General features: G+C 40.3%; 1 protein-coding gene across 1 annotated transcript; it reads left to right on the top strand.

The window, feature by feature from the left end:
- Positions 1-229: 229 nt before the first annotated feature.
- Positions 230-103779, top strand: LOC149209027 (uncharacterized). Its single transcript, XM_089394192.1, has 3 exons — positions 230-790; positions 24743-24832; positions 103386-103779. Exons 1-3 carry the CDS (start codon positions 410-412, stop codon positions 103398-103400), a joined length of 486 nt encoding a protein of 161 aa, XP_089250318.1. The 5' UTR covers positions 230-409; the 3' UTR covers positions 103401-103779.
- Positions 103780-121896: the final 18117 nt, after the last annotated feature.

The following is a 121896-nucleotide window of genomic DNA, read 5'->3' as shown; positions in this document are numbered from 1 at the left end:
TTAAATAAACCTAAACACTACTTATCTTTTAAAAAACTACCATAAACCCATTTTAACCCTAAATTAAAAAAATTACACTTAAATTTTTCCCACCCTTCTGTAATTTTCTGCAGATTATACCCTTTATCCTTTGACTTCTCGTCGTAGTCATTTCATCGTCCAGAAATGTCTTCCATTTTGGACCGCCCAATAAACTTGAAATAGATAGAGTATTGACATCTCCAACGTGTAGACCTGCAGCCATAGTATTACATCTATGGGTAATCTACTTATCTTCGACAAACTTTGGTTTGTCTATTTTGCAGATAAGATTTTTTGTTTTTTTACGAAGCATGATCCATAACAGCTGCAAATATCTTATATCCCACTGGCTAGCCGATTGAGCTGTGTGTTCAAACTCGATAGGCAAATGGAGCTACTGCAATCTATCAAGCCTCAAGCACCATTTTCATTTCAAAACTGCCCAAAATGGCGCGCCAGCCAGTCAAGGCAAATTCCATTTCCAGGCCTCCTCGGACTTTGTTCCTTAACGAGAAGAGTAGTTGGGACTCATTCAATGGATCCCAGAAAGTCCATGGGCATCCGCACCAATAAACATTTGCACACTGCAGGAGCAACTCTAGCATGTATTCTTCTAGAAGGGAACCTCTTGTTGCAGAATGCTTATGCAGAAGAGTCAGCATTGAATGAGTCATTGCAGGCTGCTTCTAGGCAACCGCAATGGCTTGTACCTGCCGTTCTGTCCTTCCCTGTTATCTCTTATGCCATATTCACCGTTTACAGGGATAAGGTGAGTTTTTATTGCTCTCTCTGGTTATCACATGGATTTCTTTACTTGGGTGTGCTTTTCTTTATCCTAGGACTTTGCTAGCTGATAATGTGTGTGGATATATATGTTTGTACACCTTCACTTGCCCCCATGCCCCTCCCATCCCCAACCAGGGGTGAAGGCGTGCATTAAGAGTCGCAACTTCATCTCGCACACAAAATTTGCACGTCTTCAACCTACCCGGGTTGAAGGTGTGCTACATAATATGTAGAGTTGCACACCTCCACGCTCCACTGCTTATACACAAATTTAGATGCCTTCAACGTAGGGATAGGGTGAAGGGGAAAGAGTGATTTACACCACGTCTCTCTCTAAAATCATAATTGAAACTCGACTTTAATCAGAGACTTGATCAACGATGTTGGTTTCTAGGATCCAAATATCAGTAAAAAAATTTCCTGAAAAAAGTTTTGGAGAGTAATCACAATTTCTTTTTATTTAATTCAAATGAACAGTTTTGTTTCAGAGCACACGGTTGCCTTCTGAATTCTGTGCTGATGCTCTTTTACCTCTCGAAGTTTGTTCTTAGACTTTGTATGCCTCTCAAAAGATTGAAGTCCTGCCAAACTGGTAAATAATAGGACCTGGGTTATGTCCTATTACTTGAATGGATTCACTGGTAACTGAGGTATCACGTAGCAAGGAGGAAATGCTTTCATTTTGCTTGCCAGCAAATTAAGAATTGGGTTTATACTCTAAATTTTTTATTTTCTTCAGTTGCTATGTGAAATCCGTAGTTAAACAATTATTCTGCTTGCAATGAAGGTCCATCGGCGCCATGGGTGGATAAGTTTGTCTGAATTGATTGCTTCTATGCCTAGCCGAGACAGTGTAGCTCATGTGTTCAGAAAGTGGTACTCTGACCCATATATCCATGGTTGAAGTCCATTAAGGCAGGCTATGATAGAACAGCCCTGTACTGCAAGTCATCCAATTGGCATGTTTTTTGACAACGCTGAAAAGTAATAGCTGCTAGCGGGACGGATGAATCATGAGATTATTGGTATAAGAAAATGGGGAGGAATATTGTGCTTAATCGAAGTGGGCTTTGAGGCATGGTATTACACAGTCTGCAGAGTTCGATTCTAGAAGGCTTGCATACTATTTAGGTTGTGGTATGCTGATTTTGAGAGGAGCTATCACAGTTAATTTCAGGTGGAGTTTCTATACATCTGTCCTCTGAGAAAGTAGCACTTGCTAGGTATGTGTCCTCTGATCTATAAAATAGGCACCACTGTTGAGTCAATGTATCCAGTAAATTGGAAAAAAGGTCATCAACACCTGGCAGCATTGTGATGGTCTGGAAATTGACTTCTTGTGTGACATATATTTTTTGGGTTTGGTTTGATTGCTTTGGTCGATTATTTTGACTTGAGCTTTCATGCACGAGGCAACCCTGTATAAGGTGCAGAGGATTGTTAGCCATGATGCTATCCTTCGATATTGTAGCCAATAGTGATGGAAACTCTCAAATTTCAATAGTAATTGGAATGCAAGTAGCTCATCCTGGGTTGTAGATTTTGATAGTTTTTGTGATGAAATATTGCTACAGGATTTACATTATTCAAGAATCTAGATAGTTAATGTGGATCTGCTTCTCTCCTATTTTGCTTCAGGGCATTTTCAGTCATAATCATTGTCGCAGATGGGGATTTGTATTTCATTGAAATGGTTAGCTAGTCCTAACTGTCAACATATTTTGATTTTGTTTCTGATGGATTTTAAATCATTGACAGAAGATTGGTAATGGTCCCATGTGTGGAGAACACTGACCTCTATCCCTTTGGGGTGCTTGAGATTTGTCTATCCTTTTTGTCCACAAATCACCTTGCAAAAAAGCAGAAGATTGCATTCTTTGACAACTATACTAAGCTTTGCCTTGGACTTGCAGGCAAGATGATCTTATATAGGGATCAACAAGTGCTTGATATCATTGAAGGCAGTATGGATCTGTTAACTGGCTAGTTCCACTAAACTTGTTATAACCTAAGTCACATGGTCTGGGTTTGAGTTTGGGTTTGGTAATGATTAGATTTGCTTCAAATTTGAATTTTTCGATGAGGTTTGGATGAATTTCACCATCAGGTTCATATAAGGTTTGAAATTCAGCAAACTTAAAAACAATTGTGAGGTACTCTGAGGTTCATCAAACCTCATGACCATTGATTGAGTCCGCAGCACAACATGAAATTGAGTAACTATAAAATTTTAAAATGAAATAGAACATAAAATAGTAACAATATCAACATCAATAAACATAAAAAAAATGTTATGATGGACATAGAAACTGCGAGGAAAGATTACAAGCTTAAGCTATGACATGAGGTTACGAGCTTGTGCTGCAGACTCAATCAATGGTCATGAGGTTTGACAAACCTCAGTGTACCTCACAATTGTTTTTAAGTTCGCTGAATTTCAAACCTCAAGGATGAAGTTTGGCAAACCTTGTAACATAGGTTATAACAACTCTTTAAGGAGCTTATGGTTATTTATGTTATAATTTTCGTATTCCAATTACAAGTTCTGATTTAGCACACCCCAGAGTAAGAGTTAATAGCCTTTTGTTTTGTTGGAATTATCATAGAGATTCACACCTATAATTCTGGTAGTCTCTATTTGTTTCGGCTGATGGTGAAAAGATGAAAACACTTCACTGGTATCCATGTTTGTTTCGAGGTATTTTAGAAATTTAGAGTGTGCAAAGCACTTTCTGCCAGCTTTTGTTGCACAGAGATATGGTTTTTGTGTTGAAAACAGTCAGTGCAGCTGAGCTAAAGCCTAATGTTCAAAGTATATGGAGATTGCCAGCTTTTTAATATACAGCTAGCGTTGATTAGGCCTTAAGAAAAAGGTAGTATAGATCACTATGTTACCTGGGCTGTCCAAAGCTAGTACTACTGTTTATTAACTATGGCCTGTATAGCTCTGGAGCCTGTACTAGTTACTGCCATTAAACATCTCTATGCAGTTTCTTATATGCAGAAGGGTCATACAGATGAGCTTTGCAAGCTTTCTGCCAATGAGCTCAAGGGAATGGTTTATTGTCAATTTTGTTGGTTGATTCGAGAAGGTCGAGGGCCCTTTTGCATGTATGTGATGCAATAGACGTATGATCTATACAACCCTTGTTAAAAGAGTTTTTTAAACCTTTGAGACATCTCGATGACTCTTAAAACTTAGTAGTCTTGATATGGACGCACTGCAATGAGAGACAACGAGACAACTTGTTTTCTTTATTTAAGTTTCAGGCAAGTAACAATCAGTTTTTTGTATCAATAACTATAAAAATTCACAACCTCATGAACCCAACAGATTGGAGTCCAAGGAACCAATATTGGATACTATTCAATTCAGAAATGCAGGTAGGCCTTGTAAAGTACAATTGACTATCTCAATGCTCACTAGTCATAGCAGAAGTTTAGCCTTCATGAACTGTTTACCAGCTGCAGATTTGTCCTCTTCTTTTCGCACGTGTGACTGTTTCTAGCCCTAGAAACAATCCTCTTCTTCCTTGGCTTTATCTTTTCTTCCTTCATTTGTAAGGGTCTCCCCTTCGCTTGAGAGGAAGGCCTTGCAGACCTTAAATTCTAGCCCAAACAGTGATAATACTTGAACTGAAGTGTTGCTGCTGTTAGGGTCACAGAGAGGCCTCCTTCCTTCGCACGTGTGGCTGTGTTTGATTCTAAAAACAGTCTTCTAAACTTCGATCTTGACTTCCCCTTCTTTGCTGCACTAGAGGTTCCCTTTCTTGTCACTTTATCACCCTTTTACTTACTTTTGTTCTGCGCTGATTTCAGAGATGAATTACGCTATCTTGGAGGGTGAAATGACTGTTATATATAGGAGTCTGCTCCTTCTTTTAGGCCGACTTGAGGCCGACTAGATGACTTGAGGCTGACTTGACTTTTATGTGTCAGATTTCTTCCTTTTAGGATGTCGTTGCTGGGAGGAGGCTTGTGACTTTGCTTGGAGGACTTCTTATGACTCTAATACATATTCATACAAGGTGTAACATGCCCTTAAGGTCTTCAACCTTTTCTTTTGACTATTGACTCACCTATAGCACTTTAACTAGTGCTAGACCTATTTCAATGAGCAAGAAACTCATTGAGATATATTATAAAAATAATATTTCTTTTCTTGAATACAAATATCAAAAGTACATTTATGAAGACCAAACCTAGTTACCTTTCCTTCAACACTCCCTCTTAACTAGGGAGGTATTCATACAACATTGCAAGGTGTTTGGCTATTATCAATCTTGAAGAATTCACATAAGAGAAACTGTATTAGCAATCCATATGTTATAGCATCATATCCATCAGCTTTGTCATAGTGCAAGGCCTTGACTAACAACTCCATCTCTTTACGAGACCATGAGCTACAATGCTAGCGAGACCAATGATTTATAGACACCTTCATCATTGTCTCTCAAGGCACATACCCACCCAAGTGTTCTCCGTGTATGACCTTCTAGGACTATTCTTATCTTGGGTTCCCAACCCTCAAAGAATATTGGTCCTCTTGACTTCTCTTGTCTAGAGTATTGGATGCCAGATGATTACCCAATCCTCCCATTCTTTCTTCCCAAGTGAAGACAAGAATGTAGTTTCTATCTTGTGTCTACATTTCCATTCATGGTCTTCATTTAGACTTACAGTTGTTAGTCCTGGTCTAGTGCATGACCCATGAAATGGAAAACACAATTGTCACTCCTTTGTAATCAGGGGTGATCCAAAACTCCCTTTTGATCATGGACTTGTCAGAGCTCCCTCTTAACTGGGGACTCTTTCCTTCATCTACAGCTTCTTTTTCGTGGGTCCTTCAGCTGCTTGATCTCCTTTCTTTCTTGATGTCATGAAGTCTTTGTTCAAACTTCTTCTAGGTGGGGCACCATCCATCGATCACTTTCCTCCCTGGTTTGTCATGTCATTGCTTCCTTCGAGGAAAGTGGCTTTCATGTCATACATCAGGTTTCTTGTCATCTTGGCTACTCCTTTGTCATCTTGTCCATGCTTCGGAATATTCTTCTCATGGATGATTCTTTGTAACTTTTACTTGCTTGTTTACATGCTTCGACCTAGTAGCCCATCATGACTTCATCCTGATATTGCTTCAACATTGCCTTTTGTTGGATGGTTTCTTCATCACGACATCTTCATAGGGTGGAATCAGTTATCTGCATCTTTTATATCTCCAAGGCCTTCATAGGTGTCAAGGGTCCTTTCTTCCTTTATCAGAGTTGTCCTGCCTTCTTTCGGGAGATATCTTCAAAGCATTTTGTCAGATAGTGATTCTTGGTGATCATGGTGTTCTTCACATGCTTGATCTCTTTCTTTATTTGCTTCTTCTCAGATGGATAGGTCAACCATCTAATGCTTCTTGTGAGAGCATTCCTTCATTGCTTGCTTTCTAGACTTGTCAGCATTTCTTCTTGCTTCTTAGTCAACAATCTTATGCTCCTTAAGTGAGCATATTCTTTTACTGACCTTCATTGCATTGTGGTACATACCTTCGGGCATGTTCTTGGTGAAAGAGATTCTTTCATGCTTGATCATGTTATACTCAATAATATACAGATGATAACATGACTAAACTTTGATGCATACATACCTCATCTTTATTCTTCTTTGATCTTCCTTTGGTGTGGCCCTTCTTGCTTCATCTTAGCTTGCTTGCATATCATCCTTTTCTTGAATCCCACAAATGGGATTCCCAATGAGACATCTGCCTTGGTTCATGAACCTTCTTTTGAAGATTCCATCATAGGATCTTAAAGATCCTTGCCTTGCAAATGTTTCCTTTCTTTTGATGATAGAGGTCTTCTAAGATTCTTAATCATGATCAATTTTTCCTTTCAGCGTGTATGAGGTCCTATACTAGGTATACTTCTTCTACATGAATATCTTGAGCTATATCTACCATGCTCCTATATTCTAGAAGATATTTCTACTTATGCATTTTTGTTCTTATCATAAATGCTACATCTTCATGAGTATCTAGAATTCTATGTACATCATGCTTCTAGATTCTAGAGGATGTTTCTAGCCATGCAATATTAATCTTATTCCTGCATGCTCCTATATTACTCAAAACTTTGAAAGAAGTCTAGAAGTAAAGAGATTGACCTAGTCATAGTAGAGATGCGAAGGATCTTCCTTCTTTTTCTTCTTTCCTTCTTCTTTCACCTCTTGAGTCAAGTGAGCTTCTTCCCTCTTTCTTTTGTTGTTGTTGTCCTTCTTAAGCTTAGGACAATTCCTTTTGTAGTATCCATATTCTTGGCATCCAAAACATTGGATTTTGGACATGTCTTTGTTGCTTGTTCTTCGAGGACCAAACTTGCCAAATTTGCCCTTTCTTTTGGCCATGGTAGCAAATGCTTGCTCCTTTGATCCCACATCTTCCTTTGCCTTAAGTATGGTTTCCTCTGTCTTGCATAGAGACCACATTTCACTGAGAGTGGTTGCTTCCTTCTTATCATATATGCTTGATGTGAAGTTTCCCCACTCCTCAAGTAGAGCATTGAGTACTACAATTGTCATCTCTCTGTTAGACATGACTTCCCCAAGCTCTTGAAGTTGATCTCTCATTTCAGAGATTTTCATGAAGTAGGGAGCTATTCCTTCCTTTGTTATCTTCATCTCGTATAATTCATTTCTCAAAGATATTACTTCTCTGATGGTGGATACCGAGAATAGTTCTACTAGCTTATCATAAATTTCTTTTGATGTCTCAAACTTGGAGACATAAGGAATGAGAGAGTCTTTGATTGATTCTATCAAAATCCTTTGAGCTCTTGTCTCATCCTTATTGTACTTGGCTAAGGCTTGAGTTTGTTCCTTAGCAGGGATAGTGATATTCCCTTTGACATGCTCTAGGAGTTCATTATCCTTGAGTAGTAGATCCGTCCTCTTCTTCCATGCAAGAAAGTTATTGGTACCTACCAATTTATTGCTTTCCTTGCAAAAAGACATTGATGTATATTCATAAGGGGACATGTACTTACTTGATAGATTTTGACATGTAATGGATTTGCTTCCTCCTTGAAGGCTTGATGGCTTGTCTTCCCTGGATCTTGATGTTCTTCAAGTTGCCTTTTCCAAGTGGACTTGCTTGGTGATGATGTTTTCTTGAAGACTTGTAGCTTGATGTAGGACCTGCTTCAATCTGCTCTTTTTTGTAGGTGCCTTTATGTAAGGTTCTTCTTCTAGCTTTGTAGACCTCCTTGATGAATGATGGATTGTATACCCTTCTGTCCTTGAAGTGATTGAGACTTCTAGGCTTTATGCTTTAACTTTGTAGATGCTTCTCCTTGATGAGTGTTCTTGAATTGCCATTTCCTTGATGTGACATCTTAGCTCCGATGCTATGTTGAAAAATCTAGGGCAAAGTAGTGTAGTGTGATTTTTCGTTACTTGATAACAATTTGTGGAGTCTTTTTACTTTTCTTGTTAGCTTATTCCACTTCTTCTTATTAGTGAATATATGTGTACTTCATCAAACTGCTACCAAAACACAAAAACAAGAACACAAGATATTGGCTCTCTGCTAGGGCCAAAACCTCTCTTCTCTTGAGAGGAAAACCCTTTAGTGAATTTCTCATATTGAAGCTTCTATTGATCAATGCCAAACCCTAGACCTCTGACTTAGAATATCCTCCAAGCATAAGTCAAGTCCTCTCCTCCTTTCTGCACTTTGTTCCCTGGCACATAGGCTTCCTCCTTCCGGCACTTTGTCCCCTGACACTTAGTCCTCCTTCTTTGTACTGCTGTTCTGTTGCCCTAGTTTTCTTATGTGTGGAAGGTACCCTTAGTGAATTAGGGTCCTTCCACCTTTGTTAGAGAGACATGCTTCTTTACTAGGCTTGGGAGTCCTTGTAGGCTTGAATTTCCTACCCAAACAATGATGAGTCATGGACTGTTTACCAACTGCAAATTTGTCCTCTTCTTTTCGCACATGTGACTGTTTCTAGCCCTAGAAACAGTCCTCTTCTTCCTCGCTTTATCTTTTCTTCCTTCGTTTGTAAGGGTCTATCCTTCGCTTTAGGGGGAGGCCTTGTAGACCTTAAATTCTAGCCCAAACAGTGATAATACTTGAACTGAAGTGTTGTTGTTGTTAGGGCCGCAGAGAGGCCTCCTTCCTTCACACGTGTCGCTGTGTTTGATTCTAAAAACAATCTTCTAAACTTCGATCTTGACTTCCCCTTCTTTGCTGCACTAGAGGTTCCCTTTCTTGTCACTTTATCACACTTTTACTTACTTTTGTTCTGCGCTGATTTCAGAGATGCATTGCGCTATCTTGGAGGGTGAGTGAAACGACTCTTATATATAGAAGTCTGCTCCTTTTTAGGTCGACTTGACTTTTTATGCTTCAGATTTCTTCCTTTTAGGATGTTGCTGGGAGGAGGCTTGTGACTTTGCTTGGAGGACTTCTTATGACTCTACATATTCATACGAGGTGTAACATGCCCTTAAGGTCTTCAAACTTTTCTTTTGACTATTGACTCACCTATAGCACTTTAACTAGTGCTAGACCTATTTCACTGAGCAAGAAACTCATTGACATATCTAATAAAAATAATATTTCTTTTCTTGAATAAGTACAAATATCAAAAGGACATTTATAAAGACTGAACCTAGTTACCTTTCCTTCAACACACAAGGAGGGCTTCCTTTTGTTGGCAGCTGGGAGTAGGGGTACATACCCATGGCGCAACCCAGACAGATTCAATTTGATTCAGGGAGGGATCAATTTCCGATCTGTGCAATTCCATACACCACGAGAGGGCTTTCATGGTTGTAAAATTGGCAGAGGGGCGAGTCTTTCTGAAGATCGCTTTGTTCCTTGTTAGCGAAATTTGCCAGTAGACATACTTGGGAAGAGCAGACCAAATTTCTTTGAAGATGCTTTTGGCTTGAAGGGAGCCCAAATAGCATTTGGGCCAAGAACTGAAGAAAAGCAGGAGGTCAAATGGCCATGAAGTCCTGCAGTAAAGAGGGCCTAGAACCACCGACCAAACTTCCTTAGCCACCTGACAATGGAGAAAGAGATGGGGAATGGACTCTTCCAAATTTTCACAAAGCAAGCATCTGGAAGGTCCAATATGACCCCGTTTTTGAAGGTTCTCTATTGTGAGAATTTTTTTATGAGATAACATCCAACAATTTTTTTTTCCTTTGGGATAGCATTTGGTTTCTAGATTTTATTCTAGATGGAGGATTTAGGTGGTACCTGGGATTTAAAGAGCAGGTGAGAATATCCTTCTTTAACAGTGTAGCTGGCATTTTTCCATCCCCACTTATCTGCGACTGTGAGAGCTATGGGGGCACAACCTCTTAGTTTATTAATAAGTTTTTCTCTTTGTGGGAGTAGGGCCTCCAGGATGTTATCAATCTTCCACCCCTTCCACCCTCCTTGCTGATCCCATTCTGAGATCTAACCCAAATTTTCCACCCCTCCTTGCCTCATGAAGATTCTTAGAGCATCTAGGGAAAGATCTGAGCCCAAGGGATGGAGGCCTAGAATTGAGTCTGTGAAAATGTTGATGGAGGCTCCATTCCCTGAGACTTTGCTTATATTTTTCTTATGATGTCCGAAGAGGAATTAATCAATTTCCAGATGGGGAAGCCCAAAACTGTGTCCTCTCTCCCCTCCCAGTCGTTTTGCTGATTTAAATACTTTGCCCTAATCACCTGAGTCCACCATTGATTCGGCTTCGTGATCATGGTCCAATGTAGCTTTGCTCCCATTGCCATGTTTTCTATCCTCGGGTCCCTTATTCCCAATCCACCATGTTGTTTCGGAGCTCTGACCATTTTCCAATTTACCAAATGGTATTTTTTGGTTTCTGTTCTCCCTCCCTCCCACAGAAATTTCCTTATATACATCCCCATTTGGTGTAATACGAACTTGGGGGCTTGCAGGGCTGAAAACTGATACAAAGGGATAGCCGACAGGACAAACTTCACCAGGGTTGCTCTACCTGCATGGTTAAGCCATATCCCTCCCCAATTTACTATTTTTGTTTTCATTTTATCCTGAACTTTTTGCCAGGCATATGGAGCAGCTCGTCTTAGGAATATAGGTACCCCTAAATAATTAAAGTCTTTCCAATCTCTTACTACTCTGAACCCCAGGATTTCTTCAATTTTCTTCTCTTTCTGGATGGAGATATTCCAGTTGTAGATGTGGCTCTTGTTGTCATTGATGGCCCCCCCAAAGCACTGAGGAATCTATCTAAGTTTGTTTTGAAGCACCGGACAATTATAGTCGAGGCTCCTCCCATCAAAATTGTGTCGTCCGCGAACTGTCCATGATTTATACTTCTAATTCCTTCTTTGTACCTGATTCCCGGAAGATTGAGAGAAGCTCTTTCGTGCTCCAGTTTCCTACTTAGGGCATCCACCATAATGATGTATAAAAAGGGGGAGAGGGGGCAACCTTGACGTAGACCCCTGGAAGCTTTGAAGAAGCCCGCCACCCGACCATTGACTAACGGAGCAATCCAAGGGGAAGATATACACAGGTTGATCCATCTGATAAATATATCATCCAACCCCATTTTCTTGAGGACTTTTATCAGGAATCCATGCCTAACTCTATCGAAAGCATTTGCCATGTCTAGCTTTATGATCATCCCTTCATCGCCCCTGCGCCAACTCGAATCGAGAGCCTCTTGGATTAGGATAATATTGTCAAAGATTTGCCTGCCTAGGAAATCCCCCCTGGTTAGCGGAGATCAAAGAAGGCAAAAGAGGTTTGAGCCTTAAGGCCAACAACTTCGAGAAAATTTTATAGGAGACATTGCATAGGGATATTGGACGGAATCTAGAGAAGGAAGAAGGGTTCAATTCTTTGGGGATCAATGATAAGAAGGAAGTGTTTATGCTGCCCCCCATGACAAATCGCTTGAATGAGTAACCCACCATTTTGCAATGATCCTTCTTTATTATCTCCCATAAAAATTGATAGAAGCTTGCCGAGAATCCATCTGGGCCAAGAGCCTTATCAGGGGGAAGGAGAAGATTGCCCTTTGATTTCATCGACTGAAGGAGGAGATACCAAAGTTTTATTCATTTCCTCTAACACCATCTCTAGGATACTTTCCAAAAGGAATTCCTCGCTATCTAGATCCCTTGTAGGGTTGCTTGTATATAGATTTTCATAGTGTTCTACGGTTGATCTCTTACTTTCTTTGAAATTCTTGATGGTTTTCCCACCATAATTTATCTGTGCTATGTTGTTTTTTGATTCCCTAAACTTGGCTTGTTTATGAAAATTTTTGGGTTCCTATCCCCAGCCTTCAGCCAATTATTTCTTGATTTCAATCTCCAATACTCCTCTTCCCTCCTAAGGTTTGCGTGGAGGGCCTTGAAAGTCTCCGCTTCTTTTTGGAAGTTTGATACGCTTACCAGGGTTGTTTCCATTTGTCCCTAAATTGAAGCTATGTTTTGTTCCATCTCCTTGATGTTGCCTTGCAGGCTTGCCTGCCAGATTTGTTTTCCTTGAGATACTTTTTAGTGTCTCCTTTCAACTTGCGAATCTTGGACTCCCAAATAGTTACTGGGCTTCCCTCAATCCACCCTGACCAAGAGAGGGCAACAACCTCCAAGAAATCAGGGATATCAAGCCACAGGGGAGAAAAGCGAAAGGGGATAGGACCCAGATCCAAGGGTTGAGAGATCATTAGACTGATCGACTGATGGTCAGAACCAGACCACGATAGAATAGAGGATTTAAGGCAGAAATTTAGGATAAGGAGGTTGTCAGAGGCAAGAAAGCGGTCTAGCCAGGCTGCGATATGGCTCACACTTGCCCTTTTATTGGTCCAAGTATACAAAAATTTTTGGGGCTTGACATCAAAGAGGTTCAAAGTTAATATGAGATCTTCCATATGCTCCTAGAGGGCATCTCGAACAATGGAGCCACCCCTTTTTTCATGGCTTCCCATTGTTGTATTGAAATCTCCTCCCAGAATACACTTTTGACCATACTCTATACCTTTTAGCTCCATCAGGGATTTCCAACATTCTTGCTTTTCTCGAAAATGAGTGGGCATGTAGACATTGATCACTGTGAAGGATTGATGCATCTCTATTATATTAAAAGAAGTTGCAATCCAATGAGTAGTTTTTAAAGAACTTACCAATTACAGTTTCGTAGGGTTCCACATCATACAAAGTCCTCTTGATGCCCCTCTTGAACTGACTGTTTCTAGGTTGCTACGACTCCAAATCTTGTTTTGGATTGAGTGAAGGGTCTGCTCATCCAACTTGGTCTCATGTAGTAGGGTGACATCTGGTCTTTCCTTTTGGATTAGGGATTTCACTTCCATTATTCTTTTTACTGATCCTAGTCCCCTACAATTCCAAGAGATTATATTCATTAATCACTTTTTTGTATTTCCCACCCCCTTACTTGGGCCCATATTATTTCCTTTCCCCCCCCTCCTTTGTTCCCTGCTCCTGCTAGTTGACGAGGGATAGTGTGTTGGACTCCCAACTCTTTGTCTTTTTCAGTTTTTTCCCTCCTTATTTCCTTGTTTGTTTTTCTTCCTGCTTTTTTACCTTTTCTTTTTGTTTTCTTTGTCCTTGTACTTTCTGGTCTTTCATCTGCAGAACTCTACGGTGCAGATGTCCCTGGACCTTCCTTTGATGTAAGGAATCCATCATCGTCCTCATCCTCTTCCGAGGATTCTTCTGAGCTACTAGCGGTGTCCGGGCTAGAGCTCACTACCTTATGGATTTTTGGGGCTTAAACCAGGGTGGCAAGGACCTCCTAAGAGGAGGAAGGAGGGGGGAATGGAACTTTCGGCTCTTGGAGCAGAGCCCAAAACAGCAAAATGATTCTCTGACACCAGACCGGAATCACCCACCATTGGCGAGCCCGAGGGAAGGGGTTGAGCAGGGCCAACATCCTTGGTGTCTGGAATGGAGCTTGGGGTACCCTCATTGAGCGAATGCTTCCTTCTTTTAACTTGCTGCCAATGGTCTTTAGGATCCCCTAATTGCTTCTCTAAGACTTCCAAGCTTTTTGGGCAACATTTAGCAAAGTGCCCATACTCATGGCACAATTTACATTTAAAAGGCAGTTGGTCATAGTCTACTTCCTGCACATGCGTCCAACTATCCATTCAGAGATTGACAGCTGCGGGAAGGCCTCTCTCTAAGTCCACCTCACAGATCCTAGCACAAAAGAATAGGCCATGTTTTGGCTCCCAGCAGTCAATGTACTTCCCCAGGGAATTCCCTATGAGCTTGAAAGTCGCGTCATTCCAGCAGTGCAACGGGAGGTAAGGCAACTTCACCTAGACAGGAACCGAGGATGGAACATCGCATTCCGGATTGAAGCTAGGACTCCAACAATCCAGATACAACCCCTGGGCTCCCATAAAGTATGGTCCACTCCTGAACACCAAATCTCTATCCAACCTATTCTCAAAGTAAAAATTATAAAAACCTTTGCCACAAAAGGAGATTACCTCTCCTTTAATAAGAGGCTTCTAGTTCTTCTCGATCCAGGCTTTAACTGTCCTAGGGGGTGGCCATAGGCCCATAGATTGGCCAATCAAACCCCAGTCTGTAAGCTGCAGGGTGCGAGAGCAGGCCTGAGGGGTGCATATCTCTATCTTGGGAATCTCCTCTGCTCTCTTCACAAACTTTGACTCGCCCTGCTTACTGAACTTAGGAGCTGACGCAACCAAAATGTTGAAGGCCACAAGTTCTGCGAGCACAAACGTCGCTTGGGCAAGCTTCGCCATTGAGGAGACCAACCCAACCCGGTAGGAGTAGGAACAAGCCTCGTGAAGACCGCAACAAGCATTCAGAGCCCACACAGAGATATCAGAACTTCCCACCCAATGAACAAGACGAGAATCGAGCCAGAGGGGCCGAGACCCGAGCAGGAGGTGCGCTGAGGACCCTCAAAAGGAGCCCGAGCGACTGACTGCGAAGCAAGTGCTACGCACCACAGCTAGGTCAACCTTGTTCCGCTTCACTCATACATGCATTCACTTAATTAGATATTTACCATTGTTATGCAAATGATTAGATGATTGTAAACAAAACAGTGAGGAAGTGAGGGTTAGATGGAGCAAACCGACATGCCTCTAGACCTAGAAGATGATTATGGAAATTGCCCAAAACTTATCCCAATGAAGTGACCACTTGCAACCACCAATGTTAGCTTGAAACTTTCTGCAAACACCAAGTGTTAGAACTAAAAATCCAGTGATAACCCAATGAATGACTGAATGAGGTAAAAGAGGGTAGATGAGGGCTACGAGAGGGGGCGCTAAGCCTAGAAAGGCTAGCAGCTAAGGGTGAAAGCAGGGCAACAAGGCCAAAAAGGCCTATGGCTAAGGCAGTGAAGGCCTTAAGGCCTATGTTAGGGCTAAAGGAGGCCCTTAGGGCTCGTGACAGGGTAACAGGAGGCCTTAAGGCCTGCCACAAGGGAAAAGAATGTAGCCGAGAAGGAAGGAGGGAGGCCAAGAGGTTTGCGACCAAGGAAGAGGAGGGTTGAGAGGCCTTAAAGGCCTACGGTATAGGTGAGCAAGGAAGAATGAGGGCAACAGATGAGGCTAAGGCCTTGGGCTAGCATATGGCTAGGGCTTGGCTGCCCTAGAAGGCTGACGACAGGGGTAAAATAAGTTGCGACAAGGCTTGGAGGGCCTATCTAGGCCAGCTTCTCACCAAGAGCAGAAGAGGAGGCTGCAGCTAGGGCTAAGAAAGCAAATGTTTGGCCTAGAAGGCCTAAAAAATTTTCGGACCATTGCAAAAAATTCAGATTATGAATAAGATCTCCAAAATCGCCAAAAATTACCAAAAAAATGCCACAAAGGGCTAGCGGCTTCCTTCTTTGCCTTGATGTTGATCTTGGAGGAGAAGTAGAGGGTGGATCTTGCCTTCCTAGGCCTAGATCGACCTCTAAAACCCCCAACGATTTTCTTCAAGGCTAGAAACCCTTGAACTCTTCCAAAATTTCAGGTTTTCCTTGAGGAATCACTTGCACAAATGAAAACAAATTTTTCCAAAACCCCAAATATATACAAAATTTAAAATTAACCCTAAACCCCAATTGCTGCAAAACAAGGGTTAGAAAAATAATTTACAAAAAGTTATCTTACAAAATTATATATACAAAATATTTAAAAATATACAATCCTTATTAAATAAATATTTTTTGAGAATAATATTTTTTGAATAAATAATGACAATGGATCAATGTGTTTTCGAAAGTTAGATATATTGGCCACAACCTTTAGCAAAGTAAGAATACCATATAAATTTCCTGGAGCCCAAATAAGGTTGGCCCGTGCCCATAGTCTATGATCTTGGAACCCAAGGGCTCGTGTACTTGCAGATCTCTATAGTCTTTCTAAAAAAAATCGTAAGATCATTTAATGAATCAGATCACCTAAGATAAATCCAAAATTTACCAATAGAATGTTCCTATCATTGACAAATGAAATAACAATTTATATAGCACCGAAGCACAATATAGGATTAACACATAACTAACACGTACCACAGATCAATGAGACAAGGACACCATGAACTGAACCCCAAAATCTTTTATTATGATATCAAACGTTCCAAGCAGAGCAATGGCTCAATGCCAGCATTACAAATTCACGTTGTCCAGAATCATTCTCATCATGACTTGAGAAGCAAATGGTTTCTAATTTATAGAAAAATCCTTCAATTGGAAAATAATGGCTAGTTGGTTTGATCCCCGTCAACATAATCTTGACTGTTGATAATTGCTTGATGATCTTTTAATCTCCATCGTCGAAAACATTTATTTTGAGGAAATTTCGAATTTCTCATAAAACCCATTTTTTATTAATCCAAAAATTAATTTTTTGGATTAATTTCCTCAAAATTTTGACTTTGACTTAACCACCAAGGTCCAAGGGCTTAATTTTTCTTAAAAAGTCCAATTTTGCCTTGGTGGGGGACCTCCAAAAATTAACTTCTTATTGACCCACAATTTTTTTGGTCATTTTCCACTTGGAGAAAAATAATTTCTCTAAAATTATTTTTTGACTCAAAATTAATTAAATTTCTGGTTTAGGATTTTTTTTTTGGTCAAGTAAGAGTGGAGCCTTCAATTAACCGAAAAAAAAGATTACATATGGTACACGTCTTTACAAGTGTAAAGACCAACAAAAGACAGACCCGTTGATGATTAACAAACAACAGGGTCAAAAAGACCCACAACCTTACACACAAAAACAAAATTAGTCCCCTGGTCATTATTCCTAAGTGTTTCGACTATTGATCTCTCCCCAGTTCTTATCGCTCAATCTCCACTGTCGACCTAACCTTCAATCGGATGGTTGATATTCTCTTCGATCAATAGAGTTGCACGGTGATCTTGCACCGTAGATCAAAACCCATTTGATCCGATGATCCACAATGATATCACATCGGAAAACTTGCACTACACTTACCCGCTTCACGGAGCCGATATAGATTATAAACCCTTGGTCTATAAAACTTTGGGTTCGCTCTTAGACTTAACCTCTGACCATTTTAAAACTTGATATCCATTCGATAACGAAGGCCATCAAGTCTTGCACTGTAGATCAAAACCCATTTGATCCGACGGTCCTCAATGATATCGCATTGGAAAACTTGCGTGACACTTACCTGCTTCACGGAGCCAATATAGATTATAAACCCTTGGTCTATAAAACTTCGGGTCCGCTCTTAGACTTAACCTTTGACCATTTTAAAACCCGATATCCATTCGATAATGAAGGCCATCAAATCCTATGGCCTGGGACCCTTCAACTAGCACGCTATTTACCAAATACTCAACCCCCGTAGTTAGCTATGTCGTAAGCATTGACTTTGGGATCGACGGTTAGGATTTTACTGCGGCACTTCAACCAGGCTCAAGGACTTCCGCTCTCTCCTCCTTCCTCTTGTCTTCCTCCAGTTCATTATTCATGGTCTGGAAGTATGCCATGTCTTTGGCTGCCTGTCGTTGACAATCATCACGCAGTTTACCAGAGGGTATAGAATCCCAGTTGTACCGAATATAGCTTTCCTTACATAGCACTCCTTCATTCACCAGATGATCAGCTAACATATTGGCTTTTCTTCGCACATGAACGAAGCTGACGGTTCTCAGGGTTTGCAAGTGGGAATGAATACGCTGAAAGACCTGCGAGAGCCTCCAATGTTTCGACACTTTTCCAGGTGTCGTTCCATTACACATTTTCTTGGCCGCATTAATGACCAATTCAGAGTCAGCTTCAATGATGGCATTGTGTAAATTTGACTCCATCAGGATTTCCAGGCACTGCTCTAAGGCCATGAGCTCCGCCATGTTATTAGTGGCAGTCCCCAAATGACTGTGAAAGATATCCTTTATGCGCCCCTGCTCATCTCTTATGACACTGCCAAATCCAACCATCCCTGGGTTGCCCTTAGAGGCCCCGTCTATATTGATTTTCAAAAAACCATGAGGAGGCTGCCAGATATCTTTACCAGCAGTTGTTTTGCTCACACCCTTGACAGTGCCTTGGGGAACCAGAGAATGGAGACCCAACTATAGCAGTATGTGAGCATCCTGGGGCGAAGGAGGGTCCTCAGGAATTTTCCACATAAGGGCTCCTACTGTATCTTTGAGCTGTCGTAAAATTTGGACAATGATGTTCTGGGTCGAGCCTGTTTTGTTCTTGAAAATCCTGCCATTGCGTTCTTTCTAGACATCCCAGATAATAAAGCCTGGAACCAGAGTCCAAGCCTTGTTAATGATTTCATTACCTGAGAAGTCTTTCCTCCAATTCTTCAAAGTGTTGGTGATGCTGAGTCTGTCCCTGTTAGTTTGCCTGAAGACTGAGGTTGCCCAATCCCACAAGGTAGAGGTGAAGGGGCAGAGGTTTAGTAAATGTCCCATTGTCTCCTCCTGTAAGCCACATAGATGGCATTTGGATGGGCCAACAAAGCCCCTTTTCAGAAGATTTTCCTAGGTAAGAATTTTCTTTTGGTGAACCAACCATATAAACAACTTGATTTTCATCCATTGCGAGTTCTGCCAAAGGTCATTCCAAACCTGATCAGGGTTTGGATAATCAAAACCTAGGGCCATGCGTTTAGTTTCTTTGAGGTTGAAGGTGCCTTTGGTGTTTCGACCCCATCTCAATTGGTCAGACGAGGATGACACCAAAATCTTCCTTTGCTCCAAGTCAAGAGCAAGAGAATCCGCCTGGGCCTTCAAAGGACTCTCTTCACTATAACCAAGATCCTTCCACATTCTCCATTTACCATTGTTCCTTACCTGATCCCAGAAGTCACTTACCATAAGTAAACCTTTGTTGTCAGTGTCATTTTTGAGAGCGGTTAGTTCTTCCCTAAACAAATTTGGTTCCTGCTGCCAGTTATCCTCCCAAAACCGTGCAAGGTTCCCAGCTTGGATCTCCCAGAAACTATGCTTCTGGATAATGGCTCTATTCTCCCAAGCAAGGTTCCAAATGTGGGAGCCCTTGATGAGCCTTGACATTCGGATATGATCCCTCTCCTGCCAATTATTTGCATATTTCTGCTTCCAAATCTTGGCCCAAGGGGTGGCCGATTCCTTGAGCCACCTCCACCAAAGTTTGGCTCCTGAAACTCTGCTAAGGATTTCAGGGTCATGAAGCCCCAAACCACCATGGGCCTTAGGTTTGCAGAGCTTGTCCCAAGCTACCAAAGCCCACTTCTTTTTCTCTTCCCCTTTGCCCCAAAGAAAATCTCGTTGAATACTCCTGATTTGTTGCATAACTCCTTTAGGAGCAGGAAGAGCTGAAAACATGAAAATGGGTATAGCCTACAGGACAACCTTTGTAAGCACAAGACGCCCCGCCAAATTCAAAGACCTGCAGGTCCATTTCCTGACTTTGTCCTGAAGTTTATTAGTTACTAGCTCCCACACTCCCTTGCTCAGAGGTTTGTCAATAAGAGGCATTCCAAGGTACTTGGAAGGTAACTGATCCCTTTGAAACCCAAGAATTCTGGTGAGGTTCCTTTGAATAGCAATGTCAATGTTAAAAAAGAACACCTTTGATTTGTCAAGGCTTACCTTTGTACCAACAGCCAATGCAAAGTCGTTCATGATTTCTTTGAAAGCTCTGGCTTCCTTGACCGTAGGAATGCCCTGCAGCATTGTGTCATCAACAAATTGTTGATGAGTAGAAGCAACACCATCCGGAGTAAGTTTCAGACCCTGGATTCTTCCTTCAGAATTTGCCAGTTTGATCGCTCTGCCTAGCCCTTCCATCATGAGAACAAAGAGGAAGGGGGAGAGCGGATCCCCTTTTCTGAGACCCCTAGAAGGCATAAAGGTTCTAGAGGAGAGCCGTTCAGTAGAATGGAGAAGCTGACTGTGGATACAAGGGCCATAACCCATCTTATCCAATTGTGGTCGAAGCCATAAGCTCTTAGCACTGCCCTGATGTAAGACCAGCTTAGCTTATCATATGCTTTTGCTAGGTCAAGTTGCATGATCATACCAGCTTGCTTATTGCTCTTAAGAGAGTGTACCACCTCGTGAGCTTGTATGATGTTGTTGAGAATTTGTCTTCCTTCCACAAATCCAGTTTGCTCCTCTGAGACGAGAGCAGGAAGAAGAGGCTTGATTCTGTTAGCAATCACTTTGGAAATAATTTTGTACACCACATTACATAAGGCTATGGGTTTGAATCTGTCCGGTGTCATAGCTTTTTCCTGCTTTGGAATCAAAGCTATGAAAGAGGCATTAAGAGCTTTCAAAACAATATTGGATCTTCTAGAGTCTTCCACAACATCAAGGATATCTTGTTTGACTGTTTTCCAGCAAGCTTTGAAGAAGTCCACATTGAAGCCATCAGAGCCAAGAGCTTTCCCATTTTGCATCTCATTGATAACTTCACTAACCTCCTCTTCAGACACTGGCTTGTTAAGGTTGTGGTTGTCTTCCTTGGTTACAAGCTTAGGAATGAACTTGGTGAATTTGTTAATGAACCGAGATCTGTCGACGAGAGTAGGACAGATTCCATTTCTTTGTGAGAGACGAGCTCTTTCCCTTGAGAGTCTTTAAGTTTTGAAATTTTGTTATGAGATCTGTGATCCAAGGTTGATCTATGAAAAAACTTCGTGTTTCTTTCTCCTTCTCTAATCCACTGCACGCTCGATTTCTGTCTCTAGAAAATCTCCTCTTGCATGCATCGATCGCCCCATTCGTTCTGAAGAGAGTCAGCCTGAATTTTCCGTTCCTCGGTAAGACCTTCTGAGATGATGATCTGATTAATCTCTTGGAGTTTTTTCTCAACTTCTCTTTTGGCTTTAAAAATATTACCAAACTCTTTTTTGTTCTAATCTTTAAGCCTAGATTTGATGTGTTTAAGTCTCTGCTGCAACATGAACATTTTAGTGCCTTGAACGGGCATATCTTCTGCCCACCATTTGTCAATATTGCTGGTGAAGTTAGGGTGAGAGAGCCAAACATTTTCAAACCTAAAAGGTCTGTTCCTCGGTGTACCCATGAAAGTAGCTTCAAGCTGGACAGGCCAGTGGTCCGAGCCTCTGAAGGGAAGGATTAAAGCTGACATATCAAGGCCTTTGAGAAAGAGGTCCTCTGAGATTATGAATCTATCTAGTTTAGAGGCGACTTGAGAAGCCCCTCCCCTCTTATTATTCCAAGTAAAAGTGCCATTTACTGTTTCAGTGTCCACTAGCCCCATGTTATTCATGAAGTTCTGGAAGGCAATGGAGTCTCTGCCTAGTTTTTGGTACCGCCTTTTTTCTCTGTAAGAGATCTGATCATATTGAAATCCCCAGCCAAAATCCAGGGCATATCAGGATATCTCTCTCTCAGCTTCTCAAGGGAGGTGAGAAGCTTAAGTTTGTCTTCTAGTTTTTGAGGACCGTAGACGTTAGTGATCATGTAGATCTCCTTATCACCCAAAGGTTGAATCACCAGCGATAGATAGTTCCTAGAAGCTTCAGCATCCAAGATTCCAAGTTTTTGAGGATCCCATAGAGTAAGAATCCCACCCGCCGAGTTATCCGCTTTAACCTCTAGATACTCATACTTGATTAACCATTTGCTGTGTATCTCTCTGATCTTGTCCATTGAATATTTTGTTTCCTGAATAAAAACCATATCTGATTTTTCTTCTTTCATTCTACTGCTAAGAGTTCTTTGTTTCCTTTTACTTCCTAGACCCCTAATGTTCCAGGTTGTAAGCTTCATTAAGAAAGGTTTGTAAAGGAGTAACTGGTAAGATCCCTCATCTTACCTGAGTTAATCATAAGTTTCCCACATTCAGTCAGCAACTCATTCTGTGTTTTTCTTCCTCTTTTCCTACCCGGGTTCTTGGAAGAATGCATTGGTGTATCCTCCATCGTTTTCACTCCCATATTCTCCTGGCTATCATGGTTTCTTTTGACTCCAGAACACTTCGTTTGTGATCTCCAGAGGAAGAGCTGTTGAACCCTGTCAAACTCCTCTTTTGGCAGAGAGTCTACCCCTTTGGTGATTCCCTGCTCCAGAAACTTTTCTAGATCTAAATTCTCCCTCTCTAGAATCTCCTGCAGTTCATGGTCTTCCATTCCAGCCTCACTTGGGGTCATCTCGTGGTCCCTATTGAGCTCCATAATGCTCGGCATATCATCCTTTTGTTTGCTTTTTTCTGGTATATCCTCCATATTAGTATCCCTTTCCTTCTCAGTGGGAATATTCTCCGATTCCTGGTTTGTCCCGTTGTTTTCGACTTCTTCTTCTAAGATCTTGAAACTATTGTGACTCGGTTGTCCGTCTTCATTAATTTTCTTTTGGTACCGCTTGCCTCCTTTCCCTTTGTCCCCAACCTTAGTAAAACCTTCGGGATCCTTGCCCGTAGTGGCTTTCGTATTTCTCTCCAGCTTATTCAATGTGCAGTCCTTGTATAGGTGCCCGTGTTCATGGCACTAACGGCACCTAAATGGGACGTGTTCATAGTCCACCGCCTGCACCCATTCCTCATTATACACTTCTAAAATGGTTGCATCCGTAAGTGCCCCAGATAAGTCCATTTCCACATATCTGGGCGAAGGAAGTGTATTTGCCTCTTAGAGTAGCATCTGCGATATTTATAAAATGCCCTAGCTTGTTGTTGATAGCCTCTAGAGACTCCGACAGCCAATAATCTAAAGGAAGGGAATAAAGTCTTATCCATACTGGCACCGAGGTGAAAGTTTCTCGTTCTGGGACAAAGTTCATTACCCATGGTCTCATATAAAGGCCTGCAGAAGCGTAAAAATAGGGTCCTCCCTCGAACACTCTGTCTTTATCCTCTAAGCTTGTGAACACCATCGTGAAGAAGCCCTTGGACCCAAGGTGAAGGTCAATTTCTCCCTTTGGTTTCCAGTGGTTCCTTATCCATGCTTGCAAAGCCTTCTTCGTTGGTCAAATCCCCATAAATTTACAGATAACAACATATTTTGACATGTGATCTCTGTGTACCTGCAATGCTGGGTCACTTAAAATGACTTGACGAATAGTGGTCGACTTGGTTTTATAGACCCCTGATGTACTCATAGGAGCAACTTTCGAACTGCTAATCTCTATCCTCTTCTCCTTACTAGCTTCCTCATGATTCTCTTCTGTCCTTGAGGTATGATAGTTTATGATTTTTCTGTATTCTTAGCCTTTGTTCCCACCTCCGTTGGTTTCTTGAAGCGATGCGATCCAACTCGCTTGCTTTTGTCCGCAACCACTTGATTATAGGAGGGCGCTGATCTCCCTCCTCCGCGCCTCGCCATGGTCACCAACGACAAAACCCTAAAGCAAAACCCTGATATGCTTCAGTCTCTCTGAATGATAACTGTTATTCGGCTTAAGATTTTATTTTATTTTAGCCAGAAAAATTAATTAATTGATACAAGAGGGGATTTATTATTTTCCCACCCTCAAATATTTTAGCCATGGTGTCTAAGTATGAGGGACCATGCACTAAAATATATTTTACATCGAGATATCACAAATTCAACCCTCAAAGGGGGAATACACTTTTACATATAGACTCTCAAAATAATTATCCAATTTTATGACACAGTCTGATCTGGTAGACCAAGAGATCTTTAATAATTTTTTTTAACCAAATAGCTTAAATTATTCCCAAACCACTGTAATAAAGACTCAATATAACACTAGGACTCACCTAAGACCTTGTCAATGAATTCCACCTTAGCTTTGGGGTTTAAATTGGAGGAAAAACTTTGTTGATTATCCATGTTTAGAAACACACATAATGCGCTAGGGTTAAAAAACTTCCTAGGATGGAACTCGTCACCAAAAGCAAAAGCTTACCTAGGTGTTGTTACATAATTTAATGGTCATACTAGCATCATTTACATTACAATTTGCAGAAATTGGGTTTACAATGACGTAACATGTGGCTGGCTGATGATTTGGAGCTTTGAAAAATTTTGTACATTGCTTTCTTGGGCTTGTGACAAAATGAGTGCAACAATAATCAATGCACATTTGTAATAACACACCCTTGCTTTTCCACGCTGAAAATTGTGAAATGTCAATACATTGTATTACCATTTGAATTTTAACCAGGAAAAGCCTTACAACCCTTACTTTTCCAAGCTGAATATTGTGAAATGTCAGTACAGTGTGTTACCATTTGAATTTTAAGCAGAAAAAAACCTTATTTAGTTTCTTCTTCGCTGAAAATGATCATTTTCAGTCATTGTAAACGTTAAGATGTCATGACATATTTTCTTTACAATCTTTATTGGGACTTGTTGAAAGTTTAATATTTGTCAAATTTTCAGGATAAAATATACTTAAAACTACACTAAAACTGTGAAGTGGTCCAATTTATAATCCAATAGAATTTGTCATCCACTAATCTTAACATACCCTGTTTATTCATGAGGTTGTTTGTTGCAGGTTAATCCCAGTGCAAATGTCTCAGACTGGATGCTTGGTCTAGCTGCCATGGTGATTGTGGCAAACATTGTCACGATTGTTACTTTAGGGGTAAGAATTCCGACTTTTTCTTGAATGTGCTAAAGTGATCAGAAATATAGCAATGAATGTAAAGGTAGCACATGCAACATCTGATTTCTTTTTTTATCGGAGTAGAAAATATCTTGTCTTTGAGGAATTCTATCCTGCACTTTCATAAGGGATATTAATATGATGGGTACCCACTGTTTGTCTCCTAGGATATTAAAATGTAATGTAAGTGAACCTCAAAGTGCAACACAAATACAGCATTATAAAGAGATCTGGAAAGTATATACTAAAAGAAATGGACCGTAAAATCTGAAATAATCTCATCAAAATGTCGAAAAGTTAAAGAAAATTTGAAGCTAGAGGTCCATACTGTCATAAAAGAGATTAAATTCAAACTTACAGGCTCACCTCATAGTGGTATTCATGTAGAGCCAATGAAAAATATAAAAATGTAATAGCTTTCAGCAAAATCATGACTATACTGTTAGTATAGTTCAAACCCATGTTGCACAAAGCGGGGACGAAGCAGGTGCATTTTTGAGAAGTGAAGTGTTGGAAGCATCATTTTCCAAAAATCCTAGGAAGTGAAGCGTCTATATATATATATTGTGTTTGTATTAAAAAAATACATCTAGAATGCCAAATTAGTTGCAAATAACATGAAAGCATGCATATTTATATATAAATCGAGATAGAAATGACTTCCATAGTACATTAATGATTAATTATTCGAGCATCAACCATCTAGAATCTAGATTCTATCAATTATAAACAAGCATACAAATTAAGTCATATAATAGAAAGTAGACTATTAACATATGGAATGAAATAGGTTATCTAGCAATTGTCAACAGTAACATGATCAAATAGTTATGTTTGCTGGAAATATTAAGAGGGGGGTGGATTAATGTTTCCCTTATTTTTCACAATTGGTTAGTTTATCCTTTTAAACATTCAAAGTAATTGTTAGGATATTCCGACACATAGGATATAGTTAAGTTCAACTTGGTCTAGTATAGAGTTAGGTTAGAGTTAGGTAAAGTGTGTTTCTTTACCGTTGTACATTTTGTAACTTACAATCCGACGGTCACGATATGTAGTGATCCGACGGTTCACTCTCACCTCGGTATTACCGACACTTGATCCGTGGCTTGACACCCGATTGGTCCATGAGTTCTATTTAAAGCGCATGGAGGGTCATTGTTCGGGTAATCCGTGCATGAGAGAAGCTTATGTAAATTTTCATTCTTTGATTAATAAATTGTCTGTACCCACGTTGGGACAGGCCGTGGACTGTTTCCCTCCTTGCACTCTGAGGGTTTTAACCACGTCAAAAATACTGGTGTATTGATTTGAGATCTGGTTGTGAGCGGTGTCCTCTTGGTATTCTTTCTGAGGAACTTACCCTGTAAATTCCTACATGGTATCGGAGCTATTTGAGGGCCGCGTCCGTTGGTGATCCAAATCTGAAGCCGGTAGAACTGCATGCGGCTGTCGTTTCCTAGATCTGTTGTTTCTGACTGCTTTCGGGCCGAGAGGACTGCTCTGTTGCGTTCAGAGCATCTATTTCAGTGAGGAACCCCTTTCGTTTCACGCGAAAAGGTTTCCGGTAGCCCTAGCTGCGTCATTTTTCAGATCGGGAGGTATACAGTGTTTTTTTTTGCAGTTTACTGTCATTTTCTCTCTGCTTATTTCGGTTTCGGTTTATTTAGCCTTTTTTTTTCCGGATCTATACCTTTCATTTCTGCGTATGCTCTTTGCCCTGCGACTCTGTGCGATCTGGGCAAATCAGAAACAGAAAGAAAGGATTTTTCTCATGCGTATGCTCTTTTCCCTGCACCTTAGTGTGATCTCGGAAAATCAGAAACATTGAGAAAAATATTTAGTTTTTCGGCTAAAAGCTAACTTTGAGATTTTTTTTAAAATTTCTAGTTTTTTGGCTAAAGCTAACTTCGAGCCGTAAGGTTCGTTTTTCTTTGGATATTCGTGTTGGGTTTTGTGTTTTGTGTTTTGTAGGGGAAAAGAGTCTTCCCAAGGCAAGCACGCAAATCGAGGCCCCCCCCCCCCCCCCCCTCTCTCTCTCTCTCTCTCTCTCTCTCTCTCTCAAATATTTTGTATAGATCAATTGGTTCAAAGACCTTTTAAGAGAGTAGAGGTCTTGGGTTCAAGTCTCCATTTTGTGGGGGCGGATTTTTTCATTCCCGCACATTCGCGCACTTTGCCGGCAACGTCAACAATTTTTTTTCAAAAAGCCATAACTTCTTCATCCGGAAGCCTTTTTCAGAGCCGTTTTTTTTAAAACCGCCTATTTTTTCGAGATCTATCCATTGGACCACTTACTTTCAACATCTTCAGCTTCAGTTGTTTTTCAAAAAATGGAAAGTCCATGCCAAGTCATTCTTGACAGCACTAACTACTTCCAATGGGTAGCCTACATGGGAGATTTACTTAGAAGTAAAGGTCTCTTCAGAATAGCCACAGACCAAGAGAAGAAACCCAAAGATGAAGACAAAGCCGAAAAATGGGAAAATCGACAAGATCAAGCACGTGGTTTGATAGGAATGTCTGTTTCTCCTGATCTTAGATTCCACATTGCAGAAATTGAAACTCCTCATGAAGCATTAGAAAAACTTGCTAAAGTTTTTGGGATTAAAAATGAAATTAGAGCCCATCAACTTGAGAATGAGTTGCTTACTTTGGATCCTAATAATTTTTCTTGCATTGAAGATTTCTTGTCCAAATTCAAGACCCTTAGATATCTCTTGGAAGGTGTTAAAGTTAAGAAAGAAGATGGTAACCTTATTTATTCCATCCTTACTAAGTTGGGACCAGCCTACTCTGTATTTGTTTCCACTTTCCATTCTACCAGGGAAGCTTTCATTTGTCAAGGCAAAGACTACAAGCCCCCTTCCTTTGACTCCTTTTGTGATTCCTTAATAAGAGAACAAGAAAAACTCTTACACCTTGGTCTTCTTAATCTTGGAAACTCTTCCTCGAAAGCGTTAGCCGCCCAGCAGCAACCAAATTCAAAGAATCCTAAGAAGTCTTATCCTCAAAGGAATGGTCCTAAACCAACTCAGCCTCAAGATGAAAGATCATTTCAGCAATATGACAAGACCAATAAAAACAAATGGAAGAAGACTGACAGACATTGTAACTTTTGTAATCGAGATGGCCACTTAGAATCTAAATGCTTTAAGAAGATGGAAGCCTTGGAAGCCGCAATGAAGAAACATAACATCCATCTGGAGCCTACTTCAACTTCAACTTCCGGAACGACATTTTCTGCATGTCATCGTCAATCATCTCAGTCTGGTTATGCATTAAATGTATCTTCTTCTTCTTCTCATTCTCATGAGTGGCTCATTGATTCTGGAGCCTCTTGTCACATGGCCAAAAACCAAGCCATGTTTTCTTCTTTAAATGATTGTAACACCAAAAATATATATGTTGGTGATGATAGATCTCTTAATGTTGTAGGGACTGGAACTGTTCATCTAGACAATGGTCAGTTCAATGATGTATTATGTGTTCCAAACTTATCCTGCAACCTTCTATCTGTCTATCAGATAACTCATTCAGGTGAAGGTAAAATTGTTGAATTTTCACCTCATGATGTTGTAATCAAGGATCTAAAAGATCCTAAACAGATTCTAGCTACTGGTCTTGCTGATGATTCCAAAAGGTTGTATAAGTTTCACAACTTTGGGTCATCCCATCTTCCCTCAGTATTTGTTGCTCATAATGATGAAGTGAGCAAACTTTGGCATGAGCGGTATGGTCACTTAAACTATCGCTCCCTTCAGCATCTATGTAAAGAAAACATGGTGACAGGTCTTCCTATGGTATCTTGCAAAGATGGTGTTTGTTCCGGATGTGTACTCGGAAAACATCATCGGGACAGTTTTGACAAACGTGCCTCTTGGCACGCCTCAGCCCCTTTACAGCTTGTGCACAGTGATTTATGTGGTCCTCTTCCTGTTGCTTCATTCTCTGGCTGCAAGTACTTCTTAACTTTCATTGATGATTTCTCCAGACGCACTTGGGTATACTTCTTAAAACTCAAGAGCGAAGTATTTACCACCTTTTTGGCCTTCAAAGCATTCGTTGAAAAACAATCTGGACATCAAATTCTTAAGCTAAGAACTGATAATGGTGGAGAATATGTTAAAAATGCATTCATCAACTTTTGCACCGAAAATGGAATTCAAATGCAACATACTGTTCCATACACTCCACAACAAAATGGTGTAGCTGAAAGGAAAAATCGCACCTTAAAGGAAATGGCTAATTGTATGCTGCAATCTAAAGGACTCAGTCTTAGTTTTTGGGCCGAAGCAATTAATTGTGCAAATTATATAATCAATCGCACTCCTACTAAGGTTCTAGAGAATATCACTCCAGAAGAAGCCTGGAGTTCCATTAAACCAGATGTAAGTCACTTTCGTGTGTTTGGAAGTGAAGCATGGGCCCATATTCCAGATGAAAAGCATAAAGCCTTAGAACCTAAGAGTGAGAAATGTACTTTTGTTGGATATTCTGAAGATGTAAAAGGCTATAGACTTATTCCATTTAAGTCCAAAAATGTTATCATTAGAAGAGATGTAAAATTTGATGAAAATAAATCGGCCTGCGAGCCTAGTCCGGCGGATGTGCCACCTCTTCCTATCTCTTCTATCTTTGAAAACATTTCTTCTTCTGATGATGAAAGCGAGGATGATAATCCTTCCCCACCTTCTCAGGATCCTCAACTTCCAAGATGGGTCCGTGCTACTCGGGATGCAGCAGGTGATCTTGCCGGTGATCCTACAGATCAGCGACGTACACGTTCTCAGTTTGAAAGAGCCTCTTCTTTACTGGCTCAAGCTCCAGTAAATCATGATCCTGACACTTTTGCAGAAGCTTCAGGCCATCCACATTGGGAAACAGCTATGAATGAAGAATATCATTCATTGATGACAAATGATACATGGGATCTTGTTCCTCTACCAAAGGGACGCAAACTTGTTAGATGCAAATGGGTTTACAGAACCAAGTATGGACCAGATGGGAAAGTTGATAAACATAAAGCTCGTCTAGTTGCTAAGGGCTTTTCACAGGTTGAAGGCATTGACTACACTGAAACCTTCTCTCCAGTTGCCAAAATGAACTCTATCCGCCTTGTTCTTTCCCTTGCTGCCTCTTTAAAATGGGAAGTCCATCAAATGGATGTTAAATCTGCCTTCTTGCATGGTGACTTGCAGGAAGAAATCTATATGGAACAACCCATTGGCTTCATACAAACAGACTCCAGCCTCGTTTGTCGACTTAAGAAATCCCTTTATGGCCTCAAGCAAGCTCCTCGAGCTTGGTATGCCAAAATGGATAGCTTTCTTTTAGAATCTGGCTTTTCTAGGTGTCATTCTGACAATACTGTCTACACCAAGAAAGTGGGCAACTCTCTCATCATCCTTGTTCTTTATGTTGATGATCTTATTCTTACTGGTAGTGATCCCAACCTTATAAACCATGTGAAGTCCAGCCTTAAAAAGAAATTTGAAATGACAGACTTAGGACACTTACACTATTTTCTCGGTCTTCAAGTCTTGCAATCCCAAGAGGGTATTTTCCTTTCCCAGTCCAAGTATGCTTGTGATATTCTTCGTCATTTTCACATGGAAGACTGTAAGCCAGCCACTTCTCCCTTTCAGTCTGGAGTCAAACTTTCAGTCTCTTGTACTTCTCCTGAAGTTGATGCTACCTTATACCGTCAACTTGTCGGAAAACTCTTGTATTTAACCCATACTCGTCCTGATCTTTCCTTTGCTGTTGGCCTTGTTGCTCGTTTTATGCAAAACCCCCGTGAAAGTCATTGGAAAGCAGCTAAAAGAATACTTCGTTATGTTCGAGGTACAGTACAGTTTGGGATTCATTACAGTGCCAAAGCAGCTCCTCTGTTAGTTGGTTTCACTGATTCTGATTGGGCTGGTGACCTTGATGATCGGAAGTCTACTGCCGGTTATGTCTTCACTCTTGGTTCAGGACCTATTACATGGGCTTGTAAGAAACAGGCTGCCATTTCTCTTTCATCAGCAGAAGCAGAGTATCGTGGTGCCGTGGAAGCTAGTAAGGAAGCCTTGTGGCTTCGTCAGATCCTATCAGAGTTTGGCTTTGAGCAGCAGCATCCAACCACACTTTGGTGTGATAATCAAAGTGCCATTCAGCTATGCAAAGATCCAGTCCAGCATCAGCGCAGCAAACACATTGAACTACACATGCACTTCATCAGAAAGCTCATTCATGACCATGTTCTTGAAGTGCAATATTGTCCAACAGATGATCAGGTTGCAGACATCTTCACAAAGGCTCTCACAGAGGCGAAGTTCACTAAACTTCGATATATGCTTGGAGTTCAGGAAGTTGTCACTAAGGGGGGATAGGCTCTAGTGCCTCCTTCCTTCTCCTATTGTGTCATATTTGTAAATCCTTCAATCCTATCCCAAGTTGTTCTTAAGGGGGGATGTTAGGATATTCCGACACATAGGATATAGTTAAGTTCAACTTGGTCTAGTATAGAGTTAGGTTAGAGTTAGGTAAAGTGTGTTTCTTTACCGTTGTACATTTTGTAACTTACAATCCGACGGTCACGATATGTAGTGATCCGACGGTTCACTCTCACCTCGGTATTACCGACACTTGATCCGTGGCTTGACACCCGATTGGTCCATGAGTTCTATTTAAAGCGCATGGAGGGTCATTGTTCGGGTAATCCGTGCATGAGAGAAGCTTATGTAAATTTTCATTCTTTGATTAATAAATTGTCTGTACCCACGTTGGGACAGGCCGTGGACTGTTTCCCTTCTTGCACTCTGAGGGTTTTAACCACGTCAAAAATACTGGTGTATTGATTTGAGATCTGGTTGTGAGCGGTGTCCTCTTGGTATTCTTTCTGAGGAACTTACCCTGTAAATTCCTACAGTAATAAAAGAAACAAGAAACATGATCACATCAATACAGAGGATATGTTTCTCAACAAGCTTTGGTTATGTCTGATTTACATACAAATTTACCAGTTGAACTAGAAGGAAGTACAAGACTCCCCAAGGGGTTTTACTAGCAAGACAGGAAGGAAGCAAATGCTCCCTGAATAAGTTTGGGCTCCTACTAGGGATAATGGCCCAACTACAATCTACTCCTCATCAAGTTGTAGCCTCTACTGCAGCACTCCACTGCCACTCCTACTACTGCACTACCATTGCCCACTTCTGCTGCCTCTGTTGCCATTGCTATCACTCCTTTGCCACTCCTCCTGCACTTTACTGCTTCCACTCTTACTGCTCTCACTTTGTAGTTTGTACAGCTCTACCTGCTGCCACAACTATTGGTCTTCAACTCAACACTTTGTTGTACATTGACTCAGTGATTCAGCTTCAACACTCTACTCAAATGGCCACGTTGTCATTGTCATAATATCACTGCCATGCATCACACTATTTGTTGAATTTCCACGATCTTGGGTCTAGGATAGAATCTTAAAATCTTTGACGCTACCAAACCAAGAATCTCAACAGAACTACTTTGCACAATAGAATATAAACAACAGTAAATCACACATGCACAGAATATAGACAATTTTTTACAATTTTCAACCCAACTTCGTTATATTAAACAACATATAATACAATAGTCTAGGGCTCTCATACCAGGGATAATGGCCCTCATACATCCACTAGTACAAGATACAAAACTGGGACTTGGTGTTAGTCCATTGACAACCAATTTGTCCTCAACAAGATACTCTGACCATCTGGTTGATGTAGTCGACTCTCTCAACTCTCCTCGGTCGTACCCTATACCTGTCCAGTCTTTTCGCTCCCGATTTGTATCTCTTGCCTCTATCAATGTTCCATTTCCATTTGGTCACTAAATCTCGGCTGTCAATCTGCTCTCTAGTTGTGCCTTAGTCCATCGAGGCCACAACACATCAAGACTCCTGTCGAGTTGTTCACAGCGCCACTTGTGAACAACTCTCAATCTGCCCACTGCTGCTCCTTAACTATTCAGGGACTTCAACTCACTATGGTCTTCCTGCGCTGCTTCGATGAAGATCAACATAGGGCATGGAGGGCTGCCACCTATCACTGCAACATGTCCATGTCCCACAATGAACACGGGCTAGGAGGACTGCCCATCATCTGCTGTAGAGTCCTTTACACACAAGTCTCGGGCTTCACAAACTGCGCCTAGTTGATCAGACCCTTGAGCTCAACCACTTCCACTCTAGCAATCACTTTTGTCCATCAAAGTATTGCACTCCAACTTGGACACTATCACGCGTCCTCTAGTAGACCATAAGTGCGCAATCCACGTTCACACTTGGTCCACTCTCATGCTATCTTCCAATAATCCATGAGTGACCAAGTCCACGCTGTAGCATCTGCACCTAGTTAGGGCATCCTCACACCTAGGAGACCCTTACACACGGCTTCCCACAAACTTCTCCAACTCTGCCCTTTGCTCTGGCACAAATCTAGGCTCCAAACTTCACTGTGAAACTGCCCATTGGTTAGGGCTTCTAACATGCCATGTCAGCCCTACCTCCTTGGCTTCCACAGGCTGCAACAACTCTGTCCACACTAGGACACCTACATCACTCCATAGCGGGATCTGCTCCTAGTTTGAGTTCCTTCATGCCCAAGGCAACTCCAACAAATGGCTCCCAACAAACTGCAATGTAGACTGATCCAAAACTGATCCTAAACTAGGATCCAACACACAACTCTAGCTCACTGTTTGAGGTCCTCTTGACTGCTGCAATCCTGGGTCTGGTTAGGGCACAATACACAGTCCTAACAACCCTCATAAAAACCATGCAACAGTCCTTCTCTTGCTGCGGATTCCCCTCTTCTTCAAGCCTGCTGCCTACGCTGCCTGTCCCATTATTCCAGCACCTAAGAACAAGCCTTACAACCCTCTGTCTTGCCCAGAACAGGCCTGCGATAGCTCTAGGGCTTGCGGCTTACCCTAGACAGGGATCTCCACCCTCAAACAGCCCAGAAGTTACCCTTGGAGTTGCGACTGCCTTTGTATGAGGCTCTCCTTCTATCCGCTGGTTGATAAGACTTCTTCCAACCCACTGTACTGCCTTACATCCCTTACATCAAGCAGAGACTAGGCTTTGGCCTTCCCCAAGACTGTTATACAGGTCTGCGGACTTGTTTCATGAGATCTGCCCATACAAAAGTCTTCCAAAACAACCCCAATACAACCTTATCTCACCCAGACCTCCTGCAAGGTAAACACGCATCCAAAACAGTCATGAAGAGGCTCAAAACAAGGCCTTCTCCTCCTTCGCTTGGCTGCTCCTACCTGTGGTCAAACGAAGATCTAAACCTCCTCAATCGAGCTCCTTTTCAGTTCTTCAAGTCATGCGTTGCACTCAAAGGATGATCAAAAGAGCTCCACAACACCTCCTATATATACACATAAAGGAGGGCTTCTTCCAATGTCACAATAGGGCTTGAACAACTGCCAAAAGCCTAAATAACCTTAGGCTGACCTTGACACTTCATGTGCAAAACCCAATCATAACTTCAAAAATTCATATCTCCATTTCTACAACTCGGAATCGGATGATTCTTGTTGCGTTAGAATCGTCTCGCCGAGAGCTATCATCCTCATCCATCACATGTCGAAATGTGCTCATGGTTTTGGCCCAAATCCCGATGGGTGCAAAACCCCAAGTTTGGGTTCCAAACCCACAAGCCTACTTGTGGCTCTTTTCCCTCCAATCCTTGGACCCTATGGCTTGGTGTACCTCCCACGCTACACAAAAATCAACATTGTCAAATAGAGATACTGCAATACATCAATACATAAAGTTCACTGCCATCAATATTCCTTAAGGTCACTGTCATAGAATGCTGCCATACATCAAAGTGTCTCCACCATACTAAGATCTTTTTCATAGTCAAAGATCAGAGACATAGTTAAGGGTCACTGTCATATCATGTTATCACTGTCGTCAAGAGTTCTATAATTGTTATAGATGCACTGTCACAACATCACTGCTATACAACAAGGTCACTGCAATGTCAAGGTTGTCAAATCAACATATAGGTCACTGTTACATATCAGGAGCATTGTCGTATTCATTGAGGTTACTGCCATCAAGTTAGCTGTCATATATGCTTGTAAAACAAGATCATTGTTATAAACACGTCATACAATCTTACTCTTCACAAGTTTGTTGCGGTGCCTCTGTCAAGTCATGTTGTATGACAAGTTTACTGTTAGAACAAGGTCACTATTGTGCAACAAGATTACTGTCATAACATAAGGTCACTTTCTCAATCATCATACATCAACATACTCTCATATTCAGTTTATCTTCTTCAGCTCTTCTGGCTAGTAATTCTCAGACCAACATGCTTTGGCTTCTGTCTTCTGCAATGTCAGCGTATACAAGGCTTATGGCATCCATATACTTGAACTATCAAACATTCTGCTGTAAATCCTAAATTGCTTAGTCATATGCTCTACCATCCTGTAGGCACAGTCAACCATAAAGGGAATACAGGTATATCCTCTGCTACAACAGTCTCATCTGGCAACAGTTACAAGTATGACGCTGTCTATTCTCCACCATTGTTTTTGCTGCTCAACACTCATGGTCTCACATGATCATACTTCTTGATCAACGACAACTTTACACCACGATCCATTTCTGTCATCCGCATTGTCAAAACACTAGCCTTATTTCATGCGCGCTGGTGATAGATCCCTGTCATCTGGATTCTGAGCCTTCAAAGCTCATGCTCTACTATGTCATTGCTTCGATTCGGTTATAAGCTTCCACATCAGATTATATCAATGGCTGAAAGTGTTGATTTGGGGTAGCATCGGATGTGCTCTAGCCACGAAATTTGGTGGAGAGGTTGGGACACATGAGATCTCCAATACCCAGAAAGGGTTTGGGCAGATTCTAAACAGATCAGGAGATATTAAAATAATTAATATTTTTAATGGAGTCCCTAAGTCTAAACTCAGGGAAAATAAAATATTAATGTGTATTAATATGAATCTGTGTTCGAATGGTCCAAAAAACATGGGTCAAGCCAGATCTAATCTTAGCTGTTGATTAAGGACTTAATCTCGGCCGTTGATATGTCAACAGAAAAAGTATAAGAGGAGGCTTGAGGGGCACTTGGAGAACACACTAAGGGAGACCAATTAGTTCAATTTCTAGAGCGGGGTTTGCTGAGAAATTGGACCAGTGGTTTGGAGCGCAGTCAGGAGGCAGCAATTACTAAACAAAGAGATAGGAGATTAGCACAGAAGAGGCAGACGCAGAGCCAGAGGAAGCCAGGCAAAGGCAGCAGAGACTGCACAGAGCCAGAAGGGCTTGCGTCATCCACGCAGAGGCTGCAGGAGTGACGCAGAAGCCTAGAGAGGCTGCATAGAGCCTCAGTAGGCTGACGCAGAGGGGTTCAGGCTATAGCAGAGGTGAGTAGGGCCTACGCTGGGTTTAGAAAAGTGCTGGAAGTTTGTCTATCTGTGGGTAAGGCAGTTTGGCACCCTGTTGTAAAAGAAAATTGCTGAATAATAAAATCCTCCCTTGTTGCACCGGTTTTCTCACATTGGGTTTTTTCGGGGACATTAGTCCAAAATAATTGTGTCAATGTCTACATATGTTTGTTTCTGTATTATAGTGTGATCTCTGCAACAATATTTATTTTAATGTTTGTTGAAGTAATTTCATGAATAACTTATGATGAAATAAGTAGGAAAAGTAAATCAGTGGTTGCAGTGATAGGATTTTCACATGGCATTAGGGGAAGTAATCAGAGACAAAGGGAAAATCAGTGATGGGTCGAGACGACTATGCAGAAGCATCCATCTCAGGGGACTCACACAGATTTTTAGAAGATTGCACAAGAGAGAGAGATTTCGATTTCTCTATGTCGGCTTCCAGGTTGGAAGAAGTGGCGTGCATGACTAGTGTTGCATCATCAGAAGTATGGTATATAGACAATGGAGTCTCGTGGCATATGACAGGAATCAGGGAGTGTTTCTCAAAATATCGAGAAGAGAAGATGAACTTTCAGATCACCATGGGGAACAAGGCAAAGTGTATTCCAGTAGGAAAGGGTACCATAGTTTTTTAGACAGAATCGGGAGAGCGGTTCCGTGCCACAAATGTGCTGCATGTGCCAGGATTGGGGATGACTTTACTTTTCGTGTCACAACTACAAGGCAAGGGCTATGACGTCTACTTCATCAAGGAAAAGGTATACGTCAAACACCCGAGCTGGAAAAAGAAAGTGCAGATTGGATCAGAAGTAATTGGTTGCACAGATTACAACTAGAATTTCCAATGGCACTAATAAGCAGTCATGGGGACAAAGACTTGAATGAACTATGGCGCAGAAGGATGGGTCACTTGCACCATGGAGCTTTGAGAATTCTCAGGAGCACTGTAACAGGAGTTCCGGATCTGAGTACAGAACGAGATGATGTATGCAGGGGATGCGCTCTAGGAAAGTATGCCAAGGCGGCATTTCCTAGGAGCAACCACATGGCCAAGAGTGTACTAGGATTGATACACTTAGATATCTGCGGACCTATATCCGTGAAAACTTTCAGCGGTGTTGAATATTTCCTTACCTTCATTGATGACCACTCGAGGAAAACTGGGATCTATTTTCTGAAAACTAAGGATGAGGTTTTCTGTCGATTCAAAGAGTTCAAGGCTCTAGTGGAGAATCTGACATGTAAGAAAATAAAAGTCTTGCGCTCAGATAATGGTGGAAAATATGTCGATAAGGACTTCACTGATTATTGCGCTAAGGAGGGCATCAGAAGAGAGTGGACAACTCCCTACAATCCAGAGCAGAATGGGGTGGCAGAAAGGAAAAACAAGACTATTGTAGAAGCAGCTAGGGCCATGTTGTATGATCAGGATATGCCAAAATTCTTGTGGGTAGAAGCATGCAACACAGCTATCTACGTTCAAAACAGGACTCCTCATCGGGCATTGGGCAAGATTACTCCAGAAAGTCTTCACTGGGAAGACACCTGAAGTCAGTGATTTCAGGATAATTGGGAGTTTGGCATATTGTCGCATACTCGAAGAAAAGAGGAAGAAGCTGGATGAGACTGCAGAAAGGGGCATCTGGCAGGATATAGCGAGAACGCTAAGGCATACAGGATCTATCTTCCAGGGAACGGGAAGGTAGTAGTACGACGAGATGTAAAGTTCATGGAGGATAGAGCTTTCAGAAGATCTTGCGAAATGCCTTCCAAGGAGCAGTCGAAAGAGGATCCGTTGGTCATGCCTCTTCAACCAACGGAAGTGAAGAATCCTTCCTCAGATCAGGAAGATTCTCAGGATGAGGAAGAGGAGCGAACAGAAGCACCTGTTGGCAGAGGAAGAACCAGCAGGGAACTTCGTCAGATTCTGCGTGATGCAGAGAACTTCATTGGAGAGCCAAGGAACAGTAAAAGGGAGCGAAAATAGCCAGACAAGTATGAGGCGTTAGTAGCTCAGGATGGAGAGCCTGCCAGCTTCAAGAAGGCAGCTCAGCATCAGGTCTGGCTAGATGCGATGGTGGAGGAGTATAACTCCATAATGGTAAACAATGTTTGGGAGGTGGTTTCAAGGCCTCAAGACAGATCTGTGGTAGGTTCAAGATGGATCTATAAGATCAAATATGCTGCGGACAACAGTATTGAAAAATACAAGGCCAGGTTTGTGGCTAAGGGGTATGCTCAAAAACAAGGGATTGACTATGAGGAAACCTTCACCCCAGTAGTCAGGTATACATCTATTAGGACCATGATATCTCTTGCAGCCCGGATGGGATGGGAGATACATCAAATGGATATCAAGACGACATTTCTGAACGGGGTAATAGAAGAAGAAGTATACATTGAACAACCAGAGGGCTTTGAAACTCATGAGAAGAAGTCTCATGTATGTAGACTGAAGAAAGCCTTGTATGGGTTGAAGTAGGCACCAAGAGCGTGGTATGGTCGAATAGATGGCTACTTGCAGAAGATGGGGTTTGTCAAGAGTGACGCGGATCCGAATCTCTACTATCTGGTCGTAGAGAGCGAGCCACTTATCTTAGTATTATATGTGGATGATCTCTTCCTGATAGGATCATCCAGACTCATTGAAGACTGCAAGAAGAATCTAGCCAGAGAGTTCGATATGAAGGATCTGGGATGAATGCATTATTTCCTAGGGTTGGAAGTTTGGCAGTAGAAAGGAGAAATCTTCCTTGGGCAAGGAAGGTATGCTACATAATTCCTGAAAAGGTTTGGGATGGGAGATTGTAGACTTATGGCTATGGCAATGATCACCAACTAGAAGAAGATTGATGCATCAGAAGACAAGGATGTCAATCCCTCCCTATACCGACAGCTCATAGGGTCCCTGATGTATCTAGTCAATACTAGGCCAGATATTTGCTACGCTGTCAACACCCTCAGTCAGTTCATGGTGGAACCAAAGAGGGCTCACTGGGTAGCAGCCAAGCACGTTCTCAGGTATTTATAGGGAACAATTGATTATGGGCTCTTGTACAACAAGGGGAAGGATATCAGGTTGAGTGGATTTACTGATGCAGATTGGGCAGGAAGTTCAGTGGATCGGAAAAGTACCTCTGGGTACTATTTCAACATTGGATCAGGAATAACCTCCTGGTGCAGTAGGAAACAGAAGTTCGTGGCTCTGAGCTCGTTTGAGGCAGAATATATGGCAGCAAGCACAACTTCGTGTGAGGCCATATGGCTTAGAAAACTGTTGGTAAACCTATTCAGAAGAAATATGGAGGTGACCAGGATCATGTGTGATAATCAGAGTTGCATCAAACTCTCTGAGAATCCAGTATTTCATGATAGGTCAAAGCATATTGATATCCAGTGTCACTTTGTCAGAGATTGTGTCCAACGAGGAGCTGTACAGTTGAGCTACACTCCTACAGGGGAACAAGTGGCAGATATCCTCACCAAGGCCCTTGGAAAGTCAAAATTTGACTACTTTAGGGAAAAGATGGGGATGGTAAAGAACCCCTTTCAGAAGTAGTGTGTTAGCAGCACGAATGAAGAGGGAGTTGCAGTGCAGATGCAGTGTTGGGAGAAAGGACCAACAACAACATAGATGCAGAGGGAGTTGCAGTGCAGATGCAGTGTTGGGAGAAAGGACCAACAACAGCACAGATGCAGAGGAAGTTGCAGTGCGGATGCAGTGTTGGGAGAAAGGACCAACAACAACACAGATGCAGAGGGAGCTATCGTACAGATGCAGCAGTGGCAGTAGCAGAGTCATGGGCAACAGTACAGGAGGCAACAGTGCAGAGGATGTTGGGCAGGAAGGTGTAGCATCAGCACAGGCACCGATGTTGGATGTTTAGAGTAATACTCAGTGAGGAGTATTGCTAGAGCATAGTTCTCGCTAAGAGGGAGTGTTGATTTGGGGTAGCATCGGATGTGCTCTAGCCACGAAATTTGGTGGAGAGGTTGGGACGTATGAGATCTCCAATACCCAAAAAGGGTTTGGGCAAATTCTAAACAGATCAGGAGATATAAAATAATTAATATTTTTAGTGGAGTCCTTAAGTCTAAACTTAGGGAAAATAAAATATTAATGTGTATTAATATGAATCTGTGTTAGAATGGTCCAAAAGACATGGATCAAGCCAGATCTAATCTTAGCCGTTGATTAAGGACTTAATCTCGACCATTAAGATGTCAACAGAAAAAGTATCAGAGGAGGCTTGAGGGGCACTTGGAGAACACATTGAGGGAGACCGGTCAGTTCAATTTCTGGAGTGGGGTTTGCTGAAAAATTGAACCAGTGGTCTGGAGAGCAGTTAGGAGGCAGCAAGTACGGAACAGAGAGACGGGAGATCAACGTAGAAGAGGCAGACACAGAGCCAGAGGAAGCCCGGAAGAGGCAGCAGAGACTGCGCAGAGCCAGAAGGGCCTGCGTCATCCACGTAGGGGCTGCAGGAGTGATGCAAAAGCCCAGAGAGGCTGCGCAGAGACTTAGTAGGCTGATGCAGAGGGTTTCAGGCTGTAGCAGAGGTGAGTAGGGCCTACACTGGGTTTAGAAAAGTGCTGGAAGTTTGTCTATCTGTGGGTAAGCCAGTTTAACACCCTGTTGTACAAGAAAATTGCCGAATAATAAAATCCTCCCTTGCCGCATCGCTTTTCCCACATTGGGTTTTTCCGCGGACATTATTCCAAAATAACTGTGTCAATGTGTGCATATGTTTGTTTCTGTATTACGGTGTGATATCTGTAGCAATATTTATTTTAATGTTTGTTGAAGTAATTTCATGAATAACTTATGGTGAAATAAGTAGGAAAAGCAAATCAGTTGCTGCAGTGATAGAATTTTCACAGAAAGTCATCTTTGTTGCGTACTACCTTTGGACTGGCTAGCACTCAGAAGTCGTGCTCAGAGTCTCAATAAGAAATACGTTACAAAGATCACTATTGAGAATATCGAAGCTACTGTAGGGTCTTAGTAAATTCACTGCAATGAAGTTAATGTCACCACAAAAACATAGCGAAGTCTTCTGCAATGTAAAGCAAAGCCACTTCAATGTGTCATACAGAGATGCAAGCTCACATAGATGCCATTGGAAAGGTCAAGCCACAAGAAAAGAAAGAGGTCAAAGATATAACATGTTCCACAAGAAAAACAAACTTCTCCGAATCATAGAGGCAACACATGCTACAAGATAAAATTCAACGAGTCTTTGAGCAAGTGTAGCGAGGTTCATAAAACACAAATGGCAGTTACAAACTTCCAACACAGCCTCAATGTTCAGTACTTCATTGTTTGAACTGTGTGGTGCAATATTGAGGATGGAAATGCACATAAAGACATAAACTCAAATTTAGAGCCCCCAGCAAAAACCTCCAAGACGACATGACAAATTCATGAGGTTATTAAACAAATGTTATGAATCCTAGGAGAAAGGCTGTAAGCATAAATAGGATACTGAGATCCATTCCTTCAGAACCTGCAAAAGAAAACCAACGAAACTCTTTGTGCCCAGAAACTTTGATCAAACATAACAACGAACCCAAAAAGGCCTCTCGAGTGATCTTCATTGCCCCACAAGAACGAACACTCACTGAGCTAGAGATGTGCGTTTAGTTGATACCTTAGAGATGAAATAAGATCCCTTTATATAGTTTGAGAAGACATTGTTTGAGGCTGGCCGACTCAAGTTTGGGAGGGAAGTTTGAATTTGAAAATTCAAAATTTTCCTCTTATTTTGGACCACTAACATTTAGTTCAAAAATAAAAATTGGTGCCAAAACGATTAGGGTCCATATGAAATTTCTCTTTAATAGATAAATAGTGTTCCACGGGGATGTGCTTCCTCGCTCCCCCCATGCTCTTGGGATGATGAAACTACTGGGAAACATTTCTGCACATCCCCTTTTTTGGGAAACTCGGGGAAACTTCGGGGGACGTTGTTTTGGTGACAAAACACGTCTCTCTTGTGTAGGCGCCCCCCAATTTTTTCGCTATTATCAATTAAAAACATAAAAATTAAAAAAAATTACGATTTTAAATATAAAAAAGTAATAAAGAAGACAAAAACAAAAACTAAACGATAAATTAAAACATTAAAACATTTCTCATTAACCCTACAATTTTACCTTGCCACCCGACATTTTCCTTCTGCTGCCGCTCGACATTTTACCTTGTCGCCTGAGATTTTCCTGCTGCCGCTGCTTGACATTTTCCATTTGCAATTTGCTGCGATTCAAATTTACCATCTATTGGGGGCCTGAGACATTTGGAGTTGCGATTTTCATTTTGTGACTTGGAGCCACTAGATTGGAGCCGCGATCTATCATTTGGAGGTTGGAGCTGCGATTTATCATTTAACATTTTGTGACTTGGAGCCATTGTCATATGATGAATTTACTTTTTGATGTGCATTGCGTAATTACAATTGTTAAATAATGAATTTAATTTAGATGTATCTTGCATAATATTAATGCCCATTGCCAAATGATGAATTTAGATGGAACATTGCATAATGTCAAATGATGGATTCGATTTAGTAATTTACTTTCAGATTTACATCTATGAAACCAGATTCGTCCCCTAGGCCCTACGTGTCCTGAATCTGGCGAATCAGACACGATTCGTGTCCGAAAATCGGGACACGTCGTGTCCGAAAATCGGGACACGTCGTGTCCGATCGGGACACATTCGAATCCGGAATGTGTCCCGATTTTCAGACGCGAATCTGAAAATCAGGAACCTGCGCGACGTTATAAAGGCGTATTTCCCCATTCTATTTTCACATTCAATTGTTTAGTTTGCTGTGGGATGTCTTTCCTATTGATATGGGTTTGGAGAACAGTGTTGAGTTGGCATTGGCCAACTTGGATCTCAATAATCCAGTGCTAGAGTCTGTCACATTTGATGATGGTGATACTGTAGAGGGGTTATCCTCCACACCAGTAGATGCAGAGATGACTTTGGATACAGGGGAGGAGGATGCAGCAGAGGAGAGCAGTGGTGACCATGATGATGAGAACAGTGATGCTGATTTTGATGATGACTATGAGGATTAATGACTCATGAGTCATGAGCTACCTACTACCTTGAGGCTTGTATACTCGTAGTTGTTTTGTATTTGCTATTTCTATTTTCCATTGGCATTGCACTACCTATGTAACATATTTTGATTTTGATGATTTAATGAGAAAACTACAATATCTTTATCTTACTATCTTGTCTTTCTCCTTTTGGATCATTGATGAATTGAATATGTATTATGATTTATCATTTATGTCACAATTGTATTTCTATGCATAATGTTACTTTGAAAAACTTACATCTAGATGAAGATCTATGTTTGAAATATATATATATATATATATATATTAGTAAAATAATATATAACGTATCTGAACGTGTCCTGTTCTGGGGGGTCAATGTGTTTGTATCTGACACTCGAATCCCCGTATCCGTCGAATCCCGAATCCCTGTGTCGGGGGATAACAATAACGATAATAATGGGACAAATGCCACTATTACCACTTTTGAATTTCCAATAAGTGATATAAAGGGAGAAGCCCCCATGAAAAATATCCCTCTATCAGCCCTTTCGTCTTTCCAGGGATTGACTGTAGAAGATCCTGATACTTTTTTGTTTGAGTTTGATGTTCTGTGTAAGAGTTATGATTACACTTTAGACACTCAGAAGCTAAAACTATTTCCTCCTACTTTGAAAGGAGCAACATTAAGATGGTTTATGGGACTAGGTTCTGCCACTATCCAAACATGGGGAGATATGAAGACTACGTTTTTGGCAAAATACCAGGACTATTGCCGAACCAGAGATCTAAGAGAGGAGATATTCAGAATGACACAAAAGGAAGAAGAGAACTTGGAAGATTATGTAGAACGGTTCCATTATAACCTACAAAGGTCCAAACATAGCGATCTGGATCTAGAGATTTTGAAAATAATATTCATCCGAGGAATGAGAGATGACTGCCTTGACATGTTGAACCTGTTAGGAAAAGGAGATATATCTCAGGAGCCATATGATGAGATAATAAAACTTTGCTTAAGGTGTTTGCGAGGATTGTCACGAGGAAGAAGCATGGCACGGGATGCCTCTGTTAAAATACATAAATCTGCGAATGGAGGTGTGACCAGAGCTGAGATTGGAAACCTATTTGAAAATCTCAAGACCGATCTTCTCAGTACCTTATCTGCCCAATTGACGACAGCACAAGTGAAAAAGGCACAGGATGAAGCTGATAAAGCCTTGGCTGTGTTCTGCCCAAAATGTAAAGAGAAACATTCCTTGAAGGAATGTAGAGTCAACAACATCAACTTGTGCAATATTTGTGACCTAGAGCATTCTACAGGCTATTGTCCAGAGCTCCCAAGACTGAAGGCAACACTCAAAGAATCAAGTGAGGAGGTTCAGTCTTCTTACTTTATTGGGTCCAGGAAGCCTTGGCAACCACGACCACCAGGTATGTCTCAAGATTTTTCTTTCAATCCATGGAATAATGTATATAATGCTCAACAATTTCCATGGCAGTATCCTACTCCTCTAGCTCAATTTCCTTCACCATGGAACCAATGGTCTCCTTCTCCACCTTTTCAGTATCCTCCATCTCAGTCATATTCTTGGCCCCAGAATTGGAGGGAAAACTCTTTAGGCCTGGTCCCTCCTGTGTTATCGACACAACAACAATTGCAACTTCTGCATATTCTTGGCCCCAGAATTGGAGGGAAAACTCTTTAAGCCTGGTCCCTCCTGTGTTATCGACGCAACAACAATTGCAACTTTCGCCTCTCTCATCATCTGCTACTACTCCTCCCATACGTCCCCAATTACCTATACAGTCTAACCCTAACCCAAATAATAAGGCAACTCAGAATATAGAAGCCCCCACTTCTTTCCAGACTTACTACATTACCCCTGTTGGATGCAATGAGATCCACCTTCGATCAGGAAAAGTAGTAAACTCAAAAACCTCCCCTGTCATTACTGAAGAGGAATGTGAATCACCTAGGGATGATCTTGTGGATTTTGACGAAACTGCTACACCTGTAACAACTGATTCAAATAATGCTGACACATTTGTAACAACCAATCCAACTGTTATAGTAACCAAGGATCCTCCATATCTGCAAAGACTAGCTGAAACTAGGATGATTCCATAGCCCGAATCTGATTTTCTCAAGGAGTTAAAAAATCTACACATAAGGATTCCCTTGCTACAAGCCATTAAGGATGTTCCCATCTATGCGAAAACAGTAAGAGACCTATGTGTTAAGAAACCTGGAAGGAAGCCCAAAGATCCTGTTACCATCCATGTGATGGGAAAATTGTCGGAACTAATGATTGGTCAACCTCTTTTGGCCAAATACAATGACCCAGGGAATCCTACAATCACTGTTTATATTGATGGGAAGCCCATTCCGAACACATTAATTGATTTAGGGGCAACAATCAATGTAATGACTAAAGAAATCTTCACCACTTTAGGACTGCACGGGCTGAGACAAACACCTACAGTGCTAGAACTAGCAGATAGGTCGCGTGTTAAACCTGAAGGAGTGGTAGAGGGCGTAGTCATCACAGTGGACTCCTGGAGGTATCCAACAGACTTCCTTATTTTGCAAACCAAATCAAATATGGGGGGACATCCCCTGATATTGGGAAGGCCTTGGTTGGCCACTGCAGACGCAGTTATAGGTTGTAGGTCGGGCTTCATGACGATTTCAGATGGACAAGCCACAAAGAACCCCAACCTTTATCCTCCTGCAAAACCAAGTAAGGATTTGGAAAATCCCTTATGGGATGAATTTGAACGTGAATCAGATCATTCTAAGCCACTCCTCACTCTTAGCAAAGCTCAATATTTTAAGAATGAAACCAAGGATGATATTATCAATGGCTTTATCAACAATTCCCTTCTTGTTACTTCTATTGATGATTTAGGGGTAGAAGATACCATGGAAGACTTGAGTCTAGAACATATGAAAACTGCCCCTAATCTCAAGAGCATCCTAGTTGAAATAGAGCCAGGCAAAAGTTTAAATATTAATCCTAATCTGACTCCTGAATAGAATAGGATGCTGTTACAGTTGTTACAGAGACATAAAAAGGCATTTGCATGGGATTACACAGACATGAAAGGCATTCACCCTAACTTGTGTACCCACCACATCTACTTGAAAGAAGATTGCAATCCAGTTAGGTAGCCACAATGACGCATGAACCCAACACTTAAAGAAATAGTAAAAGAAGAATTGCAAAAGCTTCTAAATGCCAACTTCATTTATCCCATTTCCAACAACCAATGGGTATCTCCACTTGTTATTGTTCCTAAAAAGAATGGCAAATGGAGGATCTGTGTAGATTATAGAGAACTTAACAAAGCCACTCAAAAGGACCATTTCCCTTTGCCATTTATAGATCAGGTCCTTGACACCTTATTTGGAAAAAAATTCTTTTCATTTCTAGATGGGTTTAGTGGTTATAATCAGATACAAATTGCCCCAAAGGATCAGGATAAAACCACCTTTACTTGCCCTTGGGGGACTTTTGCATACAAAGTTCTCCCTTTTGGACTCTGTAATGCGCTAGCAACCTTCCAGAGGGCAATATTGGGAATATTTGCAGATTTGCTAAATGATTGTTTAGAAGTATTCATGGATGACTTTACACCTTATGGTGATGATTTTGAACCAGCATTAGCCAATCTCGAAAAAGTGCTAGAGCGATGTGAGCAAACTAATGTTGCTTTAAGCACTGAAAAATGTCACATGATGATGAATGAAGGAATTGTGCTTGGGCATTATATTTCTGTTGCAGGAATAAAAGTAGACCCTGCTAAGATAGAAGTAATTCTGAAAATTCCAACTCCCAAAACACAGAAGGAGGTACGTAGTTTTTTGGGACATGCAAGGTATTACAGGAGGTTTATAGAAATTTTTTCAAAGATTGCATCTCCATTATTTTCTCTGCTTACTAAAGATATGGAATTTGTTTGGATAGGGAAATGTGAATGTGCCTTTACAGAGTTAAAGCTGTGTATCAACAACCCTGGTTTTGCGAGGACCAAACTGGGATTTGCCGTTTCACATAGCAACAGATGCATTTGACACTGTTATGGGAGCTGTACTAGAAGACAATAAGCCATATGCCATCTACTACATCAACGAGAATCTGACTCCAACAGAGTTAAATTATACAATTACAAAAAAAGAGTTTCTTGCAGTAGTGCATGCCATTAATAAATTTAGGCACTACATTACAGGTTATCAAGTATTTGTGCACACTGACCACTCTGCCATTCGTTTCTTAATGAATAAACTTGTTACTAATGGTAGGGTTACACGTTGGTTGCTGCTGTTACAAGAATTTGATATAACAATCTTAGATAAACCTGGAAAAGATAATGTAGTGGCTGATTTTCTTTCTAGGCTAACTGTCAATAGTGATTGCATGCCCATTGAGGATTCTTTTCCAGATGAATATCTTTTTGCTATTTCAACTCACTCACTGTGGTATGTAGACATAGCTAACTACCTTGTTGCAGGGAGATTTCCACAACATTTGCCCTCAAAAGAAAAGAAGAGGATTGTTCAACAGAGTGCAAGATACTCTTGGGTAGAGGGATACCTCTACTACACAGGGCTAGATCATCAGATCAAGCGTTGTGTGAGAGAGGATGAGATTTTTGACATCCTCAAAGCCTGCCATGAAGAACCTTGTGGAGGACACTTTGCTGACAAAAGGACAGGGGTGGGCCTTAGATTTTGTAGGACCAATTAATCCTTCATCTCAGCAGAAGTCCTACATTCTAGTCTGTACAGACTATGTCACAAAATGGGTTGAAGCAAAGGCACTAACCAGGGCAACTGAACAGGCCATTTTAGATTTCTTATTTGAAGACATTTTTGTTCGCTTTGGGGTACCTAGAGAAATAGTGACAGATGGGGGACCATAGTTCACATCTCATTTGATCCAGAGGTTAGTTGAGAAATTCAAGATCTGTCACAAAATTACTTCACCATATCATCCTCAGGAAAATGGTCAAGTGGAGAGCACTAATAAGGTTATAGAAGGAATTCTCACTAAGATTGTAGCCAGCCACCGAAGGAACTGGGCTGACAAACTTCTAAAATCACTATGGGCATATAGAACTACATGGAGGAATACTAATGAATTTTCACCATACGAATTGGTGTATGGTAGAAACCCATTATTTTCCATCGAGTTCAAAATAAAAACACTTAGAACAACATTGTAGGTGAACTTGGATTTGACTACAGCTCAGAAACAACGGTTGAACCAGTTAAATGAACTAGATGAGAAGAGATTGGCTGCCATCTAGCAAACAGACATCATCCAGCGACAGAGGGCTAAGTGGCATGACAAGTTTATAAAAAAGGTGTTTCAAAAAGTTGATTGGGCTCTACTGTATGATTCACGATTTGAAGACTTCAAGGGGAAGCTCTGCACTAGGTGGCTAGGTCCTTATGAGGTAGATATAGTCTTTGACAATGGGACTGTGAGATTAGTTACCATAGACAGTGCCAAAGTGCCATTGCTTACCAATGGGCATCGTCTTCGGTTATATCATAAACCAACCTCAAATGATTCATTTGTTAACATTGTCTCAGGATCTGATCTCCAAGTTATGAGAGTAGGGGAAAATTCTCCATGCTGTCAAATTCTTAAATTTCAATAAGTGTAGCAGCTACAAACCAAATTTTTGTTGGCAGCTGATAAAAAAATAATAAAAAAGAAAAAAAATTAAAAAAATATATAAATAAGAAAAAAAAGGTAAATAAATAAATTTGCCTGTGAAAACCTCTTGTGGGGCGCAAGTAGATAATCGTGCCAGCCGAAAACCACTTTGTGGCGGCTGATACACATTTTCCTTTTAATAAGTTCTGTAACAACATGACATTTATGATATATAACAACATGCTTTTTACAAGCCCGTTTTTTATTTTATTGTATTATTTTGAGAATTCTTTTGTAGGCACAAAATTGTAATGCCCTCAAAGGAATACACTGTTGTAATAAAGTACTGCTGCAAACATTATTCAACCATCATGGAGAAATTCTTTTGATGTTACATCTGTAACAGCTGGTCTGATGAAGATAGCTATCACGTGAACCCAGTTGCAACCGTCCACTTTAATAATCACCATCACCAGCACTCCACTGCTTACATCAATCAAATCACCTGCCGATAAGTCATTTGAAAAAAGAATATTGTTTCTTTCTTTATTTAGCAATTATGGCAGTTAATACGTCATTTCGTTTTGACGACCGAGGATGGCCTTTGCATTTAAGTTGGGGGGGTGACAAATCATTTTGTGATCCATGACATAACTCGGTTTAAAGTGACAATACCCATTAATCATTACCACCCTGCATGATTGATTACCTCATTAATTCTAACTGTATCCAAGTCAGATTTTTACACCTTTTGAATTAATGATGAAATGATAACCCGCATTGCACAACTTTCCAACTTGATATCCTTTCCTATCACCCTGATATCCGCCCCGACGTAGCTCTGCACCCTCATTGCACAAACTTTTCAGGAATTGTGACGGTAAGCAGGCGAAATTTCATAGTGATTGTGAAGGGTCCATAACAGTGAAGGATGGGGGGAGCGGTAGTAAGGCATGAACCAGATTCCACAGAGGCTTTGGAGAAATGCTCGGAAGCATACGAAATCTTCAAAGAAGTAGGGTGGCATTCAAAAAAACTTTTGTTGGTATTGGGACTGCAGAATTGGAAGCAATTGGCACTTTCCCTGAAAAAGGGAATGATTTCTGTGGAAGAACATCAGAAGGTTATTAAGGATTAGTGGGTTGAGGAATTGATGACATAAAAGTTGATAAAGTGGGAAAGGAGGAAAGCTGGGATGGAGAAGAAAAAAAAGAGACAGTAACTACAACAAGAGGTCAAGAGGCTGATTGAAGAGAGGTAAAATGTATGAGTTAGCCCTAAACCTTTTGGGTTGCAGGTCGCCATCTCCATCCTACCTGATCTTCTTGTGGGAAAATTTTTATTTTTTCCAATTGAAATCTATTTATGAGAACAGACCCTATGAGAGAAATTCCACTAAAACTTTTCTAGAGGTATTTCGCTCATGCGATTTCGATGAGCAGAGTTTGTTATGCGAACTCTTTTTACATAATATATTTGTTGAGCATTCTAGTTTACAGATGGCTGTAAATATCGCCCCCTATGTTGGAGATTTGCAGCTACGGGCTTTCATATCTTTTATGAGAAATCAAATTGATTGGAACCTTGCCACAAAATCATCTACTATGAATGAAGAAAAGGCAACCTTGATGGTAAGATCAAAACCTGGTATGGTCACTACTATGAGACGGGAATTCAAGAAGTTTCTTAGTAACCTTGGCATGATAGAACAACTGTCCCTCTACAGGAGAAGGATTGTTGGGTTTTGTTTTAATATTCATGAACAATTGAAAAGTAGAGCATTGGTTGGGAGCCTAAAACAATGGGAAGCTTGCAGTGACACATTACAAGCAGGGGATCCCTTTGGATACCCCAATTTCGTGATTGTTGTTACTCAAGTCCTTGAATATGTACAAATTGTCAAAATGATGGGAGCTTTCTGGATGGGGCTCAAATTCAAGTTTCCTTTGATTTGGCTCCCGATTGAGAAATACTAGCCTCACTTTCACCTGAACAAATATGATGAATGTTCCTGGACAACTCAACTTGTGTCTACCCAGGGGTACAGGAAAGACGATGAAGACACTGCTGGTGCCTATGATTTCACAAGACTGCATCAACAACATGCCAGTGTCACAATAGCCGAGGACCCTGAAGATTCCGAAGAGACTGCATGAGGACATGCAGTGGCTTCAGTTGGGGGGAGATGTTGGGTGCAATATTTAAGGATATTTCAGGCATCCTTTCCCCCATTTTTAGCCATTTTCCCTCCTTTGAACCTATAATCTCCCTAGTACAATGTCGCTCCCTTTGATAAAAAAGCAATCTTTTCTTTGATGTATTATTATGCTATTTTATGCTAAGTATTGAATGAAACGATGCTTTCTTTGGGATGATTAACTAGGGTATCTCTGGAAGAGTTCTTCGGAATATTTTTCTTTCATGTATTGCCATAGCTATTGATAGCCATGGATGAACCACTGTTGTTATTCCTTGTTGTTACACGGTTCGAGTTGCTGTTACACCATGAAGCTATTGTTACACTGCGAATTGTCAAAACTGTAGCTTTTATTTTCAAAGACAACTATCAAGGGCCGTATAAATTAATTCCACGTGGACAGTTAAGAAGATTTGAGTAGTTATAATTTTGTCTAAACAAGAGTGGTGTAACCACAACAAATCTTTATTGAAACAACTTGTAACAATTTATATCTTTTTATTATCTCTGTTAGCTTAATCAACATGAGAATCACAAATTCTCATGACTGATTCGTTTTCCTAATTTTGGGACTGAAAAGACTTTATAAAAAAAAATTTAGTCTGATGTGAAGGGGACGAACAGAACAGAGACAATATTGACATTTTGATCTTGTACTCTTCAACTATTTTGAATATAAGCATATCTGGTGATGTTATTACAATTTCTGTGTTGAATTTTTAACTAAGTTTTCGTTTTCTTCCTGCACCCTGCTAGGGAGGAAGGGCCCTCCTCTTTAGTAGGGATCGCAGTGTTGTTAGGATATTTATTTCTTTCATGTGTTAAGTGTGGATTTCTTATTATCATTGTACATGTTCATTGTGGATAGATACACTTCTGCTTCCAGATTTATTGTGTGTTGTTACATAGATTAATCAATTCCATGTTATTTAATTCATGTTATATATTTAGCTGATAGTGTATGGCACGCCTATCTTTATTCTGAAGTTTTTATGAAGTGTGGATTCCTTCCTTGCCGAGTGTGTTTCATTTCTGTAGTGTGCTTTTTAATTCCTGCAAGTTTGTATTTCCATTCTGCAAGAGTATTTTAATTTCTGCAAGCATGTTCAACGACATCTTTTCTTCTCTGTGTTACATGGTAACATGTATCAGAACAGATAGTGCAGACACCTTTGAAATAAAAAGACTTACCCTGGTTGATAATTAATTATTGTGGAAGTGATAAAACTGACCAGACAATATGTTTGAGTTGTTTTCTAGACAAACCTTATAGGACATCAATTCCAATAGAACTTCTATCATGCTTTGTCTTGTGAGGTCTTCTCCATAGCCCTTGAGCATGTGAGCAAGTCTTTCCTAAACAAGAAAAATATGAAAAGAAATGTTATTAGCATCTAGTACAAACACATCTAGAGAGGAGAATGAAACCAAATATAAAAAGATAATACAAGGAGTAAGATACTTATCTTTGGAAAAATGGCGAGGGCTCCCTCTTAATCCAATCTTGAGGGATACCTATAACTTTATCAAAACAATTCAAAAATATTTTCCAAAGCATGTTAAACCTACAAGTACTAGAAATCAAAACATAAAGGAAAATAATTCAAAACTTGGAGTAGAGGGACTTAGTAGTATAAGTAATTTATTTTTGATTCTTTGGTCTTGTTCTTCTTTGGAGGTCCTTCTTCGACAACATTTGTTTGATCCCTGTTTCTCTTTTTATTCCTCAGATTGTCAGGACAATCATTTCTATAGTGACCCACCTTTTGACAATTGTAGCATTCTATCTTGGATAGGTCTATCTTCCTTTGAAGGTTCCTTTCTTCTTGTGATGAGTGGAATAGGCATTTGAAATTTTCTCCTCTTCATTCTCTTTGTTACTTACTAATGAAATTTTGACTTCTTCTTGACTACATGCATTCCATAATTGTTCGAATGTAGGAGTTTCCTTCCAACTGTTGAGTCCTGATGAAAAGGCAATCGAAGATGTTGGTAACCCTAGAAGCGCTGTGATTACAAGCTCCTTTTCAGGTACTATCTCATCTATTGTTTGGAGTTCATCTCTGATTCTAGCTATCCTTCCAAAGAAGGATGCCACAATGTCTTCTTTTGTCATCTTTATAGTTCTTAGTTCATTCTTAAGACTTGCAATTTGACCAAGATTCTTGATTATGAATAATTTGGATAAGGCCTCATACATCTCTTGAGCGAAATCTATGTTGGATATATATGGGATGAGGTTATCCTTTATTCCATCGACCATTAGGGTCATGGCCAATATCTTTGTTTCTTTGAACTTTGTCTTTTTTGCATCACTTGATTCATTTGTAGGATTTTTTACTTTTCCTTTGACTAGATTCAAGACTTTATTCTTCTCGAGGATGTGATTTATCCTCTTTTTCCATGCCCTATAATTGGATGCTTCTTCTAACTTGTTTTCTCCCTTCATTGAGTTAGAAATTGTTCTTGAATATAGTAGGGTTGACTTCTTAAATGATCCCTTTTGATGACCCTTATTCAACTTCTTGAGATTTCCTTATTCTCCTTTCAATAGATCTTTAGGTTGCCTTTTTCCTTCTTCTTCACCTTAGCTCTGATTCCATGTTGGAAAATTAGAAAGGCGGAAATATTTTCTTTATATTGATAATTACTTGTGATATTCTTATGTTCTTCTTTTATCTTAGTTCATCAAGCGATTACAAAAACCATAACACGAAGATCAAAGACATCAGATGTAGGCGGACATTCAGGGAAAAACCCCTATCTAAGGGAAAACCCAGTCAACAACTCTTCCTTTAATAGTTTCTTGAGATGATCTAAGACTTCTTATCCTAGACATAGACTTCCTCCAATCACCAAGTCAGGCCTTCTCTTCTTCTGCAGATAATGTCTTTCTAGCAACAACTTTGACCTAGAACTTCAACATTGCTATAACAAAACTTTCACCTGGAAGAAACAAAAACTTCAACCTTGATGCAGCAACAACTTTGACCCAAAAACTTCGACCTAATAGTAGTAGCAACTTCGACCCAAAAACTTTGACCTAATAGCAACAACAACTTTGACCTAGAAACTTCGACCTAGTAGCAGCAACAGAACTTCAACCTAGAAGCAACATTTCGACCTTCCAACAAATAGCCTAGTAAATTCACATGTGTGAGAGGGATGACCCAGAAAACTTCGATCTAGCAATCCTTCTCCTTCCCCGGCAATTTCGTACACTTCTGCTTTTTCTGCTTGTATATCGAACTTGTGAGTGATTCCCAAATATATCGAACTGCACTTCTATTAAAATTGGAAACTAGGGCCAAATTCCACCTTGGGACAAGTCGTTTGATGGAGATGATGATTGCATTGGATTCCTCTTTTTGAGAGGTCCAAGATTGATATAAAGATCATCTCATTTGGACAAGCAAAAGTGTGATTTTGAATTTATTCCCACACATGTGCAATTTGTTCAGGCCGGCCTCAACTAAATGTAGGCTCAGGAAGCCCAATGGATGTGTCTCTTCACCCACAACAAATCATATAAACAAAAGAGACCTCACAACTCATTTGGACATCCATCACTCACACATTCTTCTCTCTCTTCATCAGATTGGTTCGTACAACTTGGGAAGCCTCTCTGTCTCTCTCACACATGCGGCTAGGAGAACGAAATTTCTGGGCTAAATCACAAAACCAAAATTGCAGAATTTTAGATAGTTTGACCAACGTTGACCAAGGTTGTTTTAACCAATTTTGACTGTGGTATTGAGGGCAAAATTTCGATTTCCTTGGGCCGCATTGATTGGCATTGAAATCGAAGTTTTCTAGGTAGTTTGACTTGCGTTGACCACATGCCTATTTGACCGCAGGTTGACTGAGCTTAACTAGAGTTTCTGTGACTATTTTGGGTTGACTTTGACCATTGTTGGAGGCCGAGTTTGACTGCCTTTGACCGAGTTTCAAAGGAGGTATTTGAATGTTATTTTAATCAGTGTTGACTTGCTGGTTAAGCCTGAAGTTTGACTGCAGAATTTGACAGGGCTGATTTGACTTTGTATTGGGCTAGTCAATTTGACTTTTGTATTTTCTCTCTGTTGAACTATTGAATAAAATAAGAAGAATTGATGAAAGGGTTTTCCCCACATTGGAGTTTTTCCCTGGCATCTGCTAAATCTGGGGTCCTCTTGTCTGGGCTTGTCTTATGCAATTTTGTTTTGTGTTCTATCTACATTTACTATCAATGTGATTAATGGTTACTGTGATTGCTACTGGAAATAATTGGAAACTATTATTGGGATGCTAAAGGAACATTGAAGTAAATTGTGCTAAGCATAGAACATACCATTGTGATATAAAATTAAAATGGTATCAGAGCTCAGGTGAAGACAAAGCCCAAGCAAGAGTGAGAAAAGCAATCACTGAGGAAAGTTGTTGGACAAGAATTTTGAGCTAGCTTCAATGACGACTACATCATACTTCAAATCTGAGGACAAGCTCAAGGAAAAATCCGATTATTATGCATGGAAGATGTCTCTGGATTTGACTTTGGAAGAGAATGATGCTATGGAATATGTAAAAGGAAGAGTGGTGGAGCCTCTTTCAAATGCCTTCACTGCTACAAAAACAAAGTATAAGAAAGGTGAGGTCAAAGCTAAGAAAATTATTGTAGATTCTTTTCACAAGCCTTTGGTTGCCTATATTTCTGATTTGGAAACATCTAAAGAGATGTATGACAAGCTGGTTGCAGTGTTCAAAGTAAACAATGCAAATCAAGTCCTCTTTCTCAAGAACAAGTTGAAAGACATCAAAATGGATAGAGGAGAGTCCCATCAATCCTACTTCATGAGGATTACTGAAATCAAGAATGATCTTCTATCTATTAGAGAAGTTGTTGTTGACAGGGAGCTCACTCTTATTGCACTTGGAGGTCTTACAAGAGAATGGGATGTGTTTAACACCACCATCTTCAACAATGAAAGGATTCTGGGTTTTGATGAATTATTGGCTAGATGCACTCAAGAAGAAAGAAGGATGATGGAAAGAGATAAGCCATCAAATGGAAATAATCCTACAGCTTTTTCTGCTCATGCTCAAAGGAAGAACAATGTTGGTCCAAAAAGACAAGGTCAAGGATTTAAGTCGGGATTCAAAGAAGGAAGCAAATGAAGATGCTTCGATTGCAACAGGTTTGGTCACTATGCGAGAGAGTGTCCTCACAAAAAGGATACCCCAAGGGATGATGACAACAACAACCTCAACAATTACAAAGGCAATGGCAATCAAAGGAACAACAAGTTCAACAACAAAAGAAAGAGGAATTCTCCCCTTGTTCGATATGGAAATGGTCATCCTCCCAAAAGGTGGAGACACTCCAGGTATGAGGAAACTAATGTTGTAGATAAGCAAAAAGAATTTTATCTTATTTCAGCCCTCACCACTGCCTCTCCTCCAGACACTTTGGATAATTGGTTGATTGATAGTGGTGCCTCAAGGCACTTCATTGGGTACAAGGAGGCTCTCTCAAATTTGGTTAAATAGAAGTCAAATTTGGAGATTGTACTTGGGGACAATGCCACCTAACCTGTGAAAGGGATTGGGACTATCACTCTTCACTTGAATCAAGGTCAAATCCTTCATCTACAAGAAGTATCGTATGTACTTGATTTGAAAAAGAATCCTGTATCTATTTCTACGATGGAAGATTAAGGCTTCAAGGTAACAATTGTTGATGGAAGGTACGTGTTTGGCAAAAGAACTCGAAAGATGCCTTTACACTTGAATTTAGGGTTGAAGGTCTCTATCAGGTTGGAGGAAGTCCTTTGGGAGCTATGACTTGCGATACTTCTCTTCAATTTGAATTATGGGACCGAAGATTTGCTTGCCTTCATTACAAAGCCTTACTTGATGTAAGGGAGATGGTCACAAGTATGCCCGAATTCAACATAGATCATGAAGGAGTTTGTCAGGGTTGTGCAGCTAGAAAACATACAAGGGGACCATTCCCTTCAAGTGAAAGTCAAACTACCGATATTCTTCAATTGGTTCATTTTGATCTATCAGGTATGTTTGCTGTAACATCTTTGGGAGGATACTTGTACTATGCAATTTTTGTGGATGACTTCTCTCGCAAAACATGGATCTATTTCTTATAGAAGAATGATGAAGTGTGCAAATGGTTCAACTCTTTCAAAGCCTTGGTTGAAAATCAAATAGGGAAGAAGATCAAAATATTGAGGACCGATAATGGAACCGAATATGAGTCAAATGAATTCAATGACTATTGTAGAGACGTTGGAATTAAGAAGGAGACCGTTACTACATATACTCTTGAGCAAAATGGAGTTGCCGAGAGGAAGAATCGAACAATCATAGAAGCTACCCATGCAATGCTTCATGACCAAGGCCTACCGAAGTTCTTATGGGGAGAAGTTGCCAACACTACTGTATATGTTTAAAATAGGTGCCTACATCAAGCATTGGACTTCAAGACACCCAAAGAAGTTTTCACCAGTAAGAAACCTGATGTTTTTCATTTTAGAATTTTTGGTTGTCCCATATATTTTCATGTGCCGAAAGAGAAAAGAAACAAGCTAGATGCATCTGGGAAGAAAGGAACTTTTGTGGGCTACAGTGAAACTTCGAAAGCATATAGAATATATGTGCCTGGTTAAAGAGAAGTGGAACTAAGTCAAGATGTCACCTTTGATGAAGATTCTGCCCCTGGGAAAGTCATAGATCTTCTTATCCCTAGGAAGGACAATGATGATGATGCAGGAAAGGAGGATGAATCTCCGATAGATGATCTAATGCCCAATGGATCTCATTGTTCCACCTCCTAGTGAGCCCTCTACCTCAAGGAAAAGACCTTTGTGGCTCGAAGATACTCTCGAAGACGCTGAAAGACATGTTGCACCAAGGGGGGCATTCATGAAAGAAAAAAGTCGAATAGGTACCAAGGGTACTTAGTTGCTATGAGTACCATTGTTCAATCTGAGCCATGTACGTTCGAAGAAGTCATGAAGCACCAAGTATGGAAGGATGCGATGAATGAGGAATATGAATCGATCATGAAGAATGATGTCTGGGATGTGGTTCCTAGACCCAAGGACAAGTCAGTGGTCACTTCAAAATGGCTTTACAAAATCAAACATGGAGCTGATGGGAGTGCTGAAAAGTTCAAGGCCAGGTTCGTTGCTCGAGGCTTCTCTCAAAAGGAAGGAGTGGACTATGACGAGATATTTGCACTGGTTGCCCGATATACCACTATGTGTTCGATTATAACTCTTGCTGCCTCTCAAGGATGGAGCTTACACCAAATGGATGTCAAAATTGCTTTCTTATGTGGCTCTCTTAAGGAGGAAGTCTATGTAGAACAACCTGAGGGGTTCGAAGTTCAAGATCGAAAGACACATGTATGTAGGTTGAAGAAAGCCCTTTATGGATTGAAGCAAGCCCCTAGGGCTTGGTATGAGAGGATTGATAACTATATTATGAAGCTGGGTTTCACAAGGAGTGCAGTTGACCTGAACCTATATTTCAAGGTTGAAAAGGACAGGCACCTCATTCTGGTCCTTTATGTGGATGATCTTTTTCTGACAGGTGCAGACCCTCTCATTTATCAATGCAAGAGGGAGTTGGATTCCAGATTCAATATGAAGGGCCTAGGTTTGATGCACTACTTCCTAGGCTTGGAGGTTTAGCAAAAACCAGGTGAGATTTTCCTTTCTTAAGGAAAATACATTTTGAAGCTACTCGAGAGATGTGGGATGGTGGAATGCAAGTCTCTGTCTACTTTGATGGAACTCAACTTCAAGAAGCTATGTGGAAGTGCTGCTAGACCCGGATTGGAAAATCCTTTCGAGTATCGACAACTTGTGGGGCCCTGATGTTCTTGGTAAACTCCTGTCTGGACATATGCTTCACTGTGAATACATTGAGTCAATTTATGGTCGAGCCTCATCACATACATTGGATTTCTGCCAAGAATCTCTTGAGATATCTTCGTGGCACAATCAACTATGGTTTGAGATACATTGCTGGGAATTTGAGGCTACATGGATACTGATATACTGATGTTGATTGGGCTGGTAGTGTGCTAGATCGTAAGAGCATGTCTGGATGTTGCTTCTCATTAGGATCTGCTTCAATTTCTTGGATGAGTAGGAAGCAGAAATTGGTTGCACTAAGCATCGCCGAGGCCGAATACATACCTGCTAGTATGGCCTGTTGTGAAGCTATTTGGTTGAGGAAGCTCTTCAGTGAGCTATGTGAACACGTGCTGGATACCACAATGATCTTTTGCGACAACCAAAGTGGGATTTGCCTTTCAGAAAATTTCGTGTCCCATGACCGCTCCAAGCACATTGATATCAGGTACCACTTTATTCGAGATATGGTACAACGACGAGCAATAAGGCTCTAACACATCAGGACGAATGAGCAGGCACAAACATTCTCACGGAGCCCTTAGGGAAGGTCAAATTCTTAGCCTTCTGTTATAGACTTGGAGTCGTGGAAAGACCCTCCTATGAGCGTCCCACATGAGTTGGACACTGAGCTCTGGGAGCTCCTGGGGGCTTGGGGTACTTCTTGGAGCTATGAGCGACCATAGGGTGAGTGGTTCACCTTCCCCTGTGATACCCCATGATGGTTGACATGTGTGTAGGGTGAGTGGTTCACCTTCCCCTACGATTCTGGACACATGTATGTAGGGTGTGTTGATTTGGGGTAGCATCAGATGTGCTCTAGCGATGAAAATTGGTGGAGAGGCTAAAGCACATGAGATCTCCAAGACGCAGAAATGGTTTGAGCAGATTCTAACCGGTTTTTGAGATATTAAAATAATCAGTATTTTTAATGGAGTTCCTAAGTCTAAACTCAAGAAAAATAAAATATTAATGGGTATTAATATAAAATTGGGTTAGAAGGTTCCAAAAGTCATGGATCAAGCCAAATCTAATCTGAAGTATTGATTAGAGATGTAATCTCAGCCGTTGAAAGACCAACTGGAAAAGTATAAGAGGAGGCTTGAGGGTCAGTTGGAGAACACACCAGAGTGATCAGTCATTCGATTTACTAGAGTGGGGTTGCCAAGGAAAGTCAAATCAGTGATCAATAGTGAGGGGCAATGAGTACTGGACAGAGAGGCAGAGATAGTGCTGAGAGACCAACACAGAGGCAGAGAGGTAGATGCAGAAGCCAGAGCAGAGGCCAGAGGGCCCACGTCATCCACGCAGAGGGCAGCAGGAGTGACACAGAGGGTCTTAGAGGCTGTGCAGCGCCTTAGAGGGCTGACACAGAGGCTAGGAGGGCTGACGCAGTGCTTCAGTGTTGCTGGAGAGGGTTTCGTGGGACAGGTTTTCTGAATACCTGCTTCCGAATAGAGAGGTATTACTGCCAGTTATTTTTCTTTGTCGGGTGAGCCAGTTTGGCACCCAGTTGTACTCAAGGATATACTGCATAATAATAAACCCTCAACATTGCTGCACGATTTTCTCTCATTGGGTTTTTTTGGGGACGAGTTGTCCAAAAATAACAGTGTCAATTCTGTATTTGTTTTCTTTCAGCTGTTGATTTGTAGATGGTTGAGATTGTATTGTGTTTATTTCATTATTTATATGTTTTAAATAACTTGTTTGTAATTAACAAGTAGAAGAAATAAACTAGAAGAATACAAATTAAATTTCTAACAGATAGACTTAGAAATTTCAACATGGTATCAGAGCGTGGAAGCAGAGTATTTGCAACAGAATCTGTTGTCTCGAGTGACAGAAGCTGATCCTTGCAGAAAGTGGCATAAGAAGGGGTTGCGTCATCAATCTGGGCCAGAGAAAGGCCAACGCAGAGGTTGAGGAGGGCAGAAAGAGGCTCACGTAGAGACTAGGAGGGTTGACGCAATTGGCTGAGGGAGCATTTTTGCTAGTGTCGGGATTGCGCAGAGCCTAGAGGCTCAGTCCTTCATTTGCTAGGGCATAGGAAGCTGTGGGTAGTTTGCGGGAGTGAGGCTGGTGGGGCACTGTGCGTAGAACAATACCTAACAAGGAAAAACCAAGGTAGAGGGAGTTGCTACCAAGGCTGATTTCTAGCAAAGGAATCTAGATTAATGTTGCAGGTGCACAGAAGATAGGAGAGATGCGACTTGACGATTGGCAGAAGGATTTCTAGAAGGCAATTGTGACTCAGAGGGAGTCTAGCAGAGAACTTCTAGGCAGGAAGTAGAGACTTAGCAGGAGTCGAAGAGAGAACTTCCGAAGGGAAGTAGAGAGACTCGGAGGAGTCGACTAGAAGAGCAAATAGATGGCCATGAATGGGCTAAGGGATCAGGACAGGTTGGACCAGTGTTGCAGGAAACGTCCTCCCCTGGATCAAAACCCCGATCCGCGATCCGTACGGAGGAAGCGCCGTTCGAAACGCATTTCGGGCTGATAAACACGCTTCCTGGAAATTTCAGGAAGCGTGTGCCTGAAACGCGTTTCGGTTTTTCTGAACCACGATTCGGTTTTTCCTGAACAGCATTTCGATTGTTCCGAAACGCGTTTTGGACGACGCTTCGGTCGTACGAAGCTTCAAGCTTCCGAAAAAAATTATAAAGAAAATGCAAATATTGTTTCGGTTTTTCTGAACCACGATTCGGTTTTTCCTGAACAGCATTTCGGTTGTTCCGAAACGCGTTTTGGACGACGCTTCGGTCGTACGAAGCTTCAAGCTTCCGAAAAAAATTATAAAGAAAATGCAAATATATATATATATATATATATATATATATATATATATATATATATATATATATATATATATATATATATATATAGCAGACGCTTCGCTTCCTAGATTTTTGGAAAATGACGCTTCCGCGTCCCCGCTTCCAAAGAACGTCCCTGTTTTGTCCCACCTTCGTGCAACATTGGGTTGGACGGGGCATCCAACTTTGTGGTCTGGAAGGCCAAGATCCTGTCCATTCTAGATAGACATTGCATCAAGGCCTTCGCCTTGAGAACAATGGCTATCCTAGTTGATCTGGTTGATAATGAGAAGTACGAGGAGGCAATGGCCAAGACGAAATGCATCATCCTTGATGGGGTCAAGGATCATGTGGTCCAACATATTGCCGAGAAGGATATGACAAAGGAAATGTGGGACACCTTGAAGATGTTGTACCAACCACTGTTTTACAAAACGGCCGAATCGACTCCGACTCGGCCGAGTTGAACCGAGTCAATGGCCTGGGGAGTGACTCGGCGAGCTAACCGGTCCGGTTGACCAAGTCACATATGACTCGGCCGAGTCATCCAATGACTCGGCCGAGTCATATGTGACCCTGTCAACCCGGCCGGGTCCGTTATGACTCGGCCGAGTCACGGTTGGGACGGCTGGACAGCGTAAATGATAAAAAAATTTCACTTTTTTGGTAATTTTTGACAAAGTTAAATGCAGTTTATGGATTCCAAAGGGTAATAGTAATTTGTTAAATGCTTTTGGGGTCCATTTCCCCCTCCCAAACCCTATTTAAGACACCCAAATGCTCTCATTCACTCACAACAGTCTTATGCATTTGAGTGAGAGTCTTCTTTGAGAATTAGTGAGCAGATCTTGAGCTTGTTTTGGAGCAGCAGTGAGGAGTCTTGGAGGAGCATTGTAGCTGGAGTGAGGAGCTTCTTGGGCAGCCATTTGGAGCAGCATTGAGGAGCTGATTCTTGGAGCAAGCTTGAGGAGGCAGTTTGTGCCTGGAGGTATTTTTTTCCACCTCTATAAATCTGTTTTTGCTTAGTAAATTTTAGGTGCATATCAAGAAAGCTTAGAGAGTGTTTTTTGTCAAATAAATGAACATTGAATCAATTTTTTTTTTTTTTTTTTTCATTTTCAGATTGTTTTCCTAGTCAAAAAATGGCACCTAGAGCAAAAGATCCTGCTTGGGCATATGTTGAAATGGTTGATAGTCAGATGCATTGCAAATTTTGCCATAGGAAAATTAAGGAAGGTCCTGGGGGCATTAATAGGCTGAAACAACACTTGGCAGGGATTAGAGGCCAAATTACCCCATGTACCTCATCAGAAATTGGGGAGATTAGAAAGAATTTGTTGGCCAGCTTTGAGAAATTTAAAGAAGATAAGGCTAGGCAAAAAGAGATACAGGCTGAAATTGGGAGGAAGAGGGAGATACAAAAAATGATGGCTACCAACCCCCACTATGATTTTGAGGGTTCTTCCTCTATCCCTCAAACTGAGGCATCCAACCCTTTCCGTTATGTTCCTCCCTCTTTTGGTTCTGTTCAAGATAAGGGAAAGGGTAGAATGAATTTGACAAAGGGTGATGTGACTATCAAAAGTTATTTCACTCCCTCCTCTCCATCAGATGCACATGGTCCTGAAGTTAGTAAAGGTCAAATTCAGCCCACTTTAGATGACCATTGGAAGAAAGAATTGAGGGAGACTGCTTGTGACTACATAGCTAGATGGTGGTATGATGCTGATATCCCCTTTAATGCTGCTCGTTCACCATATTATGAGCCTATGTTTGATGCCATACATGCTGCTGGAAAAGGCTTCAAAGGCCCTACTATGCAAGAGCTAAGGGGGTTTCGTTTGCAAAAAGAAATTCAATCCATTAATGAGTATTTGCAAGAGTTCAGGGACTCATGGGCAAGAACAGGGTGTACCATCATGTCAGATGGATGGACTGATCAAAGAAACCGTACCATCATAAACTTTCTTGTCTTCTGCCCACAGGGAACCATGTTTTTAAAATCAGTTGATGCATCTGATAAGGTAAAAGATGGCCACTTGTTGTTTCAGCTATTGGATCAGGTTATTGAGGAGGTGGGGGTGGCTAATGTTGTTCAAATCATCACAGATAATGCCTCTAACTATGTTCTTGCTGGTAAACTGTTAGAGGAAAAACACAAGACCATCTTTTGGACCCCATGCGCTGCACATTGCATAGACCTCATGCTTGAGGATATTGGAAAATTAGATTGGGTCAAAAACACTGTAGATCATGCCAAAAGCATAACAAAATTTATCTACAATCATACACTGGTTTTGAGTCTCATGAGGAAACACACTGGAGGCAAGGATATTATTAGGCCTGCCATCACTAGATTTGCTACACATTTTTTGACATTGCAATCTATGCTTTCCCAACATAGAAACTTGCAAAAGATGTTTTCCAGTGATGAATGGAATCAAAGCAATTGGTCTAACAAACCAGAAGGCAAAGAATTGAAAAGGAAAGTCCATGAAGAAACTTTTTGGAGAAAGGCAGCAGAGATTGTGAAGCTTGCTGAGCCACTAGTTAAGGTGTTGCGGTTGGTGGATGGGGAAAGGTTGGCTATGGGCTTCATTTATGAGGCTATGGATCAAGCAAAGGAGCAAATAAAGACAGCATACAAGGATAGAGTGGCAAAGTATGGGCCCATTTGGGCAATCATTGATGAAAGATGGAACAATCAACTCCATCGCCCTATACATGCAGCTGGGTATTTTTTGAACCCACGGTATCATTATAAAGCTAAGGAGTCAGGAGCTTTGAGGGGGTAGGTCAGAGATGGACTGGTTGATTGCATTGAACGCATGATCCCATCGGAGTCTGATCAGCTGGAGATACATCAACAGGTCACATCCTTCAGCAATGCAACAGGTACCTTTGGGAAGAACCTAGCAAAGATTGCAAGAGAAGCAGATGAGCCAGGTAAACAAAAATTTCAATTTTCAATTTCTTAATGGTTTTACAGTTTTACTTTTTTTATTAAAGTTTGTTAAATCATTTATAATTTGAAAGTTAGATATAATTTGTAATTTTGTTGAGCTTCAGCCTTCATCTAACTCATAATTCATTAGACTCCTATGTTTTTTGCAGCACAATGGTGGGAGGCCTTTGGTGGCCAGTGCCCTCAATTGCAAAGGTTTGCAATTCGTATTTTGAGTCAAACTTGCAGTGCATCTGGGTGTGAGCGCAATTGGTCTGTCTTTGAGAGGATTCACACAAAGAAGAGAAACCGTTTGGATCAAAAACGGTTGAATGATCTAGTTTTTGTCCAATACAACCTTCGGCTCAGACGAAACCAATTGCTGAACAAAAGACCTGATTCAGATCCCATTGTGTTGGAAGACATTGATCCAACATCAGATTGGGTAGTGGAGAGTCGTCCACCAGAGTTTGATCCTGATGAGGATCTTGATGAACTTGAACATGTTGTTCAACTTCAGCCTGTTCAGTTGAATGCAGATCCCAATCCACCAGCCTCAGTCTCACAGCCAGCAAGGACTCCAGTTGTAGGTGCTTCCTCTGCTCAGCCACGACAGAAGCGCAGCCGCATATCTACTCTATCTCAGCTTGCATCTGCTGCACAGCCTGCTAGTGGTACTGGTACCACTTCTACAGTTGCAGTTGGAGACGATGATGATGATGAGGAGCCATGGGGCCCCTTATCTGACTCTGATGATGATGATCCAGAGATTGGTCGAGATGATCTTGGCTCCTCTGGCAGTAGCTACTAGCCAGTAGAACTAGTATTGCAGTCTGGTCACCATCACAGTTTACTTTTGTTGTAGAGGCCATTTCTAGCCTCCTTGGTTATTTGTATTTTGTTTTGAGTCTTTGATCATGTATGACAGTTGACTATGTATTGCCATTGGGTACCATTTTGATATAGTGGATTGGTTCATGAGCCTACTTTGATCATATGTTGTCTTCCATCTATATTATAATGCTGTGTGTTTGGAAACATGAATAAAAATCTTTAAAATTATGTTTAAAATATTTAAAATTATGTTTTTTAATAAAAAAATTAAATATTTAATGTATTTTTTACAACGACCGAGCCATTGAAATCGAGTCGGCCGAGTCATTACCGTTTCGGAGTCGGAGTCGGAGTCGATCCTCGGCCGAGTCGGAGTCGGAGTCAGAGTCTTAAAACATTGATACCAACATACCTCCGTGCAGAGGAAGATGTTACCAACTGACCTCTTTGTTGGGCTAGAAACATACTCTGATGTTGAAGCTCTACCTGCTGCTGACAAGTGCTCCCTCTTTGACCTCTGAGCTATTGCAACACTCCATGCATCTCGCACCATTTCACACATCTCTGTGCCATCCTACACTGGTGCAACACTCCTGTGCCTCTCGCATTGTTGCAGCCTGCTAGCTCTACACTGTCCTGAGATTCTTGCACTGTAGCTGTCTCTGCCTTGAAAATCAACTGAGGTCATACCAGATGTAGAAGGGGGAGTAGATAGATCACTTCCTCGATCGGTTGAAGGAGATCCGGGACCAACTGACTTCCATAGGGGCCACGCTGGATCAAGAGTTGATGGTGAGGACCGCACTAAATGCAGTCTCCGAGGAGTGGGAGACATTTGTCCAGAGCATACTGGGCAGGGCGAATCTTCCAGATTGGGAAGAATTGTGGGCGGCTCTTCGCCAAGAAGAGATCAGACGATTGAGCAAGACGGGAAGTAGCAACAAAGGAGTTCGGATCAAGAAGGAAGAGGAAGAGGATGCAGCTCTGGCATCTGCAGGGAAGCAGGAGAAGAGGAAGAAAAAGGACCTCTCCAAGGTCAAGTGCTTCAACTGTGGGGAACTGGGTCATTATGCGAACCAGTGTCCGAGGAAGAAGAACAAGGGAGAGGCGTCTGACTCCAAGGTAGTGCCAACGAAGGCGGAAAAGGAGGTAGAGGAGGATGACGATTGTGCCATGAGTGCTCATGTACCTCTAGAGAAGAGGTGGGGAGACATCGAGCTGTAGTCAGGAAGACTACATGCAATGAGGGGCAGGATCTTTGAGGTACCCAACCTCTTGGATTATACCTGGCTATGGGAGCCCTGAAGAGAGAGTAGCAAGGCTGATAGATGTGGGTAGAGACAGATGCGAATGATGCGGCAAAGAGTGCTACAGTGCAAGAATCCTCGGGCAGCGCGAGGCTAGCAGGCTGCAACAGTGCAAGAGGCACGAAGAGTGTTGCAACAGTGCAGGATGGCACAAAGAGGTTTGCAGCGGTGCGAGATGCAGGGAGTTGTTGCAGCAGTGCAGAGGCCGTAGAGGGAGCACTTGATAGCGGCAGAGAGAGCTTCGGCATCGGGAGTGTTTCTAGCCTGACAGGGATGTCAGTAGTTGGGTGGATCAGCTACTTACTTCTCAATAACTAAGTTGCAGTGCAGTAGCACAATGCAACATGATGAGAGGGGGTTGCAGCGTAGATGTAGTGTTGGGAGAAAGGACCAGCAGTAGCACGGATGTAGAGGGAGCTGCCGTATGGATGCAACAGTGGCAGTGGTAGGGCCATGGGCAGCAGTACATGATGCAGCAGTGCAGAGGATGTTGGGTGGGGAGGCCTAGCATCAGCACAGGTACCAATGCCGTATAATCAAAGTGATGCTTAGTGTGGAGTATTACTAGAGCACAGTCCTCGCTAAGAGGGAGTGTTGATTTGGGGTAGCACCAGATGTGCTCTAGCCATGAAAATTGGTGGAGAGGCTAAAGCACATGAGATCTCCAAGACGCAGAAATGGTTTGGGATCTCAACATTACTTGCAGCATGATGAAATTGGGAGAGGAGGGGCATCTCCAATGGGGACATTCTTCCCCTTCCTTTGCCCCTTCCCTGCTGCCCTTGATTGAGCCATGAATGTTGTAAAAAAATAAACCAAAAATACACAAATTTGTAGAAGAAATGCATATGCGAACTGCTGTAATAAAAATGCAAAAAAATAGAGAGAAAATGTACTTACCTGTTGTTTGGATCTCCTTGAAAACACTCCTACACCCTGTGTTGATTTTGGGTAGCATCGGATGTGATCTAGCCTTGAAATTTGGTGGAGAGGCTAAGGCACATGAGATATCCAAGACCCAGAAATCGTTTGGAGAAATTCCACTCGAATGAGGAGTTATTAAAATAATTAATATGTTTAATGGGTTCCTAGGTCTAAACTTAGGAAAATAAAAATATTAATGGGTATTAATAAAGATAAGGGTGAGAAGCTTCTAAGAGACGAGGATTAATTCTGTTTTAATCTTAGTCGTTGATTAGAGACTTAATCTCGACCGTTGATTCATCAAGAAGAAATGTATAGGAGAAGACTTGAGGATCATTTGGAGACACACCAGCAGATACTCAATATCTCAAGGAAAATCGATTCTCAAAGAGAAGGAGATCGATTTCAGAGGGAGAGTTGCAGGGTGGAGGAAGAAGAGGGCATCAACAACAGGCAATGACTAAGGAGGAGGTGTTGCAGGGGCATTGAGAGATAGCGTAGAGGGAGACACAACCCTCACGCAGGCTGACACAGAGGGACGCAGAACCACATAGAGTGACGCAGAAGTGGGAGAAGGGTCTCCAGGGTGTCTGAAAGTTTCCTGGGGAAAGTCTCAATCGTTTTCTCTCATTTTCTCTGTAAAATCATTCCTTGTAAAGCGATTGTTGCTGAAGATTAATAAAACCCTCATCTGTTGCACTGGTTTTCCCACATTGGGTTTTTTTGGGGACAATTGTCCAAAAACAACCGCGTTGACGTGATTGGTTCTTGTGCATGTATATTGTTGTTATTTTCTCTATGTAATTATGTGATAACTGCAGTAGAATTTATTTAAATGTTTGCTGAAGGGATTTCGTAAATAACTTATTGTGAAGAATAAGTAGGTGAAATAAATTAGTTGTTGCAGTAGAATTTTAGGTTAGAAATTTTCACACTTTGCTCCTTGCTCCAAAACACCCACAGCAAACCCACAACAAAATAGACAAGTGAAAGTGAAAAAAAATAGCAACAAACTCGCCTTTTAATGTCGCGTAGGTCACTTTTTTTGGATTAATGTCTGAAAATCGGGACACGATCCAGATTCGATTATGTCCCAATCGGACACGATACATCCCGATTTTCGGACACGAATCGGCATGAATCGTGTCCAATTCGACGGATGCGCGACACGTCGGCCTTGGGGAGCGAATCCGGTTTCTTAGTCCCCCATTAGAAATTCTTATTGGATGGTGCTGGCATTAATGTCAACCCATGGAGTTGACTGGGTTTGACTTTGACCAAAAACACCAATCCTTGATGTCAAATGGTTAATGAACGGCTCTTAGTAATTGTCGGATGACATCAATATGGCAACTATATTGCTGGATGGTTAAAAACCCAAGTCCTAGGGTTTGGGTTCCCTGGACTAAGGATGTACCCCGACTTTGTCAAGGGTTTTTTGAAGGGTCAAAACGTTGATTTTGGCTTGGAGATCCACATCATTGGATTCTCCTCGTCGAGATCTTTCCAGCGATATGTGGTACGCCATGTGGTTCCTCTTGATTAGAGAGATAATTGAGTTTGAAGGTAAAACCCCAGTTTCTGGGCTAAAACCCCAAGGGGTGGTGACTTGGCATATTTGATTGGTTATGAGCATAAAAATCAAGTCTAAGGGTTCCACATCATCTCTCATGGAGAAATGATTTTAAGGATGGATATCAAACCATTTTGTGCTCACAAGAAGGGTCCTTCATTAATTAATAACCCTTATCTCTCCTCCATAAAGCTAACAACTTCTTTACTTTAGACATAATTTAATTAATAAATTATGAATATTTGGTAGTCAACTCTCAAATTAAATTCCTATTCTCAACCAACGATCACTTAGAAAACCCTTCTCTAATTTATAAAAACATTCCTATAATAATCTACCTAAGCCTAAGCTTAAGTCTAGTGCTGCGGTCCTCCTAACTTTTTTTAAAAAGATATACTTGAATATTTTAATGCACTATGGCCTAAATTTCATGAAGCTCCTCCAACGTCTAACACTTGGAATCCCTCTCTAAGCCTAACAAAACACTATAAAAAGGGACCTATTCTAATATCCAAACATAACATTCTCAATACACAAACATATCATCTGAAATTTTCGGTCATCTTGATCTTATCTCTAAAGTGTGCGGACTATCTATCTCTAAAGTGTGCAGACTATCTGAGGGAAGATTCAGATTCCTGAGGCAAGGGGTAGTAAAGCTAGGGCAGTGAAATCTTTCAAGTAAGGATTATTGGCTCTTGTGTTTTTTGTTTAGGACTGTGCATTGACAAGACCTTGGCACTTAGGAAACTGTTGTATTTTGCATTATCCTTGTTGGTTAATAGTGTATACGACAGAAATCTTGTAATACATTTGCATCACTGTGACACATTGAGAATTGTGACAATATATCTGTGACTGTCCTAGTGAAACAATGACATTACCTTAATTTGGAACAGTGATATGACTTTAAAATAGTAAAATGATCTTGACTGTCCTAATAAAACAATGATCTTTTGATGACTAAACTCTTGTTGACTGCCCTAGTGTAACTGTAAGAACTTGTGCTCTGAATTCTGTTGTGTCATCAAATCAGTGGTAAGCCTGTTGTGTTCTACAGGTCTGAGAGTAAGCTCATATTAAATTGAACAATTTTAAGCACCATGCACTAAGCCAATGATTGATTCAACATCTTATTGAAAAACCTCTCGTTGCAATTTTGAACCAAAACACGATGATATACTTTATGTGATCGTACAAAGCAGTAAATGATATAACAATAACTTAACATGACAAAGACACATAGATAACTGTGATATATATATATATATATATGTAAGTGACACTTAGTAACACAAATAACATAACACTTATTTTATGTGACCTTGTAAATTTTAGGTATGTTCTATGCTTAGAGCAATTTATTTCAATTTTCACAGTTACCTCAATATCTTTTCCAGATTAGCAATCACATCAACACAATAGTAAATTGTAGATAGAACATAAACATAAATCGCAGAAGACAAGCCAAGACAATAAGACACAAGATGTGGCGCTAGCCAGGGACAAACCCCAATGTGGGGAAACCCTTGTTCGATTCTTCTTATATGTTCTTCAGTAGTTCAGCAGAGAGAGAGAGAAATAGTACATTTACAACAAAGGTCAACACTATGACTTATCTAATTAGAAGCATAGATCATCTCTAAGAAGATGATACATGAGGTAGTTGAACTCAGTTGAAGACATGTTGTTTCAATTGATTCTCCAAGGTGACTCCATCACCATGCTGCACCTATCATTGTGCTTCACCTCATCACGCTGCACCTCATTGTGCTGCACCATGCTGGACCCATCATCACTATGCTGCATTTCATCATGCTTTACTAATCATGACTGTACCCATCACTATACTGCATCATGTACCATTGCTGCACCATGTACAACAACGTTGATCTACACCATGCTGCTCCATTACTTCTGTCATGCTGTCACACTGCTTTAGCTGCTGGCTATGGCCTATGGCCTAGCCCAACAACAAGATAGACTATGATCCCATAGTCTTAGGATACACACAAGATTGTCATCAACATGTACAATGCTGATCTGTGTGTTATAGGAGCTTCTTCTCATCAAGATAGGGAGGTTCCTCATTGCTGTAGCAGTTCCTTTAGCCAACATAGTATAGCCCTTCTAAACTGTTGATAAGAACCTCTTGTGACAGCGATTAGGATCTCCTCATAAAACATCTGAAGAGACCTCTCCTTTTAGCGTGGGTGATCTTCAGGACTGTGGCCAAGATGTGCACCGAAAACACATTCTCAGAATTGTTAACTTACAACGGATAGGTGGTGTCTAAGTCTGCGTTTGCTGCTGTTATGACTGTGACTGGTTAGGGTATATTTGACTGTTGTAATAGCCCCTGATCAGTGACCAAGACAACCCTCCTTAGCTTCGGCCTACCGTTGGAGAAGTGGTGGCTCCCTTCACTATTTTTCTGGGCATAGATAGCCCTTAATACACCCTACGTTGCCCTCCAAACAGTTTGTAGGGCTTGCGGCCTACCCACAATAGCCTACACTGCCCTTCACCAAGAGTTTTGCACCCAAGAACACCTCCACGCAGGCTGAAACAGTCTACCCTTATCTCGGCCCTCTAGGGAGTTACCTCGGCCTCCCTTACAACAAATTCGGCCCTAAAACAACCCTCTTTCTCCCACGCAAGACTGCTTCTACTTGCTACGGCTAGGGCATGAGAGACTTGCGGCTAGGGCAGCGTGTATAGGCCTTAGATCTCCCTTGCTAAGACTGCGGTTTGACATCCTTTAGACAGCCAGGTTAGGGCAGCATATGAGGGCCTCCTATCCCCTTTTGTTGCATCTAAGGGCTGTCTCAAACCCTTCCAAAACAGTGTATAGATTAGGGCATGACTGTGATTAGCTAGGGCATCATAAGACTGCGTTTAGGCTTCATGCTAAGGCTCCTTTCCTCTTGCGTCTAGGGCTTCCTCCTCTTAGACTTCTCTTCCACTAAAACCCAAAACAAGTGGAGAGAAATCAAGAGTGAAGTGTGTGTTCAAATGACTATCAAGTCACCTCCTTTTATACTAAAACGTTGAGCACACGTGGGGGTTATTTGGTTGCTGGCCGACCTTGACGAATTGTCCCATAACACAAATAAATTCATATCTCCATGAATACTTATCAGAATTGGATGATCTTTAGATCAATCCTACACCTCTCGATGAGAGGGATCCAAGAAAAATATCAGCTGCCATAAAAAAGATGACCCACATGGATTTTGGCTCTAGTTTCCAATTTTAGCACTTCCTGGATCTTAGACATCTGTGGTTTGTATCTTCTGATTTGGTTACCAGAGAACCTATAGTGATAACCATATTCTGTCAACGTTTCAAATCCCAACAGGGATCCATCATCAGGTCTATTTCTGAATGTTGATAGTAGAAGAGCTAAATGAGTGTTTTAAATAGTTATGAGGTGAGTTGTTTTGATTTAAGGAAGAGATGAAGGTCGGTTGCTTAATAATTATTATTATCCATATTTAAAGTTTTTTATTAAATTAAGTTTTAATTCTAATTCCTATAACTTTTATTTTATGATGATTTTAATTAAAAAGTTAATTCATTAATTGGAGAAAATTAAATAAGTAATTATTACAAACTATTTATTATTAAATCTAATTATCAAGAGATTAATTATATGATTGATAGAACTATTCTTAATCTTGATCTAAATATAAATAAATCTTAGTATAAATTAATAATAATACTCATAATTAATTAATGGTAATAGTTACTAGTAATAATAATAATTAATAGTAATAATTTCTAATAATAATTAATAATTTATAATAATAAATAATAATAATAATAAATAATTAGTAATATTATAAATATTCACTACTAATTTTTATTAATAGTTTTAATAGATATTATAATTTTCATTAGTTATTTATAAATAATAGATGTTAATAATAAATATTATAATAACTATTATTATTATAAATAATTATCAATTTTATTATTATTATTATTAATTATAATGAATATTAATGCGATTTTTGATTAATAATTTAGCGGTTAATTAATTAATTGGATTTATTCTTAATTTTAATCTAAATATAAATGATTCTTAATATGAATTGATAATAATACTAATAATCTATAATAATTTATAATAATAATAATTAGTAATAATTTATGATAATAATAATTAATAATTAGTATTAAACATTATAAATATTCACTACTAGTTTTTATTAATAGTTTTAATAGATATTACAATTTTTAGTTATTTATAAATAATAAATGTTATAATAACTATTATTATTATAAATAATTATTATAATCAATTTATTAGTTGTAATGAATATTAATGTGATTTTTGACTTTTAGAGGTTAATTAATTAATTGGATTTATTCCTAATTTTTAATCTAAGTATAACTGATTCTTAATATGAATTAATAATAATACTTACAATTAATAGTCATAGTTAATAATTAGTAGTAAATATTATAAATATTCACTACTAATTCTTACTAATAGTTTAATAATTATTATAATTAAATATTAATTATTATTATCTTGAGATTGATTATTAAGAGTAATAATAGTAATAAAAGTAATAAAACTAATTTTTTTTGCTAATTTTACCTAAGATGGATAGGGAAGGGAGATAGCTACCTACTGAGAGCTATACCTAGGATGTATTGGTGGTCTTAATTTCTCTGATTAAGGGAAACCAGCTACTGCTGATCTCGATACCATTGTCCCTGTTGAGATTATGTGGATGTTTCATAATCTCAAGAGCCTCTCTAATCTTTCGCCTATGATGATGTTCTTCTCTAGCGACAATTGAGGCATTTTCCAAATAGAGATGGTGCTTAGTTTTAGAGGAATGCTCTGCCAGGGCCGAAGTACGAGACCTATCATTCCTAATATCAGCTACATGTTCCTTCAGTCTTGTTTGCAAGGAGCGACTTGTTTCACCAATGTAACTTTTTCCACATGAACAATCTATTTTATAAACTCCTTTAAGTTGATGTCTATCAATATTATCTTTGACAGACCTCATACCTTGTCTAATTGTTCCAAGTGCTGAGAACTGAGTGATTATGTCTTTCTTTCTCAGGATTTTTGCAATCTTATCTGTCACCCCCTGAATATAAGGTAGAAATACCCTCCCACACTAAGGTTGGTCTTGAGCTTTTGGCTCCTGAGATAACACCCTTCTTTTAGCCCTTTCTATAGCTATTCTAATTTCTTTTTCTTTGTAGCCTATACCTTTAAATACTGAGACTAAGTGCTTCTTCTCCTCGTCCAAATGCTCAGAATCAGAAATTCTAAGAGCTCTAATAGCCAGAGTGTTCAGAACACCAAACTTCTGGGATGGGTGATGGTGGGAATCGGCGTGGAGGTAGCTCTCTGTGTGGGTTGACTTCCTAAAAACCTTATGCCCTAAGGAGCCATCCTCCTTCCTAATGATAAGAACGTCTAAAAATGGGATGCTCATGTTTTCTTCCATCTCCATGGTAAATTTTATTTCAAGGGAGATAGAGTTAACACTCCCTCTCAACTAGGGAGAAATCCATCGACTGATCCATCTGCCAGATTGTACTATCTCTGCCATCAGTGCCCTGCATTGCTCTGCTCTTCTTTGCTGAATCATGACGGAGAAGAATTGATCAAGAATGTCTCATACCATTCTCTACTGACCCGAAGTCAGTCTCATATGAAGAGAGTGTGTCATACCACTCTTACTGATCCCAGATCAGTTCCAAAAGAGAGTGAGTTATGTCACTCTTACTGACCCGAAGACAGTTTCATTGATCCCAGATCAATGTTGGTCATCCTAGCATAAGGAGTACGGTAGATACACGATGCGTCCATCGATACTACTATGGTCCCTAACCCCATTTCCCTACTCATTGGCCAAATGAGAGGTACTTCCCATGAGTCCCAGACTGCATGGGTAGGATGCCTCGACAGGAGAACCACTCATCCTACCTACAAGTCGCCATGGGTTATCACAGGGGAAGGCTGAACCATTCACCCTATACACACTGCCCCACTAGGGGAGGGTGAGTTTCCCTATGGTTGCTTGTTGCTCCAAGAAGTACCACAAGCCTCTCGAAGCTCCTAGAGCTCAATGCATGCATCATATAGGACCCTCATAAAAGGGTCTCTCAATGACTCCAAGTCGTTCTGGAAAGTCACAAATTTGACCTTTCCTCGGGGCTTCGACACAATGTCTGCGACTTGCACATCAGTCCCAATGCGATGGAGCCTTCTTGCTCATCGATGTACCATATCCCAGATAAAGTGGTACTTGATGTCTACATGCTGGGAGAGATTATAACACATGGGATTCCTCAACAGACGAATCCCCCTCTGGTTGTCACAAAAGATCATGGTGTTATCCATCATGTGTCAAACAACACACTGAAGAGCTTCCTCAACCAGGTAGCTTCACATGAGGTCATACTCGTAGCTATGTATTTGGTCTCAGCGGTGCTTAAAGCAACCGACTTCTGCTTCCTGCTCATCCAGGATATCGAGGCAGAACCCAAAGAGAACCAGCACTCAGAAGTGCTCTTGCGATCCTCCACACTACTTGCCCAGTCAACATTCGAATGATCATGCAGCTTCACATTTCCGGCAGTGTATCTCAATCCATTGTGCCCCGAAGATATCTCAGAAGATTCTTGGCACCAATCCAGTGAGGCTCAACCATATATGAGCTCAACATGCTAACTGCAAAACATATATCTGGACGGGAGTTCACCAAGAACATCAATGCTAGAATGAGTTTATGAAAATTCAAAGGCATTTCCCAAATCAAATCTGGCATCCCTACCACATAAAAGCTCCATCGAGGTAGTCACGGCCCCATGGGCTTGCAGTTCACCATTCCATAGCCAAAATCCAGCTCCCTCTTACTTTTGCAAATGAGAGAGTCTGCACCTGTCAGAAAGAGGTCGCCCTTAGAAGGTGCCAATATGAGAGGACTATCATCCACAACCTTCAAGCAAAGGTTTGGATCGACTTCACTCCTAGTGAATCTCAACTTCATCAGACAACTATCAATCCTCTCATATCAAGCCTGAGGTGTTTTGCTTCAAGCCATAGAGGGCTTTCTTCCACCTGCATACATGAGATTCCCGATCATGAATCTAAAACCCCTCGAGTTGTTCCAAACCTGTGGACCTGCTACATGAGGGGAATGGTCCCCTTGTAAGATTTTTCCTTCGATACATATCGGACATGTACCTTCATGCTCTTCTTGAATTCAGGCATCCTTGTCACCATCTGTCTCACATCGGGTGGGGCCCCATAATAAGTAGACCTCCGGTGCTATAGATGAGATGTGTCAACTGACATGGTCCCCAATGGACTTTCTGCAACTTGATACAAATTGCCAACCCTGAACCCATAAGTAAAAGCGTCTTTGAAAATTCTATTTTCAAACACGTACCTTTCCATCGATGAATGCCACCCTGAAACCTTTGATTTTCATTGCCGAAATGGACTTCTTGTGATCAGGTACATAAAAGAGATTCTTGTAAATGAATCGAGTTACCCTCATTCAATTGAGGGGTAACATTTCCTACAACCTTTCCGGGATAGGTGGCATTGACTCCAAATATAATTCAACGATTGTTTCCATCTCTACCGGTTTAGAGAGAGCACCCTTCTATCCCATGAAGTGCCTTGAAGCACTACAATCAATAAGCCAGATTCCCAAAGAGTCTGGAGGAGAGGGCCACTATAAGATAATACTTCTTTATCTTATCAGAAACAACATTTGATTCTTCATACCTGGGGATCCTTGCTTTCTTTGGAGAGTCGGCCATTCCTTGATTACTTGTCATTCCTCGATCCCTGGATTGATTGTTATCATCATCAAGTGATGTGTCCCTACCATTCAGACACTCCTTCGCATAATGGCCGAACTTATTGTAAGTAAGGCGTAAGCTTTTCCTAAGATCCGAACTTCCCATTGAAGTGATCTTTAGGTAGGTCATCAGAAGCTTTTGTTGCGCCATTCTGATAATATTCTCTGCTTCGACTTCATCCTTGGTGAATTTGAAGAGGGATGGGGAATCTATTGAGCCTTTTGTCCTTTCCCAACTGTCTTCGGTGATTGCTCTTTCACTTTTGCTCGGGCTTTGTATTCTCCTCAGCTCTGATACCATGTTAATTTTAGGTATGTTCCATGCTTAGAGCAATTTATTTCAATTTTCATAGTGAGCTCAATATCTTTTCTAGATTAGCAATCATATTAGCATAATAGTAGATTGCAGATAGAACAAAAACATAAATCGCAGAAGACAAGCCAAGACAAGAGGACACAAGATGTGGCGCTAGCCAGGGACAAACCCCAATGTGGGGAAACCCTTGATCAATTCTTCTTATATGTTCTTCAATAGTTCAACAAAGAGAGAGAGAGAGATAGTACATTTACGACATAAGTCAACACTATGACTTATCTAAAGAGTAGCATAGATCATCTCTAATAAGATGATACATGAGGTAGTTGAACTCAGTTGAAGACACGCTGCTTCAACTGATTCTCCAAGGTGACTCCATCACCAGGTTGCCCCTATAATTGTGCTGCACCTCATCATGCTGCACCTCACTGTGTTGCACCACGCTGCACCCATCATCACTATGCTGCATTTCATCATGCTTCACTAATCATGACTGTACCCATCACTGTATTGCATCATGTACCATTGCTGCACCATGTCCAACAACGCTAATCTACACCATGCTGCTCCATTACTTCTGTCATGCTGTCACACTGCTTTAGCTACTGGTTATGGCCTATGGCCTAGCCCAACAACAAGATAGACTATGATCCCACAGCGTTAGGATACACACAAGATTGTCATCAACATGTAGAATGCTGATCTGTGTTATAGGAGCTTCTTCTCATCAAGATAGGGAGGTTCCTCATTGCTGTAGCAGTTCCTTTAGCCAACGTAGTATAGCCCTTCTAAACTGTTGATAAGAACCTCTTGTGACAACGATTAGGATCTCCTCATAAAACATCTGAAGAGACCTTTCCTTTCAGCGTGGGTGATCTTCAGGACTGTGGCCAAGATGTGCACCGAAAACACATTCTCAGAACTGTTAACTTACAGCGGATAGGTGGTGTCTAAGTCTGTGTTTGTTGATGTTATGACAGTGACTGGTTAGGGTATATTTGACTGCTGTAATAGCCCCTAATCAGTCACCAAGACAACCCTCCTTAGCTGTGGCCTACCCTTGGAGAAGTGGTGGCTCCCTTCACTGTTGTTCTGGGCATAGACAACCCTCAATACACCCTACGTTGCCCTCCAAACAGCTCGTAGGGCTTGCGGCCTACCCACAACAGCCTACACTGCCCTTCACCAAGAGTTTTGCACCCAAGAACACCTCCACGCAGGCTGAAACAGTCTGCCCTTATCTCAACCCTCTAGGGAGTTACCTCGGCCTCCCTTACAACAAACTCGGCCCTAAAACGACCCTCTTTCTCACACGCAAGACTGCCTCTACTTGCTGCGGCTAGGGCATGATAGACCTGCGGCTAGGGCAGCGTGTATAGGCCTTAGATCTCCCTTGCTAAGGCTGCGGTTTGACAACCTTTAGACAGCCAGGTGAGGGTAGCATATGAGGGCCTTCTACCCCCTTTTGCTTCATCGAAGAGCTGTCTCAAACCCTTCCAAAACAGCATATGGAGTAGGGCATGACTGTGATTAGCTAGGGCATCATAAGACTGCGTTTAGGCTTCATGCTAAGGCTCCTTTCCTCCTACGTCTAGGGCTTCCTCCTCTTACACTTCTCTTCCACTAAAACCCAAAACAAGTGGAGAGAAATCAAAAGTGAAGTGTGTGTTCAAATGACTATCAACTCACCTCCTTTTATACTAAAACGTTGAGCACACGTGGGTGTTATTTGGTTGCTGGTCGACCTTGACGAATTGTCCCATAACACAAATAAACTAATATCTCCATGAATACTTATCGGAATCGGATGATCTTCAGATCAATCCTACACCTCTCGATGAGAGGGATCCAAGAAAAATATCAGCTGCCATAAATAAGATGACCCACATGGAGTTTGGCCCTAGTTGCCAATTTTAATAGACCTTGCCGTAATAGACTTAACCATGACTTGACATCTGATATTACATTGACAGTGATCTATGCATCAAATTTGTGAACAACAGTGCACATACACAGTGAACCAATCTATCCTATAGTGACATGACCTCGACATTTGACTATACTTAATTGAGATATCATATTTGACTGAGAATGATACATTGACATATTGACTGTGACACGTGTTCATCAATAAACTTTATTCTATCTTGACTTTAGCGAACTTTGAAGTTAGTAAACAATGTTTCACTTACCTTGTTAAGATATTAAACCTGTTGCGTGGAAAAACCTAAGTAATCCAACTATTGTGACCTTGGTTACCTTAATAACCTGTAGTTTGACATAATCCTCATAATTGATACTTGACATACATTAAGTATTGCTGAAGTTATGAGTTAATTGGACAGGGAAATTGTTCAAGCAGTGCAAGGTTTTAGTTTGGTCCTAAGGTTTAGAGTTTTATCCTAAGGTGTTATGTCTTAGGGTTTCATTGAAGAAAAGGGTTGCATGTGCTTAGAGAAACACTTGGGTAAATTTGGACATAAAACAAATTGGAGACATCTAGAATTCAGTATAAGAAGCATATTGTTTTGACATTGACTTGTAAATTGGTTAATCGACAAGACACTTGACAATGGTAAATAAATTGTTTGTAAAATCGTATTGACATGGTACAAGGTTAGAAGTGTTTAGATATATGATGGTAGTTCTTTGTGGACAAAGCTTGAGATCATTGGTAGCAGGTCATAGGGATGACCTAAGGCACCTTTGTTTGTGCCATCATTTGATAGCAGTGCCAGATGGTTGCAGCATCATGTGCAACTTGATACAGTGTGGCAACAAGATATATTGAGTCTTGATGCTTATTCATTCGTGAGCAGCTCAGTGCAGTGACATGCAGTGGCAGCCAACAGATGTGCAGTGACAGTGGTTGTGCATTGATGACTATTCATTCATGAGCAGTGACATGCAGTGATAGCCAACAGTCGTGTAATGATCTATGTGTGCAGTGACATTGATGTGCAGTTGAGCAGTGACAATGATGTGCAATTGAGCAGTGAATTTAATGTGAAACATTGTGCAGTGATTGATTTGATTGTGCAATGGTCAGTGGCTACTAGGATTTGACAGATATACAACATCTTCCTTACATCTATTCTACATTGATTCAGAGTACAGGGGATCTAGTGTGAAAATTGTGAAACGTGATCTACCGACTCTTCTGGGTGATTGGAATCACCTTCAGGTTGTGGCCTGAGAACACTTTAGGGCGACAGGGTGGTGCTAGGGCAAGTTGTGGCTTGCATAGAGCGTTGTGGCGTCCATTCAGTTGTGGTTGATAAACTAACAGGGTAGCGAAACATCCTTTCCGACAGCAGCTAGTAAATAGAGTGTTGGGGCACTCATCAGGTTGTGGCCTGATCTACAGGGCGTTGGGGTGTCCTTCTGGTTGCAACAAGATATTAGGGTCTAGTAGCATCCTACAGGTTGTAGCCTGTGAATTAGGGGGTTGACACCTCCCTCAGTTGTAGCTGAAATCTTGATGTAATCAATTTTCTTTTAACAAGGAGAAGACAATTACTAAAGAAGCATTTGGTGGTTTTTGACCCAGAGGGGGTTTTCCACCTAAAAATCTTTGTGTCCTCTATTTTATCTTTCTGCATTGTTGTATGGTGTTGTCTACTGTTGATTATTGTTTATGATCATTTGAAGAAGAACAATAATAATAACTGAAGATTAACTAATGCTCTGAAAAGGATTAAAAAGTGCTAATTGTAAGAAACACTGATTCACCCCCCCTCTCAGTATTTCTAACAATTCTCCTGATTCCTATTCTGGTGAGTATCCTTCTAAAGATTGTTCAGGCGAATGTTCTGTAGATAGAGACTCTTGTGATAATGGCTCGGATTGTTCTGGGACTGGCTGTTTTACTGCACTACCTGAGTCTGGGTATTGAAAAGTAGAAGAATGTTCTTCTGATTCTGGTTCTTGATGCTTCCCACTGGTTTCCCCTTGTCCTTCTAATCCAAAATCTTGGCCACTAGTTTCTCTGTGTTGTTCTTGAGTTAAGCTTACAGATTTAGGACTTTGCAGGCTAGTTTGAGGAAAATGGGGTCCTAAAACAGAGGAACCAGATACTCCTGTTTTTGATGTAGAAGTAGCAGCTTTTTGTGGGCTTGTTTTTCTTATGTCCCTATGTGGTGTTGACTGCTCTCTCTCTGCTTTTGAGATCAATTCTTGGATAAATGTTTTTCTCCCTTGATCAATATTTTTCTTGTTCTTTTTATGACCCCTTTTGCCTGTAGATTTATTAGAGTTTCTACATTTTGCTTCTTCTTCACTCATACATTCTACACATGGACCCTATGTGTAATTGTTTTCACACCCTAAGTGTCTTAATTATTACAGTGGTGAGCCCGCTCAGGTATATTAGAGTGATGCACAGGTTCTTACCTCTCGTCTTACTGCCCAACACCTGTAAAATTAAAGACATGCTATCAAAAGAAAATTAAAAAATTTACACACCCTAAGTGTTCTAATTATTACAGTGGTGAGCTCGCTTAGGTATATTAGAGCGATGCGCAGGTTCTTACCTCTCATCTTACGCCCAACGCTTGTAAAATTAGAAACACTATCAAAAGGAAATTCAAAAGAAAGCGTTGGCTGACTGTATCAATTAACAACCTTCCCCGACAACGACACCAAAATGTTTGGTTAGTTTTATCACTTCCACAATCATTAATTATCAACCAGGGTAAGTCTTTTTATTTCAAAGGTGTCTGCACTATCTATGCTGATACATGTAACAACCAGGTAAAACAGAGAAGAAAAAATGTCGTTGAACACGCTTGCAGAAATTAAAATACTCTTGCAGAATGGAAATACAAACTTGCAGGAATTAAAAAACACACTGCAGAAATGAAACACACTCGAAAAGGAAAGAATCCACACTTCATAAAAACTTTAGAATAAAGATAGGCGCGCCATACACTATCAGCGAAAGATATAACAATAATTAAATAACATGGAATTGATTAATCTATGTAACAACACACAATAAATCTGGAAGCAAAATTGTATCTATCCACAATGAACATGTACAACGATAATATGAAATGCACACTTAAAGCATGAAAGAAATAAATATCCTAACAACATTGTGATCCCTGCTACAGAGGAGGGCACTTCCTCCCTAGAAAGGTGCAGGAAGAAAACGAAAACTTAGTTAAAAATTCAACACAGACATTGTAATAACATCACCAGATATGCTTATATTCAAAATCGTTGAAGAGTACAAGATCAAAAAGTCGGTACTGTCTTCGTTCTGTTCGTCCCTTTCACATGAGACTAAGCTCTTTTTTATAAAATCTTTTCAATGTCTGAAAATTAGGAAAATGAATCAGTCATGAGAATATGCGATTCTCATTCTGATTAAGCTAACAGAGATAATAAAAAGATATAAATTGTTACAAGAAATTTCAATAAAGGTTTGTTGTGGTCACACCACTCTTGTTTAGACAAAATTATAACTGCTTAGATCTTCTTAGCTATCCGCGTGGAATTACTTTATACAACCCTGATAGTTTTCTTTCAAAATTGTAGCTACAGTTTTGACAATTCACGGTGTAACAACAACTTCATGGTGTAACAACAACTCGAACTGTGTACAGCAGAAAATGACAAACCTGAGGTGTAACAATAACTTGAACCGTGTAACAACAAGGAATAACAACATCTGTTCATCCATGGCTATCAGTAGCTATGGAAATACCTGAAAGAAAAAAATTCTGAAGAACTCTTCTAGAGATACCCTAGTTAGTCATCCCAAAGAAAGCATCATTTCATTCAATACTTAGCAGAAAATAGCATAATAATATGTCAAAGAAAAGATTGCTTCTTTATCAGAGGGAGTGACATTGTACTAGGGAGATTGTAGGTTCAAATGAGGGAAAATGGCCAAAAATGGGGGAAAGGATGCCTGAAATATCCTTAAATATTGCACCCAATAGGTATGTCCTAGACTATAAGCTTCTGTATATTCATTCATTCTAATAAATCTGTTTTACATTACTAACAAGCTAAGTCACATGACACGAGGACACGAGACACAGAGGACACGTAAATACGTGGTATTCAATACGAAACGCAGCGACCTGGAAACAGGACACGGGGGACACGTTTTATATATATTTAATAATATATATATATATATATATATATATATAGATATACCGAAATATAGTTTTTTATCCATATTAAATTGCAGGTTGCAGCTTATCTAATCAAATTAAAATATAATTACTTCTCAAAGTTCATAGTTCACTTTAAAAAAATAAATAGAATCAAAATTTACAATTTACAACTTATTTTTGTTCACCTCAACCCAAAATTGCTCTGTTGCTGTCATCAATTCGAATTGCATCTTCCTCTGAAATTCATATACCCTTCTCAGTTCACAGTGCACACTGTGTTTTCTGAACAGGTGCAATGGTGTTACACTATTTTGGACTACAGGCCATCCCTTCATAAATATTTGCCAGTGTTAGGCACCCCTGGCTGTGTGCCCTCTCTTCTCCCCACATGGCTCTAGCTAGGCACTTCTGTTGATGTCTCTCTTCACAATGGATTTAAGTATTTAGTATTGAGTCTTGACAGTTTATAAAATTATATTAATATCAGTGTGTCACACTGTCACTGTGTTTAGATTGCTTTTAAAAATATATTTATATGTGCAGAAGCATGTCACTGTCTGGCAAAAGTGACGGTCATCATCTCCTTCAAAATAGGCGTGAGTCACTCTTGAAGTACTTGGTTAGATCCACTACAAAGTTGCTAAATGAGACTGCAGAGATAGCTCCAATTAATGAACAAAAAAATGCCAATCACAGATTTGGGAGCCAATTTACTTAAGTAAATACTGCCTTGCCAAAAACGAGCCAGATTTGTCCAGTTATTAATCTGCATTCTCTTTAGGGTTTCAACGAAGTCTTGTATGGAATAAAGACTTTGATTACTCAACTAGCCCTCACCCTAGTGAACCGAGGGCCTCTTTTTCATGCTCAAACAATCCACAAAGGTGAATTACTTCTTCACTGGCCTTTAAGATAGCCTTGCTGTCCTTCAGAATCCAACGAATGGAGATTTGTCTCTTGTAGCCACAGATATCTGAATCTCATATGGGACTGTAACGGTGAAGTGGGGAAACTGTATAAACAGCGACGTTGAATCTAAAGTTACCCTCATTGTTTAGCTATAGGCTATAGCCTATACTTGTTTGTAAAATACAAAAATCAGTCTTCGTATGGTAAGAGGAAAGTCAGGAAACCCTTTATCGGAGCCTTGAGCAGACACTAGAAATCAAAACTCCAGAAGTACTGCGTAACTGCTTGTTACTGTTACAGAATAATGTAAGTATAAAAACCCTGCCAGTGGGCTCCAAACAACCGAAAAAAACCCCAGAATAGACCGACGTTGACGTTATAAACCGCATTTTTTTCCAATACGTATTCAAAAATCGAAATACGTTAGTGCAACGGTATTCGATGTACCGAATACGCGTATTCGAAATTCATGACACGAAGGGAAAACGTAGAATACGTATTCTATTTTTAGAAAACGTCAAAAATCGTATTGGACACGTATTTGGGCCGTTTTCGTGTCCAATACGCAAAATACGAGACACGGGACCCTAGGGGACGTGTCCTGTGACTTAGCTAACAAGTGTTATGCCTAGGACCTTTGCATCATAGAGATTCTTGTTTGGGTGATTAATCATTAGATTAAATCTACCCTCATTAAATCATCATGTTTGTGGAACCCTAAAAGGTTCTCTGTAAAACCCTAACCTAATTGTATGCCAATGCTAATATGAAAAACCCTAATCCACTTAGGGTTACTGATGAAATATAGAAAATACTTTTCTTATGATGTTTGGGGTTATGATGGTAATGTTTGGAGTTTTAGTATTGTTATGGAAACCCTAGTCTTTTAGGGTTGGATGGTAATGTATTCCTAGACCTTGAGGTTCTGATAAATTAGGGTTTTATGAGAAAAACCCTTATAATATGTAGAGTAAGCTCCTAGGAATGAAACCCTAGGTGTATATTTGTCCATCTGATCAAAACCTTAGCCCAATCAAGATTGTTATATGTCTGACTTTAAATGTATTGATATTTGTGTCTTCGGCTTACTTGTGGATATTGATATGCTTGTGCATGAAATCCTAGATATTTATATGTGCTAACCTAATTGTTGATATTATGTAAATTCTAGGGTTTGTAACTAAGCCCTAGTAGAAGTTTGATATTCTAGGATATGGTGATATTGTTTCCATTATGATGATACAATCTAGGGTTTACAAAAACGTTGGTCTTATTGTTGAAACCTTAGATTGTGTTGTGATTGAAGCTTAGTGTATGGAACCTAGGGTTTTCATTAAATCCTAGTAGAAGTCTAACATATGATTTCTAAATTTGTTAGATGCATTGAAGAACTATATTTGTTTGAATTGCTTCTAGGGTTTGCAATATATTATAGTAGAGTATGTCATTTCTCTGGAAGAAATATTGATGCCCTAGATATAATGAGACTAATATCTTGATTGAGTTATGGATGTGATCTAGGGGTTATAACCTAACACGAGCAAGAAGTTAAGGTTTAAAAGTACGTGTCTCCTGCTGATTATGAGCTTAACTAAGTTTAGGTATTTGATGTCTAAAGTCTAATACTTCCATGATTACCATATAATTAAATTCATGCTTTTATATATGCATTTGGTTGTACTTGCTATTTGAGTTGTATAGGTACATAATCTTCAAGATGTTGAAGATATCCATAAGTAAAGTTGATTTGATTGCTAAGCATGATGAAGGAAGTTATATGAATGATGATGCTCAAGATGACTTTGATAAAAGGGGATGAAGCCATTCTCCGATGCTATGGAAAAGAAGTTGATCTCCCTAAGTTAAGAGGGAGCTTGGATAAAAGAAAGGGTATATCTCCCAAGTTAAGAGTAAGGGCATATTATAGTCATGAATCACTCATGATGGATACCTTGAAGAAGAAATTGGAGAATGTATATTGAGGTGTTGCTGAAAGAAGAAAAGCTGGATCCGGTTGTAGAATATGTTGTTGCATGTGAAGTAGGAAAGGAAGTTTTATGATTGAGGAAACTTCGTTAAGATTTGTTTGGGAAAGCCTCTAAGTGATAAATTGTGAAGCAACATCAAGATGTCTGAAGACCCTGATGGTTTGTGTTTACTTATATTTGAAAGGTTGTTACTGATTGGGGTTGTGATTGTTCAGGTAAATCTCTCAAAGTTTTGGAAGCATGCTTGATGTTATCGATTTGTTTGATCGGGAGAGATTTGATGTGTTGAGGCTTTGTGTTTAATACACATTGCCTAGGAGGACATCTGGCCGACATATGTGTTGATGTCTAGTTTCCGAAGTGGGGAAGGTGGTGTTGGTCATAGAGCTCTGACCTTGCATTATGCACCTAGTTCTCTGGGTTGATGGTTAGTAAGTAAGCCCGATGGTGCTTAGAGAGGCTGAAAGATTTAGTCCATCTTATTCCCACTTGGATAGATTGCCTTAGTCAAGAATCTAGTCCGTGGCACCACGTGTGCCTAAACTTTTCATGGTTCATGTGTTTTGAGATCTTCCATGTATTTGTATATATATGAATACCTCCCTAGTTAAGAGGGAGAGTTGAAGAATGTAACTAGGTTCGGCCTTCATAATTGTATTTGAGTCATAATGAAATGTATTTATCAAAAGAAAGAAAAATAAATTATTCTTATTATTATTATTATCACTTATTAAAGCATGGGTTTCATGCTTGGGTCATAATATTTTAAGTCAAAGTCCACATTGAGGACTTCTAGGTTTTATATTAGGTCATTAGAGTCATTGTCCATTTAATGAGACCCTTCTTGGGCTTTTGAATCATGTAAAAATAATTTTTATTGAGTAAAATAAGTCATTTGTCACCTCCACACCAAGTCGGCCCTTACTTGATCTAGTCAGCTTACATGAGGGTAATTCGACCCACAGAAAAAGGTATATATAGAAGTGCAATTTGACTCATTTGAGAATCACTCACAAGTTTGATATACAAGCAGAAAAGTAGAAGTGTACGAAATTGCATGAGAAGGAGAAGGATTGCTAGATCAAAGTTTTCTGGGACATCTCTCACACACGTGTGAATTTACTGGGCTATTTGCTGGAAGGTCGAAGTGCTGCTTCTAGGTCGAAGTTTTGTTGCTGCTACTAGGTCGAAGTTTCTGGGTTGAAGTTGTTGTTACTATTAGGTCGAAGTTGCTGCTACTATTAGGTCGAAGTTTCTGGGTCGAAGTTGTTGCTGCATCAAGGTTGAAGTTTCTGCTGCTTCTAGGTCAATGTTCTGTTACTGCAAGGTTAAAGTTCTAGGTCGAAGTTGTTGCTAGAAAGACATTATCTGCAGAAGAAGGGAAGACCTGACTTGGTGATTGGAGGAAGTTTGTGTCTAGGTCAAGAATTCTTGGATCATCTCATGAAACTAATAAAGGAAGAGTTGTTGACTAGGTTTTCCCCTAGATATGGGTTTTGCCCTGGCTGTCCGCCTACATCTGGTGTCTTTGATCTTCGTGTTATGGTTTTGGTAATTGCTTGATGAACTAAGGATAAAAGAAGAACATAAGTAAGTTAATAAGAACATAAGAATATCATAAGTAATTATCACTATAAAGAAAACCTTTCTGCCTTTCTGATTTTCCAACATGTTTGACTGAGTTTTTGCCTTGTGTTGGGTCTAGACTTAGATCAGTTTGAATGAAGTTTTGTTGCGGCTTGTGGGATGGGAGCCAATTGTGAGGCTTGATTTGGTGGTTGAAAGCCTCTTCTAGGAGCAAATCCTACAGTGATCGGATTGGGTGCCATTGAATTGGTGGAGGGTGACGTGTTGGTAGCCCAAAGTAGCCCTTGACAAGCAGTCATTAAGAGAACTTGACAGCTGAAGGTTGGGTGAAGATTGAAGCCTAATGTGTAGTACATTGATGGACTAGTGGATTGCTAGATTGGTAGATTGGAGCTCAGGTATTGGCCAACATAGAGGAGAAGATTGGATCAGCCCATGTTCATTGTAGCAGAAGTGACTTGTAGCAGTGATAGGTTGCAGCCCTCCTGGAGACTCTGTGTTGTCCTTTGGACCAAGGGGCAGCTAAAGAGCAGATCGGGAGCAAAGGACCAACATGATGAGATACAACATAGATGTTGAGCTTGTAGCGAGATTGCCATTGTATCTTGTATTCTTGTACTTGTGGATAATTAAGGGCCATTGTCCCTTGTATGGGAGCCCTAAAATGTTGTATTACTCAGTTGGTTTAATATAACGAAGATTGGGTTGTTGTACATATTTGTACAATATTTTGTAAAAAGTTGTCTATACTTGTGCATGTGTGATTTACTGCTATTTATATTCCGTTGTGCAAAGTAGCTTTGTTGAGATTCTTGGTTTGGTAGCGTCAAAGATTTTAAGATTCTACATTAGATCCCATGATCGTGGAAATTCAAGAATCAACAATAGTGCAGAGACTAGTAGTATTCAGATGCTCAGAGACAATTGATTCAATATTTCAGATGCTTCTCAGTTGCAATTGTTGCAGTAGCAACAACAATAGTGAGAGGGAGTCTTGTTACCGTACATTCCTATAATAGCAGGATTGGGGTTGTGCATAACCATTTTCTTTCTAAGAGGGAGTGTTGAAATTGTAGCAAGAAAATGCTTCATTTGACTAGTGCCTTAGTCAAATGGAGAAAATTTGATTTTCCACATTAGTAGTATGACTTGGATTGCAGTTAGCTAGAGTTAGATGGCCTTATCTACTAGTTAAATTAGTAAATTCGAGTTTGTAGGCTAAGAGTAGAGTTGTGCATGAGTTGATTACCAAGATCTAGCAATCTAGTTTAGTTATTTTCAGTTGAGCTTAGTTAATTGAGCTTTGGTCATTAGTTGAGTCAGTTGAGTAGTTATGATTGTTGTTAACTCACCGTTCTCTCAATTAACTAGTTAATCAACTAAAAATAGACCCAGTCATGCATGGAATTTGAATTGCCTAGTTGAGTGGATGGAAAATGCACATTTTTATTTATAATTGTATACTGTTGAGTGTACAATGATTTTGCATTGAGTAAGTGATCAATTCCCCTTGGATTTGCGCAAGGAAATAGGATATTTCCATATTTTTGAGGAGCTTAATTCCTTTAGGATTGCACAAGGAAATAGGGAATTTCCATATTTTTGAGGAGCTTAATTCCTTTAGGATTGCACAAGGAAATAGGAGGTTGGCTAAGGATTGATTTGGCTAAGTGTTGGCCAGAGCAAGTCAGGAAGCAGGAGATCAAAATTACAGTGCAGCATGTGTTTCAAAGTTGAAGCAAGACAATGTAATTGTTTCTCTTTCTCATCTGGATTAATGCAAAGCAACGGAGGGGTTTTTTCCAGTTAGGTTCCCCTGTAAAATCATTGTGTTCCTTGTGTTTTGATGGTTGCATGCTATTGCATGTGTTTCTATCGTGTGTTTTCCTCTCTGCATAATAGTAGAAGAAAACTGTCTCTTGATTTCAGTTCAATTTCATTCGCAGTAGCAAATTTCTTGCAAATTTCTGCAACAACATTATTCAACAGCATATGCAATTATATAGAAAGAACAACATCATCATCAATGTAGCGGAATATAAAGGAACAATAGAAGAAAAACATTCACACATAAAGACATAGGGATTTATTGGAGACCAGGGCAAAATCCACTATGGGGAAAACCCTTTCAAATTCCTCTTTATTAGATTGTCATTGAATGATTCAGCAAAAGGGAGTACATTGATCCATATCTTCAATCATTATTCTATTCAACAAAAATCGACTAAACAACAACATGAGGTGAACCCAAAAATGCTAATATTCAAAACCTTGTTTCAGAAACTTGTAATCAATTGTCACTGTCTACGGTCAATGAGCAAAATTTGCGGTCAACTGATAAAACCAAACCCTAGGTCCCAACCGCAAGCAGAGAGTGATGTGCATGCAATTGAAACTTGCCAATCGCATGCATGAGTTTGCGTGCTTGCGGCTGTAGCTGAAAATTGCTAGTTACAAGCTTGCAATTGTGACCCAAAACCCTAGACGCGTGTGCGAGCTTCGGACCCTGCAATTTCGGACGTGTGTGAGCTAATCTTCACGAACTGCCTTAGACCTGTGCGAGCCAAAACTAAAGAAGAGAATACAAGATTGCTTCATGATGATATTCAAATGAGGGTCACTTGACTTGTATTTATAGCCATCCATGAGTGTCCGATTTATCTTTTGGGCCGGCCTAATCAAATATGCACATGTGGGGCTTAATTCAAAAATACACATTCCCTTGTCCAAATTGAGTGCTTCAATAGTCAAAATTGGTCCTCTCGAAAAGAGGAATCTCGTCCCATGGTTGGAACCTGTCACTGAGCTGCAAAATTAACATGAATGACTCATCACATGATTACATCTTAAGTCGAAAATTGTTATTTCATTTTCTTATTCTAAAGAGATTGGGCTCAATACATAGTATTACCCTTGAAAGGGAAGATCAATTGGGGTTTGTCACGTGGTGTTGTGACTCAGCCTTCCCTTTTGGGCTTCTAGTGTCTTCTCTTTGGAAGATCATGTCGGATTGCATGGTGTGGAGCTATGTTGCAGGAAACGGTCCCCAACCTGGCGTACGCATACCAAAAACACCTGAAAATGCTAAAATGTCGCCGAAACACATGTATGGTGTTGCTTAATTTGGAAACGACGCCATAATGTTTCTGTGGGGTGTAGGCCCAAATCTGCCTTGATTCCATAGTTGTTTTTGCTTGCACGAGTTTATTCAAGCACCTAAGAAGGGTGTGGGACCCTTCTATGGCAATTTTTTTAATTTACCACTAAAATTTCTCTCTAATCACTCCATAAACTAATTTATCACTAATCAATCCGCGCTCTAGTTCCATTGAAAAAGCACCTTGTTCTATTTTTGTTGACGAGGATGAGGATGAAAATGCAATATTCCCAATGGAAAAATTAACAGTAATATCCAAACATGTGCTAACAACAACAGGCAAAATATGAAATCAAAGAACCTGATCTAGAACACTAGTAAATAGAAGCATAAAATCTGAGCCATTTTATTAATATGGGGAAAATCTGGTGTGAGAACAATGGAATATGGGCTTGCTATGCAAGCTATGCAAACCTCGAGTGATACAATTATGATCCAGAGGAAATACTGGCCCAAACTGGTCTTGTGCGTTGCCCATAAAATTCCTATTGTTGCTGCTAGAATGGGACTGAAGCTTATGCTTTGAAGAAACGCCTGGATCACCCTAAAATTGCAGCCACAGACTCCCCTCCAAACCCCCAAAAATACCTGGAAATGGTTTGGCCCAACTCCAAGCCGAAACTGAACCCATAAAGTGATGCAAATTTACTAGCTAACTAGCAATACGCCTAGCTATATGAACAAGGATTTTAAGCCTGAACATTGTCCGAATAATTCTGTAAAATTAGTTGGACACTCCTCTTAATAACCACACAAAAGCCCAGAAAGGGTTTGGGCTGAATATACTGACCCCCGGTGACCCCCAACAAGAGAAAATTGCCCAATCTATTTGGAAAACGCCCCACAAAATTGACACTATTGAATTATGCCCAAATCCACCATGGAAAATTTCTCCCAACTCTGGCTAAATTCTTCACTGAGAAATACCTCTTATTTTCACCCTGTATCTCTTCCAAATCCACTTCTCTAAACCCCTGCGCAACACTTGGTCAATAGCTTCTGCGCCCCTGTCAAAAGATAGAAAAATCGACCTAGGTAATAGCCTCCAATCCAGCCTGACAAATCACTATCCAAACTCTAGTCTAACAATAAGAGAATTCCCTACAAAAACTTGGAGCCTCTAACCCATGCTTTCTTGCACAATGTGCTCCATGAAAATATCTTTGCTCTTGAGAAATGTGCACTGCTGAGGAAACTCCTGCAAATTTCCAATGGAAGCTCTGAATTGAGCTCCCCAAATTGCCTCACTTGGGAGACACTCGAAGTTCTCCGGAATGAGGGTGGAATTCGCGCTCGAAAATTCCTTGTACTAAACAACACGAGTTGTCTTGGCTAAGTAGCTCAAGAGAACTAGAGTTGAATTGTAAAATGACCAAAGATGCCAAAAGTGAGGCCCTCAAGCTCTATTTATAATTTGTTGGCCTCTTCTCCCCTTGTGGTCCCCACTCTCTCTCTCCCCTAATTCGCACTTCCTTCTCTTTTCTCTCTCCTCCAAGAGTGCGAGTTCCCTCCTTGGGTCAAATTTCTCTTTCTTGTGGCCCCCACATTCCACTAGAGCTGCAATTTTCCCTTTTTCTCCTAAATCCCAAAGCCAGAAATGTCCCCTCTTTCCAAAATTGTCTCTAATGCGGAAAATCAAAATTGGGGACATGACAGTCCTCCTTGCCAAAAATTGCTTGTCTTCAAGCAATCCCTGAACAATCAAGCAATGCCTGAACAAGCGCCCTCTCTAACTGCTAATTACCAGTGTCACCGCTAAATATACCAGGGTCCCAAATGTGCTATTGAGTCATCCCCTATCTCTGCACTATCTTGTGATGAAGGAATCTCCTAATACGAGAATCCCAAGCCATCCTGATCAATGTGAAGCAACCCTTGCTCCACTCATTGTCCAGCTAGGTAGAAGCCCTCTGCATACTATCAATAAGTAGATCATCATGATAATGTAGGACTCTATCGAACTCCCCATGACGTTGTCCTGTCGAGTAGTCCGCCTCATGCACACCGAGAGTAAACTCCTAAAGATACAACCCTATCCTTGTGGGTGAAGTCTCTTCCACATGAGCTCCTCCTGATATCCTCTTGTTGATCAACTTGCCATGTTGATGAAGTTCCCCATGCCATCAACAAGTCACTAAAGCCCAACAGAAGATCTGAGTGATCTCCCATTGTAGTAGCCAACTCATCCCTAAAGGTCGTTGAGCTGTCAAGTACTATGATCCCCCGGTCCCATGTTAGTCTCAGAAGGGTGCCACCATGTTGTCACTGTGCCATTTAGACTCTTAACATATTGCCCATTGTGTGCACACTATGTCCTCCTCCCCTGAAACTTGATGACGAAATATTGACAAAGGCCAAGCTCATCCTGCCCAGGTATCTCTATGATGTCAATATCTACCCATCCATTGCTAATCCCGATCCTGGGCTGCAACTGGAAAAACCTGCCTCGCCATACAATGGAGGCCTCAACGATCCCCCATGTGTCAACCCCAAAGTGAGCTAGATCACCCTCTGCTATAGACCCACACCTCATGAAATGGAGTGACCTATCAGCCAACTGAATCCCTGGATCCCATAACCAAATCTGCTGTGATGTAGTCCTAATGGCTACTAGAATCCACCTGCTCCACAACTCAGTTCCCTGCATGCAATCGATATATAAATTCCACACGTCATCAATCAATCTAGTGCATGCAAAGTTGCCTGGCGCCTGCCATACCACACCATGGGATCTACTATCCTATCTCCTAGAAGCGCACCCCAATTTTGCCCGGAGACTAAACATTCGCTTGTAAGAAAGGTCAACCACCTGCTGTATATGCTCCTATGACACCTAGGAGTGCCTCGCCCAAAATGTGTCATGCATTCGCTTAAGTGTGAACTCAAGGGTGGAACATATGCTACCTCCGTAGCAAACGATGCACTCCCCAAACTGATACCTGTCAGCTTGTGCCCCGACCCAATGCCACTGCTAAGAAGTCTCTCCTTTGGTGCACTGAGTCCAACCCAAATATCTCAAGTGAGCTCCCCTCATTGTGCTGCTCGTGCCCAGAGTGTCAAAGGACAACATGCAAATCATTTGTGCCTGTAAGTGATGTAGAAAAGAGATAGGCATATGAGTCCCCACGAATGGCTCCTCATTAATGGTGGGCATCTTTGTGTCTCCTGACACCCCATCAATTATGGATATGTCTCTTGGCACCTCTTCAATCTGTTGGGGGCTGTTATCACCTGAAAACTTAGACACGACCCTAGATACCTCAACGATGGATGGAACCTTATCAACAATGGACACCCTTGTGCTAAGTGACATCTCGTCAATGGATGGTCCTATGACTGCGTGCTCCACTCTCTCTATCGATGCCTCAACCTGTGCCACCAAGGTGCTCTCCTCTAGTGGTGACTCTGAAGTCACACTAGGTCGACCTATATCCTCCTCACACCCACTAGTGTCATCTGCCTCCTAAGCAATCTCATGCTCAACCTCATTTTCTTCACCTGCAGGTCTACAACTGCTTTTCCTTCTTGCTGCCCTTGTTGATGCCCATTCTCCGAACAACTCCACCAGTCTTGTGAGATTCCTATTATAATTTTCAAATTTCTCAAGGAGTTTCTCCTGCTGAGACATTTTGGGCACAAGTTCAATCGGAAGAATAATGTTGGACTAGTGTTTCAGCCTCTAGAATTTTAGCCCAATAATAACAACTTGGCATTACCATGATCTAGACCCACAGCTGGCCAAAATCATGCTTTGATACCACTGTAATATTCCTAATGGAAAAATTAACAGTAATATCCAAACATGTGCTAAGAATAGTAGGCAAAATATGAAATCAAAGTACCCAATCTAGAACACTAGTAAATAGAAGCATAAAATTTGAGCCATTTTATTAATATGGGGAAAATCTGAGTACAAGTGTGAGAACAATGGAACCTGGGCTTGCTATGCAAGCTATGCAAACCCTAGGTGATACAACTCTGATTCGGAGGAAATATTGGCCCAAACTAGTACTATGTGCTACCAAGAAAATTACTGTTGTTGCTGCTATAATGGGAATAAAAATTCTACTCTGAAGAATGCTTGGATCACCTTGACATTGCAGCCACAGACTCCCCTCCAAACCCCCAAAAATACCTAGAAAGGGTTTGGCCCAACTCCAAGATGAAACTGAACCCACAAAGTGATGCAAATTTACCAGCTAACGAGCAATACACTCTGCTATACGAATGAGGATTTCAGGCCCGAATATCGCCCATTTTTTTTGTAAAATTAGCTGGAGACTCCTCTCAATAAACCCACAAAAACACAGAAAGAGTTTGGGCTGAATCCATTGACCTCCGGTACCACCCCCAAGAAGTGCGAATTGCCCAATTTGTCCAGAAAATGCCCCACAGTATTGATACCACTGAATTATGCCCAAATCCACCACGAAAAATTTCTCCCAACTCTGGCTAAATTCTCCACTGAGAAATACCTCCTATTTCCAACCCTTATCTCTCTCGGCTCCAATTCTCTAAACGCCTGTGCAACACTTGGTTGATAGTTTTTGTGCCCCTATCAAAAGATAAAAAAATCGACTTAGGTAATAGCCTCCAATCCAACCCGGCAAATCACTATCCAAACTCCAGTCTAACAATAAGAGAATTCCCTGCAAAAGCCCAAAGCCTCTAACCCACACTTGCTCCCACAATGTGCTCCACGAAAATACCTCTGCGCCCAAGAAATGTGCACTATTGAGTAAACTCCTGCAATGATGTCCAATGGAAGCTCTGAATTGAGCTCTCCAAATTGCTTCACTAGGGAGACACTCGAAGTTCTCCAAAATGAGGCTGAAATTCCTGCTCGGAAATTCCTTGTGTTAAACAACACGGGTTGTCTTGGCTAAGTAGCTCAAGAGAACTAGTGTTGAATTGTAAAATGACCAAAGATGTCAAAAGTGAGGCCCTCAAGCTCTATTTATAATTTGTTGGCCTCTTATCCCCTTGTGCCCCCCACACTCGCTCTCTTTCTCCCCTAATTCGTAGTTCCTTCTCTTTTCTCTGACCTCCAAGAGTACGAATTCCCTCCTTGGGTCGAATTTCTTTTTCTTGTGGCCCCCACATTCCACTATAGCTGCAATTTCCCCTTTTTCTTCTAAATCCCAAAGCTGAAAATGTCCCCTCTTTTCGAAATTGTCTCTAATGTGGAAAATCAAAAATGGGGACATGACAAAGAATTACTAGGATATGTAATTAAACTTGTCTTTACTCATGTATAAAGATTGATTTTGCATGTATAGCCCCATGTATAAAGGATTATTTTGGAATCTTGGATGTATAGTCTCATCTATAAAGGTTAATTTGGATTTTCCATCACGTAATCATCTACCGGAGTTAATATAGACATGATTTTCCTTCTAAAATGTCATTTATGTGTATCATTTTTTTTTTGCAAGAAAATGTGCTATATGTGAAATAGTTATCTATCTATCTGTATGTATGTATATAGTATCCGACATTTCCATTTTGGGGAGGTCACATTTTCAGGAATTTCCATTTTGGAAACTTCTAGACTTTTCCACATTTTGTGCAACTCAGGTGTGGAGGCATGCTAAGTTAGCTATTGGATGTCATTTATGCAATTTATTTTTTATAAATTATGTTAAATGAATGAGGTCAAAATCATTAGAAAATATCATACTTCTCTTCATATAAAATTTATGTGGGATGTTAATGATGATAATAAAATGTTGTTCATCTTTCATTTATGCTCGCTTTGAGAGTAAAAATCAATCTATTTTTTTTGCAAGGTTTTCACTACAAGATTGCAGTCCCATTGTGTGGCCTTTTTATGTGTTCCTTTTTGAGCATGCTTATTTATTGAATGCTTGTTTAGTTTAGTTATTTGATTCTTGTTGACACTTATTGTTGAAGTTTCTAAGTTTACTTAATTTAGAAACCCTTCATGCACTTTTCTGATTTAGTCCTACCTACTTGTTAATTTTTCTTTAACAAATTATTTACAAAGTAAATACTGAAAATAAACACCAGTGCATGCTCAACATATTACAGATCAACAACTAAAAGAAACAAGAACGAACACACCACTTGACACCATTGTTTTTGGACCAATGTCCTCAGAAAAACCCAATGCGGGAAAACCGGTGCAGCTATCTGAGGGTTTTCTAATTAAGCAATATCAAAGTACAATCTGGGTGCCGTGACTGGCCTACCCAATAGAGAATTTCCTTAGCAACTATACCTCACAGTTTGAGAGAAATCTCCTGGCTGAAACCCCAGAAAACCCTTCCGGTAGCTCCTTAGCACAAAACTGCTCCGGCAACCCCAGCCTCTGCCCAATCTGGACTGTGTCAACCCCTTTTTGTCTCACACTGGCCTTGCATTAGCCTTTCTTGGCTTGCGTCAGCCCCAGGAGGCCTTGCGTCAACTCTGGGAGCCTCTGCCTCAGCTACGCTGGCCCCTCTGGTGGTCTGCGCAGCACTTGGCTACCTCTACGTGAGCCCTTGCTAGCTCTGCGTCACCCTCTTTGGCTGCTGCGCTGCTCTCCCGACACAATCTCTGCCTTCTCTGTTCCTCTGTACTTATTGGCCCTCAACTGCTCTCCCAATCACTGATTCTATCTCCTCTGCCTTCTATGTTCCTCTGTACTTATTGGCCCTCAACTGCTCTCCCAATCACTGATTCTATCTCTCTTAACAAACCCCGCTCTAAAGAATAGAATGACTGATCATTTGATGTGCTCTCCAAGTGACCCTCAAGCCTCCTATTATGCTTTTCCTGTTGACATCTCAACGGCTGATTAAGTCCCTAATTAACGGCTAAGATTAGATCTGGCTTGATCCATGTCTTTTGGACCACCTTAACACAGATTCATATTAATACACATTAATATTTTATTTTCCTTAAGTTTAGACTTAGGGACTCCATTAAAAATATTAGTTATTTTAATATCTCCTGATCTGTTTAGAATCTGCCCAAACCCTTTCTAGGTATTGGAGATATCATGTGCCGCAACCTCTCCACCAAATTTCGTGGTTAGAGCACATCCGATGCTACCCCAAATCAACACTCCCTCTTAGCGAGGACTATGCTTTAGCAATACTTCTCACTGAGTATTACTCTGATCATCCAGCATCGGTACCTGTGCTGATGCTAGGCCTTCCTGCCCACCATCCTCTGCACTGCTGCCTCTTGTACTACTGCCCATGGTTATGTCGCTGCCACTGCTGCATCTGTACGACAGCTCCCTCTGCATTCGTGCTGCTGCTGGTCCTTCCTCCCAACACTGCATCTGCACTGCACCTCCTCTCATCATGTTGCATCGTGCTGCCCACTGCTACACTACAACTTAGTTACTGAGAAGCAAGTAACTGATCTCCCAACTGACCTCCCTGTTGGGCTAGAAACACCCTCTGATGTTGAAGCTCCCTTTGCCGCTGACAAGTGCTCCCTCTCTCTGACCTCTATGCCGTTGCAACAACTCTCTGCATCTCGCACCATTGCACACCTCGCCATGCCTTTCTACACTGGTGCAACACAACTGTGCCTCTCACACTGTTGCAGCTTGCTAGCTCTGCACTCTCGCGGGACTCCTGCACTGTATCTCTCTCTGCCGCCCCATCCACATTCGTCTCTACCCACATCAGCCAGTCCTGCTACTCCTCTTCGGGGCTCTCGTAGCAAGGTCTAATCCAAGACACTGGGTACCTCAAGGATCTTACCCCTCATCACCTGTAGTCCCACTGACTACAGCTCGATGTCTCCCCACTTCTTCTCAAGTTGCGCTTGTGCACTCATGGCACAATCATCGTCTTTCAAAACTTCCTTCTCTACTTGTGCTGGGGATGCCTTAGTCTCGGATGACTCTCCCTTACTCTTCTTCCTTGGGCACTGGGTCGCATAGTGACCCATCTCCCCACAGTGGAAGCACTTGATCTTGGAGAGATCTTTCTTCTTCTGCTTCTCCTGCTTTCCCTGAGATTCTAGGGCTACATCCTCCTCTTCCCGCTTGACCTTGATCCGTTTGCTGCTGCTTCCTGTCTTTGACTGCCATCTGATCTCTTCTTGGCGAAGAGCTGCCCACATCTCGTCCCAAGGTAGGAGAGTCCCTTTGCCCAGGATGCTCTGGACAAACACTTCCCACTCTTTTGAGACAACATTCAGGGCTGTCCTCACCATAAGCTCCTGATCCGGTGTCGCTCCTATAGCAGTCAACTGATCTCAGATCTCATTCAGTCCTCCGAGGAAGGAGTCAATCGTTTGACCCTTCTTCATCTGATATGACCTCATCTGGTTCTCGAGCAGCATTCTTCTCTGCACAAAAGTATGCTGGTATAGGTTCTTGAAAGCCTTCCACATCTCAACTTTCGTTTCCTTCTCGGCTATATGTGGTACCACATGATCCTTGACCCCGTCAAGGATAATGCACTTGGCCCTCGCCATCACCTCCTCGTACTTGTCATTATCATTGGGGTTGACTGGGATAGCTATAACCTTCAAGGCGAAGTTCTTGACACGATTCCTGTCAAGCACTGATAAGATTCTGGCCTTCCAGACTACGAAGTTCGATGCTCCATCCAGTCTATCCTGGTCTCTTACCTTGTGAGGTGCCATGACGCTCCTCTACTTCCCTCCTGGAAGTTCTCTGTTCGACTCCTCTGAGTCTTTACTTCCCGTCTAGAAGTTCTCTTCTGGACTCCCTCTGAGTCCTGAATTCCCTCCTGGAAATCCTTCTGTTGCTTGTCGAGATGCCCCCTACTCTGATCGTCTTGTGCAACTGCACTGTTGATCCAGGTTCCTTGGCTAGAAACCATCAGTAACAACTCCTCTGGCCCTACTCTGTCAGGTACTATTCTGACTACAGTACCTCATCAACTCCACTCTGCAATATTTCTACAGCCTTCTAGACCCCAACAACTGCCTCTCAGTGAACTGTGTCAACCCTTCTCTGCCTCACGCTAGATGGGTTTGCGTCAGCCCTCGGAGGCCCTGCGTTAGCCCTTTGGCCCTCTGCACAGCAACGTTGGCCTCTATGAGGCTCTGCGCAGTTCCCGACTTCTTCTGCGTGGCTCTGGCTGGCTTTGCGTCACACTTCCTTGGCTTCTGCGCTGCTAGAAACAACTTCTGTCACCTCGGGACAACTATTTTCTACTGCTATTGCTCCGCTCAGCTGATGTCTCTTAGTCCTCCTATGATCTGCAATCATGCTCCAATACCATGTTGAAGTTTCTAAGTTTACTTAATTTAGAAACCCTTCATGCACTTTTTCTGATTTATTCCTACGTACTTGTTAATTTTTCTTTAACAAGTTATTTACAAACTAAGTACTGAAAATAAACAGCAGTGCATGCTCAACATATTATAGATCAAAAACTAAAAGAAACAAGAACAAACACACCACTTGACACCATTATTTTTGGACCAATGTCCCTGGAAAAACCCAATGCGGGAAAACTAGTGCAACTATCTGAGGATTTTCTTATTAAGCAATATCAGAGTATAATCTGGGTGCCATAACTGGCCTACCCAACAGAGAATTTCCTTAGCAGCTATACCTCACAGTTTGAGAGAAATCTCTTGGCTAAAACCCCAGAAAACCCTTCCGACAGCTCCTCAGCACAAAACTGCTCCTGCAACCCCAGCGTCTACCCAATCTGGACTGCGTCAGCCCCTCTCTGTCTCACACTGGCCTTGTGTCAGCCTTTCTTGGCCTGCGTCAGCTCAAGGAGGCCCTGCGTCAGCCCCAGGAGGACCTGCGTCAGCTCTGGGAGCCTCTGCGTCAGCTACGCTGGCCCCTCTGGTGGTCTGCGCAGCACTTGGCTGCCTCTGCGTGGCCCTGCGTGAGCCCTTGCTGGCTCTACGTCACCCTCCTTGGCTGTTGCACTGCTCTTCCGACACAATATCTACCTTCTCTGTTCCTCTGTACTCAATGCCCCTCAGTTGCTCTCTCGATCACTGATTCTATCTTTCTTAGCAAACCCCGTTCTAGAGAATAGAATGACTGCTCATTTGGTGTGCTCTCCAAGTGACCCTCAAGCCTCCTCTTATAATTTTCTTGTTGACATCTCAACGGCCGAGATTAAGTTCCTAATCAACGGCTAAGATTAGATCTGGCTTGATCCATGTCTTTTGGACCATTCTAACACAGATTCATATTAATACACATTAATATTTATTTTCCCCAAGTTTAGACTTAGGGACTCCATTAAAAATATTAATTATTTTAATATCTCCTGATCTGTTTAGAATCTGCCCAAACCCTTTCTGGGTATTGGAGATATCATGTGCCCCAACCTCTCCACCAAATTTCGTGGCTAGAGCACATCCAATGCTATCCCAAATCAACACTTATGCATGTTGTAATTACTCTTTCTTAACATCATATTAGTGCCTCTTATGTTAAGGGTTTCATTCCCATCTTTTGTATTTTGAAGGCCTTGCCCTTGTTTTATTGTGCAGAAATTGGTTTTAACAAATATAATATTGTGAATGTTTTTGGGAGTATTTCTTGTGTTTATCCTTTATTGCTATAGATTGGTTGAGATCTTCTAGAGCCTTTTGGAGATTTTCAATTCATGGATCCTCTTATATTATTTAGGAAGTGAGTGCAACTATGGGAAGTTGGTGGGGGTAAGATTAATGAGTTAAACCATGTGAGTTTTGCGAAAATGAGAGGAAGCAATGAACTCTAGGAAAATGCATGAGAGGTTTTGTTGATGGCTGTATTTCGCTCCTCACACAAGGGGTTCAGAGAAATATTGCTTACCACCTATAAGTCACAGGGCACGTCGCTTAGTGTCTCATGTCCCGTATTTCATGTGTCGGACACAAAACATGCCCTAAAATGTGTCAAAAACGTTTTTTTTTCGTGTCCTCCAATCGAGACACATGTTTTGGACGTGGTGAAAATGTGTCCTAATGTTTTTGGCTCTTAGGACACGTGTCCCATGAAAAGTGACATTTAAAACCTGCGACATGGTTTTTTTTGTCATTGTTCGCCGCCAAAGTCGAGTTTGCTTACCGCCAAAATTGAATTTGTTGTGTAGTGTGAGGAATTCCACTGAATTTGAGCGCAGTGCTCACAACTTCACATTGAGATTGCAGTTCACAAGTTCTTCTAAATTTCTAGTTTTATTTTATCAATCATGATATTTCTAAATTTCTAGTTAGTAGTTTCTTATGTGCTTGAACAATTGTTAATAACATGAACAATGAACATTGAACTGTGAACATCATTGATGTAGTAAATTAATAAACTAACTAGTAAATTACTATAAAGTAAATACTAAATACTAAATAGATATCATCATGATTCATATCTGTAGATGTTCTAATTTCTAAAAAATATGGATCAGGCACTATATTTCAGTATGTGTATATATATATATATATAAAAACCGTATCCCTCGTGTCTTGTTTCCGGGGTCGCTGTGTCTTGTGTCAAATACTCGTATTTACGTGTCCTCCGTGTCTCATGTCTTCGTATCATGTGACTTAGCTTACAACTGTCCCCGTAAAAACTGAATAGGTTCTTTGCAATGTTTGCATACCAACTCTTCCACAACTTGTTTGAAGCATTGTGTTTCAAGGACAGATAGACCAATTTGTGACATTAATGAACTTCATTCTCTATGTCTGTCTGCTTATGTCCTAAACTGGCTGGTATTTGAATTGAACTTGAATTGAGTTGGTTAGAGGTCTCACTCTGTTAAGAAAATGCCCATTGATTCTTCTTGTGTCAATTGGCAGTTAGCGTGACTCTTTTACCATAGTTTATAGTACAAAAGAAATAATGAATGTCTCGATTGTTCACGGAATGAAATTTGGGTATAAGATTGCATACATTTCCACATGTTGATATTCGTTGTATTGTGGCAGGTTCGACTGTACTGATGCCATTTAATAGTATGGTTGTGGACAAGCTACAAGAGATGGAAAAACAAACAGTTGTGCCTGATTGACATTGTTTCTAAACTGAATGGAAACGATTAATTTTGTAATTCTGCTCATTACTTTGGTGTTGCATTTGTATACATGCCACAAAATCAGTACATAAATTTTTAAATCTCTGTTAGAAGTTAGAACTTGACGTGAAGTCTTGTTGAGAGCATCCCTACAATTGTTACTAAAACAAGCATGATTGTAGGCAGAACTTTTCAACGCCTTCAGAGCTCGACTGGTTGGATTTGGTAGGCCATCTTGGAAATGTTGAAATCTCAACTTAAACGATACAATAGGAATCAATAATAAGAGCTAATACAGAAACAAGTTATATTTAAGAAAAAAGGTTCATATTGGAATGTACGTTTTCAAGAGAGCGACATATTGCAAGTGAATGTATTGCAACTTGCAAAATGACCAAATGAGATTGCCTAAAATTGACATCTTTATAGCAGTGCATAATTGGCCCCGAGTTACAGGTGAACTACTTTAGGAGACCAAACTGTGCATTAGTTTGACAATGGCATTGAGAATAACAGAATTTGACAAATGCTTTTGAATAATGCTACAAATGATTTATATGCTCATGACATTAATTCAACATAACTTTGCTGGTTCCTTAGAATGTATGCCATCTTGCTTGTGTATAGGAGAGTATTAATGTGGAATGAGATCCCAACATAAGGATATGCATGCCATATTGCTTGTTATAGGAGAGTATTAATGTGGAAAGAGATCCTAACATAAGGATATGCATGCCCTCTTGCTCGTGTATAGGAGTATTAATGTGAAATGAGATCCCAACATAAGGATATGCGATGTGAATAGTAGAACTTGCAATTATTATTAATATCACATAGATAACAACCATAGTCTCCATTAACATTTGAGGATTTGAACCCAAGATCTACTGGACACTAGATCAGTTAGCAAAGAGTTGAGAAAGAGATATCACCTTCCACTTAGGTTATTGAATTGTGGGTTCTTTAGCTTTTTCAAGAGCATAATCCATCACGTTGACTGACCTTTTATGTTCATTAGTTTAACAGTTTTAGGCAAACTCATTATTGGAATTCTAACAAAGCTTGTCATGCTTGGAGAATAGAAGAATTGAAAGATTGAAGTAGGTGATTAGGCTTGTAGGTAGTTGAAGTTTTTTGGGATTTTATTTTTTCTAATTTCTCTTTGGTGCACACACTCACATTGATGGAGTATCATTGTGATTTGGATCTATGTCAAACAGTTTGGGTTTGAATTTGGGTTCAATAATGATTAAGTTCGATTTGAATTTGATTATTTTGGTAAAATTCGAATGAGATTCGCCATTAAAATCCCATATATATATATATGTTAGCACAGTGGAAAACTTATTTAATATTTTATTTAAATTGTGATTGGGAATTGGCGACTTAATGACTTGATATGGCGGCGATGATTGACGATTGGCAGCTTAATAACATAATATAACAGTGATGATTGGCGATTGGCGGCTTAGCTAACTCGGCATCCACACCAGCCATAGGACGGGTCATGAAGGGCACATTTGACCTCCATGACCATTGCATGGAGGTTCAAGGGCACATTTCAGCGTCTTCTTCTGCTGCCATTTAAAAACCTACAAGTTATTTATGCGGACGGGTCACAAACGGAGCATTTGACGGTTATCTGGAGGTCTGAGGGCACATTCCATTTCATTTCGTTTGACGGCCATTTAAAGGGAAATAGTCATATTGCTAGACGGGTCACTGAGAACGCATTTGATGGTTGTTTGGAGGTCCAAGGGTACACTTTATTGCATTTCATTCGATTGCCATTTAAAAATATATATTGATTGTTTATTAAAAGACAATAAGGTTGAATTGAACACCTGAAACCAAACCTTAGCCCAACTTAACCGAATCTGAACTTTGTTTTGAGGTTCATTGAACTTTGAACCTCGAGGTTCATTGAACTCCGAACCTCAAGGTTCAAGTTTTACGAACCCTGTGCCATTGATCTGGATTATACAAAGAATGAAATGGAGGAAATAGAAATGCAAACCAATGTTGTTAAAAGCGCGATCGGGATTAAATCGGCGCGGGGAACGAATCGGAAAAAATCGGAAAAATCGGGAAAAAATCGGAAAAAAGCGGGAAAAAATCGTTTGGTACAAAAATATTCATTTTTTTTCATTTTTTTTCAATTTTTTTAATATCTAAACCATCTACAACATAAAATAAATACATTGACACATAAATATGATAAAAAAACTAATATATAAGATGTTTAATATCATTTCTAGCTCTAAAATCACACATAACATTGAATCATGTCCTGAATAGTAAGTCCTGACTCCTGAGTCCCCACTCAGCCTCAAAATATCAACAAAAAATATGATAATGTATCTCATCATGTCATAATGTCATATACAATAAAATGAAAGTCTAATCCTATTGATTTCCTCTGCCCCTCTTGCGAGAAAATGCCATAGCTTTCCCTTTCCCTCTAGATGTAGATGTTGGTGCCCGTGCAGGTGGAAATGGCAGTGGAGTCTGATGTGCTCTAGACGTTGAAGAACTAGAAGTAGGAGCTATAGGAGGTAGACCACGTCCTCTACTGGTGGCAGGGGTAGCCCGGGCAGGTGGTGTCACCTGGAAACATTACAATCTCCCAATCCTGAAATCCTGAAAAACTGATAAGTCTGCTGGATTTTAAATGAAATCTAAAATTCTACTTTCTCCATATGAAATCCAATGAGGTTGGAACCACTCTCAAACATCCTGAGTCATTTCATGGTAATGTTAAAAATTTAAGTAAAAGGATGAAAATGAAGATTAAGGAGAATGTCACTTTTACTTTAAGAATTTAACATTACTATGAATAGCATATCCATACTAGGGCCTAGACTTGATCATTAAGCTACCCCACTCAAAAATTATTTGTTTCTTTCAAAAAACATTGCATGAAAAAACCCAAAAAAAGTTATAAAACTATGCTGTCCTGAGCCCCCACGATTTTTTCGTTAAAAATCGCGCTTTTTTCGAAAAAATCGCGATTTTTTGAAAAAAGCGCGATTTTTTCAGTAAAAATCAGCAAAAAAAAAGTAGGCGATTTTTTCGTATAAAAATCGCGATTTGATCGGCAAGCTGAAAAAATCGCGATTTTTCGATTAAATCGCGATTTAATCGCGATTTTAACAACACTGATGCAAACACATATAAAGATATTGCAAAGTGTGCAGTGATATAATGGAACCCAAACACTATTTAGCGAGGGGTTTGTTGAAAAGCTGGGAGCATTTATTGGGAAGCTTCACAGAAAAAGGGTCGAATACATCAAACAGATGAAGAAGCAATCTGTCCCATAGGACTTTAAAATAATTTCTTTCTTTCTTTCTTTTTATTAATGAATGAAATGGAAAAGCATTGTAAAATTCAAAGCAATACAAACTATCTAGAATGGTGGTAGCTTATTTTTTAAAATAGATGTGTTGGCAATACTCATTCGAAAGAATGCATTACAAGAGGGCAAAAGTGTCTTTTAATGTAAAGTATGATGCCCTAGGATGCAAATACCTTAAAAATCCAAAACCCTAACCCTAAAAATAATGTGGCAAAAAGAATGTAGTTCTTGTGAAGGCTAGTTGATATGTCATCTTCCAGAGGGCACAATTTTTGCATACAAACTCTGTTTAGGGCATTTTTTTGTACTGTTACAAAACTCACTCCATGGTCTATGAGTTTGATAGGCTATGCAATCAAAGATTACAACCCATGCAAACTGCCAAAAACACAAGGAAAATGCATGAAAAATGTGCAGGAAGTTCAGGACCTGATAAACTGTAGTAAAAATGCCAAAAAGTGGAACCACATTGAATCAGTGGAACAGGTGGATGGCCACTAGTATCCACTCTGATCACCTTGTCTTGTTGAGCTTCCTCTTTGCATAGAACTCTGTTGGGACAGCTAGGCAAATGTAAGAATGCACTTCACACAACTGAAGAGAAGTTCAACCTTCCTTCAACTTGCCCAACCAATATTAATTATAATGTCAAGCTTTTGCACTATGTTGTAATTAGTCAAGGACTAACATGCACCGCTCGTTATTTACATTACTGTATTTGTGAGTTTTGTTTAAAGTATCTGATAGAATAGTTCGTTTCCAAAAACCTGTTTGATATATTGGTGCAGGCTCAGGAAGATTTGATTAATTACTCGTTTAAACTTTATCCCATCATAACATATCGGAACGATTGCCATCAAATGTTATTCTCGAATCATTAGGACACTAGTCAAGTTTGAGCAGAGTTTGCTTTTGATCAAGGTATTAAAAGGATGGATGATCGTGCTTCCCCTTTGCTGATACTCCATCGTGGAGAAAATTAAAGAATTTTCAGCATGATGGAAGCATAAATAAGAGAAGAAGGAAAGGAGAAAGAGCAATATATTGATGGGTTCTTGGGAATCTCAGGGATGATCTCCAAAACCACAACAGGTTAAACCGGGTAATTTATGAAGTCGTTTAAGATTACTGTTTGGTGTAATTTTTAGACAATTTTTGACAAAATATATGGTCAATTTGACAGTGGTTTTTTGGCTTTTGGTACCCATGGTTTGTGTAGTGCTTTACATATGTCAGAGGTTTTGCTGTAGGAAATTAATTAAGATGTTGGTAAAACCAATGATAATGGGTACCTTGCCAAAAGCCCCGATTTGGTATTTGGGTTAAGGATCCATATACATATAAAATGTTTCGAGTTGCTTTTCCCTTGGCCAATGCTATCGATAAGTACAAGGCCTATGCCCTTATGATGAAAGACATAAATATGAGTATTGCTGGCACATATTTTGTGCTCCTTTGAGTGTTCCGATTACTGTAACATGGTATCAGAATCATGTTGATCGATAAGTGATCCCTTATTATGTTCACTGTTATTATCCAATGCTGGATAATGTTCCATGTTTAGTGGCATGACATTACTATTGTGAAAAAATAAGTCTCTTGCAGAGATACAGCAGAAAATACTTGTTACAGCCATAGACTGAGGAAAGACGTTAACAAAAAAATGTTGTTAATGCTAATGCTGCCACCACCAAGCTGATAATTTATTCTTCTGCTTTCTTAAAGTATGAGAGTTACTAATGTTTTTTCAGACGAGTAGACCGTCAGATGGCATCCCTCTTTTCTTTTGGCTCCTATAATAAGGTAACACATGATTTTTTTCAACCAACTTGAACATAATATCTTTGTTCACTTGAATCCCACTTTAGCCGATCCTAGAGAAACATTGTCACTAATTCTTCCACCTTTATAGTGACTATTTTTTTCAGAATTGAAATTATGTAGCGAGTATCTACGGTGGTTAGCTCAAAACTACCTTCTCCAACAGTAAAGAGCAATGTTGTAAGAGCTTGAAACAGAGTGCTTTATCTGTATCAGGAATAGGACACATTCTCCCATTGCTGGACCCGACAAAAATATTTACTAAATTGCATGTGTTACATTACCTTTGCATGTGTTGTGAATAATCCCACATGCATAACCATTGTAGACATAGATGGTTAATAATGCATTACTTGCACCAAAAGCTCTGCCAATATGGACATAGCTTTTAGGTGCAAGTCTTTGGGTTACCTCCCTGACAAGAGGTGTTAAGTTATGGTATGTTCTATGTTTATAACAGTTTACTTCTTTTTCTTATTATATTTCACAGATTAGCAATCACATGTACATAAAGTAAAGTGCAGATAGAACATTAAACGATCGACAGAAAACAAGCCAAGACAAGAGACACAAGATGTGGCGGCTAGCCAGGGACAAACCCCACAATGTGTGGGGAAACCCTTTGATCAAATCTTCTTTTATCTTCAATAATTCAGCAGAGAGAAATAATACAATAAATTAGATTCATATCAGCAATAGCAAACCCTAGATCAGTGGCATCAGCATTAGTGTCTTCATTATCAAACTAGGGCAGACGATATCTCACAACCGACCGTCGGATTGACTTCATTCCACCACCAAAAGTTTCGGCTTCCAGAGGAGGTTCAGATGAACCTACAACACAATTCAGATGATGAGATATTCTAGGCCACGCATGTCATTATTTACTTCTGCAGTTGCAGCTTCAGTTTCAGCAGTTTCCGGCTTCAAACTAGGGCAGTCGATATCTTGCAAACCGTTCATCGGATTGACTTCATTCCACCACCAAAAGTTGCGGCTTTCAGAGGAGGTTCAGATGAACCTACAACGCAGTTCAGATGAGGAGATCTTCTAGGCCACGCAGTTCATTCTTTACTTCTGCAGTTGTAGCTTCAGTTTCAGCAGTTTCCGGCTTCAAACTAGGGCAGTCGATATCTTGCAAACCGTTCATCAGATTGACTTCATTCCACCACCAAAAGTTACGGCTTTCAGAGGAGGTTCAGATGAACCTACAGCGCAGTTCCAAAGAGGAGATCTTCTAGGCCATGCAAGTCAATCTTTACTTCTGCAGTTGCAGCGTCAAATTCAACAGCTTCCGGCTTCACATGTGTGAGAGAGAGACCCATTTCAGCGCAGTAGAGAAGAGACTCATTTCTGCGTAGTAGAGAGAGAGAGAGATGTGATGAGATGAGTGAGTCCAAATGAGGAAAAGTCTTATATTTATACACAACGTTGGTGGGTGAATAAATGCCACTGTTGGGCTTCTGAGCCTACATGAGTTGTAGGTCGGCTTGATAATAATTCCATAATCAAAATAAATTCATATCTCCATGAATACTTATCGGAATCGGATGATCTTTATATCAATCCTACACCTCTCGACGAGAGGAATCTAATAAAAATATTATCAGCCATGAATAAGATGACCCACATGAAGTTTTGCCCTGGTTGCCAATTTTAACAAGAGGCTAATTTGTCACCTCAGTTATGGTTAAATATGGATGAGATTCCTCCCATGGCTTGAAATTCATTGTAAATGCTCTATCAATGAGGAAATTTTGAGTCTCATCAACAAGCAACCTCCCAAGCTATGAAATTCATTGTAAATGCTCCATCGGTGAGGAAATTTTGAGTCTCATCAACAAGCAACCTCCCAAGCTAGGAAATTCATTGTAAATGCTCCATCGGTGAGGAAATTTTGAGTCTCACCAACAAACAACGTCCCAAGCTATCAAGAGTCACTTGGATGGTCTTAGAATGAACTTTGTGATTAGCTTTGGGGTAGCCTCAAAGCACAACCTAACTCCTCAATGCCAACCTCCCAAGCTATGAAATTCATTGTAAATGCTCCATTGGTGAGGAAATTTTGAGTCTCACCAACAAACAACCACCCAAGCTATCAAGAGTCACTTGGATGGTCTTAGAATGAACTTTGTGATTAGCTTTCGGGTAGCCTCAAAGCACAACCTAACTCCTCAATGTCATTGCCATCTAGGAACATTTTTTCCTTGAATCCCTTAGCAACAACCACCCGGTTGAATATCTCTATATGTTATAGAAATCCAATTTGGTGGAGAATCCTAACCAAAAGTTTATATGGTGGTCACTAGTTACAACGCTTGAGGTAGAGTAGAAAGTGTTAGAGTGGAAGATCTCCATCAACCGAGCCCAACTTAACATTCATAGAGAGTAGGGAGTCATCTTTAAAATGGTTATTAACTTATTAACCATCTTTGAACAATTCGAGAGAAGGGGAATCCAATTTGGCAGAGAAACTGTCCTAGATGACCAACACTTTATCTTGTGGTCTTAGGACCCAACCACAACTCCTGAGGTAGAGTAGAACGTGTCCAAGAATGAAAGATCTCCATCAACCAAATCCTGCTCAACACTTATAGAGGGGAGGGACTCATCTGCAAAATGGTTATTAACCATCTTTGAACCATCTGAGAGAAGGATGCCCTGAGTCTATCGTTGGAGACAAGCAAACTCTTAACAAATAACCCAGAGCATTCGCTGGAAAAACATAAAATACGCCACGAAGGGGCATCCATGTCATGTGGAAAGATGAGGGGAATAGAGATAGGGCATTATTAACAAACATAAAGGTTGAGGCATTAATGAAGAGAGTGTTCACCATTGCTACACACCTCAGACCAAAACCCAAATTAGTCAACATCTTTCAAATTAAAGACCAATCAATTTGATCATAAGTTTTATCAAGATCTATCTTCAGGAAAAGTGATTGTTGGCTAGTCTCTTGGCCCTCTTGAAAGCTTCCCATGTAGAAAATGCAGTGTTAAGAAGATATCTCTCTTAAACAAACCTTATTTTCTCTTTCCACACTACAAACCAAGCAATTGAATATATCCTCGAGGTCATTGCCATAGTCATAATTTTGCAGGCAATACTAAGGCGATCAACTGCTATTAGTCAATGGTGTCTCTAGCTACATTCTTAGGAATAAGTTTAATCAACTCCTTGTCAAGAAATTATGATAATCGAAGAGAATACTTCGAAAAGGCCAAACAACAAAAGTCATCTCTAGTGATGTCCTACATGACCTTGTAAAATTCACAAGGGAGCCCATCCATACCTAGTGACTTGCCATTTTCGTTGAAGGAAGAACATCGAAAAGCTCCTCCTTCATAAAGTCTTTGTCCAACTTGTCTTGATCATCACTGGAAACATTGCGGGGGACACCCTAACAACAAGGATTTCTTGCAGCCACCACCTGATCTATTGAAGCATAACAAGAAAATATATTTTGAAAATGAGAGCCAAACATATCTCTAACATTTGAAGGATTCTGTCATTAACCTTGCGGCCAATGCAAACCAACCACTTTGTGAGCAACCACCTTCCTTTTCAGGAAGCCGAAGAAGAACTTGGAGCCTTCATCCCATCATGAATCCATTGCAAATGAAAGCAGAATTAGGCACCTCTAGCAATGTAGTCCTTTCCTGTTGAACCCCCCATCTCCAACTTCGCAACCTCTTCTTGAAGAGTCATATTATGTAGAGTTGGTGTTCAATGGTCAATGGGTGTGCGGGTTAACGGGATAAGGGTTATTGATTATTGGTTAGGGGTTAGTGTTTTAGTGGGTTAGTGGGTAGTGGTTTCTGGTCAGGGTTTTGTGGGTTATTATGTTCATGTGAAGGGTTAGTAGTTAATGGAATTATGATTTTGTGGGTTGGAGGTTTAGGGATATGATTCAATGTATTAGTGTAGTAGTAGTTAGTAGGTTGGTGGTGAGTGTTTAGTTAGTGAGAGGTGATTGGGTTAGTGGTTAAGGATTAAGGGTCAATGGGTTAGGGGCTATTAGTTGAGTGAGTTAGGGGTTAATGGGCGAGTGGGATAGGGATCAATGTTAATGGGTCATGGGTGAGTGTGTAATGGTTAGGAATTAATGGTTTAATAGTTAGGGATTTAGTGGGTTAGTGGTCAATGGGTTGTTGATCAGTGGTTTTCATTGATGTCAACCCAAGTAGCACCAAGGGCTACCTCGATATTGCAAGGGCATTTTGACTTGACAACTCATATTATTTTGCGTCAAAGATTTTCTCGATGGATTCTACTTGTCGAGATGTTTCCGTTGATATATGGTACGCCTCCCAGTTCTTCACGATTTGAGAGTTATTTGCATTTGAAGTTAGTAACCCCAGTTAGTGGGCTAAAACCCTATGGGGTTGTGGCATGGCACTCATAATTGGTTGTGGTCATTGAATAGTCAATAATTAATAATATTTTTTTGCTCCTAAAATCCCTCCAACGTTCACTTGTTGAGGACCCTCTCAACTCAAGACATTCATATAAATAATGACCCTCATATCCTCCTCTTGTAGGGATTTTGTGGCTTAAAACAGGCCATCGTGGCATTTTCGTTATAATTTTGTTTGTTTGTTTTGTTGCGAAGCTTCAGAAGCTGAAATTAAAACCCATTTGAGCTGAAATCTTGATGAACCTCGTGACTGAATTTCAGATCTTGGTTTGCTATATTTCGGAGATATGATCTGGGGAAGTTAGGGTTTTTGTAGGCTCCCGAATTCCATGTCAAACAAGTGATGTTGGGAAAATCGTCATAACTTTCTCTCTAAGCATTGGATTCAAATTTCGTAAATAGTCACACTAAGAGGACGAGTTGTAGTTTGTTGAGTAGCGTTTTACAGGACCTAAGGTCGCAACAGTGACACGTGGCACTTCGTACAAGTTCGCTCTGCTGAACCAATCTATAATGGGATATTGGACATAACTCTTTCTTGAAGAGTCCAATCTTGATAAGACTTGTGGGGTTGGAAAGAGGACTCAGAGGGCTACCACATGACGAAATTGCAGAGTTTAGAGATCTGTAATTACATAGATACAACAAATTCAATATCGAGCTCCCAAAAGGAAAGAAAAAGCATGCATTCAAGGATCACTGCAGTAAGGACCACACATCAACAGTCAAGGGTAAGTCCCTTACAACAAGGTATGTATGATTAGTGTTTACATTTGAAATATGAGTATCATCTTTGACATATGTTTTTGCAGGACAACGTAAGTACATACAAGGTCTCGGTTCCATCTCTATGTTATAGTAAATTTTGATACCACATTTTGGATGTCCTATTCTTGATACTACACATTTGATGTTACATATTCTTGATGCTACACCAAGTTTGCTAAATCTATATGATGTTGTAAGTTCATGTTACTTGTCTTGTCATAGTTGATAGAATGGTCTCTGTTGTTGTACTTAAAACTTGGCCCATCACAAGTCTAGGGTCTATGATAAGTTTTTATTGTATATATCTTTAGCTCAGTTTTGGATATAGTCTTGCATAGAGTCTAGGCCTATATCAAGAGTGGGAGTCTTTGTCTACTAATGCAACAAGTCAACAACAAAAGTGACAAGCACAATTTAGGTACGCATTGTAATTTTAATTTGTATTTATTCATTATTATGCAGTTACATGTGTTTTGCAGGCAGAGGTAAGTTGAAGGGTATTTTGTTTTGTTTTAAGATTGGTTTCGTTGGGCAAATTTTGCATGCAGGTAGAAGAAGATTCAAGTACAACTTCAAGCAAGAATTCAAGAGTAGAAGTATCAAATCAAAGGAAGCATTGCAGCGGGACATCCTTTGAAGGCATGACAACCATCCGTATATTGTGAAGAAGTGTCATGGCCAATAGTGATCATTGTAAAGTTGTAAAAGGGTCATTTGTAAAAGTGTCATCATTGGAAAAATCATTATTGTAAAAGAATCAATCTGCCTAGAGTCGAAAAGGCATTGTTGGGAGGTATAGGAGTCTTTGTTGGGATGATGTCATGGTTGGGTTGCAGGTCATAGTGTGATTGGGTGTTCGGTCAAAATCATTGTAAATCATATTGTATCGTGGATCATTGTCCTTGGTACGGGAATCCACACTCTTGTCTCATTTTAGTCATTATAGGGTGGTAGGGAGGTGCTAGGCAAGTGCATGAAGTTGCCTACAGGTTGGAGCGTGTGAACACTTCAACGTGGTAGGTTGATCTAGGGTGTTGGGGCATCCATTCAGTTGATTACTAAAGAAACCAGGGCATTGGGGTATCCTTCCCATGGGAGCTGGAAAAGAATGTTTTTCTAGAATTCTAGGAAGTTGTTGCTTTCATTTTAGTTGGGGCTGAAGATTAAAGAATTTATTACAAAAGCGTTTGGTGTTTTTTGACCCGGAGGGGGTTTTCCACCTAAAATTTTTGTGCCTATTGTGTTCTTTTATTTACTGTTATTACTACATAAACATTAATAATAATTGAAGATTAACTAATGCTCTGAAAAGATTTAAAAGTGCTAATTGCTAAGGAACACTGATTCACCCCCCCCCCCCCCCCCCCCATATTTTCCAACAATTGGTATCAGAGCTTGGTTCCTTCAATAGCAGTCTAAAAATTGGAAGGAGATCATGGAGTATACTAAGAATAGAGTTCCTTTGTTCAATGGAAATAACTATGCACTTTGGAGTGGAAGAATGCAGGTTCATTTGTTGGCGCAAAGATACGAAGTATGGGAAATCGTTGACAAAGGCTTCACACCGACCCAGGATGAACAAGCTAAGAAAAATATGGTATATGATGCAAAGGCTAAAGATATTATTATTAGTGGGCTTATCGCATATGTTTATATTAAGGTATTGAGTTGCAAAACTGCTAAAGAGGTATGGGGCAAGATTGAAAATATATAAGTAGGTGACTCAAAGGTGAAAGAAGAAAAACTTCAAATTTTCAGGGCAAAATTTGAGCAACTCAAAATGAGGGAAGATGAAGATATCGCTGCATACATTCAGCGTCTTGATGAAACAACAAATACATTGGAAGGTTTGGGAGAACCTATTGAAATGAAAATTGTTGTTTGAAAGATCCTTAGAACCTTGCCAACAAGATTTAACCCTAAGGTATCTGTCTTGGAAGATAGATCAAATCTGACCAATCTCAGCATAAATGAATTGCATGGAATTCTTACGGCATATGAAATGAGGATTAAAGAAGACGATGACACATCTCACTTAGAAACAACATTTGCCGCATCCAAGAAGAATAGTAAGGAGAAGCAGACTCCGAAAGAAAAAAACTTGTAATTGGAAGGATGAGGAAAAGGATGAAGATGAAGAAGAATTCTCAGATAAAGAGTTTGCCTATTTCTCGCAGAAAATGAGAACATGTATGGGAAAATTTCAAGGTAAACTATTAATATGTTTTGATTATGGTGAGGTTGGGCATTTTGCAACCAAATGTCCTCACAAAAATGAGGTTGTTACGAAAGGAAATAAAATTCCTAGGAAGTTCAACAAGCAAGGTAAGAAGAAATGGTTTAAGAAAAGTTTCTTCTCCAAAGAAGATAGCTCCTCATCCGAAGAACACAATGATAACGAAGAAGAATTCAACGGAAGAGTATTGTTTATGGCCAAGCACAATAAGCAAGAGGCACTTGACGAACAAGGAGACGAAGAAGAAGAAATGACTGAGGTTGAATTTCAAAACGAAGTGATCAATGATATCAAAGAGCTCAAGGCTGAGAAGAAGCATGTCAACACTCTTGAAGACGAATTAATGACAAAAAGGGAACATGTCCTAAATTTTAAAATCAAGGTTGACGAATACAAACGAATTGAAGAATCGCTCAGGAAAGAAGTAAAGGAAAGCAACAAGGAAAGTGAATCATTGGAAGATGAAATCATTTCTTTACGAAAGGAAGTAAAAAATGGAAAAACTCTTCAAAACTACGCCAACAGCTCAAAGACTTTGGACGAACTCATTAGCGACGAGCGATCATGCAGCGACAAGACTGGTCTTGGTTACAAAGAAAAAATCGAAAAGGAGTCAAGTTGTTCTATGGCAACTAAAGAAGATGGATATGCAAAATCTACCAAGCAGGTAGATCTCCCAGCTAGATTGAGAGATCAAGACTCGTAGGAAGAACCTTGGAAGACAATTCCTCGAAGAAGATTTCTTCCTAGGTATCAACCTATCTTTTATGGTCATTGTTATTTATGTGGAAGGTTTGGACATAGAGCTTCAGAATGTCGCATGTATGTTTGGAATGAATATAATTCCAGGAGATCTCTCAGAAATGGATATTCCAGAACTCAGCATAATATCCACAAATTTGATCATTTGAGAGACGATGTTGAATGTTACAAACATAACAATTTTGGACATATGGCCAGGGATTGTGAAGTTCCAGACATGTACAGCTATTATCGACAAAACCCTAGAAGCAAATTTGCAGGATCACAAGATAAACACCAAACGAAATCTTCTATGAATAACATCGAATGTTACAAATGTCATAACTATGGACATAGCTCGTAACTGTAGGTACAAGATGGAATCAACCATGAATGAAAAGCTTGACGACGAGAATAAGAAGGTTTGGAAAGGAAAACAGGTACATGATGAACAAGTACAAGATGACCAAGAAAAGCAAGAAGGCAATAAGGTCCCAACAGTTATGCTTTCATGATTCGTAACAAATTGTGAGGAATCAACAACTGCTTCGGTTAATGACTCGAGTCAAGACGGTTCGTTAAATGACACACTATTCTGAACAATTTAGCTTATCGACTCCTAAAAATTTGAAGATGAGGAGTCTATGCAACAGTATATGACACAAGTCTACGATTGACAGACAAGTAGTTTGAACAATATGGCAGTTTCATTACATGTTCAGGGGGAGAATAATAGTTGACGTATTATAGATTCAAGAAAGGAAGCGCTGACAAGCAATCTCTATGTGAAAGTGGATCAAGAAAATCTAACAATATCGAATATCTCAATAGGATAAGGAATATTCATATATCAAATCAAGTACATCAAGGAAATGCTCAATAAATTCAAGATGGAAGATTGCAAGCCTATCCTTACCCCCATGGTAACAGGTTACAAGAAGATTCGTCAACAGATGTGGACCAAAGGTTGTATAGATCCATGATTGGTAGTCTCCTATATGTGATAGTCTCCCTGCCAAATGTGATGTAGGCAGTTGGACAAGTAGCAAGATTCCAAGTAGCACCAAAAGAATCTCATATTATTGCCGTCAAAAGAATTCTTCGATATATTAAGGGCACAACGGAATATGGTCTATGGTATCCCAAAGGAAATGATCTGGTTATCCAAACTTATACAGATGCAGATTGGGCAGGAAGTGTTGATGATCGTAAGAGTACTAGTGGAGCAACATTCTATCTAGGTGGTTGTCTTGTTTCATGGTTAAGTGAAAAAGCAGTCTTCAATCTCGTTATCCACAACAGAAGCAGAATATATCGCGACATCAAATCATTGTACACAAGTTCTTTGGATGAAGAAAACTTTGCAAGATCTTCAATTCAAGTTTGATGAGCCTATTCCCATCTTTTGCGATAACACCAGTGCCATTAGTATCTCTAAGAATCCCGTGATGCATTCCAAAATGAAGCACATTACGATTAAATATCATTTCGTTAGAGAGTAGGTCGTTGAAAAGAATATCAAGCTTGAATATGTTGGCACAAAGGAACCAATTACTGACATCTTTAACAAACCATTACCTCGTGAAGCATTTGAGTATCTTCACCGAAAGCTTGGGTTTCTCTCAAGTTTTCATTAGACTCTTTCTCTTAACTATTCGAGTAGAAAGGGAGAGTGGAGGTGTGTATAGGTTCGCAGGATGACTATTTGTCAAGGGGTGTTACCCTTTGCCATTGATGACAAAGGGGGAGAGAATGCAATAGGAAGAGGTGTCATGATCGCAAGCGAAGTACTTGTGATGTTGTCAATGCCAAAGGGGGAGATTGTTGATAAGTGGTTGTGATTGATGTCAACCCAAGTAGCACCAGGGGCTACCTTGATATTGCAAGGGCATTTTGACTTGACAACTCATATTATTTTGTGTCAAAGATCTTCTCGATGGATTCTACTCGTCGAGATGTTTCCGTTGATATATGGTATGCCTCCCAGTTCTTCACAGCTTGAGAGTTATTTGCGTTTGAATTTAGTAACCCCAATTAGTGGGCTAAAACCCTATGGGGTTGTAGCATGGCACTCATAATTGGTTGTGGTCATTGAATAGTCTATAATTAATAATATTTTTTTGCTCCTAAAATCCCTCCAACATTCACTTGTTGAGGACCCTCTCACCTCAAGACATTCATATAAATAATGACCCTCATATCCTCCTCTTGTAGGGATTTTGTGGCTTAAAATAGACCATCATGGCATTTTCGCTATAATTTTTATTTTTATTTATTTATTTTTTTGCAAAGTTTTAGAAGCCAAAATTAAAACCCATTTGAGCCGAAATCTTGATAAACCTCGTGATTGAATTTCAGATCTTGGTTCGCTATATTTTCAGAGATATGATCTGGGGAAGTTAGGGTTTTTGCAGGCCCCCGAATTCCATGTCAAACATGTGATGTTGGGAAAATCGTCATAACTTTCTCTCTGAGCATTGGATTCAAATTTCGTAAATAGTCACAGTGAGAGGACGAATTGTAGTTTGTTGAGTAGCGTTTTCAGGACCTAAGGTTGCAACAATGACACGTGGCACTTCGTACAAGTTCGCTCTATTGAACCAGTCTATAATCCGGTCATCGTGGGAGATTGTGCATAACTCTTTCTTGAAGAATCCAATCTTGATCAGACTTGTGGGGTTGGAAAGAGGACTCAAAGGGCTACCACAAGACGAAATTGCAGACCTTGGAGATTCGTAATTACATAGATACAACAAATTCAATATCGAGCTCCTAGAAGGCAAGAAAAAGCTTGCACTCAAGGATCACTGCAGTAAGGACCACACATCAACAACTAAGGGTAAGTCTCCTACAACAAGGTATGTATGATTAATGTTTACATTTGAAATATGAGTATCATCTCTGACATATGTTTTTGCAGGATAACGTAAGTAAATACAAGGTCTTGGTTACATCTCTATGTCACAGTTAGTTTTGATACCACATTTTGGATGTCCTATTCTTGATACTACACATTTGATGCTACATATTCTTGATGCTACACCAAGTCTGCTAAATCTATGTGATGTTGTAAGTTCATGTTACTCGTCTTGTCATAGTTGATAGAATGGTCTTTGTTGTTTTACTTAGAACTTAGCCCATCACAAGTCTAGGGTTTGTCATAAGTTTTTATTGCATATATCTTTAGGTCAGTTTTGGATATAGTCTTGCATAGAGTCCGGGCCTATATCAAGAGGGAGTCTTTTTCTACTGCTGCAACAAGTCAAAAACAAAAGTGACAAGCACACTTCAGGTACGCATTGTAATTTTAATTTTAATTTATTCATTATTATGCAGTTACACGAGTTTTGCAGGCAAAGGTAAGTTGAAGGGTATTTTGTTTTGTTTTGGGATTGGTTTCGCGGGGCAAATTTTGCATGCAGGTAGAAGAAGATTTAAGTACAACTTCAAGCAAGAATTCAAGAGCAAAAATATCAAATCACAAGAAGCATTGCAGTGGGACATCCTTTGAAGACATGACAACCATCCGTATATTGTGAAGAAGTGTCAAGGCCAAGAGTGATCATTGTAAAGTTGTAAAAGAGTCATTTGTAAAAGGGTCATCATTGGAAAAGTCATTATTGTAAAAGAATCAATCTGCCTAGAGTCGAAAAGGCATTGTTGGGAGGTATAGGAGTCTCTGTTGGGATGATGTCATGGTTGGGTTGCAAGTCATAGTGTGATTGGGTGTTCAGTCAAAATCATTGTAAATAATATTATATCGTGGATCATTGTCCCTGGTATGAGAATCCACACTCTTGTCTCATTTCAGTCATTATAGGGTGGTAGGGAGGTGCTAGGCAGGTGCATGAAGTCACTTATAGGTTGGAGCGTGTGAACACTTCAGAGTGGTAGGTTGGTCTAGGGTGTTGGGGCAGCCATTCAGTTGATTACTGAAGAAACTAGGGTGTTGGGGCGTCCTTCCAGTGGGAGCTGGAGAAGAATGCTTTTCTAGAATTCTAGGAGGTTGTTGCTTTCATTTAGTTGGGGCTGAAGATTAAAGAATTTATTAGAAAAGCGTTTGGTGGTTTTTGACCCCGGGTGGGTGGGTTTCCACCTAAAATTTTTGGGCCTCCCGTGTTCTTTTATTTATTGTTATTACTGCATAAACATTAATAATAATTGAAGATTAATTAATGCTCTGAAAAGATTTAAAAGTGCTAATTGTTAAGGAATATTGATTCACCCCCCTCTTAGTATTTTCAAAAATGGGTAAGGATCAACGTTAGTCCGTCATGGTGAGTGTCTTATGGTTAAGAATAAGTGGGTTAATAGTTAGGGATTGTTAGTGGGTTAGGGGTCAATGGGTAAATGTGGTTATGGATTAGTGGTCATTGAGTAAGGAGTTAGTAAGTTAGTGGTTCGTGGTAAGCAATTAGTGAAAGTGGGTTAGAGGTTAGGGTTTTGCTACTACAAACAAGTCATCATGGAATTTTCACTATAATGTTTTTTCTACGGAGGTTCAGAAGCTGAAATTTTTAACACAAGGAGCTGAAATCCTGATGAACTTTGTGGAAAAATTTCAAATATTGGTTCGTTATATTTTCATAGATATGATCCAATGAAGTTAGGGTTTCTTCATGATCCATAATTTTGTCTCAAATAGGTGACCTTGGGAAAATCATCATATCTTCCTCGACGAGCATCAGATTTTAATTTTGTAAAAAGCGGTCGAAAGAGAACAGACTGTAGTACCTTATATATCATTTTCAGGGTCGAAGGTCGAAACAGTGACATGTGGAACTTCGTACAAGTTCGCTCTATTGAACCAGTCTATAATCAGGTCGTCGTGGGAGATTGGACATAACTTTATGTTGAATCCAAATTTGGTCTTGCTTGTGGCATTGGAAAGAAGACTCATAGGGCTACCACAAGACCAAATTTCAGACCTTGGAGATCTGAATTTATAGGGATAAAACAGATTCAACATCGAGCTCCTACAAAGAAAGAAAAAACAAGAAAATGGAAACACCTAGTAAGCAACCATAAAGCTTTACTATGATGCATGAAGAAGAGGAAGAAATAAATCATGATATATCAAA

The sequence above is a fragment of the Pinus tabuliformis genome, chromosome 1_2 (genome assembly GCF_031772625.1).
Source record: "Pinus tabuliformis cultivar Carrire ecotype Pingquan chromosome 1_2, CPIR1, whole genome shotgun sequence".
Taxonomy (NCBI): domain Eukaryota; kingdom Viridiplantae; phylum Streptophyta; class Pinopsida; order Pinales; family Pinaceae; genus Pinus; species Pinus tabuliformis.
Note: the sequence above shows the minus strand (reverse complement) of the source record. Positions and strands in the feature narration are given on the sequence as shown.

Excerpts from the sequence above, each read along its gene's own strand:
- LOC149209027 (XM_089394192.1), top strand. The coding sequence starts at position 410 with ATGGAGCTACTGCAATCTATCAAGCCTCAAGCACCATTTTCATTTCAA. Across the intron at positions 791-24,742 it reads TCACCGTTTACAGGGATAAG|GTTAATCCCAGTGCAAATGT; the intron begins GTGAGTTTTTAT and ends TGTTTGTTGCAG.